Source organism: Rissa tridactyla, chromosome Z (assembly GCF_028500815.1).
Source record: "Rissa tridactyla isolate bRisTri1 chromosome Z, bRisTri1.patW.cur.20221130, whole genome shotgun sequence".
In the NCBI taxonomy this organism is placed as follows: Eukaryota; Metazoa; Chordata; class Aves; order Charadriiformes; family Laridae; genus Rissa; species Rissa tridactyla.
In genome coordinates, this window is record NC_071497.1 from 37,477,953 (window position 1) to 37,622,131 (window position 144,179).

Here is a 144,179-nt window from a genome sequence, read left to right on the forward strand (position 1 = left end):
GCATAATTTCAGTGGTAATATTTAGAAGGGATGAAATAGAGGAGGAAAAATGTCAACTACATATACTTGGAATTATACTAATAATAAAATCTGTTAGGTCACAGAGCAAACACTCAGAGCAAATAGCAGTCAATATGAACATTAAAGAACAGGTTGGGGTAAAAGAAATGATCTTAAATTCTGCCCTCCCTTTTTGGTGCCAAAACCATATTTGTCCATGGCTGCTCTCCTCTTTCTTTTCAAACTCAAATCTGAATTTAAGGTTAGTCTCATTCTGAAAGTTTGAGCAACACCTAATCGTTTCATGGTCTTTTGCTCATCTAGTGGCCAAAACGGAATGCCATTTAATAAAAGCCACCATGTAATTCCACTATAGTAGAGGACTATTTTAATTGATTACTTACTAACAAATGGTTCAAAATAATTTGACAAGTCCAGTAGTCAGAGGGATATGGTAACTCTGTTAAATCATTCCCATGCAAAAAATAATAATAATAATAATAAAAAAATCCTGTCAGTTATGTAACAGTGCATAAATTGTGTCCAGATTGCAGAACTGGAAAATACCATCATAGCCAGATGGATGCAAATGCAACATTTTATTACTGGGACAAGGGGATGGGGGGACAGAGAGGAGGGGAGGAAAGAAGCAGCAGTGCCTCTATTTGGCTGCTTTTCCTGCCGCTTCTCTCCTCAGGAAGAGCAGCCAGCCAGGCTGCCTGCAGCCTTCTCTGCAGCCAAAGAGCTCTCTTGTCTGCTGGAAAAGGTTTATAGATTAGAGAAAAAAAGCATAAGCACCACTTGGCCAGAGGCAAAGATGTGCTTTTGCCCCTCCTCTAGAAGTAGGTACTGCTAAATGGGCAGTCTTGTCCGAGAAAGGGAGGAAGAACAGACCCCGGGACCAGCACTGCCCCAAGAGATGGGGCTTGGGGTTCCCTCCTGTGCAGTGGATGGCCATGAGGACAGAGAGCACAGGCAATCATTTCTGTGCTGGCAGACACTGTTCAGGCTACTGGTAACACTGAAAGCCTCTGGTTAACATTTGTGGCTGCCGTGGTTTAGCCTCAGACGGCAACAAAGAACCACGTGCCGCTCGCTCGTGCCTTCCAAACACAGGAAGAATCGTAAGAAAAGGCAAGACTCTTGGGTTGAGACAAAGGCAGTTTAATAGAACAGCAAAGGGAACAGGCAAACAACAACAACACGGATAGGGGAATATACAAACGCGATTACGGAACGGAACCGCCGCTCCCCCGCCGCTCGCCGCTCACCGCCCGGACCCCGGCCGCCCCAGCCCGCTTTTAAGCAGCAACTTCCTGCCCCCTCCCCCGGCAGCTCAGGGTGGGCGTGGCTCACATGGCATGGAATACCAGGAAAAGTTAACCCTATCCCCACTGGAACCAGGACATTATCCACCCCTTATTCCATACCATCTATGCCATGCCCAGCAGGTTCCAATGAATTGCCACCACTTTCCCCTGTTATATATATATATATATATATACACACATATAATACCCTTAGTTTATGGGTCATCCCTCCAAAGTGTCCGTTGAGTTCTTTTAATCCACGGCTTTGGGCTCCATCTGTTAGAACAGTCTCTCAGGGCAGGTGAGATGCTGGGTGGTGCTGGTCTGTTGCATGCTGTATTTTTCGGAGCTTATGACTGGTGCACCTGGTGTGGCTCATGCACGCAGTCTGTAGGCTGAAGATGTAGATTTTGAGGAAACTCCTGGGCGCCGGCTGCTGAGATCAGTTCTTATCCCATCATCCCTGTGCCTTACTTGTAGTACAACTGATAGCAATTATAGCAATGAGGACATACAGTGACAGTGTTACTTAGCAATTAACAGCACACAATCTGATTCATTGGCTATTCTCGCCCAAAATCAGATCTCCATGAGGTACACATCGGACTTACCCATCCTTCCGCATCACCCACCAAGTGCACCCTGGTCCTTGGGCAAAAGCAATCCCACGGATGGGTTTGCCTTTGCCTGAGGCAGGACTAACCCAGACTGTCTTCCCTAGCATATTCTTCATGTGCACTACGGGGACTTTATCCCCTTCTACAGTACGTGGAAGTTTTGATTGGGCAGGGCCAGCCCGATTGTTAGATCCCCTGGTGTTAACTAGCCAGGTAGCTTTTGCTAAATGCGTATCCCAGTGTTTGAAAGTCCCACCACCCATTGCTCTCAGTGTAGTTTTTAACAGCCCATTGTATCGTTCTATCTTCCCATAGGCTGGTGTGTGATAGGGGATGTGATACACCCACTCGATACCATGCTCTTTGGCCCAGGTGTCTATGAGGCTGTTTCGGAAATGAGTCCCGTTGTCCGACTCAGTTCTCTCTGGGGTACCATGTTGCCACAGGACTTGCTTTTCAAGGCCCAGGATAGTGTTCCGGGCAGTGGCATGGGGCACAGGGTATGTTTCCAGCCATCCAGTGGTTGCATGATGTGTGGTGGGGACCCTTTCTTTGAACATCCAACCCAGCACCGGCAGTCGAGGTGCTAAGAGGAGCTGTGCTTCTGTACCAACTACTTCCGAAGCAGCTCGAACCCCTTCATATGCTGCCAATATCTCTTTTTCTGTTGGAGTGTATCGGGCTTCGGATCCTCTGTATCCACGACTCCAAAACCCTAGGGGTCGACCTCGAGTCTCCCCTGGTGCTTTCTGCCAGAGGCTCCAGGTAGGGCCGTTCTCCCCGGCTGCAGTGTAGAGCACATTTTTAACATCTTGTCCTGCCCGGACTGGCCCCAGGGCCACTGCATGGACTATTTCCTGTTTGATTTGTTCAAAAGCTTGTCGTTGTTCAGGACCCCATTTAAAATCATTCTTCTTCCGGGTTACTTGATACAGAGGGCTCACAATTAGACTGTAATCTGGGATATGCATTCTCCAAAAACCCACAATACCTAAGAAAGCCTGTGTTTCCTTTTTACTAGTTGGTGGAGACATAGCTGCTATTTTGTTGATCACATCCATTGGAATCTGACGGCGTCCATCTTGCCATTTTATTCCTAAAAACTGGATCTCCTGCGCAGGTCCCTTGACCTTACATCGCTTTATAGCAAAACCAGCGTTCAGAAGGATTTGGACTATTTTACTCCCTTTCTCAAAAACTTCTTCTGCTGTGTTTCCCCATACAATGATGTCATCAATGTACTGCAGATGTTCTGGAGCTTCACCCTGTTCCAGTGCAGTCTGGATCAGTCCATGGCAAATGGTGGGGCTGTGTTTCCACCCCTGGGGCAGTCGATTCCAGGTGTATTGGATGCCCCTCCAAGTGAAAGCAAACTGTGGCCTGCACTCTGCTGCCAAAGGGATTGAGAAGAATGCATTCGCTATATCAATCGTGGCATACCACTTGGCTGCCTTGGACTGCAGTTCGTACTGGAGTTCTAGCATGTCCGGCACAGCAGCACTCAGCGGTGGCGTGACTTCATTCAGACCACGATAGTCTACAGTTAGCCTCCACTCTCCATTAGATTTTCGCACCGGCCATATGGGACTGTTAAAGGGTGAGCGAGTCTTGCTGATCACTCCTTGAACCTCTAGTTGACGAATCAGCTCATGGATGGGAATCAGAGAGTCTCGGTTAGTGCGATACTGCCGCCGATGCACCGTTGTGGTAGCAATTGGCACCTGTTGTTCTTTGACCCTCAACAACCCCACAACAGAAGAATCCTCCGAGAGACCAGGCAAGGCAGACAACTGTTTAACTTCCTCTGTCTCCAAAGCAGCTATGCCAAAGGCCCAGCGGTACCCTTTTGGGTCCTTAAAATACCCTCTCCTGAGGTAATCTATACCAAGGATGCATGGAGCCTCTGGGCCAGTCACAATGGGATGCTTTTGCCACTCATTCCCAGTTAGGCTCACTTCTGCCTCCAGTACAGTCAACTCTTGGGATCCCCCTGTCACCCCAGAAATAGAAATGGGTTCTGCCCCTCTATAGCTTGATGGTATTAAAGTACACTGCGCACCCGTGTCCACTAGAGCCTTATACTCCTGTGGGTCTGATGTGCCAGGCCATCGAATTCACACCGTCCAATAAACCCGGTTGTCCCTTTCCTCCACCTGGCCGGAGGCAGGGCCCCCCTAATACTGGTCATAGTATCCATTACTCACTTCTTGCATAAATGACTTGGAAGTTCCTTCAAGAGGATCAGAAGCAAGATCAGGGCTTCTGCTTTGTCTGGGGAACGGCCCACTGGAAACTGGGGCGGCACTTTTCCTGGAGGGATCCCCTTTTGTGGTTGTCCTTCCTTGCAACTCCTGTACCCGTGTCCGCAGGATCGAAGTAGGTTGTCCGTCCCACTTCCTCATGTCCTCTCCGTGGTCCCGCAGGTAGAACCACAGGGTGCCTCGTGGTGTGTACCCTCTGTACTCTCTCTCTTGAGTGGGGAAATGCCTGCTTCTAATAGCTGAGATGCTGGCCCGTGCAGGTGGGGAGTAGAACATATTCTCTTCAAGTTGCTGGACCTTCCGCGACAGTTTCTCCACAGCTGAGACAAGGGGGGAAGAGAGACTTTCTTCATATCGCCGGAGCCGGCCAGCTACCTCATCCACCGTTGGTCCCTCTTCACCTTTCCATTCCATTACTGCCAGGGAGTTGGCATATGACGATGGTGCGCTCCGTACAAACTTCCGCCACATGGGCCTTGTGCATCGCACCTCAACAGGGTCTGTGGGTAAGTCTGCATTGTCCAAGTCATAATAAATCATCTCCCGCATGGCTAATTCTCTCAGGTACTGGATACCTCTTTCCATGGTAGTCCACTTGCTTGGCTGACATACAACATCCTCACTGAAGGGGTACCTCTCCCTCACGCCTAACAGGAGTCGTTTCCAGAGGCTGAGGGCTTGGGTCTTTTTCCCGATCGCCTTGTCAATGCCGCCTTCCCTAGACAGGGATCCCAGCTGCCTGGCCTCCCTACCCTCTAATTCCAGGCTACTGGCCCCATTATCCCAGCACCGGAGCAGCCAGGTGACAATGTGCTCGCCTGAAAGTCGGCTGAAATCTTTTCGCATATCCCGCAGCTCACTCAAGGATAGGGATCGAGTAATTATCTCTGATTCTGCCTCTTCCTCCTGCTCTCGTGATGGCCCTGGTTCATCATCATCTCTTACTAAGCGAACTGATTTCTTTGTGTACTTCTTCTTCTGTATGGGGGCAACTGATACTGGCATGGGTTGGTTCCCTGGTTCAGTGGCAGTGGCTACCACGGGGGTTGCAGTAGCCGCAGTGTCTGTCGCAAGGATTGCAGTAGCCGCAGTGTCTGTCGCAAGGATTGCAGCAGCTGCAGGGGCCGCCGCAGGGGCTGCAGCACCCGCAGGGGCCGCCGCAGGGGCCGCCGCAGGGGCAGCAGCACCCGCAGGGGCCGCCGCAGGGGCCGCAGCACCCGCAGGGGCCGCCGCAGGGGCCGCAGCACCCGCAGGGGCTGCAGGTCTGGTTTCCATCTCTTCCCCTTGAGGGTGCTGCATAATTCTGAGCAGTGCCTGGTAGATACTGGCCAGGGCCCAGCACAGCACGGTGAGTTGTGCCTCTCTAGAATAGCCACAGCATTTTCCCTTCAAATATTCTACCACTTTATCAGGGTCCTGTAATTGTTCAGGGGTAAAGTCCCAGACCATTGGAGGTGAGTAGTTCTCTAGGTACCTGCCCATGCTCTCCCACATGCCATGCCACCCCTGACTATCCAGCCTTGGAGCAGATCTCCGGGTGGTAGTCTTAAATAGTCGCTTAACCCTAAACAAGACCTGGAACGTATTCAAGAGACATAGCACTAGGAACACGCTGGTTTGAGTATCCCAAGGATATTCAAAATTCTCAAAAGCTGTCATACCTGACCCGAAGGAGAAAAGGGAGGCAAAAGGGCTGGGGAAATTATTAACAAATTCTGAGAGACGGTGTCCAATGTACGGACAGGACAGCAAAACCACATAAACACCCCAAAATAGCCGTCTGAACAGTGATGTTATCATATCATAAACAGATATCGCACAGGACAGCAGAATGATAATCCTCATCCCTGTTCCAGACATGGTAAACAGCATCGCAGGGAGTACATAAGCCATATAGGAATTTATGTAACACAGCCATGAGAACAAACCAAGCAACATGATGACCAGTGACTACTTACCTAATAAAATAAATGCATACAAAAAAAAACCCAAAACCGTTTTTTCCACGTTCTAGTTGGATTCTGTCGTTATCTCAACCCTTCGAGCCCCACGTTGGGCGCCAAAAAGGACTGCCGTGGTTTAGCCTCAGACGGCAACAAAGAACCACGTGCCGCTCGCTCGTGCCTTCCAAACACAGGAAGAATCGTAAGAAAAGGCAAGACTCTTGGGTTGAGACAAAGGCAGTTTAATAGAACAGCAAAGGGAACAGGCAAACAACAACAACACGGATAGGGGAATATACAAACGCGATTACGGAACGGAACGGAACCGCCGCTCCCCCGCCGCTCGCCGCTCACCGCCCGGACCCGGGCTGCCCCAGCCCGCTTTTAAGCAGCAACTTCCTGCCCCCTCCCCCGGCAGCTCAGGGTGGGCGTGGCTCACATGGCATGGAATACCAGGAAAAGTTAACCCTATCCCCACCGGAACCAGGACAGTGGCCTAGCTATAAATTTGTGGGAATACAGTTCTAACAGGTACCTCAACAGGTGCAGAGAAGTAAAGTAGAAGCTACTAAAAAGAACAAAAATATATCTGGTCAACAATTAACAGGTAAAGAATATGTGTTTGCTTAAATGAAATATTTCCTGAGTACAAAAGGCACTTCTTCCAACCAAACCAGTGGATCCACAGCACCACTGTTTCGCCCACTAGTCTGGACTAGCCAGGTCAAAAACTGTAGAGCTGATGACATGGGATAGGTATAAAAAGTATGTTAGTCCAGGGGTATAAATAAGTGAAATTTGTATATTGTGGACTTAGTAAGGCAATATGAAGAGATTCAAAAAGGATGTGACTTGAAAGTAATACACTTCAGCTCTGTTGGCTGTGTTTTTAGCTCTGCATCTCTGCGTCTGCAGGAGTTACCATAGTCTAAACATCATTGGGTCATTTAGGTTACACACCACCCCTTTACACTTGTGGAAGTTAGATTATCTCATTTAAAAAAATCAATGTTGCATTGCAGTCAAAAAAGCAATGAGATATGAGATAATATTTTTTAATGCAAGTTAGTAGTTATAACTGTATTCTGTTTATCGTGATTTTTTTAGCTTGTCAGTTGTGTTTCCTCAGAAACTTGAAATGTGTGCTCTTCTACTAGGTCTTTTTATTTGAGTTAGTTTAGGAAAAGAAACTTTCCTATTAGGACTGTTTTCAGCAGATTTTTAAAGTGCATTCAATGGTAATTAGAATTTGAAGTTCAACAGAAAAATTTATCATTCATTTGTAAAGATATTGTTAGTCATTCATTTCCCACACAAATATGTTTTACAGTTTGAAATGTCACTAAAATGGGTATTTTAGAACACAAACCAGAAACTTGAATAAGAACAGCTTGAGCTGCTTGTATTTAAACTTTCAAATAGATGGAAGAATGTGCAAGTTCATTTTTTTCTCAGTGTCAGAGACCAAACTTATTCTTGGTTTAGTTTGCAATAAATTTGTCTCTCTGTTTTCAACATTTTTTCAAGAACACTGTATTTGGTGTGGTAACAATGAAATCGGTGTGGTAACAAACAGCAGTTTTTTGGACTCTAGGGTGTTATATTGTTGATGTTTTTTGTATGGAGAACTACCAAATCAAAAGAAAAATAAACCTGTAAGTAAGTTACAAAAGGGGACTTTTAGGAAATGTTTTCCTTTTTCTAACTGAAACTTTTTTGATCTTTAGAAAAATGACTAATACCCATGTGTCGAAATTCCTTATGTACAAAACCAGAACAACTTTTTTCTTCTCAAAGATGAAGGAAACTTATGGAACATATGAACTGAAAATTTAATTTCTCTATGTTGTTTTAATGCAGTTTTATAAAATAGCTGCCAATTTTTCAAAACCTATCATCTCTCCCAGCCTTACAACACAGGGTGAAAATTTGTTCACTCTGGACACATGAGAATTTACCCCCTTGGGTATCATTCTCTCATTTCACAATATTCCAGTGTCAAAATAAAATAAGTCTGTCCCTCCAACTTCATTTGCTAAGCCCCTCGACTGTTGATAATGATTGCAGCTCCACCATGGTGATGACACCACCACAGAGAAACGCACAGGAGATGGGGTATCTGTGGAAGGGGTGTCTGTGCATTCCTAGTCCTCTGAGTTTGCTTGAGAAGAAATCTGCAGTACCTCCTCAGTTCCTCTGAATTTGGTTGCTTGTAGGTCACATATGTTGGCCTCCAGTACACACAAGCTCCTGTACAAGCACAGGCAGTTAGCTGGCAGCTCACACTGAGGATGCTAGGCACTGCTAGGTGCACCAGAGCTCACATGGAGAGCATTCCCATCCCAGATGCCTCTGGCCGCTGTCTTCGCCCTAACATAAATCACACACTACCACCCCACTGCTCTTTTGGAGGCTGTAAGCAACTTCATTTTCACAGGTCTAAGGTAATGGGATTCATCAATGTGTGTACCAGCGTAGACACTGACCTAGAGGTTAGAAAAATTGTTTCAGGCTGTGGAGGTGAAATTTTGTTTACTCTGTAATGTGTAACATAATTTATGTGTTCTTTGCAGGATATTTTCTTTTTAAAAGAAAAGCTCTCCAGTGGTTGGTTTTGTCTTTGAAATTTAAAGAGGAAATGCTTAAGAATGCTTTCTTGAGCATTCATTTAAAGCGGCTTTCCTCTGAAATAATTTTGGAGTTTTCATCTCAGCCTTGAAAGGAACAATAATTTGGTCCATAAAACTAGTGATTTTTGCTTTCACTGATGTGACCGTTTTTGCTTACTGGGGGAAAAACTAAAATGACAAAACATCTTAATTGCATCATGCTGTGAGAAAGGGAGCAAGCAATTGAAGAGTAAAAGTTACCTACAGGGGGTGATAGTTTGTCTATTGATTTTGCTTTTAATCACCCATCTGTGGAAAAAGAGACAACATTTCCATTAACATCTTTGAAATCTAAAGAAGAAATATTCAACCCTTGAGAGACTTCAGGGGGAAAATAGAACAAGTAAAGTTCAGTAAGCTTTGGCTTAGATTTGTTCACTGACTGGACATGTGCACTGAGTGACCAGTAGCTCATTTGGTCTTTGATCAAGACTTGTTATTTGAAATAAATAAATAAATAGGTACCACTCCACTTCTCCTATCTTATGACTTTAGCCAGGGTTAGATATAGAAATCCAAAAAATTAGTGGGAGAGCTCAGCTTGTCTGACTTTTGGAATGCCATATTTCCAAATGGCACAAGTAGAATTTCTGAGATCTGTTGGGAAAACTGTCAGTGTTTTTTGACACATCCAGAAAGCTTTCAAAGAAGGACAATGAATGAATCTGAAAGGGTGACCTTTCTAAGAATAACAGTGACCAATGACCTTCAACGAAAATTATATTCTGAACTTCTTCCATTTGTTTTCTTCTTTTTGAATAATAAGAGGATCAGATATAAGCAATTTCTCTTGATATAATTGAATGAGATATGTGCAGCATAATACTTTTTATGACTTTTTACATCAACAGACCAATAAGAAACTTTGTGCTATTTAGCACACAGGGAAAATCTCACACAAAGACTTTGTTAGACATTATGAACTAGTAAATGGTCAGATGTAATTCAGGTTTTCTGTCTCAGTTTAGTGCTCATTCTATTGCTTTATACGTGGCAGAAAAAACTCATCATCTAATATTTTCTCATGGGTTTTTGTGTTTCATCAAGTGAGGTCAACATTCTAAATATTATTTCTTTTACTTATCCTGCTAAAAATATATGATCCAACAAGAAAAGCTACAACCATAATGTAATCAATAATAAAACCTATTCTCTCTTATCCTAGCCCTTTTTATCTAAAAGTTGACATAAAAACATATTCTAGAAAGTCAAAACATTAACATTTGGACTTTGTAATATTAGGGCTTGTTTGTTTTATTCTGTGCTCTACTTTAAAAAAAAAAATACTAGCTTCCTATAAACATTAGGATATACACTTGAAATTTCAGTCCAGACTGATTAAGGACTTTTTCTGGCATTTGGACATAGTTATTGTGATGTAGGAGGAAAAGCCCTGTGGTGCTGGAAGACTTATGTTTCACTGCATTTTTTAGCTTTCAGTTCATCATCTGCACAGAAAGGAAGTGTATCTGGCACAGGATTACTTTTCAGGATTTTTTGGTTATCTTTTCTGTTTCCAGATGTGAGGAAAAATAGGCTGGCTTTAGTCATTTTATGAAACACAAATGTGTTTGCCAGCAAAAATGATGGCAGATTTATTTTATGAAAAATCTGAAGCGTGGTTAAATAAGAATCTTAGTACTCTATAAATTACTTTAATGCCATATGGACAATACGATTACTACAGCAAGCAATCTCAAAGAGAGATTAATCATGATAGATCCATTGAAAAAATACCCAGCCCCGAAAAAACAACAAAGAAACCTATCTAGAGAGTTGATCATCTGTCAACTGGTTGGCTTAGAGCTTTATTTTTTTATATAAATTTGTTCCTTACCATCTTTAAAACATTCTGAGAAGGGGAACTATGCCTACGGGGAAGATCCCGATGGAATTGGAAGACATTAATCTTTTTTTTTTTTCTTTTAAATTCAGTTTTATTTCTGTAGACTGGAAAAATAAATATTTGATTTAACTGGCTGGTTTTACACTTTTTTTTTTTTCTCGCCTTTAAAGAAAAAATCTTGTTGAACTTGAAAAGTGCAAATCTTAAATGCAATGCAGTTGGTTCAGCACTTCTATGTTTGAATTAGTATGTGCATTCAAACACATAATGTGACACTTTCAGATGTATACCATGTCACTGGAGACTATATTAAACAATGCAGCATATACTGTTGCAGATTAAAAGCTGACAATTTTGTGATAGAAAAGTGATAAAAGTTGAGTACATAAATTTGTTATCCATTCCTATTAAAATTAGTTTTCTGTGGCCCATATGTAATTACAGTGGGCTTTCAAGTGTAATTATCTAATATCTTTGAAAGCCAGTTCACCATGAAAAAGTAATGTTTCTATTAGAATGACATTTTTTTTATCTACAGGTTTAAATGTACAGTCTAAGACTTTAGAAGAAAGCAAGAGCTGTACCATCATTCCTTCAACACACATGGAACAATAGCAACCTGCTATGTTTATTACATGGGATATAATGATGCAGGAGAATATTTATGTCAAATTTTGTTTCATTTTGGTTTGATTTCTTTTTAGAAGAGCTATAGTTGTTTTCTAACATCCACAGTGTTCTTCTGCCTACCTAAAGGGTAGATGGTCAGATCATATTTTAAATTCATATATAACTACAAAGCTGAGAATGTTTAGGAAGATGAATGTGCAGAACCTTCTCTGAGAGTTCAAAGTTTCTTGCTTTCTTATTCACTGACAATTAAGTGTCTAAGAAAATAGAAATTGTTTTTTCCAAGTTTGGTAATATCTGACTTTGCTGAAATACTTACTGCTTGAGATGTCACCTTCAAGTATAAGTCAAACCTGTCATTTAATTCAGACTTTCTGGTCAATGATCCAGACTGCAAAACAATATAATATCCAATACAACTCATCGTCTTTTGAGTGTTTAGGGGAAAAATACCTATAAAATATTTTTGAATTAACTGAGGAGTTGTTTCATAAATATTTTTCTAAGGGTCATTAACTGATAATCAAAACTAATATTGATAACTTAGGTGGCGATTTTCTGCCTAGGTTAATATGGGTTTGGTGTTAAGGCTCTGATGCAGCACAGAATTGCCAGAACTGTTCTCCAGATCATATGCAAAAAAAATCTTTCACAAAATCAGAAAAAAACAACCCAGACCCTATGACACTTAACATAAAAAGGTTTTTTTTGCACTGACAGGTTAGGGACAAATTGTAGATGGAGTAATTGTATCTGACTAGATAAATTATCTTCCTAAATTTAGATTCTTCTTTCTGCCCAGCATGGCATGTTGTTGACATGTCCCACCACATGGAAGTAAGTCATTTGCACACAGGGTGAATGACACAAGTCAGCAACTGTCACAGCCAACAGCTAACCAACAGCTCTTGGAAGAATGCTACGCTGAAATCCTTTAAAATATTAGTTTTAACACAGATTCACACACAAATCCCAATTTCATGCTAGGAATACAACACATAGTATCACACCAATCCAACCTTGGTAAGAAGCAAGTGAGTATTTGTGTTGTTTAGCACCCTGCTTACACTGGTTAGTGATGTTACTTTATGTTAGTTAGGCTCTGGTACAATAGGCTTTACAGAGACTTTAGCTGGGAAAACATCACACAGCCTGAGTTGTGGATGGTGATGTATTTAGCAAAGAAGTAGAAAAGAGACACAGCTGCACTAGAAATAAGACTTAAGGTATTCACAATATGTGAAACTTTATATCTAGCTATTTTATGAGAGCCCATTTACTGCCCGATGAATAAGTGCATTCATAAAAACTTTGGCTGAAAAATATTGTCACTTCAAGTCATGTCCTAGTCAATTATATACCATCAAATCAAGTAGAGAGCTGACAACATCTGACATATGCAGAAGGTAGCGGCTTGTAAATATAATGCTAAATGTCAGGAAAAAGATGCAATAAAACTGAAATCTGTTGTATCACACAGAATGGCAGTATTAACATTCATGGGCATCCAGTTAGCTATTCCAAAATCTATGGGAAATATGCTGTGTGAAAAAAACTGTTCTCATGCACCTAAGTTTATTTTTACAGATTTATTTTTACCCAACTGTTCTTAGTTGGTTGAGGTGATACAATTATTACTAATACCTTTCCTTTAATTTTCATCCATATCTCCTATGTCCAAGGCAAAATAGTGGTGTCTGCTGTTCTTGAAAGGCAGCAGCAGTTATTTCTGTGTGGCAAAGCAGGCAATCAGTTAAAATGTTTTCTTTGCCATAGACTACATAGTAAACAGTTGAAGTTGATGGTGGAGATTATACGAAACATGGTGATCTACAGTGCAAAATCTGTAACTTTCACCATTGCCTTATTATATTACTAAGGGTGCAATTCTTGCTTCTCAGTCAATGGACTTGCACAGTCAAGTTGTCAGTGATATAAAATTTTTTTATTAGTTTCAGAAATAAATTCGTACATGAAATTTTGTGTAGAAATCTCAGCACAAACATCAAAAGCAGTTGTTGAACACAAATATTGGTAAGAGTTGTTGTTGGTATCTGTAAAATCTTTTCACCAATGAAAGGATACTTGATTAGTTCCATTAGTTCTTATTGTGAATTTTTCACTTTATCTGAGCAGTTAGAAAACCGCTAATAGCACTTTTCAAGTATCATGGAAAAAGCTTAGGTTTTTTTTCTCATGATGGATTATGCTAGTTTGTTTCTTTTCTGCTAATATCTTTATGATATTTTAACTGCAGACTTTAAAATCAAAAGCAAATTCACAATGTGAAGAAATGCAAAGAGAACATTTCTTTTAGACAGTACTTGCAAAAGGTTCATTTTACAATGAATAAATGTATATATAATCAAGATACTTAGAATGAATAAGGATATCCTAGACATTAATTGCTGTAGTAAAATCAGACATATTTGTGTCTAAAAGTCTGAAAATGAGACAACTCATTAAAAGTTCCCTTAGGTGTATGGTATTCCTGTTGTGCTTAAAGGATCAGACTAAAAGTTGTCAATCCTTAAACAGGAGCGACTGTTCAGTAAAAAACAAGTTTAATTTCTGTTTTCACAATGATGCTAACCAATTTATGTGGTCTTAACAGCATCTTTGTCAATGAGACAGAAGAATCTAACAGCAAAATTAATTTCCATACCCAGTTAACCTGTTGGATGATCCAACATACATATAATCCCAGATTATTAATGATTGTGGACTACAGAATATTATGTAATATGAAGAAAAAGACAGAGAACATTTTTTTATTAATAATGCTATTCTGTGTGCACCAAAATATGTTTAAAAGTTGTTCTGACAGATCAACTTAAAAGATTTTAATTTTACAATCTTTGCTTTTACCACTGCTTCAAGGCCAGCCTAATAAACTGCTCTTACACTTGAAATGGGGGGTTTACTGCCTTACTTCACCAATTTATTTTATAAAAACACTGTAAAATCCACAGTGACAAATCACATGATAATCAGCTTAGTCTAAATTTTTGCTATATTTCAGAATAATTTATTTCTAAATACTTAATACAGATGTTAAAGTAACATTTTTGAAACCAAATAAATCAGCTACATGTTTAATAAAAATAACCTCTTTTAATATATTTCAGATTAATTTTATCGTCTCATAGGTCTTTGAGATTAAAATATGTTAGCATATGTGACAGCACAACTTGTTCATACTGTTGACTGTCCAGGGACAGCCTTAAAACTACAGTAATGTAGGTAACAATTTTTACATAGAGTTTGGAAGTGTGTAATGAATATTGCCAGTAGACTTCTAGTGTTGAATCACCACAAGATGATTAGCTTTTTGCTAGAGTTACCAACTGAAGAAGAATCCAAGCAATCTAACAAGATAAGAAAACACTTCAGAAACATAGTGTTTTCCAGACAAAAACTACTACTGCTTTATAGGGCAGTATCTTCTGTATGAGTGTGTGGAGTGTTAAATCCTTTTTCCTACCTTTTTGTTTATATTTTGAGGTGGTACATCATCTTTATCTTTAAATGTCTAGAACAGAGATCAAAGAAATAATCTGCAGTGAAAAAAATCAGGCTTTTGATTCAATTCTGAGAGAAAATAGAGACTTTAAAATATAAATCAGCATACTTGTAAAAAAAAATAAATTTAGTAAACATTTGTTAGCAAAAACACAAGTGCGTGTATACCAATGACATATATATTGCATGTTACTACACTACCCCCTCATATTTAGCATGTTTTATTACATGTAAACAGCATGTAAACATTACCCTTCCTCGTGAACACTTATGAAGGGCAGAGGACCAGATAACACAGAAAATCTGAAAATCTATAACAGAGGAAGGACTTTTATCGACATAATGTAGCTACTGTGCTAGTACTCTGAACAATGAACTTGATTTTACCAGGCTATATAAAAAGATAAAAGAATATTACAGCCATGCTCCAGCTCTGGGTGGACTATGGTATCACAAATATTTTATCTCCCTAAAAATGTGATACCTGGAGGTAGACTGTTTTGGGATGTGTTTCTGAGGTGCACCTACAGATTTAACTAGCCAACAGCCTTAGAGTACGCTAATTCTGTGCAAGCTGCCTGGGTCATGCACAACCTGCCCTTTTGTACCTGTTGACACTTGAGGAAAGGGAGAAGCCTAGAAAAATTTATTAGGGCTAAGAGAAAAGAGAAAGGAAACTGCAGCTGCAATTCAAGGTACAATTTAGTGGTAAATGAAGACTTCTATTCTTAGGGCTTTTTGGTTTTAAGTCTGGAAATTCACATAGTTGTACAAGTGTCTACTCAGAAATGGCTATCCTCTACTAAGTGGAAGAGAAGGGTGATATGCTGGGCAGGTGATGGCTTCAGCTGTATATGGAACATGTCAAAGGATTAAATAACATCATCTATGGTCTGTCTGTATGTGAGAACCACACTGGTAGGAGCAGCTGGTTGCAGTTGCAGTGATGAAGTAGGCAGCAATATGCAAGTGGTAACAGCACATGGAGTGTGAAAGTCATTGAGATGGAAATGATGGACAGTGAGGGAGAAATGCTGACACTATCAAAATTTTGGTCCACCCAGGCAGCCACTGGCTGTAACACCAGGAGTGTGGTTTGTCAGTGCTCTAGTGCAAAATCACAGAAAACTTAGGTTAGAAGGTGCTTCACAAGGTCATCCAGTCCCACCTCCTGCTAAAAGCAAGGAAAAATTCAAAGGTATATCATGTTGCTCAAAATATTGTTCAGTCAAATTGCCCACATCTATTAGGTTAGAAGTTCCCCAGTGGCACCTGCCACAGTGGATAATTTGATTTTTTTCTTAGTATATGACTGGAAATTCCCTTGCTGCAACTTGAGCCTGCTACCTTTCATCCTGTCGCTGTGTTCTGCTGCCTCTTGGAAAGTCTGGCTCTACACCCTCCAATACAGCAGTTGAAGATAGTAAGCAAATCACCCCATTAATTTTCTTTTCTTAAGACTGAACAAATTCAATTGTCTAGTTACTCTCTAGTAACCCCTGTGCTTCAGTTCCCCAGCCATCTTGGTGGACATCTTACCGTTTATCAATATCTTATTTTTACTGGGAGACCTGAAGTTTAGGGCAATAGTCCAGTTCAGGGATTATGAATACTGAAGAGAGGAAAATAATCCTGCTTCCTACACCTTGCCAAAGCAGCCCAATACCGAGTTAGCCTTCATTACTTCAAGGACACATTGCTGACCCATATTCAATTTGTTGTCCATCTAGCCAGTTTTTAACCCACCTAGTAGTCCACTCATCCAGTCTGTATCTCCCCAACTTGGCTATGAGGATGTTATGAGAGACTGTACTGAAAGCCTGGCTAAAGTGAAGATAAAAAATATCTGTTGCTCTCCTCCCATTGATGGAGTCAGCTAACTCAGCAGAGAGGGCAGTCAGTTTGGTCAAGCGTAGTCTGCCCTTCATACATCCAGGCTGGCTCTTTCCAGCCTTGCTCTTTTTGGATACGTACACTTTTTAGATAGAGACTCTGCCTATATTTTGTGGGGGCATGCAGTGGGTCATACCATTAAAATCCAGGTACCCAGATATTTCCTTCTAATGTGTCAGCTAACTGTGTGCTTTGAGTGTGTGCCAATAGCTTGGTGCGCCAAGCAGCCAGGGAATATGGTGCCCTCAAAGGCATCTGCAGGGGAGTGAATGTCCACCCCTTGGGCCCAGTAGGTCCACACTGGTTAATACGCCCATGTATGTATGTACTTGTTTCAATTTAGGTAGAAACATCACTTTTCCAAGTTACATGGTTTGGCTCATGCAAACTGGATTTAGGCTATAATTGAAGTGGTTATTTGGATTTTGAATTTAAAATGTCGCTTTTCAATGCTGGAAAGAACTTGGTCTTCACTAAAACATAACAAAAGTCATTCTGATATTTATAGCTTGCACCTTTCCAGTTGCCGCAAAGAGACCATTATTTTTATTTGTCCATGTGGAGGTTTCATAAGGAGAGTGATCTCACATCCTGTAAGTGTTACCTTTTTTACCTCCTGACTGTTGGGTGGTTTATTTTCAGCACAGAATTCAGAGTAAGACACACCACGTATTTGAGAACAACATTTACAAAGCATATAATCATTTTTAGACTTTCTTTAATTGCACTTGAAGCCCAGCCCAATGCCTGAAAATATAGAATTTTTAATTTTTTTTTTTTCAAGATTAGATGCAATGCACAGCCTTTTCTTTCTTTTCAAATAATGCTGCTTATGGGCAAACCATATGCTCTGAATGGGGCATCTTGCCCTAATGGTCTACACTTTTTAACCTGGGCTATCACTGCCCTCAGTTTAATTTCAAAATATTTTACATGAGTTCATTTTGCCCAATTAGGCTATGCTGTTGGCATATACATTTCACATTTTGTTAGAATGATTGGGTTAGAATATTTTTCAGGGTTAATGGTTTTCATTGTTAAACAGAGCATTATTTTCCCTATCTGCAATCTGTAACAGATCACTAGAAAAACAGAAATTGAATTTAATCTAGCAGTGGGATAACTCATCTGTTAAAATAGTCTTCCTAGAGATAGAGTTAGATGAAATATGGGGTTTCTAGTTTGTAAGGGATTTATTTCAGCATTTTGCAGTTCCGTTTGATCCAATTTGGTGGAAAATTATAATCTTTTGTGTTTTATGTAGTACAGGAAAATACCCTAGAAAGGAAGCTCTGACTAAGGAATACAAGTCTTCTGGTTCCACAAGAAGGATCCAGGTCACTCAGGACTTCCAGATAGCCCACTGTAGCCCCAGGAGCCAAAATCGTGGAAGTGGGGCAAGGGTTTTGAGGAGACCAGGAATTTCCAACTACAGCCCTTGGCTTCTAGGCACAGACAGAAGTTCAAAGGTCCCCAGGGATTTCAGTCTGCTTGGTCCATGGCTGGAAGTCTTTGCATGCAAAAATGCCATGGAGCCAGAATAAAAAAATACAGATAGGTTAATTTTCTGCTATTCAATAACTGACCCAATATATTTCTGAGAAGTACCTGGGTTTACTCAATAATTCTTTTTTAATAAGTCCCACTAAAGGTGGAAAATTCCCTAAATACCTTGCCCTATAGCATCAAGTAAGTCTAAGGTTGTTGTTCTTTGGTCTAGCTGATACTCCCAAATTTGTAGTTAATTCTGTTTAATGCTGTTACTAGGCTAGAACTTTGCTACTGTTGTATCTCGTTTGCACTTTTCACATTTTGAAACTGTTTCCTCAAAGAGTATCTGTCTTTCCATTCACATCCCTGCTCACATCACCATCTGTCCGACCATTGTTACCTTGACTAACTGATTTATTATTAATGAATGCAACTGTGCTTCAAGGTTTTATCTAAGTGTCTGTATCAGAAGAACAAAATGTCACTTAATGAGATTGTGCCTATAATGTGCTTATGCTGCCTTGAATTTAACTGCAATGAAGTAACATGAGAAGAAAATAGGAATAACTGACAGTTTCCCAATGAATCTCCAGAAAAACAAAGTCAGTATCTTACTTTAAGGGAAGGCCTAGCACTTGTGGTTCCCTTTCCCCTTCCCTTCTCTTTTCCCCTTCCCCTTCCCTTTCTCTTTTCCCCTTCCCCTTCCCTTGCCCTTGCCCTTCCCTTGTCCTTGCCCTTCACTTTGTCCTTGGCCTTGCCTGTCCTGCCCTTCCTTTCCCCTTTCTTTTCCCCTTCCCTTCCTCGTTCCCTTCCTTCTTCCCTTTCCCTTTCCCTTCCCCATCCTCTTCCCCTTCCCCTTCCTGTTCCTGTTTCCTTTTTCCTTTCTGCTCCTCTCCTCTCCAGGTTCGGAGATCTTAAACTGTTTTCCATTTTCTAGACTAAATGTTATTCACCATATTTCTTACCTGACTTGCCCTTCTTCTGTTTTGAATTTGACTTTCTAAAATATGGGTTGTCAGAAATGTACGTCATACCAAAAGGACTCTCACCAGCATTTAATGCAACAGCTTTAATTTCCTTTTACCTACCAAAACCCCATGAGTTACACATACTAAGATCTATATTTTCCCCCAACTGTCTCTCACAATTGTCCGTTGATTGACTGTTTCAGCCAGAATTTTTTTTACTTAAGCATTTCTAACAGATGAACTCTTACCTAGCAGAATTACTTGTTATTAGTCTCTAAGAACTTGCACATTGTACAATTGAATGCTAAAAGCCTAAACCAGATGTATCCAAATCTCAATGTATTAAGGCCAACAATAGAATGCAAAGGGAAACAGGATCTTTTTAGCTAATTCTGTGATTCTAGTCACGTACACATCACAGTATTGACTGCCTGCATACTCTTAATGTATGCATCAAATTTTAACTATTCTTAAACTGCTTTTGGACATGATAGCCATCATAATATACTGACTCAAAAAAACCCCAACCAAACACAAAATTTATCTCTGGGACTCATGAAAGCATATTCTCTACTAAATAGCTGAATCTAAATATAAATAAATAAATTAAGACCCCTATCAACAGCCATGGAAATTAGATATCAATGTTTGCATTAACATGGTGTTATCTACATTTGCCAACAAAATTTTTACTTGAGACAAGAGTCCATCAAGACAATACCGATTTTATTGAGGCAGCAATGTTATGGGGAACATAGCAACTCAATGAACAACATGATAAACTTTGGCATATGAACCATGCATTTCAAAAATGAGTTGGCACAAACCAGCCAACTGTAAAGTAGGAACAGTCTAAAAAAGAGAAAGAAAGGGATGTGGCAAAATATAACAATCAGACAATCTTCTGCCAAATTACTACTGAAGACCTCTGACAATAAGCAAAGAAATATTATTTTGAAAGACTTAATTTTTGTCATGAGACTGTGTGGTGAAGTGCAGAGAGATATTTCAGTTCCATGGGGGAAGTAGTTAGCATAATGAAGTGTCAGAGAAGCATTGTAAATCTCCATTTAAATAATCAAAGCAATAATGAATAGGCGAATGTAAGATTGCAGGATATTAGAATAATATGATAAGATATCATTTCTAAAGAAAGCTTCCCTTATTATTTTTCTAGTTTTTACAATATTTTGGTTTTATATTTTCAGAAGGAAAAAAAAAACCAACAAAAAAAAAACCAACCAAAAAGAAGAGTTGCAGAGCATGGTGTTAGTTCCCACTGGATTTAACCTGACCCTTAGCATTAACAACAGTTAACTGACATCAAACTGAAGAAATACTTTCTGTGCCCAAAATCTTGTAAGTTTTAGAACAATTTTATCACTCTGGAGAGAGTAAAAGAGAGAACTTCTCAGGGCAAACCTTTCCATTCATTGTCTTTAGGCAAACCCATCTGTATAATACTCTTGCAGTATTAAATAATCTAATCTAAAATGCAACGTGAGCATCAGTTTGTATCTGAAGTGAACCCTGTTCCACACAGGGACATTTATGCAAAATATGAGACAAGAAACAGAAAAATTATTCTGACTGTACAGTGGAAGTTACCCAGTTATTCTTAGCCAGGTATACTCAATGATCTCAAGTGAACTTAAGTCTTATGAGCACAAAGTTTGTGCGTAGCAGAAAGACAGGACAATCATGTTGATATATTGTGGTTAGACTTTCTCTATGTAGCATGTCATCAGCTCCTGAGCACTTTCTTTTTTTAATATGACTAGAACCTACCCTGTTGTTTTCTGTCCATCATTGCTTATTCTGTTGTGCTTTTCTGAAAAGCCACAGAGAAATTCCACCTGAACAGGGAGCATAAAAGCTCTGCTTTTGACAGCAGAGCTGCTGGGGTGCTCCTACAATGTGTCTTTAGGAAGCCATCCACTTTAAACTTGAAAAAAGCAAATAGGTCCAACTAAGCTTGTATGGTAAAATAACGTAGTCCTGCTTCACCATCTAGAGAACACATCACTACCCTGACCTGCAAATAAATGCCACTTTGTACACTTGCTATGCTGACTCTATGAGGAACACTGAACGTCTTGCTGCCATAAAAAGAAATAAGTCCTTAAAGAGATAAAGAATGAATAAATTACTGAGTGGAACAATAAATATATTCTAGTAACAAAATAGTTCAATTATATTTAAATCTAGCAGAATCAAATACTCTATATTATTTTATCCGATATGAAATTCTTTAGTTTCATGTTTATTTTTGTTTGCTGTTGATTTTACATCTTTTTCCAAGCTAAATGTTGCCTTCAGGTTTGATAAGAGTGAGAACACATTCATTTTGCATACATTAGAAAATGTTCACTGCATCATGGAGGGGGAAATGGTTGGTGAAACTGAACATATGATTTCCTTTCTTCTTTTTTTAGTAAGTGCCGCTTTACTCTTTGCATTCTTTATATGGTATTAAGGCTGCAAAACAGAGATGTTTTATGTAGTAGCTACCCTACAAGGGAAGAGCATTTCCACTGTTCTGCTTTACACTGGATGCAATACTAAGGAATGACATTTTAAGCAGCCCAAATGGTGAAACAGCTGCTATCTTTAACTTGAGTGCCTGGGAATCTTGCAACCATAGTGATACAAGTTCACCAGCCAATAAACTGTTTCTCCTTCGATAAAAACCAAAAGACCTTTTTTTACTAATTCTTAGACAGACTAAATAATTGCCTGAAATATCAATTTTGTTTTATTCTGGATATCTACCAACATCAGTGCCAGCTTGGGAAGTCTGTCCTGTTTTTACTGTTTCACTTCATTATCAGTTCCAAATTAGGTTGCTGGTGTCTATTTACTAAAAGAGTCATCTGTATTTCAGAAGTTTTATAAGGATGTGTATTATAAAAGGGGAACATGGGGTTCAATGTTTTGGCATAATTTTCATTTGCAAAGCGACATCTTTTTCTGCTCTTTGCACTTATATCAGGTGACTAAGGGCTTTTTGCAGCTTAGCAACTATTTCATAAAAAATGTTTCTACCTAGTGAGATTTTACAGAGAACCAAAGTAAGAAAACTTGGTAATTCTGAAGTTAATTCATGCCACTGAAATTAAACGTTTGTACAAAGTTCTTTCTCCTCAGACTGGGGCCATGCACAGTGTCCTTTTTCAAGGAGACACCCACTCTTGCAATACTCTCCCAGACCTTGGGATAATGCCCCAGCTGATGCCACCTGGAGCATCCCATGGCACTGCCAGGAAAATTGTGGGTGGCCTCTGCTGAAAGATTTCCTCCTAAAACCAGCTGCTGACGTCTTCTGCCTCTACTTTTTTCACACTCTTTCTCTAATCTTTCCCTTCCCCTTTTGTAGAGCAGCGGTTATAACTGCATGCCCCCTGATCTGTGGCTGTGAGTTTAAAAAATGTCCCTGTGCTTCCTTGCAGCAGCTAAGGCCCTGGTGCTCTGTTCCTCAGAAAACAAGGCAAGCATATTTCTCAAAGTACCATTTATTGATTAAATTGGAAAAAAAGTATTCATCTTCTCCTCAGTTGCAAGAAAAAAGAAAAGGTTAAATGTGAAGAGAAGAAAGTGGAAGAGGAAAACCCGAAATATCGATAGAGATGATTTTTTTTGAAATATTTAGGATAGAAATCTACATAAAAGCAATAAAAACAATGAAAATTACTTAAAATATAGCAAAAAGTTAATACTTTCTCTCTTTATGCTTCCTTCTGCTTTTAAACTCAGAGGTACCTTGTTTCATTGCCAATCATTACCATTAATTATCCTTTGAAAACATGAGTGAACTCAGAATATGTGGCAAATCTGGACACTATTCTATGAAAGAACTATTAAAAAATGCAGGCTAGGAGATACAAGGTTAGGAAAAAACATTAAAAATAAATAAAATATCTCTTGCTGAGCAGACTCAAAGCTTTTAGAGCAGAATTATGAAAAATAATCATCCAGCCTCATTAATTAAGTCTTTTTTTTGTTGTTGTATTTTTAAGGAGTTTCACAAGCTAATAGATCATCCTAGCTGAAGCCTTCTAGCTATTTTCCTTCCTTATACTGCAAGATTAAAATGCCATATAAATCCTAATGATTATTTTTTTGCCCTAGAAAGAGCAGAGGGTGTAGATATATGGCATCCTCATTGAAATGCTAGCTTTGAGGTAGAGTGCTTGTGGTTCTTTCATGTAACTTTTCATTTTAATTTGAGTAGCACCGATGCTTTATGACCGTAAGAAAAACATTGTAAGTGTGATGGTTATAGCTGCAGTCAATGCATACTGTTGACAATTTTGACTAGTTTAGAGATGAGAACAAGTGTAATTTTCCCATCAGTAACGAAATATCATGATTAAAGCAATATTTACTTGTGAGCTACCGGATAGAGTTGATTCATAGCTGAATACAGTTCAATTACATAGTATAATAGTATAGCATTATAGTATTGAAATGTACTTTTTGTTTCAATTTCTTTATGGCTTTAATAAAATGAAATTAAAACTATTACCACCAATCCTAGAACACTTATTCAATTTGCATTTGGAGTTGGGCTAAGGTGCATCTGCTTTGCATCAAAGAGGAAAAGAGAATAGGAAAAAAAATTCTCTTGCAGCATATTCTTATTTCAAGAGTGAATCATTTGATAACAAACTGTTCTGAGACAATTAGTTATGAATCAGCACCCACTGGTACACCACTAGTACACTTCAACATACTCCCTTCTACTCTATGTCCATTTGTCATTGAGAATAAGCTCAGTAATGGCATCTGCATGTATCAGAAGATTTTTATTAGTGGACATTAAATTACATTTCTTAATTACAGTGGTCTGAATTGGAAACCTTTTAAAAGTTGGTCTTTCCACTAACTCTGACTTTATAGGTAATTGAAATACTTTGAACTTCAAAGAAATTTATGGGGATTTTTTTTTTAGCTTACTAATTAAATATCTCTGACTGAGATGGGTGAACACCAGGGAAATACAAACATTTCCGTGAAATAGAAACGGCAGTTTTATTTGCAAATGCCATGTCCCTACCTTTCTAGACGTCTCCCTTCTGTTAAAGGAGTAAATTTATGTCTATCTGCTTAGGAAAGGGATCTTTCCATATAAGTGGGACTCCCAGCATAAAAAAGCACCAAAGTCTGTGAAGAGCAGTATGTTGTTCTGCAAGCAGCTGATATGCCCAGCCCCACTGGGGCCAAGAGGCTGGATCGGGGCTGAACCTCTTAAAGCGTGTGGCAAGGCATCCCGAACAGGGGAAGAGGGCAAAAAATGCCTCTGTCACACAAAGCGCCTCTGTCAGGTCAATCGAAGAACTCTGATGGGTCATGAGCAGAGGGAGCATATCCAAACACTGGACTGTCACTGATCATTTGGACTCATAGCCCAAAACCACCCATTGGATTGAGTTTGATTGCAACCTAAACATTACCTTCAGTTTGGCTTTCTGGGCATATGGTTTCTTTATCTCACTTATGGTGAAATCTCATAACTGTTGAGACTCTGGATTCCCCCTAGAATTTACAATTACCTAGTTCATGCTTACCAGCCTGGGAACCATTTTATATTAAGCTCCCATATCCTAGCCTCTGCCTCAGTTCACTCATCGCTATAACAAATCTTTTAGATTTTGTCATATCGGGTCCTCCAGGGATCTCATGGACCCTCTTTTCTCCTAAACCTTCTGTCCTTCAAACAGCTGCCTCTTAGAGACTCCAAGTTACAAAAATGCTTTCCCAGGGAAGCTGCCCTTCTCATTTTGGTGACTCCCTTTAAACATATGGTCAAAGAGTTCCTTCTGGAGAATGCTTACTGGGAGAACAACCCCAACATGAAGCAAAAACAGCATCCATGCTGTATGCCTGCCTGCTGGGCACAGTGTCCGCTTTCCTAATGTATACTGGAAATGACTGCAAAAGCTGAAGGTGAGTTGAAATTTCTAAGTTGTAACATTATTCAGAAAGAGAGAGAAAAGAAAACATTGCCTCATTGAGAGGATTCCTCTCGTCAATTGAGTAAGCTACTTTGCATACAGGCAAAGATAATTTAAATCATTGCCTATTGGGCAAATTTCATCATGGTATTTTCAAATGATAAATTGTTTGAAGGTAGGCATGTAAATACCAGGCAGCTTGAAAGCAAATCCTCTCCCTGTGAATAAATGAGCTTTTTGTACAGTGCATTAAATAAATCAGGTTGAAGATGCTGCAAGATATTATAAAATTTCCCATTTGTTCTTTGGTTTTTTTTTCATTAAGGTATTTGGGTTGGTGGGATCAAAGAAACATTTCCTTAGTTCTGCTTAAAAGAAACACTGTAAATGTAAAACATGAAATGTGAACAGGCTTTTTTGTCTCCTCTTTCCTGAAAATTCTTCTCCTCTATTTTTTTGCATGGGAACCAGTGCTCTAAAAAGAGACTGTTCCTCAAGGTTTTATATTTAGTGACAGTGTGTATATTCTTGTCATCTAACACTTCTAACAAGTCATAAGCACTGCCTTTGGGTTGATACAGTTAATTAGGCTTTCTGAGTTAAGCAGTGCTACTCTGTCCCCCTGAACAGCTAAGGTACAAAAATCTGATAAGATATAAACCAGAACATAAGAAAAGGCCATGTCAGAGAACACTGTCATATAAAGTCACATCCCAGCTACAAATTCGAGCAGGTTTAATTCATTGAAATCATGTCAGCCATACAGCAAAGTCATTATTGGAAGACAAGTTCTACTCAACATTATTTTCCATACAGATCAACTTTATTGTTTTTTTTCCTAAGTGCAACATAGTCTGGTTAAGATAATATGTAAATCTGGTCATACAGAAGGCTTTGGGAATAAAAAAGAGGCAGTATAGACCTTTTGCTGTGTAAGAGATAGTGAAGGTTTCTCTTTAACACAAGAAAGAGTTCTGCTGAAGTCCTCACCACAAGAAAGACATGGACCTGTTGGAAAGGGTCCAGCACAGGGCCACGAAGACGTTCAGAGGGCACCTATGCTATAGGGACAGTCTGAGAGAGTTGGGGTTGTTCTGCCTGGAGAAGGGAAGGCTCTGGGGAGACCTTATAGCAGCCTTCCAGCACCTAAAGGGGGCCTACAGGAGAGATGGGGAGGGACTCTTTATCAGGGAGTGGAATGATAGGAGGAGGGCTAACAGTTTTAAACTGAAAGAGGGGACATTTAGATGAGATATTAGGAAGAAATTCTTTACTGGGAGGGTGGTGAGGCCCCGGAACTGGTTACCCAGGGACCCAGGGATCCAGAAATGTGGATGCCCCATCCCTGGAAGTGTTCAAGACCAAGCTGGATGGGGCTTTGAGCAGTCTGGTCTAGTGGGAGGTGTCCCTACCCATGGCAGAAGGGTTGGAACCTGAACCATTCGATGATTCCGTGATTCTATGACTGTTCTTCCTCGCACAAGTTTTACCTTGAAGCAGTATCACTGAAGTCAGCTAGCATCACATCTATGTAGTGACAATTTATATGATGGAGTAAAATCTCTGGACACAGTTTTTAAAATATAGAAAGTACAGATGGGCAGCTAATATTTTGTTAGAGAAGAAGAGAAGGGAAGGCAAAGACGAGAAAAGAAACATTAAAAGATTATCACACTGTTACAAGGTATAGCTCTATAAATCTAGGTAGAGGAGTATTAAAGGATAGGCAATCTTGAATAGAATAAGTCCCCTACCCTTGACTCAGGTTCAAAATTAATCATATCTGAGATCTGAAAAGTTGTGGTTAACTTTTATTCCCTATCAATCTTCATTTTTTAAGCATCCCCAACTCTGGAATTTGTCCAGGCCCAGTAGGGATATGTCAAAGTATCTCAATAAACTCTTCTCAAAATATCTCCAGAGTAAGTAACTGGAGAGATAAAAACAATAAAAAGGCCTTTGGTCTCCCCCAGCTCTGAGTGCTGGTGCTCTAAGGTAAAAGTCAGTGCAAACATCCTTTCTTGCTCCTTTGAAACTCATGACCCAAGGTCAGCTTTACAGCTTCTGGCCAAAACTAATTGCAAATGAATGACTGAACCTTCTCCTCTGCCCATTGTTTGAATCATAGATCACATGTACCAGCAGTGCTTTCAAACACTGTTGAGTGTCTTGTTGAAAAGTAACAAGGTTCCTGAAATCATAGCAAGATAGAGGCTCTTCACCATTAAAAAAAGCACCTAGAGAACTTAGAAATCCAAGCTGCCTCGACACCCCTGTATAGGTTTACAAGACTGTGGTTAGACAGATTTTGTCAGTACTGTGAGATTCTGCCACTGTCCAGTTTAGGACACCAGCAACTCTGTAGCTCGAGGATGACTATTGCTGGACAAAAGAAGAAAGTGACCTGAAACTGGACGTTTTACTGAAACCCCTTCTGTTTCATAATTCCTAATTTCCCCCTGCCTCTGATTAAGCCTCCAGTGCCTCAGGATTAACAGATCAGTGAAAATCATGCATGAAGGCGTATCTGTGGCTCTGACCTTTCTTTAAATTTTGCATTGTATGTAAGAAAAAACAAACACAGACAAAGATCACTCAAACTTTAAACAAACTAACATGACAGAGCACTTCCCAAGTGCTCTTTTCCATGGAAAACATCGTTATAAAGATTTCACGGACATTCGTGTACCTGTTTTCCTAAAAGAAACAAAAGAATGGTCCAGAAAGCTTAAGGCAGATACACACACAAAGACATATGTCTGTTTAAGATAAACATATAGAAACCAATCTTTTACTTTTCCATAATAAATCTGTTTGATTTAACCTTTGGTAAAACCAGTAAATAATTTAATTCTGAATATGTTATCTTTCAATGACATTTGAATGCAGTCATATGCTTGATCCCCTGCTTTAGGAGTGAAGCTCGAGTCTAACTTGTGGAACCACAAGTGTCGCAGTGTGTGTGACCCACAGCAGTACACCGCCACTTCCATACGTCATCCACTTTTGTTGTACTGTAAAACCACTCTATTCTTGTCTGAGCCCAGACACCTGATGGTATTCTCTAAGCTCATTTGTGCTACTCTTTCTTTACTCCTATCTGAAACACTGAAGCTTTCTTTACTAAAAGTTACAGTGAGATTAGTAAATGGAGTAATTCCCGTTGAGGGGTTTTGTGTTGTTTGTGTATGATTAACCATATACAAAAGTAATTTGGAAATACAGGAGTTTCCATTCTTCATTTGGAAATGGAATGCACACTCTTCTCTTCACTACATACTTTGTGTATAATACCCTCTCAAGACAGGAATATTTAATTAAAATATACACAGTACAGAGAAATCCTGTTCTCAGGGACATAAGCTCTGCCCATATTTTTAAGGCTGTACAGACAAAAGTACTTTTAAAAAATAAAGGTACCACATTAATTGCATTTGCACTCGGGCTAATTGTAACTGTATATTCACAAACATCACATTTAAACCTCTGATAATCAATTGCGCTAAACGTGTCTACTTATGTGAGTGACTACTTACAAATTAAGTAAAACTATGTAATACATAAATAAATAATTCAACAGGAAATGCTAGACAGCCTTTGAATTTAATGAAAATAATCCAAAGAAGCATGTAAAATGACAACTTAAAGTACATTTTTAATTTTGCTTTTGTTCCAAAATGACCTTCAGCATGGTATCTACTGATTTGTGACTGTTAAGATATACGGAACTAAAGGGAAATGAATAAAATGAAAGAAAGGAAAAATGAAAGTGAAAAGATGTAGTATGTGGCATAGAAAATGGCATAAGTGGAGAAGGAAATGGTAGCATACGTTTGGTTAAATCCTAGGATTAGGCTGTTGTTCCTGGAGCTGTTATTTCAGGAGGACTGTATAGCAACATCCCCAGAACCATTATTTTCTTTTGTCAGCATAAGCTGAGGTGCGGGCTTTCTAGCCTGGTCCTTCAGAAAACCGTACAAACAGATTCAGCTAGCAAAAAAGTGGAAACTCTTCAGTGGTGATAAGTTTCTATCACAGAAGCTGAACCAATTAGCTGAATATACCCACTGAGCTGAACATAGCTGTTTAGAAGTACCTTCATTTTCTTCTATTTGTCCCTCTTCCTGAGGACATCAGTAAAATCATATAACTATGACACTGTAGGCAGAAATGTAAGATTTGCTTTGTAATACATAGCGACTACCTCTGAAAGGTACATTGTCTCATTTGAAAGAGAAAGGCCTTTTTGTCACAATTTGCAATATCTAATAGCCAGCATTTTGTACAGAGTAACAACATCAGCTTCTTGCAGTTAATATTCAAACCAATCCTTTTCAGTTAAAGCTCCTTCTATTGGCTGAATTCCCATGAGCAAGCCTTAAATAATTGGATTCTGCAGGGGTTATTCATTCTATTTGTCATTAAATTAAAAAGAGGAAGTAGAGCTATATTTGTTGTGCTCCTCAGAAACATGGGCAAGGGTATTATCTGTTGTGGAAAATAATGCCAAGCAAAATGTAAAGAAGCCATTAACAAAATAAGTTATAACATTAACCCAAGTGCAATTCAAAAGCAGCGTCGGTTCAATTTTATGAAATTTTCAGATCTGAGAGCTCACATTTTTTACATACATATAGTGCTCAGTAAAATTATTCTTGACACTCTATAGTCCTTGCACTAATAAATGGCTAAAAAAGCAGTATATTCCTTATTCCCTGTATATTCCCTATTCCTGTAGTTGTAGTAAACAAGAAATGTGGTAGTTGGGCTAAAGAATAGCAGTTTGTCCAGGATCGGTCACAAATGCAGAGCTCTTTCAGATCACAAAACCATCCCACCTCTCAAAAAATCCAATATGCTGAAGTGTATTACTTAGGTAATAGAAACCAGAGTGAAAGGCATGAATTTCACTGGGAAAAAAAAATCTCAGACAAACAGATAGTTGTGTGACTTTTATCTCAGCTTGACAATCCACTACAATTAGCTTGTCTTCACCTAGCAATATGCTGGTCTGTCAGAGTTTTTTTCTTTTTTCTTTTGCCTTTTCCTTTTAAAGATGTGAGATTGCATTACTAGAATTTATGATTATATTTTTAAACTGATACATTCTGAAATTCATGCTTAGGAAGAAAATTACATGTTAAATTTTTTGAAAGTAAGAACAAGAAGGGCTTTGCTAAAAAATAAACAAAGCAAAGTGTTACAGAAAGTTTTTTTACAAATAGCACACTTAAAGAAAAATCATTTTGCAGGAATATGGCACTGACATGGTTACGCTTGCAGAAGTACTAAACACCGTATGAAATCTACTGATCATATTGACATATTCTGTTTATTTTCTGCTGTTTTCAAGCACAACATACTTCTCATCCTTGGAAATTTCATAGGTCTTCCTGCTTAGAATTTAACAAAAGCTATTCTCAGTTGTTTTAATACAAATGAAAGAAACATTAGAGAAGGTGCTTAAATAACAACTGGAGCAGAGGCTGTAAATTACGACTCTTCCCTTCCGAGACAGTCTGTCATCACTTGGCAAGATAATTGTGTTCACTTCTATTTTTGTTCTCTGACTACAGGCTATTTAGCAATTATATGCAACACAGAAGGGATACCAACACAACAACCTCTAACTTGTTGATACAGACGCTTACCACTGGAGAGGAAGACAATGCTCAGGTGGCCTCAGGCTGAAGGATGAGCTGGCCATAGAAATCCCACACCCTCTGTGAGCCCTCTTGTTACTGAATTTTTGAAGAAAAGAGGAACGAGGCATAGTAATTATGTGGGAAAAATAAGTATTGGCACCTTCTCCTGTCTTGTTCAATGTGGTGCTGGGTTTATGTCTTCTCCTCTTGTCACAGGCAAATACCTTTGGATTTGATAATGTTAAAAAGCAAGGCAGGGGCTTAGACATTCAGAAGCATCGAGATTGGGAAGCTCTGGGCAGCCTTAGAACGTAAATAACAGAGATGTGTTTTAATTGCTAGGAGGCTGAAGTCTTTTTTCTGACCGTGCCCAGAATGATACCACGTGGGTTTCTACATTCCTCATTCTGTAGTGACTTTAGTGCTAGGAAGAATAGAGCAGTCATAGGAGAGGCACATAGTGAAAAGGACAGTGACACTACCTGGTTTTAAGGCCTCCAGCTCTTATGGTTTTAATTCAACCTTCTTGTCAATCTTCCAACTCAGCTGCTTACGGAAAGGCATTGTGAATATCCACTGTAAAGTAAGTAGCAGGCAGGAATTAAGTGTCTAATTGTTTATAAATTTGTAATCTTCATCTGCCGTTGAAATAAAATAAGGTGTCTAAATAGCTGTGTACTCCTTCTTTTGATCTTTTCAAGAAGAGCCCCAATATTTGAAGGGAGAAAGGAGAAACAATGCACTATCAAGTGAAATGTTTACTGTCAAGTTGATAGGACCTAAAACTTGAACTCTTGCTAAAACTGCTTCTCCTCAAATGCTTATTTTTACTAGAATGGAGTCATCCTCACCCAGCCTTTCCTAAGATAGCTCATGAATAGATTTCTGTAGAAAATTACAAAACTACTTTCATGGTATTTGAAGAAAAGTTGAAGCAGTTTGAATTCCAAAAGGTAACTGAAGGATGCTCTATTATGAGCAATGTACTGGTCTTCAACTGTAAAGTGAAAACCATCTATCAATACCAGTGATTTTTATGTTACAGGAAGCTACTACCATTTCTTTAGAATACGTTCCATTTATAGTGGAATAGTGTATTGGATAATTTTTATGATCTTTACTAAAGTAAAATCAATTTTTTAAAGGCTGTTAGGAAAAAAAACAACACCCAAAACTTTTCATTGTGACTGATGCAGAGTGGAATTTTGTACAATAAGGAAAAGATATCCAAATCATGGCTACATTGACCTCTCCAGAACTTCTGTTTAATTCTGGTTTAAAAAGGTAGATCGAAGGATTCTATATAAATTATAATGTTCGTTTCCTGGTAAAGTTCATGCACAAGTTCAGTACAAGTAGAAAGCTATTATGGATTTCCAGTAATTTAAGCCAAAATTTTACACTCGGTCAACTAGGAAGCAGTTTGGCATTTAAATAACTGACCTAGTTTTGAAATGAGCTGTATGCATGCAATTTCCATAAAGTTTAATGTTTTTATAAATAAGCCTTCTGTAAAGAATGTTTATTGTTATTAAGCATGCTTAAATTCTTTCTCAAATGGATTCAGTACACTGGAGTATGCATAAAAACATTACAGACAGACAAAAATGTCAGTTTCAGAAAAAAGAGTAGCTCTGGAAAGTGGTATCAGGCCAGTACTGGAGACCATTTGAGACACTAAGGTGAAAAATTGGTGCCCAGGTCGCCTCAGTTGTCAGCAGTGGCATGAAAGCCTGAAATCCAGCCCCCCCTTGCCTCTTTTCTGATTCATCATGCATCATACAGACCAGTTTCAGACTAATAAAAACCCATTGAAGGAAAATACCAATTTATTTTAAAAAAAAACCATGGCCAGCTGGTCAGGACTATAAAGGTATAGTAATATACAATTTTTTTCACAGCTGTGCTCAAATGCCCATCAGGGGGCAACAAGTAAATCGTACAGCCCTTGAGAATCTAATGACATTATTTTAGAAACTCTGGTTTCCAAAACAAACACCAATCTATATCCTGCGATTGCAGACACAATCATGCAAACTTTATTTTAGGTTCCAAGTGCTGCAATGAGGTCACCTAAGTCTCAACACAGCTTGTAAATACCTGTTTTTGAGAGAAATGTCCCCCCACAACATTATCTCCAGTGCTGCAGATAGGGATATCACACTACTAGAAAAATGATTTATTCCAGTCACAGATACATAGATATACGAAAACATGTAGTCTACTGGATATTTAGGGATCTTTCCTTCTGCATGCTTATGCAGAGAGAAAAAGGGAACATTTGTTGCAACTTCTGAAGTCCCTGTGATGAGGAGGATCCCTTTCTCTTTGTCCTGGGTGACAAGAGGATTGCAAAATCTTTCATCCCTTTCTTGTCCTGAAAAAATGCCTTCTTAGAAGCACAGATCCACAGAAAGTTAAATGACAAGTCCAACTAAGATCACCTCAGAAAATGATGTATACAGACTTCTGCTCATTGCATGGGAACAACTTCAAGTAATGGTAACTTCCAAGTAGTGATATTAAACAAAAAGGGAAAGCAAGGAAACTGCCAACAATAATGAGGACCACAGTCTTTCCTCAACTGTTTGTCAGAGAAACCTGCTCCAGGGAAAAAAAAAACTATCCTAAATTTTTGCTATAGCAAAAGAGAGTTGTCTTATATATTACCTTTGATGGACTGTTGCTTATCTGAAACTCAACCTACTAGCTACCCAGCACTTTTTCAAAATTTTCTACAAACATCCAGAATGGTATTGTCAACATCTGAAAAAACAGAAAATCTATAACACGGTATACTCATTGACCTGCCCGTGCTGAGGTGAGGAAAGCATTGTGAGGGTTGTATGGGCAGCTGACACCCTTTGCAGTAGTGGAGGTACCAGTTTCCCAGAGACCTGGTATTGTTTCCAGTGCAATCTTGATAAAAGGGGCTCTCTTATAGTTAATCTGAGTGGAATCAGGGCCCTGACTCCAATGCTAGGCTGACAATTGGCAGTGTTTCTGGAGGATGACAAAACTGTGATGTAAGAGCTGAGGTAACGGGTCCAAGAAAAGTGAAGGAAAAAAAAGGTATCCCAGAGAATGTGATGTAAAGTTCAATCATCAAATTGCATTCTGGAATATAGAAGGGAAAGAAGAGGAAAAGGAATCCCAGTTACCCTGTATTTTCAGAAGAAATACACTTCTGCCGCCTTCAGCCTGTGGAAGAGAAGGCTGCATAAATATCCTTCTAAATTTATGTCATGACACAACACCACATCTACTGCTGTTTTACAGCTACTAGTTATACATCTGCAGGACACCATAGGCCTTTTTTGCCATTGTTTTGCTACAGCAGTCTACTGGTATTTATGCTGCTCTCAGGATAGAAAATCATCCATGCACAGTTTACAGAAATGTACATGCATACAAATGGGAGCAACGTTTGATCTATAGAGATGTGACAAAACCAGCCTGTGGAAAGAAAAGTCTTACCTCTGTTGCTGTTCCCTCCTCACATCTCCCTACACCCAAGAGAAAAAAGTGTTTTCTGAGCCAGGCACTATGAATTTAGTTTAATCTATGCATCTAGCAAATAACCATAACGACCCTGTGCTCCACATGTGGATGTTTTAAAGCAGTCAATTGACAGCACCAATAGCATTAATCCCTCAGGTAATCATAATGACCAAAGAAACAGAGAAAAATTGCAGGTTTCAAAGGGGGAAACTGCTGGTTAATTTGTTTACTCCCTGGGATGTGTTGAGGGACTAATTAGATAAATCATGGTGGTTCTTAAAGGTCTTTGTGTTTCCTAGAAAATCTTTAGTTGTTTCGTTAAAAAAATAATGAGACACTAGGTAGACAGATGTGTAACATTAGAAATGTACAGACATGGTGATTTCAGTTCTTGGTTTACTTATTATTTTACTTTTAAATGACGTGACTTCCTGCAGCTACGTTTTTATGATGATCATGAATGGCAGAGTGAAGTCTGCAGCTCTGCTCACTTTTCAGTTGCTGTCTTCCACTGCAACCTCTTCCATATCCAAATGGTGCTAATACATCTGCAATTTCTGGTCTCTTCTCAAAGACCAGCTGTACTCCCAGCTAACACCAGCATCCAAATAGTGTGGCCCAATCCCACTGCAAATTCTTGAACCATAGCTGGCGGTTGTTTTGGAGTATTTCAGAGGGCACAAGCAAAAAGCACACCAGCATCACTCAAACAAGTTATTGCTGAAGGTAAGCTCACTACTTAAGTTCAGTGTCAACAAATATGATCAGAAATGGTCAATATTCTAACATTGATATAATTTCAGAGTTTAGGTGCATCGAGTTTCTTCTATAGTTTGTAGATATGGTTCTGTACCACCTATTAAGTCTCTGGTTACTGGAAAGTTTTGTTGCTTGTTAACGTTGTTGTTAACCATTTTTATATTTTGCATTTAGAGATGATTAGTGTTTTAGAAAATAGGAAAACAAATTTCAGTGACATGCTGTTAAAATATAATCTATGCAGATTAATCTGCAACTGGTGGATCTCTGCTCTCACAGAGGTGTGCTCAGTCCTGGTGAGGAGCATAAAAAGGCAGTAGAATAGCTGCAATGAACACACGTATGACATATGTAAGTAAAATATCAGTGTATGGTTGTTGTGGAACAGTGATAACCATAAAAGAAAAGTGGTGGATGAGGTGAATGGGGTGGAGAAAGCTAGCACCCAGCTAGTCAAAAGGATGAAAAGACATAATAACTTGGATTACAGAGTGTGACTGAAACCCAGGACATAAAATACAGACAGTAACACATCTTTCAAAAATTAAAGAAAATTTGTATGACTCTCTAAAGAAGGCACAAATAGACTGATGCTGTGAGAAAAACATTTCAGTCTGAATAAAATAGGCTCAGGCAGAATCCTCTGTGAAGCACATTTTTATTCACGTTCTTGTAAAGTGGGTGACCTAGCAAGTAGGCACACTTCCAGTTCTTGAAACACGCCTTTTTATTTCCTAATCCCAGCCAAATTTTCCCTCCCCTGTTTCCCATTGGTTAGGTACTCCAGGGTTCACAGCCTGTCTGGAACACTTAAAATTCTTCCCGCATGTCCTGCCTCCCTCTACTTCTCTTTATACTACACCTAGAGGGCTTATCAGACTAGTTTATTTCTTTCCTTTTTGTTGAAATTACGCAATGTCATTAGCCCTGGTTAAATGTTTGACTACCCTTCTAGACGCTAATCCGGTATGAATCAGTTTGTCCTTTTGTCTGTGGGGTAGGAGATGTTCTACGAGTTTTTGCTGGAGCCTCTTTGTCTTAGTCATTCCCTTATCACGTAACCTCTGATGGAAACAGCATTTCTTCGTTCCAAAAACAATACCTGCCTTTCTTACAATTTCCCCTTTCCTTTTTCATAATCTTATTGCTTTTTGCATTTCTAAGGCATGGTTCCATATGAGGCCTCTAAGGCCAACAGCATGATGTTACATTCTTATTCTGCTTCTTGGGAGTTTTTATTTTCTTCTTCTTCTTCTAGATGAAACATTTTTTCCAGGATATGGAGGGGGATCTACTTCCATTTGTTTTGTCAGGGCAGTTTCTATCAGCCATTGTACTAACCCTACAGCAACTAACACTCCAGCTACTATTATTAGTGAAGTGAAGATGGATACCACCATTCCCTTCCATTTCCCAAACCAAGGATCTAAACACCCAGTTAAAGAACTATCTATCCCTAAATTTTCAGCTATTTCTTCGGCTTGTGAAGAAATTTTCTTCGGGCTGTGAGTCTCCTTGGAGAGCTTTGGTTACGGTACCACCAGATGCCGTATTGTTTGGTATAAAAGGGCACCATCGGTTCCCTAACATTACACATACTCCTCCTTTTTTGGCTAACATCATGTCTAAAGCTATCTTATTTTCCCAAGCCATTCTGCTTGTAGCATCAAGTTGTTCCGCTATCCCTTTTACTGCATCCCCGGTATAATTTATAAATCTCTGTTGATTATAATACATATAATTTATCCAGTCTACATTTTTATTTACTGTCACCCACCAAAATAAGAGGGATTCAAAACCTGCCGCTATTTAATTTCTTGCTTTATGCTCATCTGGAAGTCCTCTAGGGACCCTAATTGCATCTATATACATATATTCGTTCGTCAAATGGTATCTCTAGGCTTCTTTTGGCTCTACCTTTTGGGTGCGGACATTCTCTTTCAAATGCCATGGTATAGCCAATTGAACTATTCCACACATGCCCTACAGACTGCAGGATTTTTCCTCCACAGTACCACCACAGATCTGCCCTGGGTACTTGTAATGCTGAATAGTTTCCTGCATCATCTGCAGTCACATTCAAGGTTTCAGTGCGTAAGTTGAATGGTCAACGGGAAGATACAAACAACACAGGGAAAGAAAGTGGAAGAATATTGTAAAAAAAAAACAAACAAAAATTCTCAAGAGAAGCATTCAGGACTTGCATATATCAATTTTATTGTATCTCCTCACCTCCTTACTAAATAAATAGGAGTAGGTAAGTGGTAGAAATATCGAGGTACCATGGGATAGTATGGGTTTGCTAATTTTTTCAATTGATATAGCTTTCACTTTGGTAAGTATTTCTACATCAACTGTCACAACATCTTGAAAGCATGTTCAGGCTATTCAGATCAGAATACGCAATGCAGTTTTTCAGAGAATAGAAATTTATTCATAGAGTTATTAATAGAATAAGGTGTCTTCTAAGAAAAGCACCCACTGCTTCTCAAAATTAGATATACCAAGATTAGATATAAATAGGTATTAGACCTACTGATTAGATTTATCATTGCTCCGTACTTCATCATTGAAAAGACAGCGCCTTATTTCTTACGTCATCTTCTCTCTCGTATTCCCATTTTTCCTCTTCCCCCATGCCTCTGCAAGAGCATTTTGTTTTTTTTTCCTAAGTACCTAGTCTAAGCTGTAGGCAATTACCTTGGTTATCATGAAAGGTAGGTGTGTTCCTCTGAAAATCTGGTTTAGGACCCTTAAACCTTTGCGAGATACTATCTAAAAAGAGTTCAGGTATTTCTTTGCCACCATGAGTTTTGTTTACCCTGCAATTATGAGGTGTAACTCAAAATGCCAAAACATCAAGGAGTTTGTTAATTTCTTGCTGATGTTGTTTTATGAACACAAAAAAAAAACCCCAAAATAGTGGTTGCTGACAGCTTTAGTGGACTATTCATTACACCAGGAAGGCACACTGCATTACAGAGCCTACAGCAGGAATTGCAAAACTCCATCTGGGGTAGAGGGCACAGAACAAAGTGAATGAAAAAAAAAATGGAAAGGGGGGTGGGGAAGCTCAAGCATGTCTTGGTCTATGTGGAGATTTTAAGTCTTTTATTAAGAGCTGATCCTACAAAGTGGATAAGGCTGTCATTTCTCAATTAAATGCTGTGAAATGTCATTTCATTCGGAATGTGTTTTAAGTTATATAGCTGTTACAAATCCTGAAACAGGTGTCTGAATCAGGTTTTTGAGAGTTTGTACTTCAGGGTACTGATGAGGTTCCGTCTAGGATGCAGTCACTTCCAAGACAAAAAGGGCAGTGGTCTAATTTCGTAGCACCAGATGGAAATGCAAGTACACATAGGTACGTTACCAGTATTGTTGTGTCACATTGGAGGGCCTTTGCACAGGTTTGCCTGCGATGCTACAGGAAGAGTTGAGGAGAAGTGGAGCGTTGAGTGTGGCCCATGTCTTATCCCAACAGGGATCCAGTACTCCCCTGAACCTGAACTATTTCTGATTCCCAACAATAGCTCGTATTGCTGATGTACAGCACCTGTGAACAAATTAATTTAATTTTCCTGCTTGCTTGTGCAAAAATTACTTTAAACACTTTAAATCAGTACCCAAGCAAGTATGTTTTCAAACAAATATGCCAGACATGACCCCAAAAAAGTGAGGGAAGCTGAGAATGTAACAAGTACCAAATACTCACAGTGCATTGAAGTTGGTGCTTTACACTTATTCCAGACTGCTGCTAGCTCTTTTGTTCTGTAAGACTTGCGTTCATTAAAATATAAAAGCAACTGATACATAGTGCATCTGTAAAGCCTGCTCATAATTTCCTGGCTCTATAGGAGCCATTTTGTGCTGTGCTGCAGGACCAGCATTGTACTTATTAATCACGCTGCCTACTGGGAAAGGTACACAAAGCTGAGTTAGCAGATTTTATCCACCATGAACTCCTTATGGCAGGGCAGGATTGACTTCAGGGGGATATTTTTAGGTAATCTGTGTCCCCACACCAACATGGTAAAAAGTTGCCGCAGTGGATACTGACTAAATCTGTTTCTAGAAATGAGCAGATGATATAATTTTTAGAAACACAGAGTAAATATTATTTTCTAGCCCAACTAAGGTAAAGCTCTGGTTTCATTAGCTGGAGAAAAAAAAACAGAACAGATGCTGGGTTTTTTTTCTACTGAAAAGCTAAATGAGCTTTACAGCAGTTAACCGTTAAGTGAGGAGCTGGCTCCAAAAGCACACTAGGAGTGCAGCATTGTACGCACTTTAACTGGGTTGTCGATATATTACTGATCTTTACATGCTCACACATAAAGCAAACAAGATGCTGCTGCAAAGAATTTACTGTAAAACCTCGCTCTCTGGCATGCATGCAAACTATTGCAGCTGGACAGACATTCACAATTCCCCAGGGATGATTCATAGCCCCAGGCAATTGCCCTAATTTTGAAACCCAAAATCTGGCAATTTAACAGGTTGCTGCTGCTAAAATAATGACTGAATCTGAATAGAGAAAATGCATTTTCACGCCAAACCATTTGGACATATTAACATTTGAAGAGAAAACCCGAGCAGGCGTTTAACATTGATTTTAAAACTGTTTTGTAATTCATTTAAAATGCAATATTTGTTAAGTTATTTATGTGTTTCAGACAAGACCTTAATGCTTGCAAACACTTGAGCCTTTTGTGTTCAGAATTAAGGCTTTTTAGAAAACAATCAAAGGCCTTCCTTCCCAGGTGATTGATTTAAGCAAAAGGCTTCATGTGTTATGAATTTTAGTGGAGTAGAAGATGAGGATAGGACATTGCCTCTGTAGTGTGAACTACCAGATTAGAGCTCCAGCAAGTGCTATGGAACTGATTAGAATACAGTTGTTGATATGAGAAATCAAGGCTTCATAAAAACACAATTCGTATCGACATGTGGAATAATACTGTGTTTGCCTGTAATATATGAACCATACTGTGTTGGTGGCAATGTGAAAGGTCTGCTACAATGACACTACTTTATAAAGGATTGGTATGATACAAACATGAGCAGTTTTTTAGGTTTAGAGCAATGATAGCAGTTCCAAAATATATGGGTTTTTTTTCTATATTGCACACTACCTACATTCTTTGTATGATGTGGGAGAAGGGAACGTCTGTTTGTTCCATATGTTTATTAACTCATCTTTGGCCAACCTTGGCAGTTGTAGGAAAACAACAGGAGGTGACTGCAGCAGCAAGGGAGCTGTGCAGCAATCCTACATCAGAAGTGACTTGCAGGGGAAGAAAAACATTGCGGTCTGCTAGAGGGGAGGGCTCTGCCCATACCCTCTTTCTTATCCCGCCATGGAAGGAATAGCACTTCTGGTTACACCTTCCCACTGTAAGAAAGGCAGGTATTGCTTTTGCAGAGGAGAAAAACCTTTCCATCAGAGGTGACATGATAAGGGAATGACTAAGACAAAGAGGCTCCAGCAAAGGCTTGTAGAACATCTTTTATCACACAGACAAAAGGACAAACTGATTCCTCCTGGATTAGCGTCTAGAAGGGTAGTCAAACATTTAACCAGGGCTAATGACATTGAGCAATCTTTTACCAAAAAGGAAAGAAATAAACTAGTCAGATAATCCCTTTAGGTGTAGCATAAAGAGAACTAAACAGAGACAGGACATGCGGGAAGAATTTTAGGCGCCTCGGACAGACTGTGAACCCTGGAGTACCCAACCAATGGAAAACAGGGGAGGGAAAAATTTGGCCGGGATTAGGCAATAAAAAGGTGTGTTTCAAGAACTGGAAGTGTGCCTACTTGCTAGGTCACCCGCTCTTGCAAGAACGTAAATAAAAATGTGCTTCACAGAGGATTCTGCCTGAGCCTATTTCATTCGGACCAGAACTTGTTTCTCACACCACACACCTTCTGGAGTTTGGCTTTAAGGCTTTAAGGGCCTCATCATGCGTTCACGAAAACAGTTCAATTCCTCTCTCAAGTTTAAGTGATAGCCTGTGCTTTTAGTCTAATCCACCATTCATAACATGCTGACCACTACAGAATGGCAACTACATGAAAAAAACAAGACTAGAAAAGTTCTTGTTACTGGTGTTTACTTCCCTCACCCACTCTACTTAAAAAAAAATATAATTATGATATTACATGTAGTGGACTCGGCTCTCAGTGCCAAGATGTCCTTGCTTTTGATAGCTTACCGTGCAGGACATACATAGTCCTTGTTGATATATTTGTACCCTCCATCAAAGTTATATCATTGGCATTGAACTCCATTCATCATTTTGACTCAACCCTGAGTTGCACTCTACTTCTTTCCACGTCAAAAGCTTACATTATGTATGGAGGCTTGCCTACATCCACTGATTTTATTGCAATACCCAGAGATCTAAACAGTGATGTACGGCTTTGGAGGGCATGCAGCCCATGAAAAACACAATCTAGGCTTTGCTCTGGACTCAGAAAAGAAATAATTTTTTTTTTTTTTTAAATTCTATGTAAGTCTTTCCTCCAGCTGGAGCTTTGACTTTTGCAAAGGGATATTTGGAGATAATGTCAGAGAATCACAGATTCATAGAATCGTTTTGGTTGGAAGAGAACTTTATCATCAAGTCCAACCCTTAACCTAACACTGCCAAGTCACCACTAAACCATGTCTCTTAGCAATACATCTATATGTCTTTTAAATACTTCCAGGGACGGTGACTCAGCTATTTCCCTGGGCAGCCTGTTCCAGTGCTTGATAACCCTTTCAGTGAAGAAATTTTTTCTAATAGCAGATCTAAACCTCCCCTGGTGCAACTTGAGGCCATTTCCTCTTGTCCTATTGCCTCTTACTTGGGAGAAGATACCAAATGCCACATCCCCTTCTATACTATAGAGTAAAAAACATGATATCACTATCACCATGAAATTACTTCAAATACCAAAAAGATACTTTCAAAGCTACCTTGTCTGGATACACCTGGTGAATAAGCTCAGTAGGGCAGCAATCTGTGATTTTTTTTCTCATATGGCTCACCAAATTAAGCCAGAGATGAGGAAAAAAACCAGAGTGGTGGGCAACTCCAAACTAGAGTTCAGCACTAAAAACACATAAGAAAGGCTTATCTGCTGATGACCATTTGCTTATTTTGTACAAGAAGTTATGGGCCTGCAAAAACTAGCAGAGAAATTGTCAAGATTAACAAGAAAATAGCTCAAATATGTTTTTCAGTTTTTTATGTTGAAGTTTGCAATCATTCAAGAATGTAATTGCCCACTGTAATTCCCCTGATGGCAATGAACTGAGCTCTGTGTCAACAGTTTCAAACCTTGCTTAGATATCCCCTGAGACGAAGCATGCAGATGCCAGCCCTACATGTATGTTAGGTCTACTTTCATTTTTTGACAAGGCACTACTAAATATATAAAGATCAGTTTCAAGGATGTGATTGTTTTTCATCAGTAAAAATGTAAGCCCCAGTAGGGCTATCGGCTTTTCTATTTCATAATCAGAAAGCAGATTAAACAATACAGCAGTACAGGGAATTTTTAGATTAGCTCCAGGTAATCTTAACCTGTTCTTCTAACTAATTTATTGCAGAACATAGAAACTGAAAACAAAACAATTACCAATATTCAGAGGACTTCTTGCACAAAAGCCAAACAATCACTCATCTATAGGCTTCTGGCACTAGTTTCCCCGCTATCTTTAGAATCAGAAAATCCAAGTGGAATTTATCCAAAGATGAAACTACGTTCATCTCACCCAGAGATGGATCTGTCTACACTGCAGCAGCCTGCCTGACTGCTGCTGGGAGTATTTGGTAAATCTTCCCAAGCAATTTAGAAAGAAGTCCCTTGTGTTAAATAGCACTTTCATGTACAGCTGAAAGTTGAATTAATTAAATTTCACAGAGGAAATTGTAAATGGAGACAAATACTAAATGTAGATTAATACTGAAAGAGAATGAAAGGAAAACAAATATAGATGCTCATCCTGGAGTTCTTCATCCCTTCATTCTACTATCAGAAGGGATTAGGAACTGAAAGCCAAGTGTCCATTTGCATGAGATAATGCCATCCCATAAAAACTCCCAGTAATTTAACAGGATTGTTCTATTTCTTACCTAGCAGGTAAGACAATTATTTACATAAAAATGCTGTGCACATTTTCACTTGTGCAACTCAAGATTCACCATCAAAAAATGTGATTCTATATTCGTATACAAACAACATCTGCAGCAAAACCCTTAACATCTTGGGAGCTTGGGGGAAGGGGAGGCTTCTTCTGTTTGATCCGCTCTACCTGTAGCAAGGCAGCAACATGAACGAACGCTGTGGAGGTCTTCCGCATCCCTCACAACTCAGCAAGGCAAGAGAATGTAAAATCTATCCTCAAGCGTGGCACATCCTGGGGCAGCTGTTCTAGTGTTCACAGGCTTGCAAGATCAAACATTTTTACTGTAGTAACCGTACAAATTTGTAGATTGACAAATAGACATATATCCACAGTGGGAGGTATAGTAATAATGTGAATGGAAAACACATTAGAAACCAGAAGTTTCTTGGTTCCAACAGCTATCTGTCAAGCATGTGAAATGTCATTGCAAATGTTTCTAACTGTTTCAGATAAGAAGGGATATGGATTAGTTTGCTTTTTTTCAAATAATATGGTGATTGTATTTTCCATTTAGGTACAGCTGGCAAAATGTGTTGGAATTTACTACAACAACCATTTGAGTTCTTTCCTGGACTTAAAAATTAACCTAATTAATTTTGATAATTTTTTGAATCATCCAAAATGATCATTCCAAATAAAAACACACTTGCCTGTGAAAGCTCAGGGTTAGAAAATTAGAAGTTACTAAGATGGCGAAGCTGAAGTCAGTATTGCTAACAGAAGTGCCAACAGTTTTCTAACAGGTTCAATGAGTACCAAAATAATGAAATCTGTAGTAATTAATTAATTAATTAATAAGTTATCCAGTCTCAGTGTTAAAGTGATCATTCTATCAACCTTAACAGGCATAAGAGACAAAAAGGTAAAGTTTAAATTTGTCACCAGTGTAGAAGGAATGCTACCTGTGAAGTTATTTCTTGACCTTCAGAGTCAACAACTATTCAGCTGACTTTGACTTAGATTTCAGTATTAGAACATGTCAGCATATTACAAACAGCTGAGAGCTTAACATTGTACAGTCTTACTCCAAGTAAAAGAAACCACATGATCTGCCAAAGTCAGAAAGGAAGAAGGCAGATAGATAGGTCAGCGGCTACACCCTCATCCTAAATCACACCCTGGTATCTTCAATGAAAGGAAAGGCAACACCTTTCCTTATTTTATTAGACAGAAGAAGCCTCTTTCTTCCTGGTAAGTTAGTTGTACTAGCAGTATCTTCCAATGGCTGCAATTTCAACTTCTTTTCCAAAACCAAGGAGAGTATAAAAAAATGAATTTATTTTATTCAAGTCCTCAAAGTCCAACGTGAAACTGAGCGATGGAACTTAGATTAATTTTGTTCCAACTTTCTGCCTTGATGCCTACAGTCTTCCAGTGAAAACATTTAAAGAGAAAAAAAAAAAAAAGAAAAAATACTTGGTGAAGTATTAGTATTTCATATGAGAAAAAGAAAGGAAAGATAATCATCTTACAAAGAGGTAGCACTCACAGATACGCTATAAAACAGTCTTTTTAAACATCAGCCATGAGATTTTGTTTACAACAGGCTTTCTCCCTAGTGCCTCACAATCTGTTTGAAATTCTATAAAAGCTGAAGTTCTTTTGATAAGTGGATAATTCATGGAGTAGATTAAGGCTCTCCTAAGAGGATGAAAATTCCTTTAAATAACAAAGACATGTTTTTGATAGAAATAGAATTATTTTTTTAAGGGGATCTCTCCAAGGGCTAGACACATCTTTTGAATATTTTTTCAGTAGTGTCACAGGGCAGAGCTGATAATGAATGAGCATGAATACATCCAATACATTTATGACTGCTTGAGAAGAAATTATGGGTATTTCCCATAAGGACTGTCCTTATCTAGTTTGTTCATCACCTGCAATTTCCTTGCTATTGTTCCCTGGACAAAGATTTCTAACCAAACAGAAGTAATCTTTATTAGGGTAAATATGTTGAAAGTAGAAAACACAGTAAACTATTGTTGATGAATTTGTTGTATAATTGCAGTTGCTTTCTTTTTAGTAAAAAAAAGCCCTCAACCAAGGAAAACCCTAACTTTTAAGGTATTAAGTTGAGAAGCCATCTTGGAACTGATTCTAACCATGTCACAGCCTTCATGTCACAGAGACCCAATGCACCCATTTTTCATGTAAACTTTCACACAGTGTAAATGATAAGTAGAAATAAAATATTAGCAGTGGCACCACATCATACCCACTTCTTGCTCACTTAACATAATTCCATACACTGGAAAATTAGGGAATTAGGAGGGATCAGCTACATTGGCAAGGCTGACTGTGATGCTGCCGTAGGTCCTGGGAACGTTCCCTTTCTTTTTCAATCCTCTCTTGTAATTTGCTTGCACCCTGACATAAACTTATTTGCAATAGGTCTTACTCCTTCCTCTGATAATGAATTAGTACTGCTGGAGACAAGACCAGACAAAATCCAGGAGCACAACTTGCCAAACAGAAGCAAAAGCAGTTGACACACACTCTGAATATTATAGGCTCTACAGGCCATGAAAGAAAGAAAACAAGATTCTTACACAAATAGAAGGTTAAGACTAAATCAAGAGTAAAAGGGAAAAAAGTAATTCCTCGTGTGGGCATATGTTCTGGTCTTTCACCATGAAGTCCTAAGAAACCATTTCTACAGAATTTCCTGGCTTCTCTTCCCGAGGTCCCAGGCTATTATTCTGATGCTGTCTGGAAGGTAAGCCCAAAGCACTAGAATTTTGGAAAAGACTTCATCTCAATCATTACTCTGTAAATTTGAGAGTGACTTTTAACTGCAGTAGTTAATTTCTTGGTGCTTAAATTACTGGCACATACATGGTTCTTGCCCTAGAACTTAATCCATCCTACGTGCATCCCTTTTTTTCAAATCCTAAAGAAATTAGAAAAAGAACAAAAAGAATGCCCTGAAGACACAGGTGGAAACTGAAGTTTTCAAAATGAAAAGCAATGATTTTCTAATTCTTGCTTCTTGTGTTTTCCAGGACAAACCCTACCTCATATTCCTGCTGCCTTTGTTTGCTGATGAAATGGGGACTGGAGAGCAATGCTGAGAATTATAGTGAAGAACAACTTCAAACAAATCCTTTCAGAATAGTATAGTAGAAATAATTCCTCTACTAGTTGAAAGTAATAGTTCCAAGGGTTGGATTTTACCACCATCATTTTCGGTATTCTATGAACAGAATTACTAAATCCCCCCTTATAAATTAACTAAAACTATGAAATGAATTAGAAATCACTTACTGTGAGGATGTGGGGCAACATCTAGTCCTATATTTGCCATGGTAATCTTATGCTCTTGCATACATGTTAAACCACACAGCAACAGGAGTGGGGTTTTTCTTTTGTTTGTTTCTGAAAAACTAAGGTCATTAAACTGCAGCTAAGGGTTTTTTTCAAGCTATTTCATTTAGTGCTGTGCTTCTTTAAGTGCTGATCACAATAGACTGAGCACATTTTACAGACACATAGGTTAGGGAGGCACTTAACTCTCATAAGAGAACACTAGGCATCCTATTTGAGTAAACAAATTTCCAAGTGGAAGGAAATTTGTGTTCAGGAATCATCATTCAAAGTCTGAGATATCTTTTCAGCATGATTCACTGCTGTGAGGAGAGAGGTAGGACCAGGGGCCACCATTCTCCCAGAAGCCAGGGAAGAAACCCATTAATCTGAACAGAGCTAATGGGATGCTGTCTGGAGGGAAAGCATGTGGCAGAAAAGAATAAAGAGGTTCTGACTACAGAGCAAATAAAAAACTGGCAGAGGAAATCTGAAGACTAGGATTCATCCTGAGATAAGGGAAACCTCATGTGAGCCATATTACTGGACTGGCAAGTGCCTTCACCCATAACAAATATGGTATTTTGCTCCTCCATTCACAGTGTTTTGCTCAACATATCCTGTGTATCAAACCAATGGGCAAAAAGATAAACATATTTACAGTTCAACATGTTACTAACGTGGTTTCTGGAACAGTCTCTAACTGTCTGAGAGACTGTGAGAAAGTTTACTACACCTATACTTTGAAATTCTGAGGTTTATTACGTAAAAGTACTTTTATTATATTCAAACAATTTTATCAGTGTTATTCAACTGATTATAGCTACATTAACGTGCTGCAAAGATACTGAACTCTGAGACAGAACTTCATAAATATGGAAACTAATTTTTCAGAGGAGAAAAATGTTAGAACCTGAGGCTAATCAGAAACATTGAATGCTAACTTTATCTCTCTGACTTCAATGCAAGGACAATTAGGCCACAATGAACACTTTGGTTGACTCTCCCTGCAGTACACTGTATATATTCATGACATTAAAACCCGAAGCACTTAAAAACAAAAGAAATGCGAACACAGGGAAATCAAATTTCATGCACAGCTTCACACTGTGTTTTTTTATTGTTGTGCAAATTTCGTCATACCCTATAGCATGAAGGATGTAAATGTGCACTATTGATTATAAATTCCCACATGAAATCACTGACCAGTCTATGCCTCTGATCTAAATTAAGACACATCTGAGAAAGTCCACTTTATTACGACAGGTTGAGGAGGAGACAGGCAGCAGAAGAGTGCCGTCTTCAACAGAAACACACAGCAAATAGACTTGTTCTTCCCTCCTCCTCTTGCTCATGTCCTCCCCTTCTTCTGTGGGGTCAGGCCACCAGCTCCAAACCCGGACTTCTTCCTCATCACCAGGAAATATCAGCTGCATTTATGGATTACGTTGCCAGGTGCTTCTGTCATACTGTTGCTCCTGGACACAGGCTGCAGAAGAATAAATATGGGTGTGGACATGAATCACTGCAAATTTTGGCAGTTCCTGTGCATGAACGGTGGGGTTTCATTTCTTCACAGACATGCCTGAGGACAGGACAGATTTCACATCCTACTAGCTTTCTGTGTGCTCTAGCCACATGTGCTCCACCTCGGGGCCAGGAGGGGCCAGTTCTCTTCTACATAAGCATCCGCAGATCGAGAATGCTTTCTGGTCTGAGTTGTGACCCCTCTCCAAGGCAGAATATGGGGAAAGACAGGTAGTATGATAGCTGCTGGTCCAACTTGTCTGTGTGATGCTGAGGTAGAGGAGAGAAGGCGCAGCGAGGCAGTGCCACAGCAACCAGCTGCCTCTGCAAAACCTAGAGCAGGGTTGTTGCATCTGAGCAGGTGCTCACCCCTCAAAGGCAGCTTTGGCATTAGAGGCCCCCACTTCTGGTGCGTTGATTCACCACCAGACCAAGCATTTTGGATTTCTCTGTGCGTGCTCAGCCTCCTTCCTGCAGCTGGATTCCCAGTCCTGTCTACAGGACCTAGCTTTGAAAGTAACTCATGGGATACCAACACCTGATTTTTTCTCTTTCTCTGTAAATACACTTTTTATATGTAGAGATTTTAACCTGGGGAAATCTCCTGTAGCCTTTCATGTGGTTCCAGGTGCAGTGGAGCCAGGCAAGCTGGTGAGGCAGGGAGTAGAGGAGCTCCTGGCAGACACTGCCTGGGGTAGAGAACCTTTGTACTGCAGCCTGCTCCTCTTCTTCATGTGCAACAGCTTGCTGAGCTGGGGGGGATGTGCTGGAACCTGTGTTTGGAGAGGGCAGGGGATGGGCTGTGAGGACTGCCCAGGAAAGACACCATGCAGCGATGGAGGGGAACATGGGGCACTAAGGGCCATGGGGTGCAGCCTGCCTACAAGTGGAGGGGGTGCAGGTACTGTGGGGAGGCGGTGTTCGTCCTGCTGCAACTCCATGGCAAAGTGGCCAGAGTCCAGAGCTGCCTTAAAACCTCTGAGCAGTTGTGGCTGCCCAACACAAGGATGAGCTGATGCAAGCAAGGGAAAGACATGCAAAGCTGTTTGCAACAGAGGGATCAGGGCTACACATCCTGTAGGTACCAGTGAGACCATCACATTTGCTGGGAGGCAATGAGTTTCTCTCTCAGCATAGAGCAAAGCAATCATGTTTTGTCATCATGGCTCTGATTTATGCCAAGGTACCTGCATTCCTACAGATTCCTCCTGATAGCTGGAAACAACCAGCATCGCGATGCATGTTAATGAGTACAAGGGTCATTAATTACCTTCTGCTTTCATCAAGGAATAAAACACTCACGAATGCTACATTCCGATTTACAAAAGTGAACTGGATTATTTTTTAACAGCCATACCAGAGACGTTCTACATTAAAGCAACAGCAGAAAACAGGCCCTACACTTACTTAAAAGAGCTTTCTAAATGACATGTATTATTTGGCTTATGTATTATTATTGCTATTCATAATTAATGGAAATGTAGCACTTTTCACTAATGGAAAACAACCACTGCAAAGAGCACTTTGTTAGCATTATACTTATTACCCATTTTAGGAACAAAAAATGCACTTAACCTGTAATTAAGGTTATGCAATAAAAGCTTTGTAAATATTGCAGTTGGAAAGTGTCCCCTCAACATCACATACTACCATTAGGCAAAAACATTTGCTCTAAGAAATGTCTCTTTGAAATTACAAATTTTGTTTTCTGAAGGAAAAATGAAGGAAAAGACAAACCTTACATGCAGCACTGCCTTGTTTCTCGTTTGCACTTGGCTAACAACTGCATGCCTAATCAACACTGTGTGTGAGCAGTAATAAAAAAAAAATAATCTGTGGTGGTCTGAAACTTCCCTCATTGTTGGGGATATGAGGAATAGAACCAAATGGGGGAAAAAAAATCTGATGGGCAAAAATTGTTTGCTATAGAAAAATCCAAACATGTTTGCCTGCGAGTTGCCCCACTGCATGTTAGTATAGAGCAAAATGGGTAAGGGTGCTGTACGAAGGGTACTCACACTCGATTTTGTCCAATTTCTGTTCACCTTTGTTGCCCTTGGATGTAACACACTTACTTAATCGTGACTTTCAGGCCTTATGCAGAATAGATGGATGCTGGTACACTATAGAAAGTAGAGAGGACGTGTGCAACCATCATGCTCTTTGCTCGCTGTGCCCTCTGAACAGGACCATGCCTGACCCCACAGGCACATAACTCCTACCCTGCCAGTTCCACTAGAACAGTCATTCCACAAAAAGTGTTGTGTATTCCTACTTTGCTACCTGCCTAAACAAGTACTAAGAATGTTTGTCATTCTGTGATATCTGGCAACACAATTTGGGCTTAGAAAAGCTTTGTATCTCAATTTCAAAAAGAGGAAAGAAGACCAAGTGACATAATAAACGTTACTTACAACTTCCTTGCACCATTTCTAAAAAATCTTCTCAAACTGAAGAGTAATAAATTTTTTCTTAGGTGTAATGACTATTTAATCAGTATAGTCCAAACAATCTTCTAGTGATGATTCATCTTCCAGGTATATAATTATACATAAAAGCCTAAAAAAATAATCCTTTTGAAATTATTTTTTGCCCTTTTATTTTTAGGATTTTGGCCTGACATCCCAGTGGATTGATTTATTAAATTAGCTTGCAATTCATAAACAACCTAAAACCAGAGTTCAAAGGAAAACAACAGTGACTGGAATGTTTTTGGTGCAGTTTGAAGAATGCAGAGTACCATGTAGATGAGCTGCACATGCTGTGTGTTTATAGAAGCAATTTAATTCCTACTACACTTGAGGGAGAGAGGAATTCTTCACGACAAAACCACATCCTGACATTATGCGAACAAGTAACAAGGAAGGGTTGGATGTCCCCTGGAAGCATGACTTTGATGACATTATCATTTCTCTTTACATTACCCACTGTAACAGCTGTCCCAGTGTTAATGGGGTGTTAATGGGGGACGACTTTGGCTCTAATCTAGGTAGATACTCCTTTTAGCCAATCTAATTTTGCTCTGAGCAGAGTTAGCTGTTATTATTGCAGTTTACTGATTCTGTTTTAGCATTTCTTAGACTTTTTTCTAGTGGAGCTTCACCACGGGACACCAACAGCAAGAGGGGAGAACAACCATGTTGCTGCAGCTTCAAGCAAGATTTTTAATTATTTGAGACCTCTGAGAGTCTGGTAATAAGAACGATTACAGGCCACGGACTGTAGATCTCTCACAGACACTGTTTAACACACTTTCTTTTGAAATGTACACCCCTTTTTAAATGGAACAATTTGTGACTGAATCTACGTTGATGGTTAAGATAGAATTGGTGGCATTAAAGGGCAGGATATCCCTTACTTCTTAGACGCTGCATCTGATCATGGTCATAGCAGTTATTTCTTCCACTCTTACAACAAAATCTGTCTCTAAAAACTGCTCCTGGTGCTGTGTGACTTGCAAGGGATGCAGAGAGCCACGACAAGGACAGACAGCTCAAGGAATATGGGGCAGGACAGAAGATGCTGCAGCAGAAATTCAGGTAAATTTGGCTGGAGATTTCTCAGTGTTTCCTGCCATAGCACTGCTTCCAACTAAACTTTTTTTTTTTTTCCCCTTAAGTGAAACCTCTCCTTTTAATAAAGCACATATTATACAACAAATTTAGTTGTTGGTTAAAAAAGCAACAACAAAACCCCCACATTAGCTCAATTTCAGGCATCCCTGCTAGGCATCAGAATGTCTCCTGCTCTCCAGCCTCTACGTTTATTGAAAAATAATGGCAGGCAAATAGGGTCTCCCTTTTCTGACCCTTCTTCGCAAACCTCTGCCCATGTAGAAATGTTATGAAAATTAAAAATTAAAAAAAGGGGGGTTTACTTTCAAATTTAAAAAAACAAATCCTTTTAAAAAGTTAGCCTAGAAATATCTCAACTAAATCCAAACTGTCTTCAACTGATGTGTCTCAAACACATTTCCCTAGTAATCTGGCTGCCAAGTCCTATTCTCATTGCTATCTTCTGTTTGCCTCAACAGCGAGGTGATCTCCACTGAGCAAAGATGCGGAATAAAAAGGTGATTTTTTAATAAAATTATCTGCTAAGCATTAAACCAAAAATTTCTGCTAGTCACTGTCTGCCATAGCTGTCAGAATTGACCACCAAAGCCAGCATCTCAGTTTGTCTTCAGTCCTACTGCTACCCACATAGTGTTAACAATTCCGCAGCATGATGATGCAAAATTCAAACCCTTTAGAGATTAGTCACAGATCATATCATGCTAAGAGTCACTCTGGCTCCAGTTTCATCTAAGTATTTGTATAATATTTTTCTTTTAAAGTCCCAAGTAGATATGAGGGCTCCATCATGCTGTGCACAAAAGTAGGGCCTGCTTAAAAAAGTTTATATGAAATGAACCATTTTTCAAAAAGAAGGTTAACAGGAAATGCTTCAGAAAATATTTATAAATAATGAAGAATTCATTAGTATTTTGCCTTAGGTTCATGGGGGAGGTAAAAGGAGAAAAATTCAATTTTTGGAATTTGGGGCTTGGACTAGACGACCTTTAAAGGTCCCTTCCAACCCAAACTATTGGATGATTCTATGATTCTATATTTCTCTAAGGAAGAGCAGCGAAAAGTAGTAAAGGGACATGTAGATGGAATGACCTGATCTAAAGCTTTACACTATATAAAAAAATCAATGTCAGGATGCAGATTTTTTCACTCACCATTTTCAGTCCAATCTGCAGATGAGGCCATATCTCTGATTGAATGATATGGTCAACATAGTCTTCTGCAGGAAGAAAAAAAAAAAAAAGAAATAACTTAGCCTACCTATATTATAAAAAGAATACAATTCCAACTGCTCATTCTGCAAGTATCATATTCTGGGTTTTAATGTATTAATAATTATGGAAAAATAAAGGCCCACTTCATCCATAAAACTGCACGGAATTTAAAATTTGCACTTCACTCAATTTAAAAAAATATCTGAATAATATTCATATAAAAAGCAGACTGCAAATGAGCATCATTAAATCTTTCCCGAGGAGAACAGAAACCTGCATGACATAACAGATGTAATTGCACTTCGTATTAATTAACTAAGAATTTTAGCCAAAATTAATTAGCATCCTATTGGGCACATAAGGTTAGGTAAAGCATGGCTACAGAAACACATTTTAATGATAGTGAACAGAGAGGAATTTTAATGCCCTGCACTGTCAATCGTGGTCTGTCCCCAAAGACAAGAGTTTTGCTAGATTATACTAGATTCACAAAAATTGGAGTGTAATATGCTTTTTGTTTTAGTCCTTTTTGCAACAACTAAAAGAAAAAAATATAGATAGGGACTCTTTGAACTCCGTTCTCATCTGTAGATTAATTATTGAATTCTTTCACTTCACATTTTATGCCAAGCTTCTTTTTGGGCACGAGTAGGCAGTCCACTATTGCAGGTCCAGTGAGCCGCGTTACAGAGAAGGACAAGTCAACAGCACGGAATGCAAAGACCTCCAATTTTTACTTCTTCATCTTTTTTCATCTCTTGATCTTCAGTGCCTTTCTAGTTTCACCTGGTTACTCTAAGACTCTGTCATAAAGATGAATCTCAGAAAAGCCATTATTTGAGGCTATCAGCCTGCCATTCTGAGCAGTACAAAAGCAGTCTTTTGACATGAACTCAAGGCTCATTTTGCATACATTATTCAGAAGAGTCTAAGGGACGTGACATAAAAATAAATTACAGATTGTTTGTCACATGGTAAGGATCCCACATGGGTGGGGGAATTGGTATTGGATACCCTTTCACACCACAGCCACAGAAAGTTACAGTCACTCATCTAGTTGACCAAGGAAAGCCAGTAGAAGTGGGGGTTTTGGATTTTAGCAAAGTCTTTGATACTGTCTGTCACAGTATTCTTCTGGACAAAATGTCCAGCATAGACATAGACAAATCCAGAATATGTTGGGTGAACAATTGGCTGATGGGCCAGGCTCAAAAGGTTACAGTAAATGGGGTTACATCAGGCTGGTAGGCAGTCATCAGTGGGGCTTCCCAGGGCTCGAGATTAGGGCCAGTGCTCTTCAATGTTTTTATAAGTTATCTGGACGCAGTAATTGAAGGTACACTAAGTAAGTTTGCCAGTGATACTAAATTAGGAGAAGCTGTGGATTCCCTGGAGGACAGAAAGGCCTTACAGAGAGATCTGGATAGACTATAGAGCTCAGCAATCACCAGCTGCATGAAATTTAACAAGAGCAAGTGCTGGAATCTCCACTGGGGATGAGGTAATCCTGCTTATACATGCAAATTAGGGGACAAGAGACTGGAGAGCAGCTGCGGAAAGAGAGCTGGGGGTTTGAATTGACAACAAGTTGAATGAGAGTCAACAGTGTGCCCTGGCAGACAAAAGAAACAATCGTGTCCTGGGGTGCATCAAAGACAGGACAGCTAGCTGGTTGAGGCAGGTGATTCTCCAACTTTACACTGCACTGGTGCAGCCCCACCTTGAGTACTGTGTGCAGTTTTGGGCCCCTCAATACAGGAAGGACATGAAACTGTTAGAGAGTGTGCAGAGGAGGGCGATCAAGATGATGTAAGGTCTTGAGGGTAAGACTTATGAAGAGCAGCTGAGGTCACTTGGTTTGTTCAGCTTGGCTGAGGGGTGACCTTGTCACAGTCTACAACTTTCTCAAGGGGAGCAGTGGAGGGGGAGGTGTTGATCTCCTCTCTCTGTTGAACAGAGATAAAACATGAGGAAATGGAATGCAGCTGCATCAGGGGAAGTTTAGATTGGACATTAAGAAAAAGATCTTCACTGAGAGGGTTCCCTGTGGAACATGCTTCCCAGGGAAATGAACATGACACCAAGCCTGGGAGAATTCAAGGAGTACCTGGACAATGCTCTTAGTCATATGGTTTAGTTTTAGGTAGTCAGACGAGGAGCAGGGAGTTGGACTCGATGATCCTTATGGGTCCCTTCCAACTTGAGATACTCTATGATTCTATGATTTTGGTATTCTGTATTTTACCCATTGACTGCCTGATAGGCATAAAATGTCTAAAAGGCCACAGTGAGAGATACCGTCTTCCCAGGACAGGGTATTGCTAATGAGGCTACAAACCCACATCCATTCCAGTCTGGCGTGCACACTTTGATCACCTCTACCTCCCCTTAATTTTTTCTCTGATTTTGTTGGAATCTCCACTCTTTCCACTGCAGAAATATTAGTAAGTTGGAAGGTCACTATGAAGAAATTTCAAAATCACAAAGAAAGAAAATGGTGAGACGCAAACTAAACTGCTGCTAATTCAGCTACGTCACATTTTCTTTTCTCTCATTGTCTGGTTGATTATGGTCATGTTTTCAGTCATCCCAACTTCTCGGAAACAGATTACCTTTTCTTGAACACCTCTGCAGTTTTGTCAAATCCTATGGCACAATTTAAGTAAGTAGGGAGGGGGATCATTTGAACATACATACATATATTTGCTGGTATGCTAATGCATGCACACAATCTCTCAAAAAATTAAAGGTAGATTGAATGTGCAGATTACTGTTGCTTTCATATTTTGATAAATGTTTGAAGAAAAAAATAGGAATGTATTCTTGAAAATTTAATTTGCTTAGACATGAAGAAATACATAGAATAAAATACAAAAAGAGGAAGTTGTGTCTATATCTGCAGCCTTTATGGTGGACTGTAAGTTAAAACCCATGATGTCCCCGATATATTACTTGAAAACTTACTTTATTTGGATGAAATTCTGTTATGTTCCTGAGAAGACAGAGATATCCACATCATAATAACTCAGAGCAGCTGTAGGTGGTTTAAAATCTCCTACATTTCCACATGCTGTAAACCCTGGGAAGCTCTCATCTCCAGTGGGAATATCAGTGAAGACTTGGGGGGAAAAAAGGTAAAGAACAATGAATTTCTGCAGGTTTGATTCTCAGTCCCAGTATCCATTAGCTACAGTCACAATTTGAAATACGGGTCATTTGAGGAGAGAATTTTCAACTACTGTTGTAAAATAGTTTCTAGTGGTATCTAAGAAAGGTTTGACCTGGAAGTACAATAAATCATAGAATCATTGAATGGTTTGGGTTGGAAAGGACCTTAAGGATCATCTAGTTCTAACCTCCCTGCCATGGGCAGGGACACCTCCCACTAGACCAGACTGCTCAAAGCCCCATCCAGCCTGGTCTTGAACACTTCCAGGGATGGGACATCCACAACTTCCCTGGGTAACCTGTTCCAGGGCCTCACCACCCCCATGGTAAAGAATTTCTTCCTAATATCTCATCTAAATCTCCCCTCTTTCAGGTTGAAACCATTACCCCTCCTCCTATCATTCCACTCCCTGATAAAGAGTCCCTCCCCATCTTTCCTGTAGTCTCCCTTTAGGTACTGGAAGGCTGCTATAAGGTCTCCTTGGATCCCTCCCTTCTCCAGGCAGAACAACCCCAACTCTCTCAGCCTGTCCTCATAGCATAGGTTCTCCAGCCCTCTGATCATCTTCGTGGCCCTCCACTGGACCCGTTCCAAGAGGCCCATGTCCTTCTTGTGCTGAGCACTTCAGAGCTGCACGCAGTACTCCAGGTGGGGTCTCACCAGAGTGGAGTAGAGGGGTAGAACCACGTCCCTCAACCTGCTGGCCATACTTCTTTCAATGTAGCCCAGGATGCGGTTGTCTTTTCTGGGCTGCAAGTGCACATTGCCAGCTCATGTTGAGCTTCTCATCCACCAGCACACCCAGGTCCTTCTCCTCAGGGCTGCTCTCAAGCCATTCTCTGCCCAACCTGTATTTGTTCCTGGGATTGCCATGACCCAGGTGCAGGACCTTGCACTTTGCCTGGTTGAACTTCATGAGGTTCGCATGGGCCCACCTCTCAAGCCTGTCCAGGTCCCTCTGAATGGTATCCCTTCCCTCCAGCGTGTCGACCGCCCCACACAGCTTGGTGTCATTGGCAAACTTGCTGAGGGTGCACTCAATCCCAACTGTCCATGTTGCCGACAAAGGTGTTAAACAGCACCAGTCCCAGTAGTGACCCCTGAAGAACACCACTCGTCACTGGTTTCCACTTGGACATTGAGCCATTGAGCACAACCCTTTGAGTGTGTCCGTCTAGCCAGTTCCTTATGCACTGTGTGGTCCATCCATCAAATCCGTGCCTTTCCAATTTAGAAACCGGGATGTCAGGTGGGACAGTGTCAATATCACAAGCCATGGGTCTGTGCTGGGCATTGGGGGATATTCAGCACAGTTCTGTGCAATCAGGTACTGGAGTAACAATAATTATCAGTGCAAAGGGAAATTCACAAGAGATTGAGGGAACACGAAATAATTTCTTCTACAAAAGCTTTAGGCAGAATGTCTAGGTTGCATTGTGGGACTTGTTAGGATGGATATTCTCTGGAGACATGAGTCTTGGAGGGTAACACAGAGCTATTGAAAAGGGGGTGCAGGGAGTCTTTTCATTGACATCTTCAGGTCTCCTAACTGTAAATTCAGGAGTGCTTTTCAGTAGCTCTGTTCCATTCAGCAGCTGGTTAATGTAGAGCAGAACAGAAGTGGGCATCTCTGCCCACCACCCACTTGCAGGTGTGGCACAGTACCTCTGTAGTACAGTACCACATAGCTACTCAGGTCAAAACAGAGAGAGAGGTTGTTCCCTCCCTAACATCCCTGAACAGGAATTGGTTCAAGGGCCACAGTAAAAATTTACTTTCTCACTGGGTCCTGGCTTTGTAACAGTGAATGCCTCTTGCAGGCCTATAAGCAGGCTGAGAAGAAGGTTGGTGCCCCACAAGGGATTAACATGTTCATTATTAGAGGAATGCATGTTCTTTGTAAATCTGAAGCCAGTACATTAACTTTTTCAGCAACATCCTTTCTTAGTTCATAATTCCAAGCAGGGTATATATAATTGTGATGGCTGAAATTTGTTTAAGATTTGATTTAAAAATCTAGTAGCCCTCTTCAATAGATAAGATATTTCTTTCTCCAAATACACACCTAAATCACACATGCATATCTGCACATCCATACGTGCATATAGGCATATGCTTCTCATGTCAGTCATAGCAAAGGTTAGGCTAAATCTACTTAAGTACTGAGGCTAAAAGCCTGTGTGTCCTGATTCCTGTGGTTCATTTCCATTCCACTTAAAATATAGACAAACTGTATTTTAAGGGAGCTTATTTTATTTAAACTTTTGTTTTCTTAGTGAAAAATAAGAAGTAGTTCTAACAGCTGACTAAAATACTCTCAAAGTCAGCTCTTCTTTCTAGCCTTGATATGTTTATTCACATTGAGCCACATTTCCCTTCAAGCAGGGAAAACAAAATTGCTATGAATCCAGTCCTGAATAGTTTGATTAATTTCATTTTATTTTTGAGATTTTTTGTTATTTATTTCTGTCAAAACTTAACAAAAATGTCTTTATCATTATGTCAATATACACATAGCTGCAGGTACTTAGCTTGTTCTCACAGTATTACTACTTGTATCAAAGCTGAGCAAGTGCATGAACTGTTATTTGAAATAATAACTATTTTCTGAGGAAAAGGAAACTTCAACCTATCCTGTAATTCAGTTTGTCCCTGGAAATCCTACAAGATCTCAAAGTCCATATAAGAATAAAGCATGGCTGCTGGATCAGAACTTACTGTATCAGAAGTGTGGATAAAATTTTGTGTGGATGTCTTTTACAGAACAATGAACATGACAAAGAAGATTTCTGGTAAATTTCATCTCTGTAAAGATTTACAGTCAAAACTTAGAATCAAATGAATGCTGTTGTAGAGTTACAGAGAGAAACTGGAATTAAAAATCTGCAGTGAAAAACTTTACACCTTCATATGCAGCTTAACCTTAAACTCCAGAAAGTGTGTTACACCATTTTGCTTCCATGTGTAAAGATCTCTAGCTCTTTTATAAGGTTCAAGTCAGATCTTAAACTCTGGCCCCTCAGGAAAGTAAGCTTAACTCTGTAGAATGGAGTTCTGGCACTTCAAGTTATGTTGTCCATGTAAAAAAGTAATTGAGATAAGCCCTAAACAGGAATAATTTTTCATTATGTGAGATTTACGGGATTGACTATTTGGGAAAGAAACTCGTTCCACTCACGCTTCCCTTACCTACCTTGCTCAATCCTACAGATAACCTACTACTCTTTCTTACACCTGGATGATTTCTTCTGAGCTCTGTTGAATCTTCTGGTGTATGTTAAGCTCCTGTAGTTACTGTTTATAGTGCTGTTCTACTTGTTACCTACAAGGAAAATATAAAACTACAGACTACTTTCAAAACCTGTTGTCCATTGAAATTGGTTTCCGTCCACTGATGGAGCAATGACTCATTATCAGCTTCCATCTCACTGACATGTAAATCTAGATGCATTGATGTTTCCACATAAAATATTAAAAAATAATCTAATGCATAAAGTAACAAACAGGAAGGAAAGCTGCATTTCTATTCAGTTAAACAGTTTGATGAAGCTTAGAAAAACTGATCAAATGCAATGTTGCAAAGACTATTTTATGCTCATTGGAGGCAGTCTTGATTAGCTGAATTTAGTATAGCTCTATTCTCCACATTTCTGTACCTCTTAGACATAATCTTTGTTATCAACACTATAAAATCAACTCTTCTGTAACTGGCTGAATGCATTATCAGTTGTACACTCTATACGTACAATGAATATGCCTGAATGAGTAACAGAGAAAACCTGAGCAGCATACGTCAGTCTGTGCAGAGGTCGCCACACAATCTTGAGTATTCTGGTTAGAAAACCACTTAGTACACAGTTCATGGCACTGATTGATAACATTGTAAAGGAGGAAAACACTCCTCTGTAGTCATTGGCACTTTGGCGAAAAAGCTGGGCAGTCAATTTTCTATATTGTTGCTATAATAATAAAGTTAGGGTATTCTCTAGTGTAAAAAAAGCAAATTCAAATTTAACCCAATTATATAAGTTGTTCAGAGTAAGTTTTCTAGAATCAGATCTTCCACATACATAGCATATATGACATGAAAATTAACAGGTACTTAAAAAGTCTTTGGGTGGTAATTAATCTACAAAGGGAAAAGATATCTGTGTTGTGATGGTCCAAGTTAGTTTAACAGGTAGTGAACCTTTCTGGATTTTGCCTTAAACTTGGCTCCTCAGGACTCCCTCCATCCACACCCTCACACTAGTACCTCATTTCTTGAGGAGAAATAACTGAATTCCAGACGATCCAATGTGAATCAACAGAAGCTGTTTATTAAGCACAGATCATCATCTTTTATACCCTGTGTTGTAGCCATACACACGACTTGCTTATTTCTGATTAACTAGTTACACTGTCCACGCGCTGTGCATGCAGTTCATTCACACATCAGATTGGTTACAAGAATTCGCATAGTAAATTGCTTAGTCATTAGCACAACATGTTTTCTACCTTCTCAGTTCCTGTTTTTCCCATGTACTAATTCCATCTTCTACCACCTGTTTTGCTCTTAATCTAATCTCTCATAGTAGGGAGGCTGGCTCACATGACCTTTTTGTCTCAGATACATTCCTACAATTTCTGATCTACTAACCTCTTCAGCTATGGACTTAAAAATGAATGCTGCCTTAGCCTGAAGCCTCACTTGCTTACTGCACTGGAGCTGAGCTGCAAATATGGTTCATGGGTCATTCCTGGTCGAAACTCAAACCTAGCTATGGCTCTGCCTCAGTTTTATTCTTACCCTACCGATTCCTTCCAGCCTTGAGAACAGAAAGGCAGGTAAATCTTCTGGCACTTCCAGCATGGCTGTGCCAATGGAGCCTCCTTTCCACAGTGACAAGTGCATTCTTTATCAGGGTAAACATAAGCACTTCTCATAGGCCTCAGTCTTTTACTCTTAAACATTGCAAAGTGGTTGCTGCCCGTACCATAAACCTAAACCATAGCCCAATGATCCCCACAGATACAACTCTAAACTTAGCCTGAACAAGTGTGTTTATATATGTACTTACCTGTGCTTTATGAAAATGTTTTCAATTTTAATTTATTATCATGATTTGCAACTGTAAATTTGGTAAAATGTTTTTGGTGACAAGAAAAACTTTTCTCTTTCAACCACTTTTTCTAAAAATCTCTTGCTAAACAAGTTGTTAAAATACATTTGCTAGGATGAAAAAGTACCAGTTAAAACTGCAAAGGTAGAGTTGCAATTAACATTAACAAGACTTCTGCCAAACAGTAATGGATATTTTAAAGCTGATTCTGCAGAAAAGTTACGGTGAGCTCTAACTTTTCCTGTGAGATTGCTTGAAAATATTTGAGAGGATTATGGCATAAACCTACAGAAATACTATAAGCAACACCCATAAAAGTAGATGTGGTGATTACTATGTTAAGGAGATATTGTGCTATGGTATAAAAAGTATTCAACTATGCTATCTGCACAGAAAGATTAGGCCTTTTGTGTTAAGTCATCTTGGAAAATTTAGATTGCACTTCGTTATGTTATATGATGTGTGATAACAGGATTCTGGTATTATCACTCCACTAATCCTGTCACCTTGGATTCTCATTTCTGGATTTATGATCTATTTATTGGAGCACAATCAAACCCATTTCTTTTCACGCAAAGGGAATACTCATATTATATTTGGGAGCATCAAATTTTTTTACAGAAATGCTCATTGCACCTTCGCATATTCTGTGAATCAGAATGCTCTGATTTACACTATAAAGATTAAACGAGACACATTCTCAGATGTGACATTCGTGACACTTAAGCTCTTCCGTCCTGAGACTAATTTTAAGAATAGGACCTGTCTTTGCAGCTCTAATAGGTGATGGAGAGAAAAACACAGCAGATGGGTTCTTGCCAGGGGGCATCATTGTCTTTATGGTCCATATTTCAAATGTGACAAACTAAGGGTGGCTACAGGTCCCATGTGAGGACTCCACAGGCAGTCTTCAGCCTACTGGTTGCTTTTGTTAAGTTATTCTGCCCAGATTGGAGAAGAGATAGTGTTTTATGGGTACACGCTCACAGTATGACAGATGGAGGAATAATTCTGATTTTGCTGTTGCTGGGCTGGGGAGATGGGAAGTCTTCAGAAAGGATATGTCTAGGAAGACCAGGGCGGCAAACTGCCTGCTGAGGAGTGTCTCTTTCCACTGCCTCCACCAGAAACCTAACTCACCTACTTCTGAAGTTAATCATTTTTAACATCTCCCTAAGAACAGCAGTAGATTCTACTGTAAGCTACAAAAATAATATTTAGAATTCTTCAAAGTAGAAATGATGGTTGGGGCAACCTTCTGTTTCAGATTATTGCTATTTATTTTATTTTACTAGACAATGTTTTTACAATTAATACCAGTGGTAAATCCTACCATGGGTCAGCCTACATGTACAGCAGTCTTTGAAACTGTAGAATTCATTTCTCTTCTATATTAGTCCCACACATGTTCTATAAATAAATGGCATGAAAGTGTGAGATTGTACTTTGAAAGTAGATGTAACTATTTGCATTTGAGGAGCAGAATTTCCTTAAGTTACAGGCCATTACAACTTCACAAGTGACTAACTCCAGAAAGCAGCGTGAAATTGTGTGTGGAGGGATTCTATAATCAGTGATGTATAGAAACAGTCACTGAGACAACTCCCCACACTTCCAAGTCAAAGTTTTTTTACTAACTGGATGAGGAAAGAGATAGTAGACTACAATGAATACACATATCTCTGTAAAATTCCCAAGGCACATGTAATTTCCACTAATAAGAAGGATCCCTAATGTCATAGTTTATTGTCTCAAATCATAAGTTTTCCCATTAAGTCTGGACTAAGTTCAACAAAGCTCAAAGAGAACATTACACTCTTCCGGACAAACTCTGTCCTATTATAACCTGGTCTCTTTAAGACTTCTGAAAAATTGTAAGACTCTTCTACTAAATAAGTTATCTTTTGTTTTTTTGGTGGAATTGCATGAATCCTTCTCCTTCAGCAAGTCCTCCACTAGCATGGATGCATGTCCATAATTAGGTGGGAACAAAACTGGATTTAAAATCAATTCAGAAAGTAAAAGTACTAGAAAAAAATGAAATAACTGTATGGGAAATGCATTCTGGTAACTCAAACATGTGAACCAGATTTTGCTTAAACACATTTACATGCAAGTGGCTCTTGATCTAAAGAGATATTTGTCATGAATATTTTTCATTCACTTTACAACACTGTGTCTTAGGCCTTGGGTAGCAGTGTTGAGTTAAAAAGCAATTTAGTAAGATATTTGCATCTTATGTTACAGTTTTCCAGTTTGGGTGTGTATTTATTTGTTTTTTTAAGAAAAAAAAAAGACTTTTCTGATGTGGATTTTTAATAAAGAAACTGTTTCTGGAAGCATCGTGTCATGATTTTCATTGGCATTGCGAAAACGAAAAACATAAAACCCCATGTCAGACGGAATCAGTGTCAGTTTATGCTATGGATCTGCTCTCTGATTCCTTGTTGCTTGTTAGAATAGAAAGTATTTTAGCATGTTTAAGGCCCTTCTTTCCTGTAAGTGCGATCAGACATTAATTACATTGTGATACACTCTATATGTAATTAAATTAGATTAACTTGGAACACCTGTATTTATTTTTGAGCACCAAACCAGGAACTTCAGCGATACTGAGGCAATGTTCAGATATTTGAATACTATTTGGATGCCTGACTAGATGCCTGCATTGGAAGAAGGTCTCACGAAAGAGAAGACAGGTCATACTGCCACATACAGGCACCTGTTCTCAGAAGTTACTGAGGGATCGTATTTAACAAAGAGGTTCTCTGCTCTCCTGGGACATAGTGTTTACATCAATGTTACATAATCCTAGAAATACAGCACTTTTGAGGCAGAAACATAGAGGTCTGCTTCTTTCACTCAGATTTTTATACCACCCTCATCAATTTGGTGGCTGTGTGTCTGAGCAGTAAACGTAGTACTTCTGCTCAAAACAGACAAAACATTCACAGTATTCCTCAATGACAAATCAGTCTTAACTCTTATTTTCAGTTTAGTTTATAGCAATAAATCACAATTAATTCTGTAAAGTACACTGAGAAATTATCTAAATCAGATTGTTAGTTTGAAACAATGAGGCAGTGTTTATTAAAAATTATTTATATGAATTCTTTGATCACAGCAATTAGTAAAAGCAAAACTGGCACTAATTACTTCACTTTACACATCAATGGTGTTCCAAGGTGATCTTAAAATAAAACTACTGAAGATATTTGAGGATTTAATTCAGTGTCAATTGGCATTTTTAAAAGAAATACTTGACAGGATTACATATATATCTTTGCTTTAAACTCACTCACTGCCTAAGTAAGAGCAAAATCAGTTGTTCTATTATAATCTCCAGGGTGCTTGAAAAACACATTGTGGACTGCCTGTAATAGTCTCTTAAGTACATAAAAAGAACAATGCTTGATCACCACTTTAATTCTGCATGGGTAAATAGGTTGTAGATGTTATATACTGGCTTCATGCTCTTCAAAAAGCAAACTCAAGAAGCAAGGTTGCTTATTCAGCTAAGTGCCCATATTAAAAAAAAAACTATAAAAAAAACTAGTCCTCCAGTTTTGCACATATGTATTAAAAATTTTTAACAGTGAACACACAAAATGACTGAGAGAAAACTGCTTGTGTGATACATTCTTTACTGTCCTGATAATAAAGGACAACAATAACACACAACCTAACTAACCTGTGAACTGGCTTTATTGCTGCTTTTTAGGGTTGAGGCAGTGAAAATTTACCAGACTTAGCCATAAAAATAGCGTTTTTTTCTGGTTCCACCAAACTTGCCTATGAAGACAATGATTTCAGTGAGTCTATCTATATAAGAACAGCCTGAAGTCTCCTGTTGACGCTTGGTTGTTCAGGTCTTGTTTTCCTTTAAAATAAGCTTCTTCTGCACGAACTTTATGGGCAAATAATTGAAAGTAACTAAGTTACCACAGCTTAATGACATGCCACTGTCAACTGAACCAAAATAGCTCACCATGTCTATGTCCTACCTATCTACAAGTAAGAAATAAAGTGTGTTTGCTCACACCATTATTTTCTTCATTAGTTTAATCCATCATCAGTGTCTGGCAAGACTGTTTCACAGTCACCGCCGTGGCTTTTTTATAAGTGATAATCTGGGTTCAAAATCTCGTAGAATGAATTCTTGATAAAAAAAAAAAAATTAAGTGCCTGTACCAATTTAATTTCATATGGTGGTTCCTAATACTTGTGTGTGGGTTATGGATATCTCGGGACAGTTGTTTTTACCCATTCTCACAGGTGCTAAAAAAACTTGGCTGTGCATTCAACAACACCATCTGCTGAGGGAAGACACATTGTGAGATGTAATGAATATATAAAAGACGCTTAGAAAAGAAGAATACACTAATGTAAACATTTGAAGAAGAGACTGTAAAAATAAATTTTATTTACAATGTGTAACATGAATATATCAGTGCTGGAGAATGTATTCCTTAGCAGTTTAAAAGCAGTAGTTTTACTTTTCAGTCATCTGCTTTATTTCAAACCACCTAACTAGTTAGAAACAGTATCCTCTGAATAATAACAATAACAACAACAACAACAACAATGATAATAATAGCTGTTATTAAAAATTACATATAAGAACGCAAGCATCCTTCAGGAATATAGCAGAATATTGCACAGTTCTATCAACAGAATAGAAGCGATGTTTTTGTATAACTGGATAAAGGTTTATAAGCCCAGGACCTGTTTGTCATTCTTTGTCCAAGTGTATCATTGGCTTAGTGCAAGTTATTGACTGTCCCTGCAAATATTTTGTAATGATAAGAGATTTGCAAGACTCAGTCCTCTGTCATGAAAATTCATAACTAATGATGGATATGGGAATTGCAGTAATGTTTTTGAGATATGAGTCGGTGACTGACTAGATCCTACTTAACCTCACAAAATATTAGTCTTTCCTTTTTATAATGAAAGAACAACTCAGGCAGGGATCAGTCCTGTGTTATACAAAAAAGATGAAGAGACAGGACATGGTCTGAAGAGATATTAATTTGGAAGTTTGTCTAGTGGAAAATTACCCTCAAAAATGTTACACAGCTGTTGGGCAAGATGGGGAACCAGGGAAAAAAGACGACATAATGGTCTGGCATAGGTAGAAAAGATAGTACAGACACTTTACAAAGATCAGATGCTAACAACAGTGTTGTGGCAATTTCACTCTTTTTTTATTGTAGCACTAAATGATGCCATGTATTCCCTTGAGTAAACTGTGTCTAGTGAATCCCCACTTGATAAGCTTAACAGAAATGCCAACTCAAGTGCATCTTTTATCTTTCTGCTGCTTGAGAATTATCAGTCTGGGGCTACTGCCTGAGACTGTAAGGCTTTATGGCTTGAGGTAGCAAAGAAGATAGGAATAAAGATGAGTTACTCTTTTTTTTTTTTTAATCTGTCATCACCATCATGATGAGTACTGCTGTTTGAAGACAAGGAGGCTTGGTATCTGTAGCAGATAACAAGATGACTGCCCCTTGTGTGGTTATCCACTGGCTAATTTTGAGCAGCAGTGGTATCAAATTCATTGCAAGTGGTAGGACCTAGTCAGGTATTTGTCCAGATGGACAGCCTAACCCACACTACATGTGATCCCAGCTATGTGCTTGTTGGCATATGAGCTAGCTGACTTGAAGCTGCAGTCATACTTTTCACCGCAGAGTAGGCAACCTCAGTCAGATGTGGAGGTTTACTGGTTCAGTCGTGTTTTCGGTATGTTTTTAACAGGAATCTACCAAAGATTTTGCTAAGGGGCTTAGCATCATGGAGAAGAAGGATGAATGTATGGTGCCAGATACTTGATGAACTGCAGTGGAATTGTCCCTGATTTTGGGAAGGCTGATCTTCGCCAAACCAATGAAGCCACCACGCAGGCAAAAGCTCAGCTGTGGAAGGAGACAATTACAATTACTTGTTATTGCCCTTCAAATGCTCTACTAACAGACTAACAACAAGAAGTTATGAATAAACTGGATATTTGCTTAAAAGGAGCAGTCAGAGCAGCTGATGCAAGAGCTCTACCCTCCAGGTCTCCACCCCAATAAAGTGGGGGCCAGTAAATGCAAATGAGGAATCATTCACACAGAGTAACTAACCAGTGAAGACAAATCTGTCATGTTTTCTGAAGAGATTAGTTCTCAGGTAGTAAAATTCTATTCAAAATTAGATTTCATGTAAACCTGTAGGATGACCTTAATCATCTCTTCTGTGAGCTGAGAATAATTGACAAGCACAACACAACAACACTGTCACCTTTATTGCCACAGCATAGTCAATATCAATTGCACTAGAATGATAATAAGGAGGTATTCTATATTTGTTTAGAGTTTGGGTCACCTACATACACTTGAACAGGTTCACTATGCCTAATTATTTTGCTGAATCAGAGTGTGATGAACTATTTTTTGAAAAGATTAATTATATCCTTAAATTATTTTTCAATGACATAGGGGCAATTAAGAAAATGAAAGAAAGGATTACACATAGATTACGCATCTTCATATGACAAACCAGTAAAAAAAGAAGTCACTAATGTGTTTAAGAAACATCATTGTTATTTTCATATGCATTTAAGCAAACCGTTTTCAAAATGACAGTTTTAAAATTGAAATTGCTAATTAACTATGTATTTTAATAATTCGTAACTAGCACGTTTTTTACTTTCATTCTTGGTGGAAGCCAAATTCAAAGCGTAATACACTTCTAGCTTTAGGGATTTTTTTAATTAAAAGGTTAACAATAATTTCTGTAGCCTTTTAAAACTATAAAAATACAAAGGAAGCAACAGAAACAAACACAAACCCATGTTTGACATTTATTTGAAAGGCAAGTTTGCCAGAATACAAAGCAGTATTAAAACTACTACCTGATGATATAGCAGTAAAAAAACCCCTGTTTTTGTCAAATACTGTTCTATATCTTTCCAAAGCATTCCTGAAGAGGAGTAAAATGAAACATTTCTTGCTGATCTTCCCTATCTTCCATGTGATTCATTAATTTCAGTCCAAAGAAGAAAACTAAAGCAAAACAAAATTCTCCTCTGCCACTCTACTGTACTGTTTACAGTAGAGCTGTAATTGCATACATTTTCTTTTTTTTTACCTTTTACTAGACCAATATACTGAAAGTAATCGCTTAGGAACTTGTGAGCTAACAACAGATAGCAACTCTTGCTGAAATAATAGACGCCAAACCAAAAGGAGGCCTTGAGACATGGAAAGCTCATGTTTACTGTTGCCTTTGGCTCCTAGAGAGGAATAATAGCAAGACTAGCTTCCATTCTATTTATTTTTCAGTAAATCAAACCCTATGAGTACATTGAAGCATCTCACACCTGGCATCCCTTGGTCCCAAAAACTACTGCCATATATGTTTTGAGGAGCCCCAGTACAATTTACAGGGAGCTGGAGGTGCCAATGTGCCACAAACAGTTGCCAAACCACAGGGCAGCGGGTATCCACCACAAAGCCACCAATGCCACCGTGCAGTGCTCGGGTGAGACCAGTTCAGCGGACCCAGAGCCCAGCAGAGATGGCTGCTGCTCCTGAGTGTGCATGCAAACAAGCACTGGGCAAGACACCTGTGTACCATGCTACAAATGGTAGCCTTTGCCCCCCAAAATTACCTCGTTTTTTCCTTTCTGGAAGCAGTAAGAAAAATCTGAAAATGGGGACAGTAATATAGACCTACCTGTCATGAAGTAATTGTGCTTGGGAGCATGAGTTTGTGGTTGAGAGCATTGTGAGGTATATAGCAGTGCCAGTATCAAAGGCTAATCCCAATTGCAAACACAGTTCTCCAAATCTGCAGACTGTAGTGGAGAGTCTTTGATAATTTATACTTTTTTTCTTAAAACTTTCAAAGTCTAGAAAACATATATATTGGCTGACACAGAGTGAGACTGCATGTGATCCAGGGCATGAAGCGTTAAACTTTTTCCTCCTTTCTTTCTGTCACAAAGTCCTAATGCTAAACTGGAATTGAAATGCTCCAGCACCCAGTTCCTGCAGAAAGTTGATTGGACCAACTGAAAGGGCACTTCTCACCTTGGTCACAACCCAAACATCACCAAATATGTGAGAAATTTTCCACCAGCTTCAAAGATTATTGGTACATGCCCTTACACTGATTTTTAAAACATTATTGTAAAACCATTGACTTCAGCTGGACAAAGCGTACACATAAGGAAAAGCAAATTCTGTATATTCTGGCAAAACTGAAGGAGGAACATTTGGGTGCACATCCAAAATGCTAATAAAGACTTCAGACAACTGTAAAAGTGATTCTGTCTGTGAAATTCTGAGCTGAGATTAGGTTTTATGAGCCTTCATAGGAGGAAAGGTAAAAACCAGCAGTTTTCTGGTGCTGTTTTTTGGTGTGTTTTTGTTTTCTTTTTTTTTATTCACTAATAAACTGAGTATTTTGTGCTTGTGTAGATCAATTCTGACCAAACTCCAGAAGTTAAGAATCTGCACCTTTTTTACATTATAATTGTTATCTTTGAGAGGCTTGCATCTAAATCCCAGAATGCGTATAATGTGAAATGGACTAAAAAAATGTAGGAGGTGCCTGCAGGGCTCAGAAAATTTGCTACAGCGCACTTTCCAAGATAATTGAGCTTATTGTGCTTGCAAAGCAAAGTAGAATCACATCTCTAGATGTGACTTATTAGAGCTGTAGGAGGTAGATTATTATCCTCCTACTAATTCAGTGGGCAGCATGGCAAAATGTTAGAAAAAGACTGCAGCAGTTTTATATTCATCACTTTAAAGCAATATGCATTCCTTCCATATTGAAAGTAATTCAGTGGCAGTTTCAGTCAGTAACCTCCATTCCCACCAAAACAGTTGCTTGCGTCCAATATCTCTTCTAAAGCCTACCATAGTTTTTCTATCCATTACAGCTTCTCAGTTATCCAACCACCCCTTCCTTCCCCAAAATAATGCATGTTTTAAATAAAAATATCATGCCATTCTAATAGAGTAACACTATTTAACATAGGCTTCTCTTTGACTATTTTTCACTTCCTTAGGAATGAGCAGCATTCTAAGATCACTTTTGCAAAACTGCAAATACAAAATGTAAAACAAAATATGGGGCTGCCCCCTCTTTTATGCCCCAAGTTGTAAAGAGTGATGGCTATTACCGAGGACTGAAATCCCAAACATATTAGTCCCTCTCTGGCCCACAAAGCCTTGGTATGCTTGTTTTCAAGGAAACAATAAAATTATCATTTAGAGATGAACTGCTAATCCTTTCCAGAGCTTAGTCATCTGAATCAGTCTTGTACAAAGGCATGTCCATCCGCTACAGATCAATTATTTAGGATTAACAAAATGGGTGAAGGGTGCGGGGGAGTGCTTTTTGGGTTTTTTTTTGTTGGGTTTTTTTTTGAAACGTTAGAAAAGAAATCTTTCGAAAGACAGAATGAATCTCAAGCCTTTGAGAAAAACTGCTGGTGATAGTGCTTGCCTTTTTCCCAACAAACTACTTGTAAAAGCACTCAGCTAGAAGACAGAAATTTTTCTTGGCCTCCATAGTTTAAAGGGATTTAAATCTACATCACCCCCTCTCTACAACACTGTGATTTCCAGGGTTTCCAGGGTTTTGGGTCATCAAAATCCACAGGGATCCCCATCCCTTTTTGTTGAATCTGTGGCATGGCAAACGACAGAATTTAAAACTCATAAAGCAAAACAAAAAGAGTAATTTGGAGCACTCAGCTGGGAATGAAAAGTCCTGGGCTTTGAATCCTGCTTTCAGGTCTACATCTTATTTACAATAAATAAACAGTCAGACTATATTTAATTAATTAAATGTGGGAAAAAAAACCTCAAAACTTTCATTGCTAACTTATCTCTTCCTCTAGTAACCACACTTCTGGATGTAGATTAAAGTATTCATCAAAACATAGCTGCAGCCATGATGAATCAGCCCAAAGGTTGACGTATCTGATCACCAACATCCAAGCCCCAGCATCAGCCAAATGAAGATGCCCAGGAAAGAGAAGAGCTGAGCCAGCATAGAAAATGCTTCTCTGTGTACTCTCACAGTCTTCAACTATTCACAGTGGTAGGGTATGGTTGGTATGTCTTCATTAATCTTGAAAATAACTCCTAAAATTCACCCCAGTTATGTTTAGGTACCTACATTCTTCTGTGGCTCTGGTCCTAGATACCCAGCTGGGTCCACCTGTATTACCAAGTCAGTGCATGAGACAAGCTGTTCTTTTTGGTGTGAATTTTGCTTATGTCTCTGCTTGGAGTCTTATGGAATGCCTTGGTGTGCTCCAGGGGTGAGCCTCAATGGGTTTTGCTCTGGGTAGAAGCAGGCTGGAGCTGTGCACCCAGGACAACAACTAGAACACACCCCATGCAGTGTTGATGCGCTTATTGCTCTGCACATCCACATCACACATCTAGGACCCAGAACATTATTTCTGGCAAAGATGGCATGGATGTGTCCTTCCTTGTGTGCACCACTCGAAATGACAGTGACCTTCTACAGAAGGCCAGGAAAAAGAGGGAAAAGTGCAATGAATTATGATAAGAGCTATAACTGCAGAAAAGCCTAAGCAAGTAAAAAAAAAAAAAGACAGAATGTAATTAATCAGAAGATTAATATCAATTAAAGTTTTAATATTAGACTACTGAGAGAGAAAGTATTCTGATAAAGGCATTTTTAGAGATGTGTAAAGACTAAATTATCTGCAGATTCAAACTATCCATGAATAACTTGAATTACCTTATTTTAGAAAATGCTAAATGAATGCTAAAAAAAAAAAAAAAACCAAAGTAAATATTAAGGGACTGCTCCCTTTAGGGTCCACACTGGTTAAAAACTGATCACTGTAAACCGGTGCTCTAGTTAGTAAGAGTAGAAATAAGCGTGTGGTTGGGGGCTGAGTCATAAAAATATATGTCAGTTGGAACTAACTTTTCTTTCACCTGAGCCAGGGTAACCCAACTAAGCACCAATCCCAGCATAAATTAAACCCAGATTTCTCAAACTGCCCTCAGGATACTAACATATAATATTCATTAAACAACACATTAGCAGCATTTATCTTGTGATGTACTTACAAAATAACCTGGTATAACTCAGTCCCTATTGTCCCTTTGCATTTGCATTATGTTAATGTAATAAACTGAATTAACAGTTCAGTTTCCATTTTAACATTTGTCCTGCAATTATCTAACATGTTCCAAGAAATTTTCTATTCCAGAGGCTTTTACTGTTTCAGTCTCAGCCTTAGTACCCCAGTCAGGATGAAAACACTCCTTAGGAACAATGCCTTCCTATCAGATACCAGATAAATGCTACCCCTTAGTATTTCATATTTAAGTCATAAGTAGTGACCTTTGTCAGCACAGTAGCCTGCACAACTTGTTCTACCATACTTTTTTACTTTCTTGATAATTATTTTGAGGTCATAAGAAAAATATGAATTAACGAGCAATCTTTCTTTGTCAATCGAAGACAGTAAAGAATCACCTTTTAAGGACCAATAATTACACCTCAATTTACCTGCAGGCTTTATATAATAGAGTAAATCTCAGGGGGTAAGCTGCAGAGCATCAACTAGGCAATCACAGAACTGGAGAAATGGAACGTAAGTCAGTAAGTAAAAAAAGTAAGAGAAGTGAATTTTACATTTTAGAAAAGAGAAAAAAAATTATGCATATGTATTTCCTCAGGTATATACACACACGCTTGTATTTTGAAAAGGATACATGAAAGAGTCTCCAAGCCAATGATCTAGAATAAGTTAGCTGTTCTGTGGGAAGTCTACAGAACGCAATGTCTTTTTTAACAAGCCTGTTAAAATAAAATAATTACAAAAGTAACCTACAGTTAATACCTGACAATTTGAACGTAACACTGTGAACAAGTCCTTTAAAAGGTATTTTGGCTGAGTAATTAACATGAAAAAGCTGATTTCTTTTGGTTCTCTTCCATGTTTAGTTTTTTTTTGTTGTTTTTTTTTGTTTTTTTTTTGTTTGTTTGTTTGTTTGTTTGTTTTTTTCCCTCAGGCTTGAATTGCAGCAAAGGCTTTGTTTCTGTAGTTTGGAAAAACAGCGTAGTGCCGTGCAGTGCAGCTGTGCTGAGTGTTGGTGAGCCTCTTGACACTGAGTAGGAAGAGACATGGATCCTAGAAGCAAACCCAGACTTGCATGCAGAGTGCTGCAAACCATAGAGCAAATATCTTAAGGAATTTCTTCTGTTGCTTCGTCAGATCTCTCCTCCCCAGAGAGGTACAAGAAACCTGCATGCCTCCTAAAATAAGCAAGTCAAAGGCAGTTATGGACTATAACCTTTTATGTATTAAGGAGGGCTGTAGGTATAAGGTATTACCCTGAGCTCTCAGCAGCATCATGGATTGGATGTATGTATAGAAATGAAAGCTATTAAATGGGCCCATCCAGAGTCAGTAGATGCTGAAAATATTAAACAAAAGAGGGGCTCATCCTACATGCACACTTAGGCAAGACCATCATTGCCAGGATAAGAACATCCTATGCCACATTAACAGTTATGTAGGAGTAAATCTACTCAACCTTTATAGCTGGGAATATTAATTTGCTTCCATGCCTTTGTCTGACTGCCACAGCTCTCCCAGTACCTTAAGAGCAACAGTTCTTCTGCAGATACAGGCAGCTGAGAATGCACATGATCTCTTCTTCACAGATTCACCTCCAGAATCAATGTTTCCAAGTTTGATCAATCATACATTAATGACAGGGATTCACTGAAGTTTGTAGGGAAAAAATCAGGAGGGCCAAAGCCCAGCTAGAGCTAAACCTGGCTTCTGTTGTTAAGGACAACAAAAAAAGTTTCTATAAATATATTAGCAATAAGAAGAGGACTAAGGATTATCTATGTCCTCTAGTAGATAGGGCAGGCAACATAGTGACCAAGGATGAGGAAAAGGCTGAGGTACTTAATGAAGTCTTTGCCTCACTCTTCAGCAGTAGGACCAGTTGTTCCCTGAGCACCCAGACCCCTGAACTAGAAGACAGGGATGGGGAGCAGAATGAAGCCCCCGTAATCCAAAGGGAAACGGTGAGGGACCTGCTTCAGCACCTGGAGGTGCACAAATCTATGGGGCCGGATGGGATCCACCCAAGGGTATTGAAAGAGCTGGCGGAGGTTCTTGCCAGGCCACTTGGTATCATTTATGAGCAGTCCTGGACAACCGGGGAGGTCCCAGCTGACTGGAGGTTAGCAAATGTGACACCCATCCACAAGAAGGGCCAGAAGGAGGATCCGGGGAACTACAGGCCAGTCAGTCTGACCTCGGTGCCTGGGAAGGTCATGGAACAGATCATCCTCAGTGCCAATACACGGCACATGCAGGAGAACAGGGTGATCAGGCCCAGTCAGCATGCATTTGTGAAGGGCAGGTCATGCCTATCAAACCTAATATCCTTCTATGATAAGGTGACCCACTTAGTGGATGAGGGAAAAGCTGTGGATGTTATCTACTCGGATTTTTGCAAAGCTTTTGACAATGTTTCCCACAGCATTCTCCTGGAGAAACTGGCTGCTCATGGCCTGGACAGGTGTACTCTTCGCTGGGTAAAAAACTGGCTGGATGGCCGTGCCCAGAGAGTGGTGGTGAATGGAGTTAAATCCAGTTGGTGTCCGGTCACAAGTGGTGTCCCCCAGGGCTCGGTGCTGGGGCCGGTTCTCTTTAATATCTTTATTAATGATCTGGATGAAGGGATCGAATGCACCCTCAGTAAGTTCGCAGATGACACTAAACTGGGCGGGCGTGTTGATCTGCTTGAGGGTAGGTTGGCTCTGCCAAGGGATCTGGACAGGCTGGACCGATGGGCTGAGACCAATGGTATGAGGTTCAACAAGGCCAAGTACTGGGTCCTGCACTTGGGTCACAACAACCCCATGCAGCGCTACAGGATTGGGGCAGAGTGGCTCGAAAGCAGCCCGACAGAAAAGGACTTGGGAGTGTTGGTTGATAGTCGGCTGAATATGAGCCAGCAGTGTGCCCAGGTGGCCAAGAAGGCCAACAGCATCCTGGCCTGTATCAGGAATAGTGTGGTGAGCTGGACTAGGGAAGTGATCATCCCCCTGTACTCAGCACTGGTGAGGCCCCACCTCGAGTACTGCGTTCAGTTTTAGGCCCCTCGCTACAGGAGGGACATTGAGGTGTTGGAGCGTGTCCAGAGAAGGGCTACGAAGCTGGTGAGGGGTCTGGAGGACAAACCTTATGAAGAACGACTGAGGGAGCTGGGGTTGTTTAGCCTGGAGAAGAGGAGGCTGAGGGGAGACCTTATCACCCTCTACAACTACCTGAAAGGAGGTTGTAGAGAGATGGGGGCTGACCTCTTCTCCCTGGTGACAAGTGATAGGACGAGGGGAAACGGGTTCAAGTTACGTCAGAGGAGGTTTAGATTAGATATTAGGAAACATTTCTTCACTGAAAGGGTTATTAAACATTGGAATAGGCTGCCCAGGGAGGTGGTGGATTCACCATCCCTGGAGGCGTTTAAAAAAAGGGTAGATGGGGCACTTAGGGACATGGTTTAGAAGTGGCTCTTGTCAGGGTAGGCTAAAGGTTGGACTCGATGATCTTAAAGGTCCCTTCCAACCTCAACAATTCTATGATTCTATGATTCTATGATAAGGATTTCTATTTTCACATACCTTTTAGAAGGTTGGTTTAAAAAAGCAGCATTAGAACATTAACATATTTTGAGATTTTAAAAGTATGTGATGAAATGATATAAATCCAGCAATTTCCACAGATCCATCAGTCCAAAGTCTGAGTTTGCCGGATGCTTTACACTGGTGCTTTCAGTAACAATCTCTTTTTCCGGGTTAGCTGCAGCTGCCAAATGCAATTTCAATCTGTGACTCTGAAAAGAAATGTTCAAGAGCACTACTTTGAATGCTATACTGAAATAATTCCCACTTGTCTTGCAGTTATTAATTGCTCCCTGTTTTACCCTTTCATGATGGCAACCCACAAAACTGTTACCTAAGTCTGTAGTCTAACTCAGTTGCCTTCAGCCATGAATCAAGCCTGTGGTTCTGGCTTGTTTCCGCCATGCTGATGCTAGGAATCCCAAGCAAGCTACCTGACTACTAAGCCATCATCTCTGATGATAAGCAATGTTCTAAGGTGTGAGACAGTGATTCTATGTATTTACCTCTACCTTTATGTATTCACTTCTCACTACAACCCTATTTTTCACTCTCATTGCATTCACAAAGCCATGTAGAGTATGCGATGACTTTTTCATCAAATCAGCCAAGGCTTTCAGCTTGCTAACTTCCCTTATCTTCTGAAACAGCCTATGGTTGTTCAGACTAGGCCTTATCTGAAAAACGCATATCCAGTTACTTACGGACAGATGATTTATCTCCCTTTTAGGTCTTCAATTTATTATTGTTATCCCATAGCTTCTTCCCTGCAAGTCATTATCACCAGAGAAATTTTAGCTCTGAATTTATTGTCCTAGTCCATACTGTTCTTCAGGTTTACAGAAATAACTTAGAATAGGTCTGACCCCATGCTACTGCCCCTGCTGATAGCTGTGCTCCAGCTCTGGGGAGTGGGGTGAAGCAGCAAACCCCTGTGGATTGCTTGTTCCACACTAGCTTTTGTTGTTCTGTTGTCCTCTTCCAATTCATTCGATTAGGCAGACAATCATGGAGGAATTTTGATGACTTTATTTTTTTTCTTTTCTAAGAAACTAAAAAAGGCATCTACATGCAGTGCAACATGTTTGCCTTTCTAAAACACATCAGACTCCAGCTAGAATAGAAAAATATCCAAATTCTGATTACCTCTACAAGGTACTAATGAAGGAGTCAGAAGAACAAGACTTTTACAACCCCAAATACTTTTACTACAAACTGATGTGGACTGGGGAAGGACTTGCCTGTGAATATTTCCAAGCTCATAAATGATCTTGTGGAGCTGCTAAATATTTTGCCAAGTAAAATCACCATGGAAGCACAAAACAGGCCAAAAATGTATATGGGTTCTATGTTCTATACCCTTGTGCACCAAGAGGCACCTCTTCATATGTGGCTTCAGCCAATCACAAAATTGAAGCCTGAAAACAGATTTTTTTCCAAAGAGAACCCATTCAAAAAGATCTATAAATACATTTCAATATGGAATTTAGAGACAATGAATGTAGAAAGCAAAAAGTCTGAAACCTTACCTTGATGCCTATTTCACAACAAATTCAGATAGGAAAATATTCAAACTTCAGCAAGTCAGAATCAAGTTTTGGCTATGAGACTATAGTGCAGGCCAAGTGAAAATAAAACTCAGATATAGTCAACTCTATGCAAGAGAAAGAGTACAAGAAAGTATCTGGTTTATAATCCAAACCATTGCATGATAAATCAGACTTTTTTTTTTTTAAAAATGTTGTTCTGTAATTACAATATATCTGCTAATGAAACCTCTGAATCACCAGTTATCACAAATTAAAATTTATTTCAATTACTACTATTTGTGATAGCTCTCCTTGCTGTTAATTTCATGTCATAATAATATTTCCATGAGCAGACTAATTATTATTTGAGTGCATGGGCTAAAGACTTTTACAGTCCATTTATGTTGCTTTGCTTTGAGGCTGGACCAAAAAAAAAGCTAACTTAACACAGAGAAAATCTGGACTTGTTCCACAAATCGTTAGTGGAAATAAAGATTACAAATCATACAAATTAAGTTAATGTAGTGCAAGGTTAATAATGGACTACAGCTAAGAAACATTTGTTACAGAAACCGAGTCGATGTAAAAGATAAAAGGCAAACACTAGGATAAATATTTATTCTTAACTGAATTCCAGCATACTTTTATCCCTAGAGTTTAATAGTGCTTGAGATATTTACTGAAATGTAATGCTCACGGTCACCAGGTTAGCTTTGAGAATTCCCATCCACATGTGCACATTTACATATGAAAGTATACCTTTTCATTCATTCTTTGCTGCTGTCAAAATATTCTTTTATACATACATAACTTCTGCTTCAGTGGAGCTTAAACTATTTCTTTTCGCATACAAAGGGATATAGTGACATGTCATTTTCTTATCTGCTGTATTATTGTAATAATTTGCTCATAGACAGTACATATATATATAAAAAAGTTTTTTTTTTTAAGTTGAAAATAAAAGTCAAGATGAAACAAGTCAAAAAAGCCTACTTTCAGTGTGAAGAGTGGAGATTTTTTTTCCTTAAGCTTACAGTACATTTTCCTGCAGGAGTTTTAAATATGAGTGAAAAACAGCCACTCTGGAAGCAAACATTTTGCAGCCACTGTTAAACATAGTGCCCCGTTTTCACATACTGTCTCCATCCCACTGTCTCCTCGGACTGCATGAGCTGGAGTTGAAGGTGCAGCAGATTGACAAGGTTGGTATTGTGGTTAGTGTCCTGGTGACTACAGAGACGTATCTGTTGCCTCTCCCAGCCTTTGTACCCTTACTTGCCCTCTGTAGTCCCATAAAGCTGCATCTACTAGCTGCGTCTACTCTTTAGCTTAACACAGTCTCTGCTGTACAGCTCCCACCATTTTATTCCATAACATTTTTTGTCCAGATCTTCAATATTCATGATGATGTCCATCTGGGACACCTATACGTTACAAAGGATCTTTCCTTCATCTGTCCACAGATATCTTTTGTCTTTACCTTTAGTGTTCATGACTCATCGGCAATTGTACTTCTGCCCTTATTTTCTCAGATATGCTCATTTACTTTCCTGCTCCTCCATTTGCCCTTCTTTCCCCACTCCCCCCTGCTTTGGAAGGCTTTCGCATTATTCCAACTACAGCGTAATTAAGCAAATGATATATGACTACCTTACACATCTTGTTTTATTGTTGATTCATCTTCCCAAGCCATTCCTCTCCACACTTCCATCTAACCTGCCTGTTCTATCCCGTGTGATTACAAATGTTCTTCTGCCTATTTTTGTCTTCCTGAAATTCAGTTCTTTGCTGAAACTTGCTTGCTTATCCGGCTCTCATACTGAATATGAAAATGCCCCATTGCCTCCAAAGTTAAAAGTTCAGTATAACCAAACAGAAATGACTGCCAGTTAAAAATCCAGCTACGTCAGAACTATTTATTTGAAAATGTTCACTACTTCTGGAAATATCGAAATCCTTCTTTCCGCAGTGTCTCCAAGCCTATTTAAAAACATTCTCTTGAAAAGAGTTCTAAAATTAACATGCAAACCCAAAACAGCATGCATGAAAAAATTTGTTTTCATATGACAACAAAATTGAAAGATCAGCACAAAATAAATACAATCAGCATAATCATAAAATCAGTGATGCTTACTTGTTTCGAATGACTCCTATTTCCAATGAAAATAAATTATTAGCCTAGGTGGACTCTCTCCTCAGTTCCTCTGGCCCATGGAGCCAGCATGCCCCTGCCTGCCTTTCCTTCACACAAAATGTTGTGCACAGTTTGGTGGTCTGGTAGTGTTTTCCTCGTTCTCAAGGATGTGTTTGTGAATTTCTCTGAGAAATCACCTAATGACCAAGAAACACTCTACTAATACAGACTGAAGCAGTACCTCTGTTACTAGTGAAATAATATCTTTTGGAGACACAGGATGATCAGTTATAACAACTTGGCCTCTGTAGTGCAGGTGAGGGCATGTTGTGTAATCTACCACTAACTGCAATTAGATTTGACACATCCTCATACTGCATTACTCTGCAAGTATATGTGTATTTACAAATTTTGTATATACACTGTTAGAGAAAAATCATATCCTGCTGGATCCAAGAACCTGGGAGAGGCAAGGCTGCTCAGCTCCACGTCCCCGGGTCCAACCAGCAGTCAGCCTGGAGACATGTTCCCAGCAGGCAGATGCACACCGAGCACATGTACATATCACATACATACCTACACACGCATCCATCCACATGGGCCAGATAGGCACCTGGAGCACTCACGGAAACACAGGCAGCACCAAGGGCCTCACCCTGCTCCCCTCTCCTTCCCTAAACATCCCATGCAATCCCAAAATGTTCTCCCCCTGCATCCCCTGTATCCCCCACGCCTATGCAGCAGCTGACCCCTCACTCTGAAATGTGATCTGGGGGCTGCTCCAAATGCCTGGTTGTCGTGGGTTTTATGCTGGGCAGAGGGCCTGAGGCTCTGCTGGGACAGCCCCGTGAGCGGCCCATAGAAGATGTGGGTGTCTGTAATTTGGGTTCCCACCTGCTGTTGTGGCCCAGTGCTTCTCTGGGCTTCTGCAGATGGTCTTGTAAAGGGATGATGGCTTCAGAGATGGGCCTGGGAGTAGCGTGGAAGGGTGCCTAGAAGGGTTTCAGTGCCTCACCACCACCATTGTCTATCTGTGCTCCCTGGTGAGTGTTCAGACAAGATTTAACACATAATCTAACATACATATAAAAAGATATATACACACACACATACAGACACACACACATATGTACACGTGTCTACATTATTTCTTATACTTTTCATGCACTTTGGAGTTCACATGCTGCAAATTCCATAATGCCACGCAATGCTTGTCACATTGCTCAACCAGAGGTCAGTCCATCCTCCTTGCCCCAAAGGCTGAGAGAAAACACAAGTTTAATGAGGCAGCTCGCAAGCAATCCGATCTCAGGCCAATGGTGACTTGTGGATGGCTCTCCCAATTATTATCAAAGGACAAGTCAAAATGGATCACTGTTCTCTCATGTCTTAACACTTCCTTTTTCTGCTTGTATATTTCTATACATCACAGAAAGATCTAGAGATCAAGAATTGTGGAAGGTTTAGAGAGGGACAGGATATTTCCACTGCTAGAGAGACTATCCAGACTTAGGACAAAAGTTTGAAACAAAAATAAATCACGTGATTCATAATACATTATGTAAGTTAGAAAGATAAATTGAAGACACGAGGCTGAGTAAACATGCAGATTCTCTCACATCTAAATATGAAATTTCACACCACCTCTCCTAGACCATCTAGAATTGGCATCTTTTTGAGGCAGAACACTGAACAGATGTGATGCTGTATTGCTAGGGATGTGTTAAGGTGGTGAGGGAGCAGAAAAAAACAAATTCATTTCTAAAATTTGGTAATGGGTTCATCAGTGAACCAAGTCAAGGAATTCTGTGGGACTTAAAATAAGCATGCTGTTTTTAAAAATTGAAATCTAGGGCAAAGTGCTAGGTTTTATTTCATTTCATTTCATTTTTTTGTGTGAGTATCTCTGCCATTTGATTATACTCTTACAGGATTCTGAATCCCTGCCATACTACCGAGTTCCCCATGTTTGCAAACGGTTGTGTACCCATACTGACCCAGAAATGCTGGCACAAGTCTGTACTGCCTCAGGCTGTTTAGCTTAGTGCTGTTTCTCTCCATGTCATTACATGTTTCCACCATTCACATGTTTCAAGATTTGCACCTTGCAGTCCAAGATGATGTGAAAAGCAAACTTTAAATATGTGTTTCCGAGGCAGAGTTTTTTCTTGTCTCACACTCTCTATCAAGTCATAGGCTTGATAGAGCCTCTCAGAAAATAACAAGTCACCTCCTAGTTTATTTACAGCCAGTAGTAGTACCCTGTGGAACCAAGACAAAGGAGTTATTTTTAATACTTCAAGAAAAGTATTTCACAACACAAGAAAATCAGTTATGGTTAAAGCGACACTTGAAAAGCTTACGGAGATATCTTTTCTGACATCTGTTTCGTTAGAAGCTTAAGCAACCATTCAAAACCACCCACATCTTTGTACAAAAGATTGTTTTTGCAGAAAGTTTTCATTTGAATTGTGGATTAAAATTCCTCTCTGTTCTCTTTATCACACGCATAAATTTTTAGCATGCACCCACATAGAGCATTTCTTAGAAAGAAGAGCCTGTGGACGGGACACAGTTGCCACAGCAATATCTTTGTATTCTAAATGTTATCATACTACATTTTTTTTATCTTGAGCTTTTGTAGACTACAAATGCCATCTTTCCTTATTCAAGCTGTCAGTTGATCCCTCAAGATTCGTTCAGGATTACTTTCATTTTGTGATGGAATCCCTTAGCATTAAATTATGGGCTGCTTTACTGTTACTGTAATTCAAAAAATGGTTGCAAGTGTCAGGCACTCAGAAGCTGGCTTCAGCTTCATTATAAACTCATTTGCCTTCAAATATTGGTATTTTCTACTGATACTGATACAGGTTCAGAAACATCTCTCCTGATTCTGAAATGGATTTCCAAATAAACTTAAGCAGATCTCTGAACTTTCCTATCCCAGCATATCTATAAAGTATGAACAGTGGAGGGGAGTCTTGAGAGATTTTAAAGTGTTTTAGGAGGTTGCTATTTTCATCTTCACTTACTAGTCTGCTTTAACAGTATAATTCTATCAAGTTACTATGTTGAAGCAATGAAATTGTTTTCAGCAGCTGTAATAAGCCTTGATTCTCTGTTAAGTTGCCTTTCTCAGCTCCCTCTGCAGCAATGGTAGTGAAGCCTCCAGACAGTAACGCAAGCTGCAGTAACACTCACAAGAAGAAATCATCAGACCCTGGCAAGGCAGAAATGAAGAGCATGAGGAGTAGCTGGGTAAAAGAATATTAACAGAATGATTAAACAGTAGTGTGGATTAGGTCTGTGCTCTGCCTTTTCTTTTTTTTCATGACTGTTCTGTCTGAGGTTCAACAGCAAAAAATCTTGTGCTCCATGACCTTTTCTGCCGGAACTTCCTGTTCTCCTGTCTCTGGCTTCTTCGTCCATTAGAGACGCAGCTGGCAAATACCAGAGGAAGAAGAATGGTGATCTTGGGCTCCATGTATCTGTGTGTGGGGAAATGACATACCGACTGGGATTGTAGGCATGGGATTGTATCTCTGAGGTCACTGGGTAAAAGAATATTAACAGAAGCCAGGAGCTTGTATTTTCTTCCAGACTTCTGCAGAATGACCTTACGGTACCAGAAAGGCTGAGTGATACACCAGGACCAGCCAGCCAGCCATGGGAGTGACGGGAATAGCTCAGGATATAACTGGTCACCTCGCAGGAAGAATGTACAGGGCAGATCTTTTTAAGTGATCATCATCATTTGTTTTTGAGGAATAACTGCAAGTGAACCTGTAATATTTCTCCTGCCTAGGACCAACTTTTTCTTTTCTTTTTTTTGTTTGCTTGTTTGCACACTAAAAAGATAAAGGAGGAAGGTCTTACAGATGTTGGGGTTAAAATGGAAGGATTAAAAATCAGTGGTCTTGTGAAACAGGTCAGTGCTAGACTGCAGCACACTTAAAGTCTTACAGAGATGAGCCAGGGGCTCCTGAGGTAATAGGAGATAAGAGGGAAACACCAGTGAAATACCTCAAAGGAATAAAGGGGTGTTCCTCTAAGAAGGTGAGATGACACACAGCCAAGCTGAAGTGCCTTTACACCAGTGCATGCAGCATGGGCAACAAACAGGAGGACTTGTAAGCCATCATGCTGCTAGAAACTATGATCTAGATGCCATTACTGAAACTTGGTGGGATGAATCCCATGACTGGCATGCAGCTATCAATGGCTACAGGTTGCTCAGAAGGGAAAGGCAACAGGAAATGTTGCCCTCTACATCAAAGACCTGGATAGAGTGTGAAGAGATGTCTCTGAAGAATAGCCATGAGCAGGTTGAAAGCCTACGGGTAAGAATTAGAGACCAAGGCAACAGAAGGAACCTTGTGGTTGTGTCTATACAGCCACCCATTCAAGGGGAGCCTGTGGATTAATTCTTCTTAGTCCAGCTACAGAAGACATTACACTCGCAGGATGTCATCCTGCTGGGAGACTTCGACCACCCCAAAGTCTGCTAGAAAAGTAGCACGGTGAGCTGTAGGCAATCCAGGAGACTCCTGGAGTGCATTGAGGGTAACTTCTTAAGCCAGGTAATAGGCAGCAATACCAGAAGGTTATCACCGTGGGAGTCTGCTATAGACCTCCCAACCAAAGCAGTAAGGTGGATGAAGCTTTCTATAAGCAGTTGGGAGAAATCTCGCAGTCACTTGTCGTTGTTCTTGTGGGGCACTTTAACCTCCTGGGTGTCTGCTGGGAATACAACACAGCAAAGAGGGAACAATCCAGCAGGTTCCTGGAATGTGTGGAGGATGACTTCCTCACACAGCTGGTAAGTGAGCCGACCGGGGAAGGTGCCCTCCTGGACCTGCTTCTTGTGAACAGGCAAGAACTTGTGGGGAAAGTAAAGGTTGGAGGCCATCTAGGGCACAGTGATCATGAGATGATTGAGTTTCCAATTCTTGGAGAAACAAGGAGAGGGGTTAGTAGAACTGCCACCTTAGACTTCTGGAGGGCAAACTTTGACCTGTTCAGAAGACTGCTTGACAAAATCCCTTGGGAGGCTGCCATGAATGATAATGTTTTCATAAATTCATTAACAACAAAAGGAGGATTAGGGAAAATCTCCCTCCCTTACTGGATGCAGAGGGAAACATAGTCACAAAGGATAAGGAAAAGGCTGAGGTGCTCAACGCCTACTTTGCCTCAGTCTTTAGCAGTGGAACTAGCTGTTCCCTGGGCACCCAGCCTCATGAGCTAGGAGACAGGGAGGGGAAGCTGAGCGAGGTCATCACAATTAAAGAGGAAGTGAACACTGCCCTGCTACGCCGTTTGGATGCACACAAGTCTATGGGACCGGATGGATTACATCCAAGAGTGCCAAAACAGTTGGCAGACGTGTTTTCCATTATTTGGAAATAATGGAAAGAAGCACTTTCCGTTATTTACCTGAAGTCATGGCTAACTGGGGAGGTCCCAAAGGACTGGAGGGTAGCAAATGCAGCACCCATCTACAAGCAAGGCAGAAAGGAGGATCCAGGAAACTATAGACCTGTCAGTCTGATCTCAGTACCAGGGAAGGTCACGGAGCAGATCACCTTGAGTGCCATTACAAGCCATATAATGGACAACCAGGGGATGAGGCCTAGTCAGCATGGGTTTATGAAAGGCAGGTCCTGCCTGACGAACCTCGTCTCCTTCTATGACAAGATGACCCGATTATTGGACAAGGAAACGGCCGTGGATATTGTCAACCTAGACTTTCAAAAAGCATTTGACACTGTTCCCCAGAGAATTCTCATGGAAAAACTTGCTACTCATGGCCTGGATGAGTATACAGTCTGCTGGATCAAGCACTGGCTGGATGGACGGTCCCAAAGAGTGGTGGTCAATAGAGTCAAATCCAGCTGGCGGCCAGTCACAAGTGGTGTTCCTCAGGGCTCAGTGTTGGGACCATTTCTGTTTAACATCTTTATTGATGATCTTGATAAGGACATAGAGCACATCATCAGCAAGTTTGCAGATAACACCAAGTTCAGCGGGAGTGTTGATCTGCATGAGGATAGGGAGGCTCTACAGAGAGACTTGGATAGATTGGATCGATGGGCCAACGCTAACGGTATGAGCTTCAACAAAGCCAAGTGCCAGGTCCTGCACTTGGGCCACAACCCCATGCATCGCCACAGGCTTGGGGAAGTGTGGCTGGAGAGCTGCCTGGCAGAAAAGGACCTGGGGGTTCTAATTGACAAGCAGCTGAACAGGAGCCAGCCGTGTGCCCAGGTGGCCAAGAAAGCCAACGGCATCCTGGCTTGTATTAGAAATAGTGTGACCAGCAGAAGCAGGGAGGTGACTGTCCCCCTGTACTCAACACTGGTGAGGCCACCCCTCGAGTATGGTGTCTGATTCTAGGCACCTCAATATAAGAGAGATATTGAGGTGCTGGAGCGAGTGCAGAGGAGGGCAATGAAGCTGGTGAAGGGCCTGGAGAATAAATCTTATGAGGAGCAATTGAAGGAGCTGGGACTGTTTAGTTTGAGGAAGAGGAGGCTGTGGGGAGACCTCATCACTCTCTACAACTACTTGAATGGACATTGTAGAGAGGTTGGTGCTGGTGTCTTCTCACAGGTAATTAGCAATAGAACAAGAGGGAATGGCTTCAAGCTGCTACAGGGTAGGTTTAGGCTGGACATTAGGAAAAAATTCTTCACAGAAAGAGTGGTCAGACACTGGAATAGGCTGCCCAGGGAGGTGGTGGAGTCACCATGTGTTTAAGAGTCGTTTAGATGTGGTGTTAAGGGATATGGTGTAAGGGAGAACTTTGTAGAGTGGGGTTGATGATTGGACTTGATGATGCCAAGGGTCTTTTCCAACCTAAATGATTCTATGATTCTATGATTCTAAGGGAGGCAATACTGGACCTGTTGGTCACCAATGCAAATGAACTAATAGGTGATGTCAAGATTGGAAGCAACCTGGGCTGCAGTAATCATGCACCAGTGAAATTTGCAGTCCTGAGGAATATGGGTAAGGCAAAGAATAAAGTCAGTACCCTGAATTTTAGGAAACAAAATTTGCAGCTCTTCAAGGAGTTAGTTAATAGGACCCACTAGGAAACTGCACTCAGAGACAAGAGAGCAGAACAGAGCTGGCAGATCTTTAAGGATGCTTTCCACACAGCACAAGAACTCTTGATCCCCAGGTGTAAGAAATCAGGAAAGGAAGGCAAGAGAAGGAAGGCATGGCTGAGTCACGACCTGCTGGTCAAAGTAAAGGGCAAGAAGGAAATGGCAGTGGAAGCCGGAACAGGTGTCCTGGGAAGGGTATAGAGACATTGCCTGGCTGTGTAGGGATGGCAGGATGAAGGGATGTTAGGGATGATAGGGATGAAGGCCAAGGTACATCTGGAGCCGAATTTGGCAAGGGATGCAAAGAAAAATAAGAAGGGCTTCTATAGGTCTGTCAGCCAGGAAAGGAAATTCAAAGAAAGTGTACCCTCCCTGATGAACAAGACTGGCAAACTGGTAACTGGACAAGGAGAAGGCTGAGTACTCAACAACTTTTTTGCCTCAGTCTTCACTGCCAACCTCTCTTCCCATACGTCTCAAGTGGATGAATGGCAAGACAGAGACTGCGTGAGCAAGGTGCCTCCCACTGTAAAAGAAGGTCTGGTTCATGACCACCTAAGGAACCTGAACATACAGAAGTCTATGGGACCTGACGAGATGCATCCCAGAGTCCTGAGTGAATTGGCTGATGTAGTTGCCAAGCCACTCTCCATGATATTTGAAATGTTGTTGGCAGTCAAGTGAAGTCCCCGGTCACTGGAAAAAGGGAAACATTGCACACATTTTTAAAAAGGGTAGAAAGAAGGACCCTGGGAACTACCAACCTGTCAGCCTCACCTCTGTGCCTGGGAAGATCATGGAACAGATCTTCCTAGAAGCTATGCTAAGGTATATGGGGGACAGGGAGGTAGTTCAAGACAGCCAGCATGGCTTCACAAAGGGTAAGTGCTGCCTGACCAACTTAGTGGCTTTCTTTGATGGAGTGATTACATCAGTGGATAATGGAAGAGCTACAGATGTCATCTAGCTGGACTTCTCTAAGGCCTTTGACATGGTCCACCTTAACTTCCTTCTCTTTAAATTGGAGAGATTTGGATTTGATGGATGGGCTGTTTGGCGGATGAGGAATTGGTTGGATGGTAGTATCCAGAGGGTAGTGGTCAACAGGTCAATGTCCAGATGGAGATTGGTGATGAGTGGTGTCCCTCAGGGGTCTGTACTGGACAAGTACTATTTAGTATCTTCATCAATGACATAGACAGTGGGATTGAGTGCACCCTCAGCAAGTTTGCAGATGACACCAAGCTGAATGGTGCAGTCAACATGGCCAAGGGACAGGACTGAGAGACCTGGGTAAGCTCAAGAATTGTGCCTTTATGAACCTCATGAGGGAAAGGTCCTGCACCTGGGTTGGGGCAACCCTCAGTATCAATACAGGCTAGGGAATGAAGGGATTGAGAGCAGCCCTGCAGAGTACTTTAGGCTTAGGCTACTGGTGGATGAAAAGCTGAACATGTAGCAATGTGCACTTGCAGCCCAGGGTCGTGCTGCTGTCTAATGTATATGTCAGCAGAAGTTAACCATGCCACTGCTATGGAAATTCAGAGCAGTGACAAAAGTCCGAGAAAAATTACTATTATTTTACAAGGAATCTGATCTGGAAAAAAATCTCACAGTTAAGACATCTGTAAATAGCAGTTTTGAGGACGTGGCTTGCTACCTATTTATGTGAAGTGTTAATGGTTTTTTCACGGTCCTCCTTGTTAACTTCAGAGACTCGCCACTGAAGACTGCTGTGTAGTACGTGGATACAAACCAATTCTTAACCACTTTGTGTTAAATAGATGTTCATCCAGTCATAAGTGGTGTTCCCCAGAGCCTGGTATTGGGGCCAGTTCTCTTTAATATCTTTATCAGTTATATGGACGAGGATTGAGTGCACCTTCAGTAAGTTTGCAGATGGCACCGTTAGCTGGGGGTGTCGACCTGCTTGAGGGTAGAAAGGCTCTACAGAGGGACCTGGACAGGCTGGATCAATGGGCCGAGGCCAATGGTATGAAATTCAACAAGACCAAGTGCCGGGTCCTGCACTTGGGCCATAACAACCCCACGCAGCACTACAGGATTGGGGAAGAGTGGCTGGAGAGCTGCCCATCAGAAAAGGACCTGGGAATGTTGGTCGAAAATGAGCCAGCCATGTGCCCAGGTGGCCAAGAAGGCCAACAGCATCCTGGCCTGTATCAGGAACAGTGTGGCCATCAGGAAAAGGGAAGTGATAGTCCCCCTGTACTCCGCACTGATGAGGCCACATCTCAAATACTGTGCCCAGTTTTGGGCCCCTCACTACAGCAAACACATTAAGGTGCTGCAGCATGCGGGCAAGGAAGCTGGTGAGGGGTCTGGAGAACAAGTCTTATGAGGATTGGCTGAGGGAGCTGGGATTGTTTAGCCTGGAGAAAAGGAGGCTGAGGGGAGACCTTATTGCTCTCTAGAGCTACCTGAAAGGAGGCTGTAGAGAGGTGAGGGATGTATAAACATGCATTTTCCTTTTTAAAAAAAATATAATTAAAAAAATATTTTAAAAAATCACATAAGACAGGGCTACTTACTTAAACTCAGCTGACTTTCTAATGAATCCTTCCTGGAAAAACAAATCAAAGGTAGTAAGATGAATGTCGAAAATCTTCAAAATACTGCACATACAGGTTCTTTTGACTTTATTGATTTAGCTGAGGAACACTTCCATTAACACTTCCCTACTTCCAAGAGAATATGACACTAACTGCAGTACAACTGTGATTTACAGAAAGCATCGGAAGGATCTGTGTCTTTCAATAAAAAAAGGGAAACTGAACACGACAGTGAAAAATGGCAGATCTTATTACTGTCCAGAAAGAGAATTTGTGGTTAACTGAAAAATGATGCACGTCTTTATTAGCAAAGCAAGGAGAAGTTATAGTTTATACAGTATTTACAACGGAATGACCAAAGAGATGTGCATATAGGTGCTGCAGCGTATAATTTTATTGTAGTGACACATACATGCTCTGTCAGGCAAACTCATTAGTAAAGAGCCCTTGGACTTATTTAAATAAACAATGCAAAATCAGGGTAGAGAAGGAAAGAATAAGGTGATTTGTCTGCATTCATACACGATGATATGTATTTTTACTGTTGTTTATTTTTAATTACAAGGTTTAAACTTTTCTGATTTGTCATCTGATCTTAGTTCGTATTTTCAACTTTTCTGCCAACAATTAATGTCCAGAACTTAAATTTTTAAATGACAGTGGATAGTGTGGCTATTGCAAAATAAGTCTTCCACTTTAAGAAATCTTTCTTGCTGTATTGTGAAAGACCTGTTAAGAAGATATGACTGGAAATCTAACAGTTATTTTCACTGTTGTGACTTGACAGTTCAAGTAGGTAGCTGAGATTGTATGCAGGAGAGGCTCCTGGAATCTTGCAGTAAAAGGAAAATGAAGTAGGGTTAAATTAATATTCTTTTCAAGAAATCCCTGGATGTTCTCATTGCTGAAGTCTTTACCATTTTCAAACAAAAAATATATTTTCCATACTAATTCATAGATAATAATGTTTATATAACATAAAGCAACATGGAAGATATTCAGGAAATACATTCAATAGCCTTCTAACAGTAGAAAACAGACATTTTCCTGGACATATCAATGGCCAGAACAGACATATAAACGTCCAGTAATTGTCATCTAAACTTCTCAAAATGCAAAAAGCTCTAACTAGCAGCTGAAGGCAGAGCATAATACACAACACTTTGCAAAGGAGGTGCACTCTGCTGTATGTCAGGCAAATACCTTGACAACTTACTGCTAGTTCATAATAATGTTGCACCACATTTTTTCAGACCAGAGCCTTCATCCATATAATAAAATTACTTTCTAGGCTAATCTTAAATATGCTTTCCATGTAGCTTGCTTATTTGTTCCTACATAATTTACCATGAGGAGAGGCTGCTGAATCAACATTTTTTCATGTAGGAAGGTTTGAATTTTATCAGCTTGCAAGATCCTAGTGTCCCAACAGCAGAAGGATGTTGTTGCATATCTCTCCATGCAGATACCAATGTTCTTCTGTTTATACTTATATACAGTAGGTAACCTCTGTTACATCACTAAACAAGTCGCTAGTATCCCAGGCTGACAGAAATCTTACAAGGAGGGTCAGAGTTTAGGGAGATGATCAGTCTGACTACTTAATATGATATAAATGTCTTGGCAGAAAGACAGATTCCTTCTGAAATTTCTCTTTCCAATTCCCCCCTTCCTTGGGAGGAATATGAATTAATGAATTAATATTTTTTTAACAATTTTGCATAATGCTTTTGCTTAATGTCTTTTTTTTTCCTACTGAAAGCACAGTGTTGTTAGCCTTTTATTACTTACTATATTTCTATTTTAAAAATATAGCTCATCTATATGCATTTGTGTTGATAAACAGTGGGTCTATAACAGGGAACTGATTGCCCCAAAATGAATGGGTCGGATCGTACTGGTGACAGATTTCGGTAATCAAGAGCTATATGCCTAGCTCGACAGCCTAAAATTTAGTTAAGAATTGCTATTTTATACTGAGTGTCTAATACAGAATCATCAAAAATGTAAACAACTAAATCCATGTGCTATGTTTGCAGAAGTTAAAAATATCAACTGTACCAAGTAGGAAAAAAATCTTCAAACCTTCCATCACAATCAATATGTATAAACTTGTCAGAAAATATTTTAGAGAATATTTTATATAACTATTAGACAGTCCAGTGAAAGCAAAGATCTGTGATTTTTTAATATAAAGTTTATTTCTTCACTTTTTCAAGCTTTATTTTCTATTAGTTTGTTTATACCAGATGTGAGGTTATTCTGAACATGGAAAAGAAAAACAAATATAAAAATATGCAAGGGTAGTAACCCAGAAGGGAAATACAAAAAAAACTGCTGGACACACAACAAAAGCAAACAAAACAAACAAACTAAAAGAAACCCAACAAACAAACAGCAGAGGGAGAGAGAGAAAAGAAAACCTGACCTGTGGTAAAAAACAGAGACTTAGAACTAGTCATGCTGTATGTCAGTACAGTACGAAAAAGGAAACCATAAGCATGACATATATAGCACAGCCTAAGAACTGCAAACTAAATACTTGTTTTTTCCCATATGGCATATTTGAGGTCACCAGCTGAAATCCTAGTTGATAACTCTGAAGGCTTATTGCATAACAGGAACTGATTTGTTGATGAAAGCCAAGAAGAGATTAAGCAGAGATTTTCAGGGTCAACCCATTTCACATCCGTTCAGATTTGATGTAATTTCAAATGCTTTCTTTGCAGATCTACAGCAGATAGCTATAGCTAAACTTTAAATATGGTGAGGGATTAGACAAACCAGTATCCTGTTGCTGTTGCTATATCCAGGTCTTTGCCTGAAGTACTCTCATACTTTCACTGAAATTGCAGGATCAAGAATTTGTACTTTTGTAGGCAGCGGGTGAGTCTAATCAATTTAAAATGAGATTTTTGTCAGTTAGAGATAATCCATGAACATTCAACTTCCCAGCTAGCAATTTATATGAAATACTCTTTTCTCTAAGGGAAATTATCATACTTTTATGGAATATTTTGCAGTAGATTAAATATCTTCCTGAGTCTGGTACTAAATTATATGAAACAACATTTGCATATCTCAAAGGTAAAAATTCGCATGTATATAAACAAACTATGGAACTGTAGCCATTGATGTAATCTTTGTGCAAAAGTGGTATCTGCTTATGCATGTGAAGCGGGCAAAAATATCTCTTAGCGAGTCATACAGCCTAAAAAAACCTTCAGTTTCAAAACAACTAAAAGTAACACTAGGTTTTTCTGAATAATTTCAGTGCTAAAAAAAGCTACAGAAGGTCTCGGTAAATGTTGAAGATATTCATATCATCATTTTGGATCTTGTGAGGTAACTCGCATAAAGATGACAAACTTACTGGTGGTAAGATAGCCTAAAATATATACATATAAAATACATATTAAAAAGTGTAAATACATATACATTTTTTTAATATATTTTACATATATTAAAAAATGTGGTTTTCAAGTTAGAGTTCTGACCATATATGGATATGACAGATATGTATATATCATATGTATATATGAATGAATTATGATAAAATTGTTAAATATTATAAATGCCATATATATGCAAAACTCTAACTTTGAAAATCTGCTATTTAGACTTTTAAAATTTATTTCTTGGCTTAGTATCCCCATTCTGCTTTTACTAATGAGGCAGTAGTAAAGTATCTGTTTTCCAGCATGAACTATATGCTTCAGCCACAAGGTATGAGAAATTAGTAATTCAGACCCTACAGAGAGCGTAGATTCTGGCCTTTCCTATACCTGTGAGATGGTCCAAGGTGTGCCTGTGGGAATATGAACCATGTCTGAAGTTACTTCCCGCCATTCGTTTACAAGGGAAAAAATCTGGAGAGTCCTGGGCTGGGCTATATCCAGAGAAGGACCTGAAAGGCAAAAGGATCCAAAGCTTATTAGCTATGCCTTAGGATTTCACCTCTTGAGATGTGCTAGCGTCATATGTGGCTTTCTGGAAAGAGCATCCGAAATTCTGACCCGAAAATGGGCCCTCCCTTTTGTGGGAACTCCACCCAGTCAACATGTTCCTCACAGCCTACTCCTGAACATTAAATGAAGGGCTTTCATAAACAAAAATTTCCACTGCAAATACAAAATACTAAGCAATTTCCCACGGCAACGTCAACTAATTCCTCAAAGTAATTAAAGTAGAGCAGGCACACATTGAAAAGAACTGGAATGGGGCATTATAACACCTCAGATGCATATACTGGCACTTACTGGAGAAAGGGAACAACACTCTTAGAAGGTAATTCTAAGTTTCTGTTTTACTAATACCTGTACATACATACAGCTAGTTTTGAGGAAGGGAGATATATACACACACACACACACACACACACACACATATATATATTGCATCTTGTCTCCATACAATTTGAACCACAGTCTTCAAAAGCTTTTAATTTCAGCTACAAGAGCAATTTGCAGTAAAAGTAGGTTACAATCCTCCTTTCATATCAGCTTCTTCAGGAATATCATAAAACTGAACTAACTTGGTGTATGGTTTTCTGCATTCAGCTCCTGGCTCCAGCCCCTAAATGCACTGTATTCTCTGAAAATTATCCAGATTTTAGGTACCTCTGGTGATGTTTCCAAATCACTAGGCAGAGATGAAAACCATAGTGTTATTGAAATTCCTTGTTTTGCACAAAGAGCAGTAATAAAATGAAAGTGTTGAAACATGTCACCCTGGAGAGCTACCCACGTATTTCTTTATTGAAAAGTGGAAGAGTTCATTAAAAGAAATATTCTATTTTCCATCCACAGTCATTCATTTTGCTTTCAAGATTAATTATCCTCTTGGATAATTTTTAATCCTCCAAAATACTACACGTGGGAGAGCAATCCACCATCTATGTGAAGACATTAAAGCTTTACACCTTTAATACTGAAAAAAATTCACATGGCCCATCTTTCATCTTATAGAATTCATTTGCGATACAAGCATTTTTATATCAAGGCCCTTTTGCACTGTGGGGTGAGCTGTACACTAAACAGCGAAAACATAGTGATAACATTTTTTTTATCCTTGCACTTTACAGTCATTGTAGATACAGAATTTAAGTTACGTAATATCATATTTTCACACATGTAAACTTCTAGACCAAAACAATGAAGTCACAGTTGAATTACAGAAAAACCTTCAAACACAGCTATTGTGAAACATCTGTTACCTCAAACCAGTTTAAAACAATTTTCTGTTCTACATGTACCGAAGTGTATATTTTTAAATGTCCTCGCTAGATTTTTATGAACCAAAACCAACAAGTCTTGCCTTATTGCAAAGCAGACTAAAATCTTGACCCACTGCAGCCTGAGAGCAGAAGAGAGCTGCAAATGACAGAGCTCTGGGCATCAATTTGTAAGACTTTTTGGGAACAAGAGTAGACAAAAAAGAATAACCTTCTATGAAAGCTTTTGAGTATCAATCTTCAAAATAACCCAGATCACTTACAGGGCCCATCTGGAGATATTCTAGATACCTCAGCTATTCAGAAATAAGTGAGAAACCAATCAATACATGACCACAGTGACTGATACCTTCTGTCAATGTACCACTGAAATTAGGAGTTAACATTAGAAAAACTACAGGCCATTCACCTGAACGGTGTTAAGGTACCAGCTCATAAAATGTTTCCTGAAAACAGAGGCTGTTGTTTCATCTTATATTTATTACTGGAGATTAGTTCTACAGTACAAAGGGTAGGGAAAATGTGGAGAAACTGACTGCATATCATTTTCTGAACCATGTTCATCTTTCTCCTTAAGGAATCTTCTATTTAGAGTTAGTGGGCTTTTTTGTTCTTCCTTGTTAGCCAAATAGTAGCACTACCAATGTAAGTGTTGTTTTGCACCACAATTGCTATATTGCATCATACACAAATTTTAGCTAGCTCAGTATGCAATCCACCACTGGCTTAGTATGCTCTCAGAAAACATACAATAGCATGGCAAGCACCCAGGAACACTTTCTCAGCGTTATCCTACAAGCTTCCAAGTAGTGTCAGCTTCAGGCTTTTCTGAACTAGATTAATTTACATCTTTGTGCTAAATAATGTGTGCTAGACTTCCATTAATTTGTCTAATGTATTTTTGTCATCTATAATATCCTATAGTAATGAGTCTTAATTTTTAATTATACCTTATGAGAATACAATCTTCCTGTTTGATTCCTCTTACTGGATGATTTTGTTTGGTGGCTTCTAGTTTCTACATTAAAAAAAACCCAGTAGTTAATTATTTCTTGTTCTCCTTCTGAATGATACTAATAACTCTGTATCTTTTTATCATAACTGTCCTGAAATAACCTCTTTTTCAAGAAGACTTTTAATCCTTTTAGAGTCTTACTGAACAGCAGCCATTACATAGTTTTCTACAATGCTGTTGCTTTGCTTTGGATTTACTGGAATATTAGGTTTTCAGATAGTGGCAGTGAAAGTTGCATGTAGTGTTCAGGATGGGAGATGGACCATGGTCATACCCCAGGTCCAGATACGCTCTTTTTTTGATGAGCTGGTGGAATCACAACAGAATGATTCATGTTCAAGTTTTATCTCAACATGAAAAGAATGAAGCATTCTTCTCAAAATACAAAGTCATTTAATTGTTTTTTAAAAACAGAAAAATTTTTGCTCAGAGTTGAACCATTTGGGAGAAGCTGCTATCTTAATCTGTGGATATAATAAGAGTGTCAAAATGAGGATATTTAAGTCAGATATGAGGTATGATTAGAACAAGAAGTGATATCTTGGAAGCCTCACATAAAATCCTCACTAGCTAGCTATTCTGACTGTGCAATGATTTGTATAGACCTACAAAAGCTCTGTTGGGATAGTCTGTCCATAGAGCTTTTGTGTCCTGTTCTTATATTCCAGTTCATCTCTGCATAACTTGTGATTACTTTTCCCACAGAGTAGAAAGATTTTAAAATTATTATTTATGAAGTACAGTTTGGTTCCCAGATTTTTTTTTCTTTCCATCAACACCTTTTCTATGAAATCTCATATGTAAAAGAATTTCGGAAAGCCATAGTAAAGTTAACGATGCTTAGCATAGTAGGCAAGAGAAACTCCTGCATGAAAAGGACTGAAAAAATAAACTGGTACAAAACCACTAACACCTAGTATATCATGAAAAAATAAAAATGTAACTAAATAGGAAGGCTGCAAGGTGTAGTCCAACTTTGTGTTTACACCACCATTATGCTTATTATGACTTTTTAAAAATTCCTTTTTTGTCTTTACGTTTTTCTCACACTGTTTACTGTATTGGACTGTTGGCTTTTGTTCCTGTGTGGTTTGAGACCAGGAACTTTCCTACATTTACATGTCAACCAGGATACAGAAACTATCCTTATGAAAAATACCCCAAATCCTGATGATAGACAGAGCTATCAAAGATAACATTCAGGATGTGCTTTACATGGAACTTTTTCTGCATAATTCTACATAAAATGTGACTAATCTTCTGGATTATGCGGTCATTGACTTCTAGGGAATCAAATAATTTTATACTATAAAAATAGTGATTTATGCCAAGCTATTAAAGGAAACTTAACACTCCTTCACAGGTGCATTGAATTAGTGAGTCATAGAATCATAGAATCACAGAATAGTTTGGGTTGGAAGTGACCTCAAAGATCATCTAGTTCCAACCCCCCTGCCCTGGGCAGGGACACCTCCCACTAGACCAGGCAGCTCAAAGCCCCATCCAGCCTGGCCTTGAACACTTCCAGGGAAGTGTTCAAGGTCCTTTGCTGACCTGATCACACAGACTGTGTGCATGAGCATATGTGTACATCTACACATGCACCTCTGTAGAAATGTGTTATTATTAGAACACAATATGTCATTATTAGTCTGCTGCTAAGAAATTCAGATCCTAAAGTCAGGCACAAAACAGAGAGAGACCTGCAATTTCAGTAGGAACATCAGTTCTGCACTTCTTATATTATAGTGTGTCATAATACATACTTGATTACATTTGTATATAAATATGCATATTCGGTATAAAAATTTAAGATTTTAATTTTTTGTTTGACTCTAAAATGACAGAGGATTTCTTGACTTTATATAAAAATTAGAAGTTTATTCCTTTTCATAGCAAAGCTACCTAAATCACATGTAATTTTCAACATCTTTCCATACAAGGTATGCATCCTTCAATATATGACGTCTTTTACCTCATTTTATCTTTTAGAAACTAAGTACTACTGTTATTTGAATTTGTTTTTGTGAGACAGGAAGGAGGCAAAACCAAACTTTTTTGTCCAGTACAATTCATAGGTAATGATTAACTTACTGTTATGGTGGCAATTTCTGTATTCTGACCCATCCAGTACAGTTCATAGATAATGAGTAACTTACTGTTATGGTGGCAATTTCTGTGTTCTGACTCATCAGTGTTGTCATATTTCTGGTTTGTATGAAATTATGATCATCTGCAAGGTCACTGTAGCAGTGGACAGTGATATGGCCTAAGGCAAAAACAGTTGATTGAGGCATTTTACACTTTAGGAACAACTTTAGGAAATCTGTTCTCCCCACATGGAATTAACCATCTTGCACACTGTCATCCTCCAAGGCTTCATATGTTTTCCTGTTTTATATACACACACCACCCACACACACATGCATGCTGCCAGCAAGGCAGAGTGAAACACACTGCTGAGAGGGGTGATGCTCCCGTTAAACAGAAGTTTAACAATTTGTCTGGAGATCGTAGAGATGTCTGTGATTTATTATTACAGCACTCCTTCCAAAAGATAAAGAATACATCACTGTATCTAGTACAGCTAGCCGTAGCTAGCTGTATCTAGCTGTACCTAGTACAGTTGCGTGTTTTCTGTATTACTTTTGACATTAATTAGAAGGATTTCAGGTAGGTAGAAAAACATGGTTAGTTCTTGGCTCAGATCAAACAACATTTGAAGGCTGAAGAAGAAAAAGGCAAAGTTGTACTAAACAACCTTCTAAAGCTTTCTTCTGACAATCCTTAGCACTGTGTACCCTACAATGCAAACATTTCTCAGACATATAAGCTGCTCGTATAGTTAATATACTGTCTAATAGTAAGGACTCACAAAGAAAAGCTGAAGACTTGCACATGTTCATTAAGTGAGGTAAGATATGCACTGATCTGATTTTTGTAGCAACATAATACACGCAAACACACATTCTTTTCAGGAGATACGTGGGCTTTCCACTGACATTAACTATGCAGACACATCAGAAACTGACATATCAAAGTAAAGATGACAGATAGCTCTGATGCCTCTTTACCTTTAAAACAAGTTCACTTAATAAACAATATATAAAAGAAAATGAAATAATTCTTAAAGCAAATTAAACACATTTCTTATTTTAGAAGAAATGTCAGGCAGTTACTTAGGTAACAAGTACAATCTAACAAACACTGCTTCAGAAGCATGGAAGGTGTTAAATTATCATATGTAACACTCAGATGTATTATGTCTATTTAAAGGGAAGAAGAAAGCCCTTTACTATATACTTAAACATTTCAGTGTTGTTTTTTTCCTACTGCTAACACAGGATAATACACCACATCGTAACACAAGAAATACACATTATATCACAAGTGTTACGTATAAATTAATAAATACAGAAATACTGTAAGTGCCAAGGGTGGAATGAGAACAGATGCACACTAACAGCTAACCTGTTTATATCATAGACCACAGAAGAGACTGACAAGGCGTTTTTTGCTGTGATACTTCTATAAAAAAATGCCAAACTGGTAAACTGAAAAAAAACCCAGAACCACAACAGCCTGAACCAGCAGAGCTCTTTGGAAGATTTCTTCAATCCAAGCAAAATTAATGGTCAAACTCAGAAGACAATTACGTATAAATCTGAGGAAGCAAAGAGGTAAATATATTTATCCTTCAACTCACACAATCTTTCATACTCAAATACCTATATAATATGGAGCAAGAAATAGAAAAAAGCAAAACTTCAAAAATGTTTCAGCTCTGTTGAGTAGCTAACTCACTATCTGCTCAATGTCTAGCAAAAATGGGATTTCCCTCTAGTGCCTATTCAGCATAGAGGGATTATGCTCCTTTGGGGCACATAAAAATCCTTTTGTTCTGTTCTATATTCTTCGCCCTGTCTTTCTAAATATAAACTTGATTTATTGAGAGTAAAACTAGCAGCTACGAGGATTCTGTATTTTATTATATTCAGCAGCTCTGAAGAGGCTCCTATCATTATCTACCCAATTGTTCTGAAGCCTCAGATGTGCAAGAAGACAAAGTCTGAATGCAGACATCCTCAGCTTTGCTTGTTATTTCTGAATGTCAGTCACACTTTAGTTCCTCTCTCCTTCTTCATAAGAAAGCCTGATTAGGTGCTTAAAAGTTTCTTATTCAAATGGAAATTTTGGTAACTCTAAAAAAAAGACAATCTGCACTAAAACCCTTGACAAAGAACCATTTTCACAGTATGAAATGCTGGAAAATGGTCCCAAAGCAACACTACTGTTCATGGTGACTTCATTGATTACTCAGCGGAATTAATCAAAATGAAAGGATTTTATCCTCCATCTTTCCTACTAATAATATCTGGTTGCATTTCGTTGTGCTGCCACTACTATGGTTAATCCTATGACTAACTAGAGGTTTCCCTCATAACTTGCAGCTGAGAGAAAACCACAAGTAATTCAGTGGAAGTATTCACAGTAAAGGTTTGTGGGTTTTTTTGGCCAGATCAGTCTTACTACTCCAGAAGCTCTACCTCTACCCTATCCACTCACAAAAGTCCAAATCATGGAGGCAGTTCCTGTGAATAAAGGCAAGAATTTAGGCAAGAAGTCGTCATTATGCTTCCAGCAAACTCTCAGTGCACAGCTAAATCAAGGCTTTTACCATGTCTTAAAAAATATAAAATTTTTTGCTACTCTACCATTTCTTTTCAAACTATTAATCTGTCCTCCTTTGTGACAGAAAAGTGACTTAAAAAAATACTATGAACAATTTTTTTAGATACACAATGGTATCACCTCATGGCTCCAGGTGCTAGCACCATATGCTCTAAGAGGGTGGTATGGACAAAGGTAGTTGTGGTTTGTAAACAGTGTTGGCAAGTTCATTTTTAAAATACTTGTGATCAACCACAAGGTCTTCTTCTGAAGAAGAATGTAGACCTAATACTGGTATTCAAGGAAGGGTCACAAATATTAAAATATCTGTGTAAAACTGAGGAATACAGACAATCCCTGGCTTCAACTGGTGCTTCAAGTATAATCACAGTGATGTACAAGTTACTGAATTATGCCACCTGCTTTCTGGGATCTTTTCCTCTATTAATGTTCCCAATAGATAATATTTAATGGCATTTGCTAACTCTTCAGTAAAGGCTTGTCTAGTAAAACATACTATGCTTTAATTGCAAAAGAGTAATTATTTCCCTGGATTTACTTTATTTTTACTTGTTTTAGTAATCTTAATTAAGTATGCAATGGTTGAGTCCAGTAGTCTGCATGTGGCAAACCCTTTGAAAAGGATGTTGCTCTCCTGGACGTAAACAGCTAGATGACTGAACTTGTGCTTCTGAGCATCTTCACAAAATGCTGTGTGGGCTAATTCATCACTGAAATACTAATGCTTGAAGACAAATATTGGTGGTTCAGTGTCCAAATAATTCTAACTCTCCCAGCAATAAAATGGGTCCAAAATACCATATAATCTGTCACAGCCAAATATTGTGTCAAGAAACATGCACTTAAGAGACTTAAGTGTAAGACAAATTCAGACACAAGAAATCAATTAGAATCACATACAGGGACATATATAACAAATGCCCTGTACAAGACTAGGAAAGGAGACACTAGCATTTTATAACCTATAGGGTCAGTTGTAAGAAAGGCAGGTATTGCTTTTGCAGAGGAGAAAAGCCATTTCTATCAGAGGTGACATGATAAGGGAATGACTAAGACAAAGAGGCTCCAGCAAAGGCTTGTAGAACATCTCCTACCCCACAGACAAAAGGACAAACTGATTCATACTAGATTAGTGTCTAGAAGGGTAGTCAGACATTTAACCAGGGCTAATGACATTGAGCAATCTTTCACCAAAAAGGAAAGAAATAAACTAGTCAGATAATCCCTGTAGGTGTAGCATAAAGAGAAGTAAACAGAGGTAGGACATCCAGGAAGAATTTTAGGTGCCTCGGACAGACTGTGAACCCTGGAGTACCTAACCAATGGGAAACAGGGGAGGGAAAAATTCGGCTGGGATTAGGAAATAGAAAGGTATGTTTCAAGAACTGAAGGTGTGCCTACTTGCTAGGTCACCCGCTCTTGCAAGAACATGAATAAAAATGTACTTCACAGAGGATTCTGCCTGAGCCTATTTCATTTGGATCGGAGCTTACTTCTCACAATCTGGGGGCTCGTCCAGGATCAGAAGTCATCTTCTTGGGAGTTCTTGTCACCGAAGGACGGTAAGGCCCATCCTATTGATTTCAATGGTCTCGTGGATCATCAGTGGGGATTACGGGAGGAATCGACTAAGATCTCAAGACCCAGTTGGACGGCAGACTCTGTGAACCACAGGGGGAAAAGGGATAGGTGCAGTAGGCACAGAAAGTATGACCAGGCAACTCCGTGCACGGACCAAGGTAAGAAAAATCGAACTGTTAAAGTATTGCCTTGGTGGTCAGGACATTCTAAGAGACTTGTGTGTGAGTGACTGAGACATACTGCGGTACGAAGCGAGTGTGGAGTCCAGATCCGCGGTTCTGTAGTCCCGCGAGGGACGCAGCCAGAGAAGGATGAAGCGAAAGGAAGGGGTGTAAGAAAAGTCTCAGAATGGGAAATAAGGATTCCAGGCCTAGGCATGAAAAAGGGGATAATAAGAAAGACCCCGGGAACGTTCCCCCAGACAGTCCTTTAGGGGAGAATGTTGAGGTTTCAGAATGATTCTTCTTGTACAAGGGATAAAGATAAAAAGAAAATGATTTGTCTTGTTCAGACCGCATCCCGGAGGGGCTGGAGGCGGTCAGGGGGCGGGCCCATGGACATACTGGGGAGGGTTCCAGGGGTGTCCTAGGGGGTCCTGTGTCTGTCTTAGAGGATCCCAGGGGTGTCCTGGGGGGGCATCCTGGGGACATCCCTGGGGGTCCCATGTCCATCACAGGAGATCTTCGAGTGGTCCCAGGGGGGAAATGTTTGCATTTGCATTTGAATTTGTTTGGACCAAAGAACCCATAAGACCTCCTAATGTATTTTGGCCCAAATTTGGATCTGATGAAGACTGGGTCTTTCAGACTTTAAACATGTATGTGAATAATAAGGAATAACAAGGAATTAGAAGAAGGTGGATATGCTTTTTGCTGGGTCAAGATGAATAGATTCAGGGTTCAGGGATGCCCAAATCCATTTTATGTGTTCCCAGATCGGACTGTCGGTGATGTTTCAATCGACAAAGAAGTTGGGACCCCCTAGACTGTTACTTGGGAGCAAGGAAGAGGGGTGAATAACAGGGGAAGAGGACGGGGAAGAGGACTGCCCCAACCACTCCTACCAGCAGCTCAAGGTTCACCGGGAGGGTGTTATCATTGTGGGATTTACAAAATCCCCTAATTTGTTTGGGCAAGTGCTAGAACAAGTGCTTGAACAATTCAAACCTCCGTCGGGAGTAGCCCTGCTTCAGTATGTGGATGACTTATTGGTATCTAGGGAGGAAGAAGGCAGGGTAAAAGAAGCCACAAATGAGTTATTGAGCTTTTTGTGACAGCAAGGTTTGAGGATCTCAAAAAAAAAAAAATGTGCAATATGTGGAAACAGAAGTGAAGTACTTGGGACATCTAGTCAGTGAAGGGAGTCGAAAAATAAATCCTGAAAGGATCAAAGGAATAGTAGACGTACCTCTGCCAAAGACCAAGAGGGAACTGAGAAAATTTTGGGGGCTGACTGGGTACTGTAGACTGTGGATAGAGGGGTATGCTCAAAAGACTAAAGGACTATATTCCAAACTGTTAGCTGAAGAACCTAATGTATTGGTTTGGACAGAAGAAGAGGAGGATTTAGTGTAAGATTTAAAACAGAGCCTAATAAGAGCTCCAGTTTTAGCCTTATCTTCTTTGGAGAAACCTTTTCAACTATTTGTAACTGTAGACAAAGCGTCTGCGTTAGGAACTCAAGAGTGGGGGGGGATAAGCGGCAGCCAGTGGCCTATTTATCTAAACTCTTAGATCTGGTCTCCTGAGGGTGGCCAGGGGAATGATAGAAGTTAGCAGCCCTCAACAAGTAAAAACCATTTTAGTGCAAACCATGGGAAAACAGCTAACCAATTCAAGAATACTGAAGTAGGAAGGAATTTTAATTGAAAAGGATTGATTTTAACTACCAGCCCTTGCCTTAACCCAGCGAGCTTTATGTGTAAAAATAGAGGCAAAGGATGAAGAACTTACGCACGAATGCGTAGATGTAATTGAGTACCAGACTAGGATACGATCTGACTTAAGGGAAGAACCCCTGTCTGGGGGTCTTCATTTGTTTGTAGACGGTTCTTTAAGAGTAACAGAAGGAAAGAGGTGTAATGGATATGCGGTGGTGCATGGAATAAGCCAACAACTAAAAGCATCTGAAAAATTACCTAGTGCATGATCCGCTCAAACGTGTGAGATGTATGCCTTAAACCAGGCACTTAAATTAATTGGAGAAAGGGGAAGGAACAATATATACAGACTCTTGTTATGCCTTTGGGGTAGTGCATACCTTTGGTAAAATTTGGGAAGAACAAGGACTAATAAATAGCAAAGGGAAAGAACTTGTACATGAAGAACTTACAAAGCAGGTGTTAGCTAATATATTAATACCAAGTGAAATAGCAGCTTTGCATGTTAAAGGTCACCAGAGAGACAATTCAATTACCGCAAGGGGAAACAGATTAGCGGACAAGGTGGTAAAAGAGGCAGCCTTTGGGCAGGAGAAGCAATGACAGAAGCAGGGGCAGTGGAGAAATGTGGTAAATGGATTCTGCCTGATGGAAGGGAAATGTCAACAAACAATGAGAGAAATAGTGACAGTGTTACAACAGGGAAGCCATTGGGGAACGCATGCAATGTGCAAATAGTTTTGTGGAAGTACAGATGCTTTGGCGTATACACAATAGCCAAACAAATTTGTGAGGGATGTATTATGTGTAAGAAAGTAAACAAGAAAGCCTTGAGAAAGCAATCTTCAGGAGGAGAGCCTGGCTTGAGGCCGTTCCAAAGTATACAGGTATACGTTACTGAACTACCACCAACAGGCAGGCTAAAAGGTCTTTTAGTCCTAGTGGACCATCTTACTGGATGGGTGGAAGCCTACCCCTTGGGTGTCAGCTACTGCAGCAGGGGTAATTAAGATAATACTAGAACAAATTATTCCCAGATACGGGTTAGTGGAAAATATAAACTCAGATCAGAGCAGTCACTTTACTTCTAAAATCCTTCAAGGGATTATGGAAAGTCTAGGGATAGTATGGGAATTTCATATCCCCTAGCATCCCCCATCAGCAGGAAAAGTTGAGGATGAACCAGACCATTAAGAGACCATTGTTGAAACTGATTTTAGAAACCAAGTTACCATGGACTAAGTGTTTACCAATAGCATTGTTGAGGATCCAGACTTCTCCTAGAAAAGATACAGGTCTCTCATCCTATGAGATGCTTTTTTGAACTACCTTATATGGGTAACAGAGAAGACTTGCCCACTTTTGAAACTAAAGATATGTTTCTTAAGAACTATATACTGCGGTTGTCATCTTCTTTCTCTTTCCTCGGAAATAAAGGACTTCTTGCCCAAACTCCACCATTGGAATTTGCAGTCCATGCCTTCCGAACAGGAGATTGGGTCTTGATCAAATCCTGGAAGGAAATCAAGCTCCAACCAGAATGGGAAGGCCCGTTCCAAGTGTTACTGACCACTGAGACTGCAGTGAGGATGGCCAACAGGGGTTGGACTCACTACTCTCAGCTAAAAGGACCAGTTGAACCCCCACCAACAGATCCAGTAGAACAGTGGACTGTACATTCTACTGACAGCCCGCTGCGAGTAACCCTAAAGAGACAATAAGCCGTGGGTTGGGGCGGGATGATCCAGTTGGGAGATATAAATCTGTGTATGCCATGAATTTTAAGAAGCATTTTGCAATGATACTGGTCATAGGGGTGGTGTTGAGCTCCCCACTAGGGAGCTGGAGTGTACGCCTAGATCACATATGAAGCGCACACCCAGATTACCCGGTTAGGCTTATCATAAATATCAGTAAAGGAAATACCCCACAGACTGTACGCTTTGATGCCTGTCAAGTACTGAAGTGTGGGAATCCAGAGGCCCAAAGATGGTTGAGTGGTGAAAACAAGTACCTGCGCCCAGAAATTTGGAGGGTTGCAGAGGGATATCATGAGGCTGCACCTTGTGACCGATGGAGTGAAGTGTGGTGGACCACCCAAATTGGAGGGTGGACCGTTGATGACAAGTGGATCAAGTCTTATTATTATTACCCTCTCAAAAAGAAAATACGTTTTTACAAAGGGTCACCTTCCCCAGAGTTTGGCCTTTTTGAATGTAATCCTCTGTTGATAACTATAACCCAGAGGGATGGTACGGCTAACCTAATATATGGAATAGGAGCAGATGTGTCTGGAAGAGACCCAAGGGGAAGATTTAGAATAGCTGTACTGGAAAATAGCAGTTAAGCAGAAGGGACAACTACGACTACTAAAATCCCAGTAATACAACACTGGGAACCACTGAATGATCCAGCCTTGGTAACAGTTACTGAGATTAAAGATCTTAGATAAACATTTGAAGTTGAAACAGGGTACGGTGAGACAAATGCTTGGGTAGAATGCGTAAAATATACTGTTAGTAGTTTGAACCAAAGCAATTGCTATGCTTGTGCCTCAGGAAGGCCCACAGCACAGATCGTCCCTTTTCCCTTAGGGTGGAGGAAAGATTCTGTAGGGATGTGGTCTATGACAGCATTATACCAAGAAAGGACCGCCTGGGGAAATAAGGCCTGTCATTCACTTTCCTTACTGTTTCCTGCCTTAGAGTCTAGAGATGTTAAAGTGCCACCAGTATTTTCCACAGCAATTGGTAACCATCCAGTCTGCCTCTCACTGCAGGGTGTGAATGCTACCAAACCTGTGGGGGGATTTACCCTATGCGCTGAAACTCTGAATGTGAACAAGGATGTAAAAGGAAACTACTCAGCATTACGAGTGCCTCGGGCGGATCTCTGGTGGTATTGTGGAGGGAAGACCTTGCGATCTGTGTTGCTGGCTAACTGGAAAGGTACATGTGGAATAGTACAATTGGCAATACCATTCACCCTAGCATTTGAAAAAGGAACAGGATCCTTGAGCTCAGGCAATAGAGTAAAAAGAAGTGTGGGTGTATCCTTTGATGAACAGATATATATATAGATTCCATTGGAATCCCTGGAGGAGTCCCAGATGAACACAAAGCAAGGAATCCGATAGAAGCAGGATTCAAATCTGTGTTTTTCTGGTGGGTAACTATAAACAAAAATGTAGATTGGATAAATTATATTTCTCACTTATTTCTCACACAGTGAAAAAGTTCACTGCATAAGACTGAGTAAGGTTTTATTCTTATGAGACCAACACCAGCTTCTCTTGGTTATTCACTGCAGCTGGTGATGCTTTAACTTTAGTTAAGTACTGGCTTAAACAAAATAACAGCCACAGGACTTTTCTCTTTAGTAAGATTTTTTTATTTATGCATCAGGTAAAAGCTGACTAAAAGTAAATGAAAAAAAGCTGCTCTTCAGAGATTGCACCACTAACAAAGAAATGCAATATCAGGAAGTTGATCCATTCTAACATTTCTATCAATGCCTTGCTTGACTCCTAAGAGATTCAGGTGAGTCCACATTTGATGAAATGAAGACTTGTTCCTGTAATAAAAGCACTGGACTGGAAGAGCTGTCTCTACCACAGAATCAGTGTATAGCCTTAGGCAAGACTGTGCGTTTCAGTCCCACTTGTGAAACTAGACTAGCATTTATTTTCTCCATCCTTTTTAGCCAGCAAATGTCAATGCACATTTGTTTGTTGCTTAGTACATAAAGGGTATTTCTAAAGTGCCATTACTCCCCAAGTTTAATGGTAGTTTCTCTAAAAGGCCCCAAACTCCATTCTCACAACAACGGCAAAGGCAAGGGTTCCTTTTTTATGTAGTCATTACGGTTATTTACAGTATGCGCCTGCATGGCAAAAGAACCATTTCCACTGAATGGCAACTGCTACCAGGAGGAAAAGCATATCTTGGTGCTGACATTGCCACCTGTTTAACTATTAAACCACAGTGTTTGTCCCACCAGCCTACAGATAAATGTACAGGGACCTTCCTCTGGGGCATAGCACCAGGGTGTGATCCGACAGGTGTTGTTTGACTGGAGGGCAAACAGGACAAGTCCAAACCTTAAAACTTGGTCAAGTGCATTTCCATTTCAGTAGAGGTACATGTTGAACCAATCCAAATTGTTTCATCCCTCTGGTGTCTATTTCTCTCATATTTTGTTTCACAAAATAAAACATTTCAGCCTGCTGGTAAACTCTGGATGAAAAGGTCAGAATATTAAGGGGTTTCATGATCTGGAAATAACAGGTTTTGACATGTGCTGTTCTAGACAAAGCCTCAACGTTTCTTCCACCATGATGCATGTATTTCCATTCCATCCCATTTCCCAGAACTGGAGGTAAACAAAAACATATTAGAACAAGGTTTTCAGAGAGAAGGACGTTTTCAGTAGCATTGAACATCAAGCTTTTGTGCAGTTCAACTTACTTTCTGAACCATGCATTGTTTTTCTAGCACTTTGGGTTTTTCTAAGTCTTGTTGATCATGAAAAGATATCTTCTCACTTCCTCTTTTATCACAAAAATTGCTCAGGGTCTGAGGACTGACGTTCTCAGTTCTCTAATTACAGATGAGATGAACACAGTTAAGAGATTTCAGGTTTTTAAGCACTTCTGATTTTGTTCTCATAAATGAGTAATATAGACGGCTGAGAAAAGAATAATAATAATGGAAAAAACAGAATAGAACACTAAAATTTTTGTAAGATGCAATTCAACTGAAATATGGCCAAAGCTTAGGAAAATTATGCATCATTCTATGTTTATCAACGTAGTGATATCTAACATTCAGTTTTGATTTAATCAGCTTCACTTCCCAGTCTTGTTACACCCATTATATACTTAATTCAAGGAAAATCACAATGTTTTCTTGAATTAATTTATGGGCCTTGACCCCCAAGTTTCTTTCCTGTTTCGATCAGTCCATCAGGTTTCAGAATGTATTTTTGCATAATTTAACATGCAAAGATCACATTGGAAAACACCCACTTTGTAACTCCTGCCTAACAATAAAAAGAATTAGATATCTGTAAGAAAGCATAAGGACAAGGTTCATTTACTGTGTAGCGGATAGGAGATTTCCATCACATATCTGCCAAATCTTTCATGAACTTAAACATACAACCTTCTTGACTAAAAAAGAAGCAACAAAATGACGCACATGCTTAATTACTGACACTAGTGTTGTATTTTTTATAATCAGATCTTGCTTCATTTGATTTATAATGGGCTGAAAATATTAAATACAAAGGCAGAATTTTTACTCTACCTCAATCACAAAAACCAAAGCAAGAGTAAATATTTAGTTTACAAGATTAATTGAACATACATAATTTATTTTTCTAGCCAGGATTCATTAGTAAGCAAAAAGGACTCATTATTAAATAATTTTCTTCAATGTCAGTGGCCAAGAGGCATTGCAGAACTGATTTGCCTGCCTATATGTAGTAGAGATAAAGGGAAGATATAGTTATTCATCTGCCATTACTGTTCTCAGTTTCAGAATTGTGCCTGTTCAGAAGCACTGAAAATCTGACCCATAGCGGCTCAGATCAAAAGCCCACCCCGGCCCACACACTCTCCACCACTGGTCAAGGGCAGATGTTGAACAACAGTAGGAAAGCCAAATGCTGACATCGCGCCTGTATATGCTTGCATCTACTAGTGATCTACAGCTCAGGGATGTTGTAAAATATGAATAAAGTCTTTGTGTTAATAGCTCTGGACACATTTTTCTTCTGTGTGTGGATAATTTTGTGAATCTGATAGAGTCATGCACATCAATAGGCTGAAATATCAGAGGACAGATCATGTCCCAAGTACAAGACAGGTAAGGGGAAAAAAATAATTCCTACTTTTCATGTTTAAATTTAAGTGTCATTAACATTGCTTTGAAGATATCAACATATTGAATACGATCACTGTAAGAAAGTGTAGGGGTATTCTAGAATTTAAGATCTCTTTTTAAAAACCTTTTGAGTACCGATCCTGAAAACTGACAAGATGTTCAGCTTTAGGAAAATTGAAATAATGTGGATGAAGGCATCTACAAAAAATATTTTTGACAAATAGATCACAAGTATAGTGGCTTACTACAGAAAATCTTATATAAGTACCACTGCATGTGTGAAGAGGAAAATAAAAAAGGAAAAATTAAAACCCCAAAACATCCTCTTCCTTAGGCCCAGATAAATAATTGCCTGCCATATAAAGAGGGAAAAAACCTTAAAGCCAAGTGATGGTTTTTCCGTCTGATGTTGAACTGAAAAACAAGAGTAGGGGTTGCTACTTCAGTCTTGTAGAGCTGTCATTCATTTTTTGGAAAATTGTAAATTCCCAGCAGTCCGTTCAAATACAAACTTGAACCTGTACTGAAACAAAGGCTGGTTATGAAGGAACATTTTTAAAAATATCCACTACAGAAAATTTGGTTGCACAAGTGTGTCTTTTTGTACTAATTTAGGTCGTGACATATTACTTTAAGAACTGCATTAATCTGAGCTTTAGCTGTGAACTCCTTCTACTTGTAAGTATGAGTACAGAGGTGGTAATTTACTCTGCTTCTGCAACTAATATGCTTCTGTTTTGCATTTTCAATTACTGTGAGGCATAATTGTCAAGACTAGAAGCTATTATTAGTTTAAAAGCCAGCAAAATAAGAATGAGGAAATGTCTATAAACCCTGTGCCCTTACCCTGGAGAAGTTAAAGAGTTCTCTGCTTCCACCTGTTGGTAAAAAAAAACTAACAAAAACTCATCCGCGAAGATACCCTGACTGCATGCTTACCTACAGAAGTGATCAGGAAGTAAAACACCTTCTAATTTGCGGTCACACAGTTGCTGAAGGTCTGTCACACACTTGGTACCTTCCTGAGGAAGATTTCACAAAGCAGAAGTGCTGCCCACAGCAAAAGAGCTGGGTTAACTGGTCATGGCCCTCACCTACCAGTGGCAGTAGCTGCATTAGTTTGTGGAGCCTCGTGATAAGAGTAAGCACTGCTTCAATCACAAGTATGAAGCTATGAGAAAAGGTGAATAGACACTGTGTCCCTACATAGGGGTCTCTTCCACGTCAGGAGGGACAGACTTTGCCAAAATCTATATGATGGAGAAAACTACCACAAACCACAGTCAACACTCATGGTGATAAGTCTCATAAGTCCCTTTAATTTTCAAATTATTTCCCAAAACAGTGAAGATAACATTAAGATGAATTTTGTTAATGTATTTTTAATAGCAAATATTGCCTTTTATCCAAGGCTCTTACTTATTCTTTACTCTGCCCTGTTGTACAATATACGCATCCTCAAAATGCAAATCGCCTACTCTTACTACCCTTCTTAAGCAGCGATTACACAAAAGCAACACACACTCAGTGCCCCAGAAATTAGTGGGAATTTGGTTATTCCAGACCAGTTTGAGCACTTCTTTGTAGTGTGAAACTGCCATGTCATCCCTGAGAGGATGTCAAGGGTTTCCTTTGCCTGTGTCCATGTTCCAGATCTCCTGTTTGCTATTACAAATATTTTTGCTCTGCAGAGCATGTCTAGCTTTTACGAGTATCATTGTCCTCTACAGGACCTAATATGCTCAAGTTTACTTCAGGGAGGAGGAAACAGTCAAGAGGAGATAATGTATGTTGTGCTGTTGATCCAACAACTTTTCTTACACACTCAAGTCAATGCAAGTGTCCTCTGCTAACAGTGTTTCAAGCCACTGTCCTTTAACTATCTATTTTAAGATGTTGAAAACACATTCATGCATGCTGAATCAGCAAGCTCAGTTAAAGGCAAAAAAAAACCCTTTTGACTATGACAGTTAAAATGGTAAGCAGTTACAACTTTCTGAGCTTTAGAAAGGAGATTAGCCACTCAGTTAAACTGGTAGTCTTTTTAGCCTGCATTCCTTGTATCTTTTCAACAAGTTGTTGATAGTTCTTCGGTTATCTGCAATTGATAGTTGTGCTTTCAGTTACAACCCTCAGGCTTGTTGTTTTCTTGAGCAACTCTGGCTTTACGAAGTGCCTCACTGAATCTTACTTTTCTATTAAAAATGTTTAGGCTGTTCTTCCCTTTCAATCTATTCTCCATTTTCTTCTCACATCTTCATATTTTTTCCAGGTTATTAAAGATGCTCCTCCTGCATTTTGACCTTATGTATTTCCTCTCCCCATGTCTTCTTTTACTTCCTTTCAAGTGCTGCTCATCTGTTCATCTTACATTTTTTTGTCTCTGAACACTTTTTCCTGTCTATGATTCCTGCTTCTGTACAATAAAACACTGTTTAAAATTAAATACTTTATGAAATGCAAAGCTGACAAACCCCAATCAGTAGTTTTTAACCCTTACCAGGTTTGGAATTTTATGACAATAGTTAAAAGTTTAAGTTTTCCTCCCATCAAGTCAGAGACAAAATTAACAATCATATTTTCCACTAGACTCTCAAGCTTGACAGTTCACATGGAAATTCCAACCATTTTTTCTTCTCTTCCTCCATAGTTCTTTGCAAATTTCCCCTAAAATTTCAGCACACAGTTTCTAATGAGTTTCCATTCTAATATATAAGCATGATATAAATTGAAGAACTAGTAATAAATGTAGGAGAAATAAGAAACAAGATTGCTATAGTAGGATACTATTCCGCTGACTGTATAAGGGAGAGGACTATATCAACAACTTCATTTAGGCAAATACGAAGCATGCTACTATTGTGTAAGTACTGTTTTTCTCTTTATTAAGTACACCTGAATACTTTGCCTTCAATTCCTAGAACATGAACTAGGTTTTGGTAACCTATTCTTTGTCCAGTCCACTTTCACCTTACTGCTAAGATTTGGTACATTTTCTAGCAGACATCTGACTTTTGGCACAAAACCATTCAGTCATTTCTGAAAAGATCAGGAAAGGATCATTATTTGGTAAGAGCTCAGACTCAGCTTGAGCTGAGCTCATGGCCAAAAGAAAAGTGTGTACAGCCTGTTATCACTCTTAGGCATGTTGAAAGCCCACAAATTATTATATCTTTTTCTCACATTTAATGATGTCTTCTTTTGTCCATCAAATCGCAGATGAAATGAAAAATCCTTTTAAACTGTCGTGTTGCATAGGTATTGTGTACTGTTTTGCTAAGGCAATCTCTGTAACAAAAGCCTGTAGCTCGAAAATTTGTTAAAATCTGTGTTTATAAGGAGGTTCAGATGGCCAAAACTTGAAGGGTGCGCAATTAACCTTCAGGTAGAGGTTCTACATAATTTGTGCAGTGTGTAGCATTCTAGTAACGTTTAAGTGGCAGAGAGCTTGTGGATTTTCAGTTCAGAGCCGAAGTCCTCCTAAGCAAAATGTTTTTATAAAAGATTCTATGAATATATGAAAGCTCATTTTGTAATGGATAAAGTGGCTGGATGGCCAATATCTTCTATTTTTTAAAAGAACAGAGCCTACATAACAGGAACATGAAGGTTTTATTTCTAGACAAGTTTCAGTATGTGTAATTGAGCATTACAGGAGCTTTCCAAGTCAGCTAACAGCAGGAGTTTCATTCCAGCCAAAAATGGCTTTTTCTTAATGAAGGTTGCATGCTGTAGTGAAGAAGAAGCATGGAAACCAATCAAAGTAGGGTAGTCTGAAAGGTGTTAGATTAAAAGACCTGGCAGCACTTTGAAAGAAAGGAAGCACTGTAAATAGATATTCAACTGGTCAACAGACAGTTCAAATGGATGACTAAGAAAGGCAGCATAGCTCCTCATTTTGCCAGCTAGACCCAAGCGTATAATTGCTAATGTTGTTCACAATCTGTTTACCTAAGAAAAACAGTAGAAGAGGTTCATGCATGAAACATTAACTGCCAAAAACATGCTGAAACCACCCATGTGCTGAATTATTTATGAAGATATTTGACTAACTGTGTTAGCAACATAAAAATATAAATTACTCTTCAGACTGTAGGGTTTTTTTTCTTACTTTTCCTGGATAATTTTCAGAACAACTTTGAAAGACTGAGAGATCAATGCATTTGTTGTGTACATCTCAACATTTTAACTGTGAATATTTGTGAATGGTTGGCTGAAGAAATTTCGTGCAGTGAATGGACAAAACATTATACCTGACTCTTGAAAATCCACTGTCAGTGAGCAGGAGGCAACTTTCCCTATTGTGATTTAAATCAAGCTGATAACAAAGATTTACCAGTTAGTATGCTATTTAAATTGCAGCCAGGCCCACAGGCAACAACTGTACCGGACATTGTACAAATTTATGTAAGAACGTGGTGTTTGTCCAAAGTCTGAATTAAGTGGGAAAAAAAATGTGGATTTCTGCCTGAGATCTCAGACTCTTTTTTTTTTTTGTGTCCCCCATTTTCTTATAAAAACTCACTCAATCAGATTAAAATATGTATACTTCATGATCTTCATCACTTAACAAAAAACTATTTTGTGTATCTTGGAGATGCGAATATCTAAGGCCATCTAAATAAAAGTATTTCAGGTCAAGTAGGAAAAGATTCTCCCCCTGAGACTTCACCACTTCAGATCTGTCCTTTATCCTCAGTCAAGATAGACCCAGTTTATTTAGGGAGGAATTATTTACCTGCCAGGTTGCATAGGAAGTAAAGCTTAAATAAAATCATACACACTGAACTTCAGACAAACCACACTCGAAAGATACTGTTTGTGTAGCCTGAATAAGACAGCTTATGACAGATTTAGTTGTTTGAGAACCGATGGTGCAAACACTGAGTAAGAAAAAAATTCTGATTTTATTTATTTGTTTAATACTTATCTATATTTTTCCCGGACCAATTTGAAGGTCTGAAAATACAATAACCAATGGCAGTAATGCCCATTCGTTCTAGGAAAGAAATGACCTCTGAGGAGTTTGAATCCTGTTTTATATCCTTGGGGTTTAAGAGCACTTACACCATTCTTAGTGTGGCTGCTGGAAAAAATGAAATTTGACAGGTAGGACAAACATTATAGTGTCTGCCTGACGTTTAGTCTGATTATGAAATGAGTTTTGGAGAATTGAGGATCAGCAGCACAGCATTGCACATTACTTCAGTGGAGAAGAGTAGAGGACATTAACAATATGAAGACATTGCAAAAATGTGCAGACTCCAACTGCTGCATGCTGGTTTCGAGAAACATTAAACATGGCAGACGCTGGATCAATAAGACACACCGGAAGTCTAATGTTATAATGCCGTGGATCATAATGCTTTCAAATAGTATCAGCTAGGTGGAAAACATCACAATGACAATTTAAGTCTCTATGTGGGTGAAAGGTTCTGTATAAGGAAGTGGTAGGAAAAGGGGAGAAACGGGCATTTTTCAATATCAGCAATCTGGCATCTGATCTGACTTAACAAAATAACAAACTGTTAAGATGGAACTAGCTAATGGACCAATTTAAAAGCAGTTGTCTTCTCAACTGCAAAAATTAAGAGTCAGGAAGTTTGTTGGCTCATAAACTCATGTTCATTTCAGTTTGTATTATTTACATCATTTGTCCTCAAAGAAAGAGGTTTATACTAAACTAGTACTAGGTTTGCATAACTACTGCCTGTAGTGCGTACAGGAATACTTACACATGTTGTCACTAAAAGTGCAGAATTCACCAGCCAGAAAGGCTCACGCTTCTAATTCAGAACTTTTTTCTCCATACAACAGAGTTGGGAAGTTTGTGCTGTGGAATCTACCACCTGGTGCTGGCATCACACAGCGCTAGGATGGCAAAAGCTTTCTATCCCATTAGCAAAAATGAGAGTTAGACTGATGATAATTTCATACTAAGAAACAAATTTTCAGATACCCTTGTAAGATGAAGAGTCAATCACGATTTCTTTTGTCTATCAAACGCCCAGTGTCTGTTCTTTTATATACTTTCATTTGACCATAAGGCAGTAAATGAGACTAGACATCACTCACATTTGCAGTAGCACACCATGTTATTAGTAAAATAAAAGAAACAATATTGAGCCATTAGGCTCAGGAGTGATGGATGTTACCCTGCCAAAGCCTGTGCCTATCTTCTTGCCAATGCCAGATGGTTTCCTTAGGAGGCTGCTCAGTAGTCTCAGAAATCACATTGTCAGAAGTTTGCTGTCAATCAGCCCAAATTTTGTTTTGCCTTTTCATCCCATTATTTCTATGTATAGTTTTATGCTCTTGTACTATGTGAAAGTTTAAGAAAAATTCCCTTCTGAGCGTCTAACTTCATGCATTACTAATGGTCTGGTTTAAACATTCAACCTGATTCTAGACATTTTTCATATTACATTGCATAATTTAAACAAGGGATATTTAAATCACATATTCAGTCAAGGATTTCAGCTTGGGCTAAGTAAAGTTAACCTATTTCTTCCAATAGTAATCAGAATCAGCAAGTCAGCCTGCAGACCCTTAAATGACCTCCGACATCCCAGTGCTTCCATATTTAGGAAATGGACTGAGAATGAGATTGAGCACTGATTTTGCAGTGTAGCAACTGTCTAAAATCATGCCTCTTATATTTACTTAGTGATTTTGAAAATCTGGTGCATTTATCAAGACTGCTAGTAAACCTTAGCTCTATATCAGGGAGCTAGAACATTTACCAGTGGCAGAAATTAAAACTAAGTCACAATTTTCTTTCATATAACAATTTTTGATCAAAGAATTTCCAATGTGTGCATGAAAAATCTGTCATTTACCACATGCATTAGCCACATACCTTTTTTTCTTGAAGGATTCTTTGTTGTAAGGTCTTCTCCATCTTCGTTATTTTTCACAGACACCATGCAGTCTTCTTACCCCAAATGTTACAGAAAACACAGTATCATGAACATCATTTAGTGTATTTTCAGTGGTGTGCAATAGGTAAGAACAATGCAAAGGAAACAGTTTTTGAGGACATATCCTGGAAATGCAAAATGAAGGACTGCTGAGTGGGGATCTAGTGTGTTAGATAAATTAGGAATAAGTTAGGAATCCTTATGGCTGCAACACATATAACTGAACTGTCCCACCAACTCCCTTCTCTATTGAAAATATGGAACCAGAACTCACTCTATGCCCAGAACTTGAAGAAGACTAGACAGCAACAGTTTCAGTCTCAAACCAAGTCTTGTGTCTTGGGCCCTTCTCCACCTTGGATGCACCATCTAAGCATTGTTTCATCTCATCAGCGTAATTATTACCTGAATCTCTTTCTCCCAGCTATTGCTGCTCCACTGTCAGCATGAAGCAGCATTCTGTCAGGACTTTGGTAATGCCATCATAACCCTCTGTGCATTTCCATACAAGCCGATTATTAAATACTCCATACTTTCACAAAATCTGAAGGAAAAAAATAAAGTTTAAACTTAGCTTAGAAGTTCTGTTATCTGATAAGTTGTTTGTCAGGGTAAAGAAATTAACACACTTGGGAAACAGAGATTATGTTTTTCATTGCGGCAGGCGGGAAATTTAGAGAAGTAGGTGGTCCCTGGAGATTTCCTTTGACATAATGCACGTGACATACGAGCATACACAGCAAATACTTTGAATTCAAGAGACATCATTTCTATGTGTCATTTTCTGTTACACGATTATCTGTTCTGATTCAAAAAATGTTTGTAAAATGTCAAATAGAGAGATACCATTTCCTTGCTTGCGTCCCAGTGCATGTTATCTGGACATTTCCTCTATGCCAGAGAGGAGCTCTTGTCAATTCAAAATGCATCTCTCTCTAGGTCCACAATACCTTCGTTTATTGAAACCCATAGTCAAGAAAAGTTGATATTAATGAAAATTTCAGATTAGTGGCACTTTTGTTGGTTCATAGTTGCTTCTATTATGACTCATAATTAAAATTGGATACAAACTCATTATTCTACTACTTGTACAGACAGACACAAAACCACACTTGTGTTAGAAAAGGAGCAATCACTGTTCTTATAAACTAGACATGGTATCAGTGAGGGTGATTGTGACTGCTTTATGTTGAAGTAAAGGTATCATAAGATAAATTAATTTGAACAATCTCCTAGAAGGCAGAAAACTACCTGCTTTGTGAAATAACAATCCACTATCAAAACTACAGTTTCGCTTTACTGAGGAAAAAAGAATTAAGAAGAAAGACTCTCTAAAAGGACTGAATTTGCAAATTTTTTTTGGCATGGAGCTGGAACATAAATCACCAGGAAAACTTTAACCAAGTTTTAGCATTCTTTTCTCATGTTTTAATACATAATTTTCTGGATGATAGCATAAATAGCAGCTTTTTTTGCACAAAGCAGTAAAGTTATGTCAGAGCTACAGAAATTTTCAAAACACTTGAGCTATTTAGGCAAGTTCTGTTATTTGTGTTTCAAACAGTTGTAAAACAGTTAAGTCACAGGATGCACTAGCTAAAAGTTTCCTGCAAGCTTCCTTCAGGTAAGAAAACCCTGGCTCTATTATTTGTTTCGCAGGCAGTAACTTCACTTGTTGTCTTCCAGGTTTCTGCCAGAAATACTATTCACGATGTTATTATAGTGCCAAAAGGGTAATTAAAAATTGGTTAGCGTAACAATCAAATTTTCTCCAAAGCAATGGCAAAAGATCAAGTCAAGTTCTTAATTTCTTGTTTGTGAATTTAAACAGCAGAAATATAAACCAGAGATTGTCATATATCTAGAGCAAATCTTCTAAATATCCTACATGGAACTTTGTTTGCAGTAGAACTCTGCTAAGTCAGTTAGTTAAACAGTGTGTTATTTTGCCATTGAAACCAAGGGAAGAGGTAGTATTTCATTCAAAAAGGCAATAATAGAGTCTATGCTGCCAGAGGCATGTGCAGCATATAAAACCTCTGCTGAGGCAATTACACAATTCTTTCCAGGCTTATGGAAATATCACCAAGTATAGTTCTTTTTTTCAACCAGCAGTCTTTGATATCTGCAGGAAAAGATCAATTAAGAAATTTTCTTACTATACAGGAGCTTATTTTATGGAGACTATTAAATCACAAAAGCATACCATTAAAAAAATATGATTGGTGTTGCTAAATTTCAAAACGGATAGAATGTCTTTCACTTGTCTGGCATTTATTTAAGTGATACTTTACATCATAATAGATCTGCTGTCAGAAAGCAAATTCATTTATATTGTTTTTTGCTGGGGATGGGGGGTGGAGTACAGACATTTACTACATGATTGCTACAAAATACTTTAAAACATGTGATAGGTGCATTCTTCTTGCACTACCCGCTCCCATAGCAGTATTTTCTAAAAGGACACAATGTAGGAATCAAGTTTTTGCCTTTTAAGGTAGGTGCCTGAAGACACGGTAACATTTTCTAACAAGAGTTCTACCTCTAATGTCAAGGTATAAAACAAGAGAAGCCTGGGCTCAGTTTAGTACCCCAGAAATGTTTTTTCATAATTACCTCTTCAATTTTGTATCCACTCTGACTGACTACAGTAGCACCGAAATTTGTGAAACTAAAAAAAAAAAAAAAAAAAAAAATTGATCAGCCTAAGAATTTGTTTGGATTTGGGATGAAGTATTATTTTAGGTGTCTAAGACAAAAAATAAAAATGCTGTAACAGAAAATTCTGTCCAGTAAGAAAAGCAAGGCTAATACTACTGGCTCAGAATCCTGAAATAAAATCTGACAGATGAAAGACAATTAATTATCATCTATTGATGTGTTGCTGAGTTCATTATTATAGCACAGAGATATTTTTAAAATCCCTTCAATGACTTGTCCAAACAATATTCCTGGGAGACAGTGTCTGACTAGAACGAGGAATACATGATTAAGAAAAAATTTCAGTAGCGTGACTATAGTCAGAGGCATTGCTGTCAATGGTAATTTTAGCATTGATTACTCAGCAGGGCTCCATGTGGTTTGCCACGGCACCGCAGGAAGGCAATAACAATACCTTGTTTCTCCTGTGCTTTCTATATGCAGTTTTAAAGAAAATACCAGAACTGTCTCCTGTGTGAGCCAGTATTTCTTCTATGTTCTTTTCAGTCAGGTGACTAGCTTTACAGTCAGTAAGCCAAGTTCACACCACCTGTTTATAGCAACCCCACTGCTTTCCAAATCGTTGTTGCAGCCAGATGATACCCATTCTGAAAGAGCTTAGCAAGGAAATCACTGACTGAAACACAGAAATCATACTTTAGATGACTGGCGGACACTGAATTTCCATTTTAAGAAATGAATTTGCTATTAGATATGAACTATTTTAATCTAATAGATGGCATCATTTTTCATAGTTGAATACTGAGGAACGAAATTTCTTCATTGCTAACTCAAAGACACAAAACGTGAATAAACCGTTCACAGAAAGGATGGTATCACTTCAGTTTTATTACAAAAAGAAACACTCCCTTAGGGTTTATCTTAACATTTCTCCTTTGGTTTCAGGCTAAGGCTTTTGTTCCTTGCTGTTCTTTTTATTTAAAGACTAGGATTTTTTCCCTGCTACAATAGTGTTGTGTCATCAATTTACTGCTACATGAACAACAGTGCCAATCTGCTTGTTGGAAAACAATTGTGTTTACCCCTTGATAAACCAAACAATAGAATCATAAGAAACGTAAAACACTCCAGTAAATCCAGAGGTTTTGGTTGGAAACGCATACTTAGGTGCTTTATCTATCGTCAATCTTTTTCTTCGTGGTAGTGGTAACGATGTTGGGGTCATGATAGACTAGGAAAGGTACAGTTTGTGGATGTAGACAGAAGTTATTTCTAAGCTGTGTACATTCAACAGCACATGCATGTTTTTTCCAGACAAACTGTCTCTATCATTAAGCTGTACTTGCTTTTACTTGCAAATCTTCTGCACTGCATCTGCATTCTTGCTTGCACAAGCAATGATACCCTCTTCCTTATGGCTGGGACCCCTTCAACTTCCAGTTAGAAGGAGGTTACAATGTCTACTATTCTCCCATCTCTCCCTTCTTTTTTTCTTTCCCAACCCAGTACCCTGATATTAGAGCCAATACAGACATCGGACAGTGAAAATATTAAAAGTAGCACTCTAACCAGGCTGCAGTTTGTATCCTTTAGCATTTAAACTGATAAAAAGAATGGATCTGGCATCTGTAGTGCACTTAACATCTCCCTTTGATCAGTGGATCAAAACTTTTTCCTGGAACAATTACATTGAACACATCAGGACAGGAAAACATCTGCCATCCCATAATGACAACACATAACCATCAGGAATGAGGAGTGTTGGTCCCACTGCACTTATATAATCCTTAGTTTTCCCCTGCGAAGACAAATAAAAATATCAAGCGTGTTGTTTGTTTTTCTGCATTTTGTTTGGAGTGTTGAAGTGATTTGGTTTTTTTTCTCTTATTGCCCCTGTGTGTCCATGAACTGCAGTGTAATTCTTAGCCAATTCTGCTTCAAGTTGTCGCTGTGAGTGAATACTGTCAATCTGGTGCATACAGGCTGGTGTGAGAATCTAATTTAGGTATAAGTTGGGAGACTAAATTCAAAAGAAGCAAAGCTCTGCCTGGAATTGGTGCAGCTCATCTAAATTAGGATCCCATTAGGAGTTACCTTCTGGAAGAACATCCTTCTCTGCAGACAAGGGAATCAAACCTACTTCCCCCATGTATATGCCTACAACTCTTTGCCAGCTTATTTGCTGCTCTTTCTTAAATAAAAGTTGTCTGTTGCTAAAAACAAAAAAGCAAAAGAATAGGAATAGCGTCCTATGTGGTATGTTTTCCTACATTGATAATTCTATCAATTATTTTACTTCACTATTAACCAGACCATACGTTCTCTACAGCATTTTTGCAGGAAGAAAACTTCACTATCAAGTTGGTCCAGTTTGATAATGCTGATCTCATGGAAGTGAAATCTAAAAGCTATCTGTGTGAGAGGATCTGTATCCCCAGGATAGCACCACCCCACCCCTACCCCAACAGCAACAACTTCTCCCACCATTCCCAGGTTACATACAGTGATGGGGAGGAATACCTGCAGGTGGGTAGCTGGTCTGAAAGATCCCACTGTCTTGAGTAGTAAATGCAAAGGGGTTTATTGTAAGAAAAATACAATAAAAAAAACATTAAATAAATCCTGACTGGAGGATTATCCCACAGGGTTGAAAGGGGCTGAGGGCTATAAAAATCCTGATGTGGCAGGAAGGCAAAAAGAGACATACAACTTTGGTTTCTATCTCTTTGTGTCTCTTTGATTTGTGTACCCTCTGAAATGATCAATCCTTGGCAATGGCACTGCAGGACACTCACAGTACACAGCCTTGTGCAGGATTACTTCTGAGAAATCAAATTTGACTTCAAAGGAGCAACACAAATGGTCAAAATCTATGGTCCCCTGTAAGACATCCTGCAATGAGGACCGAGAATGACTTTCAGGTAACACCCACCTACTGAATCTGTCTGCCCATGTAGCTTGTTCCTATAAAGCACACTTACTGCAGCAAATACCATTTTTTGCCTTCGTGATGAATACTGCATTTATTCCTTATTTCTCCAGAAGAGGGAGGGCTGGAGAAAAAAAAAAAAGGAGGGAAAAAAACCCCACAACAACAACAAAAATAACCCAAACCAACAACAAAACCCAGTAGTTTGTAGATGAAAAAAACAACTGCAATATGCTTTGGAAAAAGAGTTCACAGCAATAAAAGTCAATCAAGCCTGCATTGCAATAACGTAGCTGATCTTGCAGATTGAATTTCAGCAACTCCCCTGGAACACCAAACTTCCAGGAACTGCACCTTCAGTTATGAAAAGTGCCTCAATCATTCAACTGGGTCTGCTTATTTTTGCCTAAAGGCAGCCATGATTTATGGCACAGTGTCTCACTAGTACGAAATCCAAACTGCTGCACACATCAAAGAATGCGAAATCACACAAGTTAGTTCTTACCTTCTCTGAGGAAGATTCCAGCCCATTTCAGTGCTACAGATACGATTAGTGCTATTAGAAACAGGAAAAAAGCTATCTCACTTTTTCAGAGACTGTTGCCTTTGAACTTTTATGTAACAGAAGGAATAACTTGGAACACAAAAAGTACTGCAGTGCTAACCTAAAAATTCCTACCAAGAACAGGCAGTGTTCCTTTGCTTTGTGGCCATCTCTATAAATAAACCACAATCTGACTGGATAGATTCCACCTCTAAGCCTCAGTTAGTTTATCTGTGGAATAGATACCAATACCCATGTTGCTGAGAACAGTGACGATAGCAAGAGGAAGATATCTAGGGAGTGAGGACCAGTCTCCTGGTTTTCAAGGTAGGATGGGAAACCGGATGTTATTTTTGAAATTCAGAGCACTTTTCTGTTGATAAGGGATGCTACTTCAGCTGGCAGAAGGAAATCCATCACAGCCTGTTCAAAGGAACAAGTATGCAGTTGTGTCAGAGGGCAGAAACACTCAAGTCAACATTTTTCTTATCCCCTCTTCTGCCCACCATCACCAGATACCCCCATGATTTTGAGGTACTCAGAGCTGCCCCAAAATACCTTATGAAGAACAGCAGTGAGAGATCAGTCCCTGCACTGCTACATCGGCTAGCTGTAACAAATATTGACATTTTAATAGCACCTTTTGCACAGTACAAAACCAAAACTATTAAATATTCTAAGAGATGGATATTCAAGTGCATGGATTTAAATTCCTGCTACTGTTCCAATATTTCAAAGGAGACAATAGATTTTTAGAAATGCCTTGTCATTGAAGTTTAGTCAGAAGGAAAAATAAATATGCAGATACACACTAGCTAACTGGCACCATCGATCCTCTTGGGAGCTCCCCATTACATTTGTATGCTGATTATAAAATGAGATAAAAGAAAGAAGGGGACAGCTCTACAGGATTAAGTTTTCAGTTTCAGCTGAAGATTGTCCTTGGAAAACTGCAGGAGTGGGAAAAAAAGGAAGCACGAATATAAGCAAAAAAGACACCCAAGAGAGAGACTTACATGCAGGAGCAAATTTAAAACAAAATAAATAGTTACTTTTATTTTCTTTTTATGGTGTTAGTGCAGCAAGTTTATAAGTCAAACCCAAGAACAGAAAGGAAAGTAGGAAAACAAATACAGAAGAAGTAGCTTGTTATAATTAGAGAGATTCCTCTTTTGCTTTAAGCATTTGTGCTATAAATCCTGTTGTGACTTGAAATCTAAAGTGCTTTCTCTTTGTTTAAAAAAAGTCAATTTCACCTTCTTCGACAGACCTCATGTACCTCCATGTGAATTCCTTTTAACCTTCTATTTATAGGGACATCAGCCATAAGGAAAAGGCTGTGAGCATGAAGGCTTCTGTAGAAGAAGTGTTTTAAGGAACAGGGGAGAAAACGAAAATAAAATGAAGCTGAAGTGCAATGCTCCCATTCTATTCTTGGTCATGCCATTCAAAGAGCCGTATCTAATAAGTAAAGACCTTCAGAGTAAACTTGTCTACTGATTGTAAACAAGGTGATTTGTGCATAGCAATTTCTTTTGAGACCCTTTGCACGATCTTCTTTGTAGGTACCCCCCAAAATGCTTACTGACCTAAATGGCTACAGGAAAACAAACAAATAAAAAGTGCAACATTCTTCGCTTTCTGTAAAATCAGATTAGAAAAGTTCATATTTACCACACCCGAAACTATATAAAGATCTGGTGTCAAGCACAAAGCTTGGAAATGACAGGCTTAAGGGTGGTATAGACAGTCCCTGCCTCATGGGGGGTACACAGGGGAAGAGCTGGAGCATTACAGACAATTGCGAAAGGAACCGTCCCATGGGGAAGAGAGGTGAACAGTGCTTGAGGAACTAGTCTTCTGAATTTACTCATATTTATAAAGATTTTCTAGCAGCAAGAACCACAGAAAGCACCTAAGGAGATAAAAAACTCTTCAGAGAAATTGTTGGAGAGCAAACAAGGTACATGGCAAGACTAGCTAGCAAAGCAAACAATAAGCAAAACAAAATACTGACTAGCTGGGGATACAAGCTGTATAAAGGCAGGGTTATTCCATGGCTGACCAAAAGTTAAAGCCCAGCATGAAGGGCATTGTCCAAATGACTCTTCTCAAGGCACTGTCTGGCATGGAGCATCAATCACCTCTCCAGGGAGCCTGTTCCAGTGTTTCGCCATCCTCTCAGTAAAGAAGTGGTTTGTAATATCTAGCCTGCATGCAGCTTTGAACCATTTCCATGCGTTCTGTCACTGGATCCCAGGGAGGAGAGCTCAGCACCTCCTTCTCCTCTTCCCCTCCTCAGGAAGCTGTAGAGAGCAATGAGGTCGCCCCTCAGCCTCCTTTTTGCCAAAGTAGACAAACCCAGTGTCCTCAGCTGCTTGGCAGCCATCTGCTGAGCATCTGCCGAAGATGGGTCCTTTCCAAGCAGAGGAGAAGAAATGCCAGTGCCAAGGCTGGATCTGGACGAGTGGGAAGAAAGCCTGTGCTCGAGGGCAGCAGCATGGTCACCTTGCCCTGGCTGCTTTCCAGACAGGCAGCCTGCTGCTTGTACTTGCGCCTGGCATTGTCCTTCCTCAGCTGCAGGACTTTGTTGAACTTCTTGGGGCTCCTGCCTTGTCAGGGTACAACCCTGGGGGGATGCAGAGAGCAGCACCAAGTCATGACTCCGCGTAGAATGGAGGATTTGGGCACCGCCGTGGCGAGGCTGCACCGGGCAGTGCAGGCTGGTAGGAGAGCAGAGCCCCAGGATGTGGGGGCAGAGGATGTGGGGAGGAGGAGGACAGGCCTGGGTGATGGCGATGGGGCACAGGCTGGCCCTGGAAAGCCCCCGGCTGGAAACATCTGCCCCGGGACCAGCCGCGGAGATGCAGGCCTGGAGCTGGGCAGCACTTGCCTCTGGGGAAATGGTGAAGTAGTACCTGGCACACAACAAGGGACCTGTCAGCGTTAACATCCCACCTCTCCCACAAAAAAGCAGAAAAGGGCAAGGATAGCAATGCTACCTGCACTGTCAGGTCTGCCCAGTCCTGGTCTGCCTGTCTCTGCAGGCATCCTCCATGGTCACCGACGTGGTGCTGGCCTCTTCTTGTCTGGAGAGCCCTCAGAGCTGTCAGTCCTCCTCTTTTGGGGTCGCCGTGGTCCCCCAGGGAAGCGTTCAGTGCCCCGGCTGGAAGTGGAGGGCCCAGGCACAGCCTCCCCTGGCTCCTCCTGGGGCTCTTCTTGCTCCACGGGAATGGCAACAGGAGCAGAGGGGTGGCTGCTGGGACCCCCACTTGTGGCAGCAGACGAGGTGCCAGGGAGCTCGTCCGTGATGGGTCTTGCAGGGCTGCCAGCGTTGGCTGGGCCAGGCCGGGAGACCCTCCTCGGGAGGCAGCGGGGCCAGAGGCACTCGTGGGACTGCCCTCCTGTTCCCTGGCAACATGGGCGTTCCGCCGGCCCAGCAGCTGGTGGGCCTCCCTGCTGCACCGTTGCACAGCAGCGTGGATAAGCTGTTGCACGAATGTCACTGTGTGGTTTAGCAGGGAGAACTCCAGCATATGGAGCGGCAGTTCTTCATCCATCCCATGGTTGGTCAGGATGGCCATGATGGTGTCCTCCACCCTAGCTGCCTCCACTCAGTTGTTACCAAAGAGCTGCCTCAGCCTCAGTTGGATCCAGGGCAGCAGGGTCTCAAGGAGCGTTGGGTGGTACCGGAACAGGATCGACCATTCCTCAGGCAGAAGGTCACCCACAGAACACCTGGGCAACTCTTCCGCTGCCCACCGTTGGTCTGCTCCAGGCTGATGGGGGCTGTGGGCAGCTGGGTGCCTGGGAGCTCGTCCCACCTGGCGGACGACAACTGACGGTGTCACAGAGGGTGTGAGGATATTCTCCTCAAAGTCATCGTCCGCCTGCACAGAGTGCAAGATGGAAAGGATCCTCCTCTTGCAGAGGGGGCACTCAGGCTTGCTCTCAGCCCACCGCAGGATGCATGGATAACAGAACTGGTGGAGGCATGGCATCACAAAGCTGGCCTCCTCCCAGCTGTCCAGGCACATGGCACAGCGGTCCTCCAGCTCTGTGGCCATGGTCTCCTAGTGCTGCGGTGGGCTGGAGGGAGGTGGGGATGTTGAGCTGCAGCAGCCGGTGTCACACTAGAAAAGGAAGAGAGGCCACAGTCATTGGCTGGCCCTGGGGAGGGGTGGAAGAAATGCCCAGGTCCCCCGAGAAAGAAACCCTTCCATCTCCCCAGGGTGAGGTTTTCCCTCCCAGCTCACCTCTGCTGCTGTGAGTGCACCTCCTGGGTGCCCCAGCTGCCTGAAACTGTCAGGGTGGGGGAAAGTCCTCTGAGGCCTCTGGGCTCAGGCACGGAGAACTGCAAGGAGCAGCTCCCCAAGCACACCACCAGCACCAAAGGTCTCTCTCAACACGCCAACCTTGCAAACTGCTCAGCTGGCGTGCAGGCAGAAGCCGGCTGGGTGAGATGGCACCCAGATGTAAGCAGCGAGGGATGCACAGTCACACCAGTCACCAGGGCCTCAGCTGTGTCCCCCCAGGACCCCCTCAGGTCACTCTGGCCGTAGCAGATGTCTGCAGGCACATATGGCAAGAGGGTTCATTCAGGAACGCCTTGTGCATCCCTGGGAGGCTGCAGGACAAAGTCCCCCAGGCTCTCCCCACAGCCCAGCACTGCTGGCCAGCCCTCTGGGCTCCCCTGGTCCATCCCACAGGGGTCAACGGCAGCACTTGTCTCACTCTGGCAGGTTTTCTCCTATCTTTCTCCCCTAGCCAGAAGGCAGAAAGGTAGTCCCCTCTGCTCAGCACCGGTCAGGCCTCATCCAGGCACTAGGGCCTCTTTGGGGTCCCAGAGACAGGTTGACAAACCAGAGGGGCTCAGGGGAGGCAAGAAGGGTCTGTGGGGCTGGGGCTGGTTCAAGGCTGGAGCAGAGGTGTTGGGGCACCTCACGGCACACTCTGGTACCTGTGGCAAAGGCATCAAGGGGATGGGGGTAGGCTCTTCCCAGCACTGCCTGGGAGGAGGGTGAGAGACAGTGGCATCTCCTGAAACTAGAGAGGTTCAGGATGGAGATAAGGAAGAAAAAACAAAAACCGATCCAAGGTTGTAGGATCCCTGAGCCTGGAGGTCTTCAAGATGTGAGTGGCCACAACCCAGAGCACAGCTGTCATAAGCCCATGAAGGGATGCTTGCTGAAGACCTGCATTAGAAATTACTGCCAGTGAGAAATACAGCAAAGGTTTCCAAAGGTGCAACAGCTTCCAGAAGGTTTTGACTTTCTGGTTTCATTTGGTTCAGCAGCTTTGACAAACATTTGTTTAGGATAGGATAGGGTAGGATAGGATAGGATAGGATAGGATAGGATAGGATAGGATAGGGTAGTTGGAAAGGACGTCTTAGAATCATTTAGTCCAACTGCCTGATCATTCCATGGCTGACCAGAAATTAAAGCCCATTACGAAGAGCATTGTCCAACAGTCTAACAGATTATCCACACAAGCCATCAGATCAAATGTATTATTTCCACCATTGCTCCTTATTTCCAGTTCATTTTCTCCCTGTTTCTCATCTTGAATTCATTGCAACAGAGAAACCAAGCAATCTGAAGAACAGAGTCTCTTTAATACATTAGGCTCACCTACTGCTTTCCCTTCCTTTTCTATTTCAAATTTCATTCTCTGTCCTTTAGAAATACCTTTGAAGCAAACACTTTTCATGTGGATCACACTGAAGTGTGTTGCACGAGTCTCAGAACTATTTGGTCCCCAGTGTTTGTTCTCCATTTTTGCAGGTTTTGACAGAGCTTCAATTGATGATATTTTTTATAAATATTGTTATTATAAATATTTCATATTTACAGGTATATGGAGAGGAAAAAAGCATGTTACACATGGTAATTGGCACAAATCATAGTTTCCCAAGTCTATTTTACACTACAGCATTTCTATTAATCAACATCCTTTAAGCATTCACTACAATTGTCTTCTACTTCTTCCAGGGACCTGTGCACATAATTCTCTCAGATTGAGAGGGATGATTCCCCTGTTTTGCTTTTGTAGGACCCCACCTGGAGTACTGGGTCCAGCTCTGGAGTCCTCAGCACAGGAAGGACATGGACCTGTTGGAGCAAGTCCAGAGGAGGGCAACAAAGAACGATCAAGGGGTTGGTGCACCTTTCCTATGAAGACAGGCTGAAAGAGTTGGGGTTGATCAGCCTGGAAAAGCGAAGGCTCCAGGAAGACCTTATAGCGGCCTTCCAGTACCTGAAGGGGCCTATAAGAAAGCTGGGGAGGGGCTGTTTGCAAAGGCATGTAGCAATAGGACAAGGGGCAATGGTTTTAAACTAGAGCAGGGTAGGTTTAGATTAGGAATTTAGGATTTAGACATTAGGAAGAAGTTCTTTACAATGAGGGTGGTGAGATATTGGAACAGATTGCCCGGGGAGGTGGTGGAGGCCCCATCTCTGGAGACATTCAAGGCCAGGCTTGATGCTCTAAGCAATCTGATCTAGTTGAAGATGTCCCTGCTTACTGCAGGGGGGTTGGACTAGATGACCTTTAAAGGTCCCTTCCAACCCAACACATTGTATGATTCTATGATTCTCTCCTATTATCATCACAGATCTGTTTCCTGAATGATGAAGTTAGTGCAGTCTTCTGGAAGGCTACATTCTCCTTTATGTTACCACATATTAATGAAATCATCATTAAAGTTCAAAGGTTTCTACTGCTTTAAAGGAATCAGTAGATTGCACAGTGATGTTATACAGAATTTAATGTGGGAAAAAGTAAGGAAGCAAAGATAAACCATGACAAACCAAGATAATGCATTATCTTCCACAGAGAACATGGTACACACAATGCATGAGTTAAGAAAAATGATTTAACATGAGATTTGTTTGGAGACCCTCAAGGGTATAAGGAGACTTTAAGTCAAGTAAGAGACCAAGACTGCATCCTGAAGATGAACTTATCAAATGGTCACCCAGAAATAAAGAACTGGGCAATACCCCAGCAGCTGTGCTTGTTATGCTGGTGTAGGATATGTAACTCCTAGGCAGCTGTCATACTGAAGCAACTTTTTACAGTTATTAACACACTCATGGTTCTCATTATCTCACATAACTCCTATGTTTAATCCTTCATATAACAAGGGAAAGGTCTTCATTTTCATTATATTTAAAATATATTTTGAACTCTTGCCTCATGTTGCAGGATTACCTGAAACCACAGCTTCTGCAAGGTGGTCTTCAGTTCAGAGGATGTTAGCTCAGATAATAAATTTATTTGCAGAAGCTTCACCTGTTAGCATTGCATGACTTCCAGCATACAAAGCAAACAGGAAAGAACAAAATGCTTCTTTCTAAAGATAAAGGATGGTGTAAACACATGCATATCTATGCTGCTCTTCACATCCCAGCAGTGCTGTGAATCTGGGCAGCCATCTGCTGCTTCCCTCCACCTGCTCCCACTCCGCTGCTGAATGCCTGCTATGACTGAGTTCACTACTTACAGGGTTTCATCTGCCCAGAAATTTCTACAGTCTCATGCAATGCTGCCCCAACAAAGCTCCTTGGCTGTTCCCTCTTTTTTAGAGAAATAATATCCAGATATTCTCCTTTAATACAGAACTGCTCCATCTCAGGCCATCCTGAACTAGTCGAGCCTTTTCTGGGGTCCTAATTCTACCCACCAACATCAAACTCTGCCTAAGCCAGGCCACTGACTTTCCTCTTTCCCTAGGTCTTGAAAAGCTTTCACCTTCACAAGCTCTCATCCTAATGATCTAGCCTCAGAGCTCATTAACTCATTAACTGTGTTTAATAGGTTGTATCTAGTGTACTTCCTACGCCATTTGAGACAACAAAAATGAAAAAATACCATGTCTTTTCTATTATTTTAAAGGATGATTTTAAAAATGTGGAAATGAGATGACCTCTCTATTTTCTCCCTCAGTGTATGCATTTTCAGCAAAACATTCACTTTATTTAGAACAGTTCTTGTTTTTAACCCATATTTTATTGTTGCTGTTAGAAAACCAGATATTTTTTTTCCTGACAAGTTTTATTCCAGGCTGTCTGTTGAAGTACACAACAGATACTGCCCACACAGTACCTCTTCAGCAAGAAAATGAAGGCAATAACTTATAATAGCTTGCCTGACTATGAAAGCACATGGTCTTTCTGGACTAAAATCAAGTTCCTCTTAAACACTTGACGAACTGTAGTTAAATCCCAAATGGATAGCTCCATTAAAAGGAAGGCTAGGCTTTAAGGGTATTTAAACATCAAAAATTAAAACAAAAAGTAGCACACAGAAAGCTAAAATCTGAGAGAAACATGGCACCGTTATTTGCTGTTGAAGTCCTTGACCCTATAGACAAATGGAACTATAGCTCCCAGAAATTTTGCTCAGTGTTTGCAACCAACAGTTTCTAATCTATTTTCTAGTTTTAAAACACACAGGTCTATAACATTTTCAGTGGTGTAATCTTTTTCATCCCATTCTGCCCCTTGATGAGCTACAAACAAATAATAAGGCCACCAATGAGCAGCCAGATCTGTTTCTTTGCTGCAGAGACTCTTTACTACATCAGAATCAACTGAAATCTTGACCTGAAATCCACACTCAAAGCCACATTAACCAGTTCAGACTGCTTTTAAAACTGGTACTTGCTGTTAACCAGGATCTGTCTTAACTAGGTAGATTGTAAAATCAATCCTTTTCAATGCAACAGGTACTAAATGCTCTCAGAGATGTTCCAAGTGATGTGAAAACTCCATCTCCTACAAGGGTTCAGCCTGGGTCTTGGCCAGCAGCATGAAGACACACCATTAAAAAGCATAATTGAGCTGCTTCTGAACCTCAGGGTATGATCCAGGTTGGTTCGGATCTCACCTGAATTCTACTTATCTATCAGAAATAAACACTGGTTTCACTGTCCTCAATTTCATGCAGTTCTGGTTATAAATATTTTTTTTTCCTATAGTTATGATAAACGTGTTTGTAAGGAGAAAATATGCTAGTAAAGGAAAGTTTGGGGATTTTAGGAAAGGCTGGCTGTTACTTCAATTGATTAGTTTCATTGTTAGGTTATTTATATCCTTCACTTTGCACTGGGAGGTGTTTTATTTCTTAGTGCAGTATTGAGATGGAAGCCCATATTTAAGTGCCTTTTGAAATGCCAAATCAAGACACTGGTTTATGGGGCTTTAGTTTTGCTGCCAATATTTTCTGTGCTTTTTTCATAATAACACAATTCTGGAAAATATTTCAGCTGTTCCTCCAGGATGGTTTGAGTAAACAAAACCCATTGGAAATGAGGATAATACCAGTGAAAACAAGTCACACACATAAGCATACCTCCTAGAAGCACAAGAAATGCCATGCTGAAACAGATTACCGTCCGTTCTGGAGTAGTCAGGAAGAGCAGTGGCTTATAAAAAGACAAGAAGCATACCTGATTGACATATATTATCCCACTGTCTGTACCTTAGAAAAAGAAAAATCGTCCTGAAGGTTTTCCTCAGCTCACCATTAGTGAATGTGTTTTAAAATTCAAGAATGGACAGACCTGTCCTTTCACCTCAAATAATAAATAGAGGAATATTCACTATTTTCCATTTCTATCCCTTTTTACATGCTCAAAGCTTTATAGTAAATGTAAATATTTCATCTATCCTTAAGCAAAAGATATTTAAAATTGCATTTTCATCTGGTCAGCTTCTGGGTTTACTGGTTACACTCTATTTCAGTAAATATTCTATTCCACTTCAAAATTCCCTTTTTCGTAAGATGGTCTCTTCAGCAGCAGTCTGTGGAATTCAATACCCTGCAGCAGTCATTTATGAGACACAGATTTTTCATTTAATGGGTACTAAAAGTGGAATGACTGAGTCTAAACACGAGGCTCACTGGTCAGGTGTTAATGACAGAGGAGCTCCAGGGAACCCAGCAAGTTTGAATATTGCAACATGTGCCTCATTACAAAGCTAGGGGCTAGTAGCCTTAGGACTCCATTCAAAATACAGAAGCTAAAACACATGACTGGTTCTCAGTGTTTTCACTTTAATTTCACTGAAAATTCCCATGTTTGAATAAAAATCGGAAAGTACAAAAGGGTATTTCCAAAAATTAGCATCTGTTCTTATCTCTTTGCTAGTCGCCTTCTATCTTTTATCTCTCAATGTTAAAGTTTCACAAAACCTCTTCGTGCTTCTAAGTTCTGACATAAGCTGAGCTGGTTCCTGATAAACCAACAGTCAGGAGACCAGACAAGCATCATGCTGCCCTTGATCTTTTTCTCTGATGAAAACTGTAAAGAGTAAAAAAAAATGTGGTAAGAAAGACAGAGGTTTTCTCTTCTTGCTTTTGTTACTACTGTAGTGACATCTGCTGTCCTATTCTGTCTAAAACCATTACAAAAGTGGTAGCCTCAGAATGTAAGAACCTTCAGATAATAATTCTAGTTAATTGTAATGATATTCCCACAAAGTACGTTACACAGTCTGTCTCACTCAGCTGTCACGTTTTCAGGTTTCCTATCCAGACTAAGAAGCTGTTGGGAAAGTTACAATAGCAGACTGCTTTCTGTGCCTACCTAGATGCTATGGTTATGACAGACAACTGCTATGATCATGGCAGACACCTGCACTGAGATTGCATTAAAATCAAAAGTAGTGTTCCACACAGATGCAATAAATAGCTCAGTTCCTCATCATGCTTGCTATGACATTAGCCACAAGATCCTCAAGAGTTTGCATCTTCTGCCTCCTAAACTGAGTTAATATTCCTTTAACAACCACTTTTATTGCAGAGCCCCAATAGCACTTAATGGTAAAAAACATGTATACAAATTTTCTCAGACTGGAGTACAGAAAAGAGTGAAGTAGTGGCCATATTAAAAAAAAAAAAAAGAGTGCTGAAGGTTGTATAAAGCCCAGTGTTAGCCTAATGAGCCTATATATCTTAACAGAGAAACAAAATCCAATATCTCTACCAGTTTGACAAAATGAGTAACTTTTGACTCCTCCTCAAGCAACATAATATTACGTGCTATCTGCATTTTTAAAGTCTCTGTGGCCTGATCACCCCTTTTACATATCCCTAAGTCAGACTTGCTGAGTTGGCAGTTCAAGCTGTAATGCCAGTTCAAGTCATCTGTGCTTTCCACATACCAGTGGCAATATATTGCCACCTTCTACACTTAAGTACATTAAGAACAATTTTAATTGTTTCTAGAGAGCAGAAGATAAAAAAAAAAACAAACCAGCAGCTGCCATGGGCACGATAAATCCTCACCTTCTTCTCTCATTTAATTAAACGCTCCACTTCCAGCCATAAAGTGAGTGGGGAAAGGAGCAGACTGTTCTCCAGTGTGGTAGCGTGCAATCAGTAGATATGCTGTGAGCAGACTGGTAATCTAATAGAAGAGGAAGTGCGCAAGCACAGAAATGTATATTTATGCTGTCAGCGAGCTGAAGTGAGAAAAACACCTCATGTCCTTCAGCAACAGAGAAATCAAGGCAAAGAAGAGCATCCCTGCCAGTAGGACCTTGCCAGAGCTCTGGAGAACTGAAGTTCTATCAAAATAAAATAAAATAAAATAAAATAAAATAAAATAAAATAAAATAAAATAAAATAATAAAATCAATCATCAACCGATGCTGAGTTTGAGACTTGCCAAAAGCAGAAGCAGAAGCCTGCCTGGGCCTATCACTGTAATGGACCTTGGCCTTAAAGTCAGGCAGTCTCATCAGAATTTAACGATGAAACCATGCAAAATTTACAGTGAAACACCTCCTGTAGTCACCGCCATCCCAGGCAGAAGTATATGCCTCCGTACAGCTGCGTCCTATGCTGACACCTGGTGGCTCTAGGCAAACTGACATCAAGCTCAAAACGTGCAGTGATGGACACCTCACCCGACCAGCCGTTCAAAAAAACCCTCCTCGGGGCTTTTTTAGCTGTCCTTGCCCAGTCAGCAAAAGACAAGCTGCAGACACAAGTATAGATATACAAAGTTGAGGTAACTGCCAGCTTATCCTGTAATGTGAGATTTAGAACAAGTGAATGGCCATAATTTTAAAAATGGATGATTATTCAGGATTTCATAGAATGTGATAAAACTGTTCAAGTAGATATTTGATTCATACAAAGCCCAGGACATGTTTTCACACCCTCGATGAAGCAAGTTCATCATTCTCAGCTCTATACTGAGTGGAATGAACAGCAACAGCTAATAAGCTAAATAATGCCCTGGGTTAACAAAGAATCCAACGCTGAAAGGACTAAGTCTTAAAATTTGAGATATTACTGAAATCTTACTGACCCAAAATTGAAAGAAAGTTTGTGTTGTGCTTTTTCTGAAAATTAATAAAATTAATAAATTCAATTATTTGCAATTCTAGTGCAGTATCTTTTTTGAATACGGAATAGTGTCTGGTATGGCCTTATCTGACCTGAAGTTTCAGTGCAAGAGAATAAGAAATTAATCACTGGAAAGAAACACATCAACAGGACTGTAGAAATAAGTTAATGAGAAGAACAAAAAAACACACTAAAAAGGTCACTGAAAGCATTATAACTGTTAACCTGCAACAATTAATGCTGCCTGAATATAAAATCTGGTGTTCAGGCATTAATTTTACACTTTTTAAATTTCACTTTGCAAATTGTTTCTTTAATAAATACCCAGCCATACAGACACATCAGCATTAATCAATAAAAAACTGAGATGTTTTAAAAATATCCTACAATGCACTTGTATTTCATTGGGATATCTTTAAAATTGGAATAGGTGTTACAAAAATCCAGAGAGACAAAGTCCAGTGCCATGCACAGGGCACCTCGATCCTGCCAGTGACAGTATTAATACATTGAAATGCATTACTGAAAAATAGATGTGCCACCACCACTATTCTATCCTTCTGAAGTATCTTTACAACACATGCAGTAGTTGTCAAATTTCATCAGGAAGTGTAGATGTTCTTTAACTGAGATCACAGCTACCTTAAAGACTCATCTTTTTTTAATAGCACAGAATATTTATTCTCCAGAGGATAATGTCCTTTGCCTGCAGAATGCTAGCCACATACAAAGAGATATATTCTTGATTTGCATGGGAATAACAAATGCTGAGAACGGGGCTGATGAAAGTCTTTTTCTTTGTGAGGTGTTGCATCCACTGTGCCTGAACTCTCTCAGCAAATAAATCACTTGGCTCTTTGAGCTCCTTTTAATTGAGTAGAATTCCCAGTGGTTTGGTGCATACTGAGATAAGCAGAACTTTCATTTACATATGTTGCCTAATCTCTGTATAGGCCGTAAAACCACAGAAGGTTTGTGAAGCCAACAGTGAATCCCACAGCTAGAACTTAAATTTTCAGAGCACTATATGACACTGATGTTTTTATTCACAGTAAGTGGGAAAGTAATATTTATTCTCATTTCACAGATAATTTAAAATTTCCTCTAGTTGTGTCCAAAGAATGAGTGACATGCTATGGCATAAAACCCCGTATCAAATTAGAGAATGAGGAGGCTTGTTCTTATGGACATATCCTACCAAGATATTTGCTACCAAGCCCATCATCTGCACTAATGTGTTGCATGTGATCTCTATAGAAAGCCAGTGACACAGAGATCATGAGCTTAACAGAACCTATATATACAGTGTCGTGTGCAGAGGTAAACATAAATATATTAGTAGCTTTGGAGAACACTAGACTGGGCAAAGGCATAATCTGTTAAAATAAAATATTGTAAAAACCCAGAGACCCATGTGAAAAGGAGGTAGTAACATCATTTGTATAGCTCCCATCTGCTGACTAATTTTGAAGTGAAAGGGGAGACACAGCTAGCTCCCAAAGTATTTCACTTCTGGTAGAACGAGCAAATCATCTGCATCTGTACCCAAAACAGTATAAGGAGGTAAGTGGAAACAGTGACTGTTCAGAACTTAGGGTAATGCCTGCAGGTACTACTGCAAACTCTAAGTCTGCTGTTAGCTAAAAGGCAGAAATTTATGCTTATTCTGTTTATTTCTAATCCTTTAAGTAAAAGCTTAACCTTAAAAGGCCTTCAGAACTATTACTTCAGAAGTTTTTCCTTCAGCAATGTTCAACCTATCAGGACCCAGGGGATGAGTTGAATCAGGTGAAGCTGAAAATGCTCTCTCCCTCTTTCCATCTCTGCACAGGCACTGGATTCAACCACTATGTTCTTTCTCAGCAACTTGTCCTTCAGGGCATAGGAAGCACCCAGATAAATCCACTACCACAAATTAGCAATGTGGGGGTTTGCCTTGGGCAACACACAGTCTGGACGCCCTGATAAGCACAAATTAGTACTACTTTTGTAAGAAACAAAGGGAACAAACAACCTACAGGTCTGGGGAAACTCTCTGTATAACGCATACCAGAGGAAATAGGTTCCTGGGTCTTTTCTCACCCTTTTGCAGTAGCACAGGTGTCTCCTTTGTAATCCTGTTGGCAATCATGTGGCAACTTTGTCAACTGTAGCAATTTTGAAGCCATCAAAATAAGGGTAAAAATTGTGTCTAGATTTCCCAGCTATGGAACAACCCTTCAGAAGAGATTAAGGAAATTCAAAGTCTGATGGTCAAACATCTTCTTTGAGAAAGCATTTCTAATGATACAAACATGACTTTCTGTTCTCAAATTTCTACAAATCTTCTCATGCCAGCACACAAACAATGGAAACATAAAACTAGATTTTTACCTGTCGATGAAACACCAGAAGCTCTGAGGTCCAGAGCAGACTTTTGTAAGCAGAATGAGTGCAATTACTTTTTAGTAAGAGCCTTACCCTTACAGCCCGGCATATCAACATGTTTTTCTCATCTATTTCTGTTCTTTTCAGTGTGATATATTTAGTCTTCCATGTTTAAAAATGTTACATCCAACCTTTGTTCACCCCTGCCCCTCCAAAAAAACCTTTAAAATGGTAGGAACAGGACTACTTAGGCATCTATACCCTACTGAAATCAATGCCAGTTCAGTGACTATAAACTGTTGTGAGTCTGACCTTCTTCTCATTTCTTCTTTCATCCACAGCTGAAAACGAACCTGGGTGCAAAGGGATAAAGAGACGAAAGACAAAATTTCTGATCTGAATGATGGTGAAAGAACTTGATCTCTACAGAAAATCAGAAGTCTTGGGAACTCAGGGGAGTTTGACAACCAGGGTAGACCTGGTAGGTACTAACCCTTCTCAGTTTGCCATACAAGAGCGTGCTTGATGTGGAAATTATACGAAAAGTTGTGCCAAAGGTGGCTGTTCTTAGGCTAAGCAACATACTCACTCACTTCCTTTCTTGGTATCAGTTCAAGGAGAGCCACATCTTTACAAATGGAAACAGATTAATATAGAAAAAAATTCTATCAGCAAGAAGTACCCATTTTTCTGCATATTCTTCATGGGGAAGCCAAGAAACTGGAGTGGCATTTTTAGGGACACTTAGTAGGAACTGAAATGTATGCCAGACAGTTGACTTCCTATCTTCAGGAATCCATTAGGCTAGGTTACTTTTTCTGAAGAGCAGAAAAAGCCCTAAATAACTAGCACGCTAAACATCTGACTCCTGGGGAATATCACTTGGGGTTCATTAATTTTAGCTAAAGGCAGCAACAAGAAAGTAAAATAACAAAGGTGAGTAGTGTCAGAGTGCACAATCAGGGCTTTAGTGCTGACCCCTTAAACCACAGGTATAAAACTCAGACTAGTGTAAGACCTGCTTTATGCTCTTCACCTTCTCTATGCCGCTGTATGACACGCGGGCAGCTTTTCTCAAGCCAATCAACAGCAACACAGTCCTACTGTCTCACAGCAATACTTGAATAACATGCAGAATAGGAAAAGCCATGTGACAAGGGGGATAGCTGCTGAGAAAAGAGGAATACAAACATCATGGAAAGATTCACAGGAGCACCAGGACAGGATGAGCTCAGGAGTCATCTGGAACCTCAGAGTATGGCAGAAATGACTTAGTGCCTGAGACATAGAAGCATGTTATGTGTAATGCCAGCCCTGGCAACAACCTTGTTTAAGCCACGGAAAGGTACAGGTCCCCAAAACTTCTTTCCTTTGATAAATTAAATGGTTAACAAAACAAGATCATTGACACACTGAAATGATTTAACAATAGCAAGAAGAAAGGCAAAGCAGAAATTCCCACACAATCCCACTGCCAAAGTTGTAGCCATAAGTTAGAACAATTCAACAAAAGTAATATTAATGCAACTGAAAGGAAAGCCTACCACATGCTCTGCATTTCCCAAGGAAATGTAGGCTGATCTTATTAGTTCTGAGCAAAGCTCCAAGTGGAGGGAAAAGAAACAAATGAACACACTTAGAATACATAAGATGTCAAAAGAGTGCCTTGATCCACTGAAGGGAGGAAAAATCTTTTATATATGTAGCAATAAAGAGCCTGTCCAGAGGCTCGTTACTTTACTTTTTTAGAATTTACTTCTAAATTACGCTGTAATTACTGTACAGTTGTACAGTCAATCTCGCTCTTTTTTCCACATCAGAAATGTAATGATACCAATATCTTCCGTGTTTCAGTTCTTTGATAAAAGATGGAAGTGCTGGTGCACCTCAAAATCGTGAATTTCTCATTTCAGTTGTTTTCCACTACATAGACCTTCCCATTAGTATCTCCTGCAGAAATGTCAATTTCAGTTAATTTCCAAATTTTTTTTTGTTGGAAAAAATTTGAGCAGAAAAGTTTTTAAACAAGTTCTAAAAATTGATTAGGGCTTCAAGCTGTTTCCTACACAAGCTGAAATTTGTACGTTGCCAAGCTCTTCCTTTCCTGTTTTCACAGAGTCCTCTTTGTGCTTCTCCAGTCTTAATAGCAATTAGTGTTTTCCCTTCCAGACATTTCCACATAGAAGCTCCATATTACTTCTGTATTCCTCCCACACTATCTGGCAGAGTGGACATCAATCCTTTTTTATCTAACTCTCATGAATTTCCATTAAAAATTATAGGGTAGTTAGCCAAAGAGGGCCTTTGATGTCTTGCTCTATCAGCTACCTACCAAAGAGCCTTACTTTGGCAGTAGGGCATCAAGTGATTTGTCGAGTATTATTTTACTGTTGGGTCTACATCATCAATGAAGAAATGTACAAAGTTAACCATTGGTTAACAGACACTTTTGCAGTGGGGCTTTTTTGCCTTAGGAGTGAAAAATATTTAAAACAGTTTTTGGCTAGGAAATATTCACTGCTGTAATACAAAGAATAAAACAGAATTGGTGCCAACTTTCCAACGTAAAATGAAGATCTGACTAGAACAACTATTATTTTTAAATACACTTTGTTTTTATAAAGGCTTCGAAAGGAATTAACATCTGCTGTAAGGATAAGATGTTAACATCTGATGTAATGGATGCATGGCATTTTTTAAAACATTCAACTGGATGTTCAACTCTGAAACACCAACTCAATATAGATATTTTCAGTTAATCAAAACAAGGATATTTTGTAGGCTTTAAAAAGGCACATCTGGAAGTATGGCTAGAGATGTCAAATACACCTAAGCTACAATGGAGACAGAATAGAGAGATTTCAAAGCAAGGCAGCTGGAAAATATGGTGCTGAGCAAACACTGTTTCCTGACTTCACATTCTCACAACAGTTCTGTAGTGCCTAGTAGTACCTAGAAATGTAATTACTGCTGGGAAGACAGTTTTTTTCTGGGAACCTGAATCACACACTGTTCAGTCAGCAACATTTCAGAGAGTAGCCTGAAAAAAAAAAATCACTGCTGAGATATTATCAGCAGAGAAATAGTTATCCTCCTGGAGCACTGATGCAATTATTACAGCTTCTGGAAACAGGTAAAGAGAACGAATGTTTTCTGGAAGCCATCTGGGACAGACTCAAGCTCTGCTGCCAGCATTGTTACTAGGAAAAATTTTCTGTAAACAACCATGCGTTCAGATTAATAAGAAAGTTCTAACCAATAAAATGATTAATGATGTACCATTTATGTTTTGGGTTTGGTAGAAGGGACCAAATATTCTCAGGGATTTGTCATTGCATGCACTGTCTCATTTTTATCCAACTTGTAGAAAAATGTTTGCTACGGGCTCCTAAAATGTCCGTGTGACCTGAATGACTTCACTGTATATTATACCCTAAATACCAGGCAACTGTAGCGTAACATGCACTATAATAAATGACACCATTGGTTTTTGTGGGGTGAACATCCTTTCCTTTCCTGCACACATTTTTCAGGTGCATAAATATTTTGGTAGTAGTCTCATCTTTTTCACATACTTAACATCAGCTTTTTTCCATGGGATTTATACCTCAGAGCAATGGCAAAAAAGGTGCATACACAAAATGCACCAAGATGCTGTATTATCAACAGTTTTGTGCCAAAATACTTGATTTCCTTCTGGCTACCCACTTTTCCTCATCGTTTGTTATTTCTCAAGATAAATATCTCCATTTGTGACCTTAGAAAGCATTTGCCTCTAACTGCAACAGGTAATCAGAAACAAACAGCAGTAACAGGGTTCAACCTTTAAAGACACTGACATAGCCAGTATGGAGAGTAAGATTGCTCAGCAGAGGCCTGAATTTCTTAAGGGTGGCGATAAGGAATAACTGACAGATGGTCATGCCATGTAGAGCATCAGCTTCAAATGTGTCATGCAAGTACTTCTATTATGAGTCAGCAAACACATTAGCATAATTTCATCCTTCAGTGCCCTATAACAGAAAAAATTCCTTTTTTATGAAGAATGACACACCATCTGACATGAAAAGCTGTATCCACACACTGATCGTTTCTGTCTGTAAGGCTCTTACAGGAAAATAGTAACTAACTGTTGAGTAAAGATGGTGAAGAAAAAAAAGTTCAGTGGTGCTTCTTGTGCTATAGAAGTTCTTGCTTTAATGAATACTGCCCAATTGTGCATCTCCCTAAACTGCTATCTTTTTTTACCTCTGTTTGTTAGTCAAGTCTGTAAGTAGATTTCACCTTGTAGTTTCTTGCAGATATTTTTATACTTCTGTGAAATAAGATTATAGGAGGCGATGAGAATGTCCCCTTTAATCTGTAGGACATAAGGCATATCATGGCATAACTGATGAAGACCGTAGCAGCAGGAGGACACAAAGCTAAAGTGGAACAGGCCAGACTTTCCTTCTTTCTCTCACCACATTCCCAAATTTTTAACACTGAAGAAAATAGTTTAGGATTGCAGTGTAACAGTATTTAAAGAACTAATGGCACCCCATGTTCAGGGTTTCCTACTGATTTGGCTGTCTCTCTTGAGATAGATCAGGTTTGGGTTTTCAGATGCACTTGTATATATCATCCTTTGACTTTTCAGTTTTGATAGTTTTCGAAAGGTAATATCCCAGATATCAAGTGAGGCACCTGGAAAGCATAAATAAACCTGTGGGACACAACCTGAGAATTGCTGAGAACTACCAACCCAGGATTACCTTCAGATGCTCAATATCTCGGAGACTTCCAAGGCCTCTTTCCTCACCTCCCTTATCTTGCTCACAGTGGTGACCCCTCATTCAGTTCCTCAGAAAAAACCCTGAATTGCATACAGGCTGGGAAAATTTGGTGAAGAAATGTAAGTTTTACTCTCTCGTTCTCTTTAGATTAAATAATCAAAGAAAAACAGTGCTGGAGTACTCCTTAAAGATCTCCACAGAACAAATTTATCTTAACCCCAGAACCAGAACCTAGCAACGACTCCCATAAACAACTTTACGCCACTAGATGGCAGAAAAGCTCAAATGTTAACCTGCATTTTGTTCTTGTGCTATAAAATAGGTAGCAACTATTGCTAATAAAATGCAATATTCTTTTAAAATGCATTTTTCACGGTGTGCATACTCAATGGATGCTAATTTCTCCCATACTGTTTGCTCTCAGTTCAAACAGATGAGTGAAGAGTATCCATTTACAGTGACATCTTATTTAAATTTCTGAAAAAGTGCCTGTCAGTGACAGAGACCAAGGTAGCTGAAAGAAACCAACAGCAGTGAGACACAGTGGACTGTTTCACAGAATAGCTAGGAAATTGCAATATCCACCAGTTTATTTTGAATCTGATTAAGGTAGTGTCTTCACTGTTAAATAACTTAGGAAAAGATTTATAGAATGAGAGAATCATAGAATGGTTCAGGTTGGCACTTAAAGATCATCAAGTTCCAACGCCCCTGCCATGGCCAGGGACACCTCCCACTAGACCAGGCTGCTCAAAGCCCCATCCAGCCTGGTCTTGAACAATTCCAGGGTTGGGGCATCCACAACCTCCCTGGGCAACCTGTTCCAGTGCCTCACCACCCTCCCAGTAGAGAATTTCTTCCTGATACCCAATCTAAATCTACCCTCTTCCAGTTTGAAATCATTACCCCCTGTCCTATCATTACACTCTCTAATAAAGAGTCCCTCTTCATCTTTCCTGTAGGCCCCCTTCAGGTACTGGAAGGCTGCTATAAGATCTTCCTCTTCTCCATGCTGAACAACCCCAACTCTCTCAGCCTGTCTTCATAGCATAGGTGCTCCAGCCCCCTGATCATCTTCCTGACCCTCCTCTGGACCCATTCCAACAGGTCCATGTCCTTCTTGTGCGAGGACTCCAGAGCTGCACGCAGTACTCCAGGTGGGGTCTCACCAGGGTGGAGTAGAGGGGTAGAATCACCTCCCTCGACCTGCTGGCCATACTTCTTTTGATGCAGCCCAAGATGTGGTTGGCTCTCTGGGCTGCAAGAGCACATTGCTGGCTCATGTTGAGCTTCTCGTCCACCAGCACCCCCAGGTCCTTCTCCTCAGGGCTGCTCTCAAGCTATTCTCCACCCAGTCTGTATTTGTGCATGGGATTGCCATGACCCAGGTGCAGGACCTTGCACTTGGCCTGGTTGAACTCCATGAGGTTCACATGGGCCCACCTCTCAAGCCTGTCCAGGTCCCTCTGAATGGCATCCCTTCCCTCCAGTGTGTTGATCACCCCACACAGCTTGGTGTCATTGGCAAACTTGCTGAGGGTGCACTCAATCCCACTGTCCATGTTGCCGACAAAGGTGTTAAACAGCACCAGTCCCAGTAGTGACCCCTGAGGAACACCACTTATCACTGGTTTCCACTTGGACATTGAGCCGTTGATGACTGTGGCCATTTGAGTGTGGCCACACTCGAGCCTTTGAGTGCAGTCAACTGGCCAGTTCCTTATGCACTGTGTGGTCCATCCAGCAAATCCATGCCTTTCCAATTTAGAGACCAGGATGTCATGTGGGACAGTGTCAAACACTTTGCATAACTATAGGTAGATGATGTCAGTTGCTTTCCCCTTATCTACCAATGCTGTGGCAATGTCATAGAAGGCCACCAAATTTGTCAGGCAAGATTTGCCTTTGCTGAAGCCATGTTGGCTGTCACCAATCACCTCCTTCTTTTCCATGTGCCTTAGCAGAGATTGTCATGTTATGATTGTGTACCAGTATTCTGACAGAGTTTAGAGGCAATACAAAGTCCCAGTGTCCTTGTGTAGCTTTATAGAAATGTTTCCACATCTCCCAAGGTGTGATATAAGTATAAAATGAGATTCAGAAAGTATGTCATTGAATTCACCACAGGTAATACCTATACCTACACACATAAATAACCAAAAATCTTATCTCACAACCTTACACGTCTCTTCTCACTCTAGTCTC